At 45.1% G+C, this 144,179-nt stretch overlaps 1 protein-coding gene across 1 annotated transcript; it reads right to left on the reverse strand.

Annotated features, from left to right (window-relative positions):
• Positions 1-19,467: 19,467 nt before the first annotated feature.
• TEX2 (testis expressed 2) lies at positions 19,468-93,835 on the reverse strand (the record flags this gene model as incomplete). Its single annotated transcript, XM_080712444.1, has 11 exons — positions 92,189-93,835; positions 70,883-71,083; positions 69,398-69,743; positions 65,905-66,152; positions 57,746-57,892; positions 51,445-51,544; positions 40,391-40,523; positions 31,963-32,088; positions 25,199-25,408; positions 21,976-22,096; positions 19,468-19,590 (listed from the first exon to the last, which is right to left on the reverse strand). The coding sequence occupies exons 1-11, from the start codon at positions 93,830-93,832 to the stop codon at positions 19,468-19,470; spliced, it is 3,399 nt and encodes a 1,132-aa protein (XP_080568570.1). The 5' UTR covers positions 93,833-93,835.
• Between the last annotated feature and the right edge of the window lie 50,344 nt (positions 93,836-144,179).

The raw sequence follows: 144,179 nt of genomic DNA on the forward strand, positions 1-144,179 counted from the left end.
TGTTTGTAATCCCAGCATTTGGGAGGCTGAGACAGAAGGATCGCCGTTCGGGGACACTTAGGCCCTTTGCAACTCAGGGAGACCCTGTTTCAAAATAAAGAATAAAAAATATAGGGCTGGTGTGTGGCTCAGAAGTAGAATGCCCTTGGGGTCAATCTCCAGTGAGAGAGAGAGAGAGAGACAGACAGACAGACAGGAGAAAGTCAGGCATCATGGCACACTCCTATAATCTTTAGTACTTGGGAAGCTGAGACAGGAGGACAGACAGCCTTAGAAACTTAGCAAGACCTTCAGCAATTTATCAAGACCTGTTCCAAAATAAGAAAATAAGAGTACTGGCACGCTGTCATCCCAGTACTTAGGAGGCTGAAAGAGGAGGATCTCAGGTTCAAGGATGGCCTCAACAATTTAGACCTTAAAAGCTTAGTGAGACCCAGTTTCAAAATAAAAAGTAAGTTGGGCACGGTGGCACATGACTGTAATCTACAGTTAAGAGGTAGAATGTGCTTGGGTTCAATCCTCAGTGCCACAAATAAATAAAATAAAATAAAATAAAATAAGCTGGGGTGTAGCTTGGAGGTAGAATGCCTCTAAGCTACCAAAAAATAAATATATATATATATATATATATATATATATATATATATAAAATAAAAGAGAGCTGGGGGTGTAGCTTGGAGATAGAATACCCCTGGATTCAATCCTTAGTTGAGGAAAAAAAAAGAAAGAAAAGAAAAGAAAAAGAAAATGATTATATATATATATATATATATATATATATATATATATGCGGTACTAGGGATGGAACCCAGAGGCTTTCTACCTCCGAGATACACCTCCAGCCCTATTTTTTATTCTTTATTTTGAAACAGGGTCTTACTGAGTTGCAGAGGGCCTTACTAAGTAGCTGAGGCTGTTTGTGAACCGCGATCCTCTTGTCTCAGCCTTCCGAATGCAGGGATTGCTTTTATTTTTTTTTTGCAGGACTAGGATTGAACCCATCCTACACTAGCCCTATTTTTTTATTCGTTATTTTGAAACAGGGTCCACTGAGGGGCCTAAGTTGCTGAGGGCCTGAGTAACTAACTGATGCTGGCTAGGAACCTGCGATCCTCCTGTCTCAGCCTCCCAAGTATTGGGATTACAAATGTGTGCCACCATGCCTGGCTCTCTCTCTTGTTTTTTTTTTGTTGTTGTTGTTGTTGTTGTTGTTTTGTTTTTTTACTCACTCAGATGACAGCCTAAGAATTTTCAAGTTTTGGGGTGGGGGAGTGAACAATGCTAGAAAATCAGCAAAGGAGTAGCAGGGAAGGACCAAGTGTCAAGACTGTTAACAATGTGGTTCAGTCCTACTCAACTATAACAGACAAATGCTCATAGGAAGTCCAAACCCTCTTTCCCAGCCCCCTCACCTGGATCACAGCTAAGGGACTAATCCTCCCCAGGCTGCAGAAGACAACACTGCTTCAGAGGGAAATGAATCCGGTAACTGTGAAGGCAGCAGATGTACTCTGAAAAGTGTTGCCTGCATGTGTAAATGCAAACAGGTCTCAACTTGGAGGGGGTGGGGGCGGAAGCTTCCAGCACTGCCTAGCGCTGCCAGGGGGCCAGGGGGGGACGCTCTTTCATAGAGACCTGTTCAGATTACAAGCAGACAGCAGGATTTTTAAGACCCTGCACTTGAGTTAAAAAAAAAAATAAAAGCTCCACCCCAGAGCTCTGCGTTCCAGTCCTTTCTCTGGTGTATTTTCTCAAACACCGTTCAGTCTGGGAGGGGAGCTTGCAGCTCTGGGACTCTTTGACAATTGAAAATGTCACTGTGACCCTGTAAACGCAGCAGATGAAACACAAAGGGGGATGTTGACCTCAGTCTGACTCATAAATCAGTTTTAAAGATCCTGGAAACAGAATTCATCCCAGGAACCTGGGCCAGGTAGGGTTATTTATCTCGTATTCAGTTGGACTAAATCCCCAGCACTTAATTGCCCTCTTACGTGTTCTCAGAATTTCTGCACCAAGGGATTATTCTGTCGGGCACTTCTCCCCTGGTTTGCCAGTTCAGACTGATAAGCACTGGTTTATTTACAGTGTTGTTGTCCATAATCTTGTTCCCCAGTCAAGTTCTGCTTTTTTTTGATGTGTGTGTGGCACTGAGGATAGAACCCAGGGGCATTCTACCTCCGAGCTACACCCCCAGCCCTATTTTTTATTCTTTATTTTATTTTTATTTTATTCTTTATTTTATTTTTTTATTCCTTATTTTGAAACAGGATCTCACTGAGTTGTGGAGGGCCTCATTAAGTAGCTGAGGCCTTCCGCAAACTGTGACCCTCCAGTCTCAGCCTCCCAAATGCTGGGATTACTGCACCACCAATGCCCAGCTCGAGTTCTGCTTTTGACAGCTTTTTGCTTATGATAAAAACAAAAGCTGGCATCACTGATAAATACAGAAGTGGAAATACTTTGTAGGGTGCATTTGAAGTGGACCTTCCCTCATAGAAGAACTGTAAATGGAGCCAGGTGCTGTGGTACATGCCTGTAATCCCACCTAGTCTGGAGGCTGAGGCAGAAAGATCCTAAATTCCAGGTCAGCCTGGATAATTTAGTGAGACCCTATCTCAAAATAAAAATTTAATTTGGCATGGTGGCGCATGCTTGTAATTCCAGTACTTGGATGGCTGAGGAAGAAGGATTACAGATTTGAGGCCAGTCTCAGCAATTTAGGGAGGCCCTCTGTCAGTGAGATCCTGCTTCAAAATAAAAATATAAAATAGGGCTGAGTGTGTAGCTCAGAGGTAGGAAACTCCTGGGCTCATTGGGTGTGATGGCACAGGTTTGTAATTCCAGTACTTGGGAGGCTGAGACAGGAGGATCACACAGGTTTGAAGCCAGCCTCAACTACTTAGTGAGACCCTCAGCAATTCAGTGAGACCCCATTTCTAAATAAAATATAAAATAGTTCTGGGAGCGTAGCTTAGAGGTAGAACCCCCTTGGGTTCCACCCCCAGTACCCCCCCCCCACACAAACACATACACAAATACTTCTGGGCTCAATCCTTAGTACCATAAATAAATAAAAAAAATTTAAAAATAAGGGCTGGGAAGCCGGGTGTGGTGGCGCACGCTTGTAATCCCCGCACTTGGGAGGCTGAGACAGGAGGATCGCACAGGTTCAAAGCCAGCCTCAGCTACTTAGTGAGGCTCTCAGCAACGTAGTGAGACCCTGTTTCCAAATAAAATAGAAAATAGGGCTGGGAGTGTAGCCTGGAGGTAGAAGGCCCCTGGGATCCACCCTCAGTACCACCAAAAATAATAATAATAAAAAATAAGGGCTGGGGATATGTTTTATGTGTGGTGTTGGGATTGAATTCAGGGTCATTCTACCTCTGAGCTCTACCACTTCTAGTCCTATTTCATGTTTTCTTTTTTCTTGTTGATGGTACTGGGAGTAGAACCCAGGGGCTTTTCTACCTCCGGGCTATACTCCCGGACCTATTTTATACTTTATTTGGAAACAGGGTCTCACTAAGTTGCTAAGAGCCTCATTAAGTAGCTGAGGCTGGCTTCAAACCTGTGCGATCCTCCTGTCTCAGCCTCCCAAGTGCTGGGATTACAAGCATGAGCCACCATGCCCAGTTTATTTTTTATTTTGAAACAGAGTATCGCTAGGTTGATGAGAGTCTCACTACTTGCTGAGGTTGTCCTCAAACCAGTTATCCTCCTGTCTCAGCCTCCCAAGTTCTGAAAGTTGGCAGTAAATGACCTTTCTGGAAATTTTATTCAACAACACCCAATAAACAAGGCCAAGGTCATGGACTTAATGTGAAATAAGCCCTTTTTTGCCACCAAGGTAAAAAAAAAATGCATTGGATTCAACAAAGATCACTGCAGGCCAGCCATGGTGCATGCCTTTAATCTCATCACTTTGTGTGCGGAGACAGGAGGATTTCAGGTTCAAGGCCAGCCTCAGCAACTTAGGGAGGCCCTTAGAAATTAGCGAGACCCTCTTTCAAAATAAAAATTAAAGAACTTGTGGTGTAGCTCAGAAATAGCCTCTGGTTTCAATTCCGAGTACCACAAAAAATTTTTTTTAAATGTTGCCAACATTTTTTTCTACCTCCCTTACTGATTCAGAATATCCAGGGGGCAAAGCACATAAGCCTGTGTATTTTACAGCTTCCGCAGGTGGTTGAGGGCAGCCAAGAGCCAAGGGCTCACTCCCAAGGTCTGGTGTTAATTCCTGTGGCCGGTATTCCTTGGTGTTTGCTTAACAAATGTCGCCCTCTAGCGGAAGAAAGTATAGCCTCAGTCTTCAAAATTCGAACCTATCTCAGGACTGTTTGCAACCCTTCAAAATCTCATTTTACAATGATTGCCAGGTTGACTTAAATATAGCTATTTAGTGAGACAGCAGCAACTTTTGAAGAAGGGAACTTGAAAGAAAAAATCTCATAAAACCAGAAAGGGAGGTCAAATTTGGCCACTGGAGGGAGTCTCAAGGGAATAGCATCTTAGTAAGAATAAATCAAATCAGTATTTTTTAGTGCTGCTGCTGCTGCTGCTGCTGCTGCTTCCGAACAGACTTGAACTTGGAGCACGTGTGAGGGATAAATAAAATCATGAAGCAAGAGCCAGCCTCCGAGCGGGGCGTGGTGGCGCACGCTTGTAATCCCAGCATTCCGAAGGCTGAGACTGGAGGATCGTGGTTCGCGGATGGCCTCAGCTACTTAGTGAGGCCCTTTGCAACTCAGTGAGACCCTGTTTCAAAATAAAGAATAAAAATAGGGTTAGGAGTGCCTCTCTGAGGTAGAATGCCCCTGGGTTCTATGCCCAGTACTACAAAAGAAAGAAAGAAGAAAAAAGAAGAAAGAAAAAAAAGAATAAAAAGTAGGGCTGGGGGTGTAGCTCAGAGGTAGAATGCCTCTGGGTTCAATTCTCAGTACCACAAAAAAGAAAGAAAGAAAAGAAGAGTTTGCTTCCGGTAGCAGGCTAATTGTTTCCCTTCCTGCCCTAATGTTTAGGAGAAATTTAAAAAATATTGTCATTGGGAACAGTTTAAATCTTAAATAAATTCTTAGCTCTTCCCGTTCTAGGAAGACTAATTTATTTATTTTTACTTATTTATTTTAGTGGCACTCAGGATTGAATCCAGGAGGGTTCTATCTCTGAGCTACATCACCAAAAAAAAAAAAAAATATATATATATATATATATATATATATATATATATATATATACACATATATATTATTATATATCACCAAAATATATATTTTTTTAAAAATTTTGAAACAGGGTCTCACTAAATTGCTGAGGTTAGCCTTGAACCGCCAGTCCTCCTGTCTTAGGATCCCAAATAGTGGTATTACAGGCATGTGTTACCACACCCAACAAGGAAAACTAGATTTAAAAATACTGTGACACTCATTCTAAGAATTTCTCTTTCCCTCAGAATCATGTTCACTGCAGTACACACCATCTTTATTGTGAAAGTGCTTACTTTTTATTACAAGGTTACTATTTACTGGCTGTTTGCTGTTGTTTGAAACTTTGCAAAAGAATATAAACTGTGGTGGCACACACTTGTAATCCCCGCGCTTGGGAGGCTGAGACAGGAGGATTGCGCGGGTTCGAAGCCAGCCTCAGCTACTTAGTGAGGCTCTCAGGAACTTAGTGAGAACCTGTTTCCAAATAAAATATGAAAAGATAGGTCTGGGAGTATAGCCTGGAGGTAGAAAGCCCCTGGGTTCCATCCCCAGTACCCCCCACCAAAAAAAAATAAAAGACCGTAAACTAGAGCAGCGCTCAGGCTGGGAGTAGTGCCTGGCCCTGTGTCCCCGGCAGAGCAGACGAATCCTGGCTGGGCACCTGTCCACTTGCCTCTGAGCTGTTGTGTCCCACACAGTCATGCTACGTCTCTGTGCTACCACGGCCAAGTGTCCAGTGTCACCAGTCCAATGTATTAATAACTCCAGAGGTCTGTGCAAACGGCCACCCTCTCAAAGCGCCTCCTCCACGCTGGCCAGTCCCTCCCAGTCCCCCGGGGTCTGGCTTGTTTCCACAGACCTCTGGAAACTTCTCTGAGTAGCTCATAAACATCCTTCCCCTTGGAAACCCCAGGGGCCACGCTTTGCCTTTCAGCCCCGAACCGCTCATGGATTCTGTTCTGTTAACAGTGCTTTCTTCTTAAACTTTTCCTCCTCAGATATTGTCACTTCCTGGTTTTCCTCCTGCCTCTCTGCTCTTTTCTTTCTTCCAGACTGAGTGTGTTTCTTGAAGCTTAGTAAGTAGGCCTGAAAGCCGGCGTGGTAGCACACGCTTGTAATCCAGCATTGGGGGGGGGGGGGGCTGAGACAGGAGGATCCGGGTTCTCGGCGGCCAGCCTCAGCTACTTAGTGAGGCCCTCTGCAACTCAGTGAGACCCTGTTTCAAAACAAAGAATAAGAGCCGGGTGTGGTGGCGCATGCTTGTAATCCCAGCATTTCCGAGGCTAAAACAGGAGAACTGCAGTTTACAGACAGCTTCAGCTACTTAGGGAGGCCCTCTGCAACTCATTGAGACCCTGTTGCAAAATAAAGAATAAAAAATAGGGCTGGGGGTGTAGCTCGGAGGTATAATGCCCCTGGGTTCCATCCCCAGTACTGAAGAAAACAAGTAGGCCTGACCCATTCTCCTTGCTCTTTGGAAAACTCACCCACGTTTTTTTTTTTTTTTTCTTTGTGGTACTAGTGATTAAACCCAGAGTCATTCTGCCTCTGACCTACACACTCCACCCTATTTTATTTTTTATTTTGAAACAGGTCTCACTAATTTGCAGAGGGCCTTGCTAAATTGCTGAGGCTGGCTGTGAACTTGCAACCCTCCTGTCTCGGCCTCCCAAGTACTGATTACAAGTGTGTACCATCACACCTTAATCTGAAGTAAGAAAGGGAAGGAGACGGGGCCGTGCCAAGGTGGGATAAAAGGCATTTGACTAATGCAATCATTCAAACAAGAAGACGAAGTAGGAGCCTGGGTGCAGAGGTACATGCCTGTAATCCCAGAGACTTGGGAGGCTGAGACAGGAGGGTTGCAGGTTCACAGCCAGGAAGGAGTGCAAATTTAAGGCCAGCCTCAGCCACTTAGCAAGATTCAGTATCAGAATTTAAAAAATAAAAAGGGTTGGGATGAAATTCAGTGGTAGAACACTGCTGGGTTCAACCACCAGTAACAACAACAACAAAAAAAAAAAAAAAAAAAAGGGAAGAATTCAACAACACTTCATCAAACGTTTGCTGAGCTCCTGTTATGTTCAACACCAGCAGGAACCGGGGCCAGCCTTGCAGGGGGCAGATGTGCGGGTGGTGCAGACACCTACCAGGCTGGGCCAATTGATTCTGGTTACTGGTTTCCAAAGATGGCCCCAACAATTCTTCCCGTCCTATATGCAAAGGCTGCTATTCCCACAGCTGAACAGAGCTTATTTCTCCTTCTTCTGAAGCTGAACTGGCCTTGTGACTGTCTTTGACCAGAAATGACATTCTGGGACTTCCTAGCTCAGGTCTTAAGAGGCCATTTCCTTCCTCTTAGTGTGCTCCCTCTTGGAACTGCCCAGCCTGAGACAGCTAGGGTCCTCCTGTCTCAGCCTCCCAAATGCTGGGATGACAAGTGTGCACCACAATGCCCGGTTATATATTATATATATTAATTTTTGTGGCAATAGGGATTCAACCTAGGGGCTTTTCTACCTCTCAGTCACACCTTCAGCCGTTATTATTATTATTATTATTATTATTGTTATTATTATTATTTGTGTGTGTTGTTACATGGGATTGAGCCCAGCTGAGTCCAACCATACCCCCAGCCCGATTCTATTTCTTCTTTGGAAATAGGGTCTCACTAGGTTGCTGAAAGCCTTGCTAGCTGGCTTTGAACCTGCGATCCTCCTGTTTCAGCCTCCCAAGTACTGGGATTACAGGCATGCACCACCACACTCAGCTTATTATTATTATTATTATTATTATTATTATTATTAGTTTGTTTGGTGGTACTGGGGATGGAACCCGGGGGCCTTCTAACTCTGGACTATACTCCCAGACCTATTTTATATTTTATTTGGAAATAGGGTCTCTTAAGCCAGCTGAGGCTGGCTTCGAACCTGTGCGATCCTCCTGTCTCAGCCTCCCAAGCACGGGGATTACAAGCATGCGCCACCACACCCGGCTTATTATTATTATTTTTTTAATTAGTACTGGGGGTTGAACCTAGAGGCATTCTAACTCCAAGCTATCCCCTCTCCCAGCCTATTTTATTTTTATTTTGGAACAGGGTCTCACTAGGTTAATTAGTCTTATTACTTGCTGAGGCTGTTCCTGAACCTGCAATCCTCCTTTCTCAAGTTCCAAGTACTGGGATTACAAATGCCACTACACCCAGCTTATATTTTTATTATTTATTTATTTATTTATTTAATTTATTTATTTTTGGTACTGGAGATTGAACCCAGGAACATTCTACCTCTAGCCACCCACTATTTTATTTTTATTTTGAAACAGGGTCTTGCTAGTTTTTTTTTTTTTTTTTTTTTTTTCGGGACTGGGACCCAGGGGCATTTGACCTCCAAAACATCCCCTGCCCTATTTTTTAAACCAGGTCTCACAGAGTTGCAGAGGGCCTCATTAAGTAGTTGAGGCTGTCTGCGAAACACGATCCTCCAGTCTCAGCCTCCCGAATGCTGTGATTACAAGCCTGCGCCACCACGCTGGGCTCCTTGCTAGGTTTATGAGAGTCTTACTACTTGCTGAGACTGTCTTTAAGCCTGTGCTCTGTCTCAGCCTTACAAGTACTGGGATTACAAGTGTGTGCTACCATGCCCAGCTTTTTTTTTTTTTTTTTTTTTTGAAACAGGGTCTCATTAAGTTACTACATGCTGGTCTCACACTTGTGATTCCTGTCTCAGCCTCCAACTGCTGTGATTACAGGTAAGTAATACCTTGTCCAGCAAGGGACTTTTTTTTTTTTTTTTTTTTTTTTGTAGTGCTGGGACTTGAATTGAACTTAGGGGCATTCTACCTCTGAGCTCTACCCTCAGCCCTATTTTTTATTCTTTATTTTAAAACAGGGTCTCAGCTGGGCGTGGTGGCGCACACTTGTAATCCCAGCGCTTGGGAGGCTGAGACAGGAGGATCGCACAGGTTCGAAGCCAGCCTCAGCTACTGAGTGAGGCTCTGAACAACTTAGTGAAACCCTGTTTCCAAATAAAGTATAAAATAGGTCTGGGAGTATAGCTCAGAGGTAGAAAAGCCCCTGGGTTCCACCCCCAGTACCACAAATAAATAAATACATACATACATACATAAATACATACATACATACACAGGGTCTCACAAATACATAAAGCAGGCCAGGCATGGTAGTGCACACTTATAATCCCAGTGCTTGGAAGGCTGAGATAGGAGGATCACACAGGTTCGAAGCCAGCCTCAGTTACTTAGTGAGGCTCTCAGCAACTTAGTGAGACCCTGTTTCCAAATAAAATAAAAAATAGGCCTGGGAATATAGCCTAGAGGTAGAAAAGGCCCTGGGTTCCACCCCTAGTAACACACACACACACACACACACACACACACACACACACACACACCAAATACATAGAACTGGGTGTGGTGGTGCACGCTTGTAATCCCAGCATTCGGGAGGCTGAGACCTGAGGATCGTGGTTCACAGACAGCCTCAGCTACTTAGTGGGCCCCTCTGCAATTAGTGAGACCCTGTTTCAAAATAAAGAATAAAAATAGGGCAGGGTTGTAGCTCAGAGGTCGAATGCCCCTGGGTTCCATCCCCAGACCTTCAAAAAATAAAAATAAAACAATACATAAAGCAAAAACTAATACAATGGACAGATGAGAAAAATATTATCTATTTTGGAACAGGTTGCAGAGTCTCACTAAGTAGCTGAGGCTGGCCACGGACCTTTGATCCTCCTGTCTCAGCCTCCCAAGTACTGGGATTATGCCCGGCTCCAGGGAGGGACTTTTAAAATGTGTATTGAAAGACCAAGCGATGAACTGCTGTACGTCCACCTGAGGCGGAAGGGAGGAGGGGGTAAGGATGATTGTGTTGAGGTAGAGAAGAGGGGTGTGTGGAGAAACCACAGGGCGGAGGACCATCCCTTCCATTCTGGGCCCTGTCAGCTTCCTGCATCGCCCCTCCCACCAGTGCCCCACCAACCTGCCGCAGGGGTCACAGCGCTGGCTGGACAGGCTCCGGCCTGCCTCCCTCCTCTGTCTTCTCCCAGCTTTCCTGTGTGTGCTGGTGCTGCTCTTTTTTTTTGCCGCCCAGGGCTCCTGCGGTCCACGCTTCCTCCCATCCCTCCCTCCAAGCTCAGAGTCCTTCTCAGCTGTCTTCTTAGAGTTTCAGACGTGGGTTCTTTTGTACACCTTTGGGATAATCCCAGTTAGGAGTCCCCGCTGGCTCTCCTCCTGGTCCCTTGGCCCCTGCGAGGTTCATGGGGTTGGGGAGTTAGCGTCCCTCCTTCAAGAGTGAGGTGTGTGTGAACCGGGGCCGGCCTCGGCCTCAGCTGACGGAGCTGGTTTTGGCTTCAGGGGGCTGCATGGCCTAATGGCTAAGGGCGTGACATTGAAATCAAACTGCTGTGAATTCAAACCCCAGCTGTCCTTGGCCACTTACTGTGCAAATGTAAACACATTACTTAATCTGAGACCTGATTCTGTGTTCTGAGAGCTGGAGGTAAAGTAATGCCCAACGCCTTCCTCCAGGCTTGCACTGTACACCTGGGAGTTCTCAGGGGGAGATGACTCTGGACCCGGCTTTGTCACGTCATGGAGCTTGATCAGCTGATGTTACTGTCCTGGGTAAACCTCTCCATGCCTTCTACCACTTATTGATTGATTGATTGATTGATTGTGGTATGGGGGGTTGAACCCAGAGGCATTCTCCCTACAACCTATACACCCAGCCATTTTTATTTATTTATTTATTTATTTATTTATTTATTTATTTATTTATTTATTTTGTGTGGGGGGGATCTGGGGATGGAACCCATGGGCATTTGACGTCTGAGCTACACCCTCTGCCCTATTTTTTATTCTTTATTTTGAAACGGGCTCACTGAGTTGCGGAGGGCCTCACTAAGTAGCTGAGGATGTCTGCGAACTGTAATCCTCTGGTCTCAGCCTCCCAAATGCTGGGATTACAAGTGCCCACCACGACGCCCAGCTATTTGTTTTAAAATAGGGTCTTGCTAGATTACTGAGAATCCCACTGTGTTGCTGGGGCTGTCCTAGAATCTGTGATCCTCCTGTCTTAGCCTCTTACCAGGTATTGGGATTATAGGCATGAGCCACCATGCCCAGCTAAATGAGTCCATTTATGAATAAAATATTAACAATCCTAAATATGTAAGTACCGAAAAACAGAGCTTGAAAAATACATAAAGCAAAATCGAACATAATGGATGGATGAGAAAAAACAAACAATTCATAACAAAGTGCTATGAACTGGATGCTTTAAAATAAGAGAAGCCAAGCCGGGCGTGGTGGCGTACGCTTGTAATCCCCGCACTTGGGAGGCTGAGACAGGAGGACCGCATGGTTTCGAAGCCAGCCTCAGCTACTTAGTGAGGCTTTCAGCAATTTAGTGAGACCCTGTTTCCAAATAAGATATAAAAAAGGTCTGGGAGTATAGCTCGGAGGTAGAAATCCTCTGGGTTCCACCCCTAGTACCACCAAAAATAAATAAATAAATAAATAAATAAATAAATAAATAAATAAAATAAGAGAAGCCAGGCCGGGCGAGGTGGCACCCACTTTTAATCCCAGTAACTTGGGATGTTGAGACAGAAGGATCACAGGTTTGAAGCCAGCTGCAGCAATTTAGTAAGACCCCGTTTCCAAATAAAATATAAAAAAATAGGTCTGGGGGTGTGTTCCAGACGTAGACGTCTGATGGGTTCAATTTCCAGTACCACAAAGGAAACAAACAAACAAACATACCAAGATAAATTTGGTCAGACCTGGTGGCACACGTTTGTAACCCCAGTACTTGGGAGTCTGAGATAGGAGGATCACAGGACAGCCCCAGCAAATAGTGAGACTCTCATCAACTTAGCAAGACCCTGTTTCAAAATAAAAACAAAATAGGGCTGGGGGTGTAGCTTGGAGGTAGAATGTCCCTGGGTTCAATCCACAGTGCCCCCTCTACAAATAAATAGGTAAATAAATAATAAAAAATTAAAAACCCAAGAGAAATTTATGTTTCACAGATCTGGATGCTAGAAGTCTGGAATAAGAGTCCTGGCAGGGCCACACTCCGTCGTAAGCCTCTAGGAGAGAATCCTTTGCCTCTTCTAGCTTCTGGTGGCCCCAGGTGTTCCTTGGCAGGTGGCAGCATCACTCCATTCTCTGCCTTTGGCCTGTGTGTCACCGTGCCCAAATTTCCTTTTTCTTACAGGGACATCTGTCAGTTTGGATTAGGGACCATTCTAATGAACAAGCCTTTGCTTAATTACATCTGTAGAGACTCCACTTCCAAATAAGTCACGTTCGCAGGCCATGGGGGTTAGGGAGAACACAGTTCTACCCACAGTACTACTCAGTGGGTGTCAGTGGCACCCCTTCTAGTTGTGAAAAGCAGAAGTAGCTCCAGACATGGCCAAATGTTCCAGCGGTGTCAAAACTGTCCTGCCGATGGAGAAGCACTGCTCCTGGAGATGTGTAGAGCACCATCAACTACCTTGATCTACTTGACACCCATAGAACATCATCCCCAACAACAAAGCAGTATGCGTGCTTTTCAAGGGCAATACAGACATGTGCTGGGCGACATGGCAGCCAACCTCCGAGAGAGTTCCCCAAACCCCCCGTCCCCTGGTATTCAAGACCTGAGCAGTGCACCAGGGTGGGTCCTTATGACCAACAGAACACGGGAACTGATGGTTCACCCCTTCCAAGATTGGATTATAAAAGACTTTGCAACGTGTATTTCCCCTTTCCTCTGGCCATTTCTCCCTTACTCTGAGGGAAGCAGGCCAGCTCCATGCTGTGAACACTGAGAGACAGCCTCGCGTGGTAAGGAACGGACACTTCTGGACAACTGCATGGGTGGATTGGAAGTAGATAAGATACTCCAGCCCCGGTTAAGCCTGGGTGACATCCTGGTTGCAACCTTACGAGAGACCCCCCGAGCAAGAATTACCTAAGGCACTTCCCAATTTCTGCCCCACAGAAAATGTGAGGCAAGGAATAAAAGTCTGTTGCTGTGAAGTTCTGCTTCAAATGACTAGGAGTGATTTGTTAAGCAGCAATACATAGTACACACAAGAAATGTAAAAGGGACCGAAGTCAGAGTTCCCCAAACCCCCGTCCCCTGGTATTCAAGACCTGAGTACCCCATTAAGATGTATGACTACAATGCACCAATAAAAAAATAAAAAAAATTAGGGCTGGGGGTGTAGCTCAGAGATGAAATGTCCCTGAGTATAAGCCCCGGTACCACACACACACACACACACACACACACACACACACACACACACACCTTTATTCAAAAACTGATATAAAATATCTCCTTTTTTTTTGTGGTACTGGGAATGGAACCCAGGGGCTTTCTACCAATAGGCTACACTCCCACATCTTATTTTATATATATTTTTGTTTATTTATTTAGTTTTGTGATACTGGGGATGGAACCCAGGGGCACTCTACCTCACAGCCACACCCCTGGCCCTATTTTTTAGTCTTTAATTTGAAACAGGGTCTCACTGAGTTGCTAAGAGCCTCACTAAGTAGTTGAGGTTGGCTTAGAACCTGTGCAATCCTTCTGTCTCAGCCTAGGATTATAAGCGTGAGCCACCACACCGGGCCTTAAATCTCTTTCTTAAGAGGAAAAAGGGAAAAGAATTCCCAAAGGAAACATAAGAAGGCAGACAGATAGCTAGAGATTGTGACTGTGGGTTTACCGTTCTTTAGCTGGTTCACTGCTCCTCTAGCAGCTTTTAGAGGGAAAGGCCAAGTTCTTATTCATCGCCCTGTGTATCCACGGGGTAGCACAGCGCCAGGCTCACAAATGTGCTCAGGAGGAAGCACGTTTAGCTTTCCTAAAGTTAGTTTTTCTCTTCTAGACATCCACTGTGAGCTATTCATAGCTTGGCTGTACTTAATTTTTAAATTTTTATTGGTACCAGGGATATATAATCCTGGGGCATTCTACTCCCAAACTACACTCCCAGCCCTTTTTATTTTTATTTTTTATTGAAATAGGGTCTGACTAAGTTGCTGAGAATAGTCTCCCATGTACAATCCTTCTGTCTCAGCCTCCCAAGTACTGGGATTACAAAAATTGGGATAACAGGCACGTGCCACCACACCCAGCTTCATCTGTACTTTATTGAAGTACTGGAATAGCTTAACTTTTCCACATCACGCCAGTGCTTTATTTTTTGGTACTGGGGATTGACCCAGCTGCATTTTACCTCCAAGCCATACCCCCAACCCCATTATTTATTTATTTATGTATTTATTTATTTTTGCAGTACTGGGGATGGAACCCAGGGGCATTCTACTTCTGAGCTACACTCCAGCCCTATTTCTTATTCTTTATTTTGAAACAGGGTCTCGCTGAGTTGCCAAGGGCCTCACTAAGTAGCCGAGGCTGTCCTAGAACCGCAATCATCCTGTCTCAGCTTCCCAAATGCTGAGGGCTTTCTTATTTAGAAACAGTATCTCACTAGATTGCTTAGAGCCTCACTAAATTGCAGAGGCTGGCTTTGAATCCGCTGTCTTCCTGTTGTCTCACCCTCCCGAGTACTGGGGTTACAAGAGTGAACCACATCTAACTCACACCAGTACTTTTTTTTTTTTGGTATTAGGGATAGAACCCAGGGGCCTTCTACCTCCAAGCTACACCCCCAGACTTATTTTATATTTTTATTTGGAGACAGGGTCTCACTTGGTTGCTGAGAGCCTCACCAAGTAGCTGAAGCTGGCTTCGAACCTGTGCGATCCTCCTATCTCAGCCTCCCAAATACTGGGGTTACACGCCCGCGCCACCAGGCCGGCCACACCAGTACTTTAAAATAAACATTTGCTTACCCATTAGAATGTGCCGGACAGCCGGGCGTGGTGGTGCACGCTTGCAATTCCAGCATTTGGGAGGCTGAGACAGGAGGATCGCGGCTCGCGGACAGCCTCAGCTAGTTAGTGAGGATCTTCGCAACTCAGTGAGACCCTGTTTCAAGATAAAGACTAAAAAAAAAAAAAAAAAAAAAAAAAAAATAGGGCTGGGCGTGTGGCTAGGGTTTCATTTCCAGTACCGAGAAAAAAAAAAAAAAAAAAAAAAGAATGTGCTGGGCAGTTGACATTCACTTTGTTCTTTTAACTTTTGGGGGATACTCCTAATTTTCAGAAACGGGGGCCCAGAAAGGTTAACGTGATTGTCTCATCCCAAATCAGGATCTCTATTACAGTGCAAACTCCTCCTACAAGAACAGGGACACAGGGGGTTTTGGCACACATATCTCAACAAGTTAGGCATTACTTGTTTCAAGGTTTGCGTACTGGGGAGCGATATGCTAATCACAAATGCCAATCTACGGAGTAAAGTTCGATAGAATTTGTTAAAACCACACTACCCCGAAAAGCAATTTCTCCTAGCCTCCCATCTCTATGGTTGGTGTGTGTGGCCACTCTATACTCCGGAGGACTCAGTGAGTAGGCCAATCATCATTGCCCTTTACACGCACGCGATCGAGGATGTGGGTTACTATTGGTTGATAGCGGCAAAGCCCGCCCAATCACTTCCGTCGGGCTCCTTTAAGTACTCTCTGCGGCCGCTCTTCAGCCTTTCGGAGATGGCAGGTGAGATGGGCTGCCGTTGTGGGCCGGCATCGGGGAGATGGGTGGGTTACGGCCGGCCGTGATGACATTCAATTAAAGCACGTGTTAGACTGCTGACGTGGGTGATGCGAAACGAAGTCTGAGCGGGCCGTCGCGGCGGCGGGGAGGGAAAATGCTGGCGGGCTACACCCGCTCACTCGCTGCTGTCGGTCTTGCAGATCCGGGCCTGCCGAGGACAGCGGAGCTCTCTGCACTGCGGCGCTTCCTCGGCCCCTCCTCCCTGCCTCCGAGCCCTTCAATAAAGTGACTTGAACCGGCGCCGGTGTCTGTCTGTTGGGCGACGCGCTGCCTTTGAGCCCCCGCCGCGCCTGTGTGTGGCGCCGGGGGTCAGGCTGCAGCGCCAGAGAACCTGCTCGCGCATAACTGGGGCCGCCGGCCTGTCGCGGCCGGCCCTTTTAACCGCGAGCCACAGGGCGCTGCGCCGGCGAGGGGGCCAGTTTTCAGGGGGAGGGCTCGATCCTTAACCCAGAGCGGAACGTCGGCTGGCGGCTCCTCGGCTCAAGGACGATCCGGTGAGCGCGTATTCCTCCCCCACGTTGTGTGCGGTTCGCTGGCCTTTCACGAAGCCCTCTCGTGGTCAGCAGCGAGACTTGCAGGTTTAGGTAAACAGGTATGGAGTGGTAGAGGAGCAGCTCGGCCTGGACCTGCAAGGTCGTAAATTGTGGCTAAGATGGAGCCGCAGCATTTTTTTGTACCCGGGATTTTCAGGGCGTTCTGCCGTTAGCCTACACAACTATTTTATTTATACTTTTTGTGGTGCTAGGTGTTTTTTCTTGCAACTGTTGGATAGAAAAAAACTAATAGGCAGCTTTAACACATTTTTATTACAAAGTCAGGAGGAAAAGGCAGCGTAACTGGCACGCATGCTGGAGAGCCCTAATGGTATCAGTGTTACCAAGGCAAGGGCTAGTAACTTATTTAACCAGGTGGTGCCTCTGTCTCTGGACAGTGCATTTAGTGCAGGGGTCTAGAACCTACCTGGTCTCGGGCACTATTGGTTATCAAATTTGGGTGCTTCGAAGCAGCACAGGGAGGGAATCTACCTTTCCTATTCCCAGACCAGGTCACAGGAGAGGAGGCAAACACACCGATTGCCTCTCCAATTTTAGGGCTAAAGGATTTGTCCCAAAAGCTTTTACTGTAGGTTAATCGTCAGAATGAAGGAAAAAGAGCTGGGCATGGTGACGCATACTAGTAATCCCCCTCCTTGGGAGGCTGAGACAGGTTTGCGCAGGTTCAAAGCCAGCCTTAGCTGGCCTAAGAGACCCTGTTTCCAAATAAAAATATAAAATAGGTCTGGGAGTGTAGCCCAGAGGTAGAAGGCCCCTGGGTTCTATCCCTAGTATCAGAATGAAGGGCAAAGAGGAACTCTGTTCTAACAGCTGCGGCCCCTTCCTGCCTCTTTGCAGTACTGGAGAAGGAACCCAGGAGCATTCTACCTCCAAGGTGTACCTCTATCCCTATTTGAATTTATTTTGAAATGGTCTCGGTTACAAAGGACCTTAGTAGTAGCTGAGGCTGTGAACCCCCATCTCCCTGTTTCAGCCCCCCAAATGCTGGGATTACAAGCACATGCCTCCTGATTTTGTAATAAAGATGGGATTGCAAGTGTACACCACCATGCCTGGCTATGTGAACTGTTCCCAAAATCTGGACTCTGGTAACTTAAGGGTGTGGTGAGGGTTCCCTGGGGGGTTACAGAGGTAATTTTTTGAACTGAGCCACACTAGGCCTGCACACCCCCACCTCAGGCAATACTAAGTGCCATTTAATTGAACTAAAGCTTTAAGGAAGCAGATCTCAAAACACGTTTTTTTCCTGAAAACAGATTCCAGTATAATATGGACTAAATGTCAACCAGTATTGGTTCCTTATTCCCACCTTACAAAACTGACTTATGAGCTTACAGGGAGCGCTCATTGTATTTAATTGAATGGGGCAAAGCCACCTAGATCTGAGTTCTGATTTCCCCTGATGTTTGAAAGGGCTGGTCCACAGTGGCTGCTGGGAGAGGGACCAAGTGCTCTGCTCTATCCTGTCCTTATCTAAATAGGACTTAGCAGAAAGAACTCAGATGCTTATCTAGCGTTTGACTTGAGATGTTTATTCCGTGAAACAATGCAAGCGATTGTAAGCCCCAGTAGGGCAGTGGGGTAGTCGCGTGTAATCTCTACACAGTGCATCTAGTCCTTTGCCTTTAGTTACTGCACACAAAAGACCAGTAAAGACATGCGGACTTCTGACAGGCAAATTGGCCGACACAATGAAGTTAGAACAGTACTCTGACAGGAATGGTCAAAGTAATTTAAGTCAAATGTTTTAATGGTACAATTAAAATAATCAAGGGTTCAAATATATATCTTTCAATATATTATTTTTTTAAACTCATATTCAGGCAAGGTGCTGTTGAAAAAAATACCACTATTAGCTTTGTCCACAGATGTGAGTTATCAAAAGTTACCCAAGGTAATTTTGATATTGAATGCAGCTTTTAACAAAAATTAAGTTTACTTCTCAAAGCAAATTATACAATTAGAGAGCCCCCAAACTTGTAAACTAAACATTCTGACAGAAATGCACAAAGTTAAATTGGCAACATTAAAGAAAGGTCACATGTCTCTTCTGAGATAGTAGTGTTTGATGGTGAGTGAACTTTTGGTCTTGACTCTTAAAATAATTACAAAGCAGTTCTTGATTTTGGCCATCAGAAAAGCAAACTGCCCACAAAACATCACACCAACTAGATTAACAAAGCATTCCAAATCCTACAGAAGCTTCCAGGAGCACACAGAAAATGCCAGATGGAAAGCTCCAGCTTCCTGACCCTACCCCACCTGTGCTGGGGGGCGCCGTCATCCCGTGTCCTATCGTGGTCACACATGCTCACTCAGGAAAACCAGTTAGAAGCAAGGTTCCTCACTGGGAACAGGTTGGGGAAGGCTGATCCCATGGCTTCGCCTAATGTTCACGTAGATCCACCGTCCCCACCCCAGCTGAAAGTGTGTTAGTGTGTATATGTGTGTTCTATGGCTACTTGCTTCCAAAATGCACAATGTGAAAAAAGTTGCTATGCCTGTCTGTTTACCACCAATGAAATGGCTCACAAATTTCCACTCTCCACACATTACCACATTGACATTCTGAGTGAGGGCTTCAATCGTGTACAAAATGTAGAGTGAAAAATGTTCCCTTGTGCACCAGCTGCTTGAGGAAAAGCTTTGGAGGAGCTGAGGAGGCAGGGGAGGCCTCCAGGTGTACGGCTTTGCTCTGAGTGTGCTTGTTTGCAACTACAAAAACTGGTAGACGTGATTCACTTTTAACTTCGGGATCCACTGTGGTGATTCTCCCAGTCTCCTCTGCTCAAAGCTTTGCAGTGGGCAATCCAGACGTCTGTCACTGGGCTTGGGGAATGCCACCTCACGGCGTAAGGAATGGGCACTGGCAGGCAGAGGGCAGAAGCAGTCCTTGAAGAGACAGCAGCTGTGGCACAAGCAGCGGCCAGCGCCACAGCGCAGACAGCAGCCAGACCCCACCCCTCCTGCTAGGTCTCCTAATACTGCAGCATCCATCTCCATCACAACTGGTCGGCAGCCTCCACAGGAGGGTCCTTCAGGAGGCAGCAGGTGGAGCGGGGGTCCATGGCTGAGTGCATTAGAGGGACATAAACATCATCCATGTTTGGCATGACAAACACTTTCTGTAGGGAGAGAATAAAGAACAGCTATGTGGAAGAATGCTTTGTCAGGCTGTCAACTCGGTTCCGATGATAATTTTAGGCCTTAGACAAATTAAAAATATATCTATATGAAAACTTACCTTATACAGTCCAAACAAATTCCTCCACCATACTGTGATTTAGAAAGAGCTGAAGACTCACACCACTTCATGAATACAAGAACACTATACACCAGAAGCCTTTGAAACTCTGGTGTACACATATAAAATTACTCATGAAAGCTGGGTGTGGTGGTGAAGCCTTGTAATCCTAGCACTTGGGAGGTTGAAGGACAGCCTCAGCAAGTAGTGAGATTTTTTTTTTTTTGCGGGTGTGGGGATGGAAGCCAGGGGGATTTGACCTCCAAACTACACCCCCTGCCCTATTTTTTATTCTATATTTTGAAACTGGGTCTCACTGAGTTGCAGAGGGCCTCACTAAGTAGCTGAGGCTGTCTGCGAACCGCAATCCTCCAGTCTCTGCCTCCCAAATGCTGGGATTACAAGCATGCGCCACCACGCCCAGCTCAGTAGTGAGATTCTCAAATCTAGTGAGACCCTGTTTCCAAATAAAATTGGGCTGGGGTGTAACTCAAAGGTAGAATACCTCTGAGTTCAATTCCTAGTAACTAACACAAACACACACACACACACACACACAAAAAAAAAAATTACTCATGAGGTGAAACATTAATTTAGGAGGACTGCCTTAACAGCTGGCAGAATTTCCAAATTAAGTCTATAACATGTTTCAAGTTGGATTTATCCTTTTGAATCTTAGCGATGAAAAAAAATACTTTTGCATATTTACAAATACCAAGGCCTAAACAAAACAAAGCTATGTATAAAAGAAATCTTACTACAGTAAATGCCCAAAGGATAATCAGGGATTGACAGGAACAGTGCTTTGCCTATTTATAAAATAACTTGAGATATGAATTTTGGTAACGCACTCAGCCCTCAGCAGTGCTGACCAAACCATAGGTGAAATCGAGCAGAGACATGGGAGGGTGGGCGCTTAGCCTCTACCTCCCAACTGCTCTCAGGTGTGCATGGCATCTGTCTCTCCCCTCCCTTCCTTTGATCCCTGGAGCCCAATGCCCCTAAAAAGGGCGACCCACCCAAATTCTGGTGTAGGCCCTAGGGAGACAAGAGAAAGGAAAAAACTGAAGGCATGAGATTCTTTCCCTAAACGAGTTTTTCCACTCACTGATAATAGTAAGTTCTTTCAAAAATTGGTTATCAGTAATATTTAACTGAAAGCTTAAATAATAGTCTATAGTTTAAATAATATATGATCAGAGGTATGCAGCCAGCCTCAGCAACTTAGAAACTTTGCAACTTAGTCACACTCTGTTTCAAAATAAAGAATAAAAAATAGGGCTGGGTGTGTAGTTCAGAGGTAGAATGCCCCTGGATTCCATCCCTAGTACTGGGGGGGGAAAAAAAGTAAAATCTTTTTTTTTTTTTTTTTTTTGGTGGTACTGGGGTTCCTGGAAGCCCTTCTACCTCCGGGCTACACTCCCAGACCTACTTTATATTTTTTAAAATTTGGAAACAGGTTCTCTTAAGCCAGCGCGGCTGGCTTTGAACCTGCACAATCCTCCTGTCTCTGCCTCCCAAGCGCAGGGATTACAAGCATGCGCCACCACGCCCGGCAAAAAAGTAAAATCTTGAGGGACAACTGTGCTTCCAGTCTCTGACTGAGGGCTGATGGTGCAGACCCTGGCAGAGTGCCTGCTCAGCACATACAAGCCCTTGGGCTTGAGCCTAAGCACCACAAAACAAGAACAAAATCTGATCAAACTGGTGGAAATGGCTCGTCCCAGGGCCTCAGGTACATTGCTGTTACCTCTGTGCAGAATGAAGAAAACAGGCTTGGAGAAGGGGCCTTGGCTTAGTAAACTCCAAGACTCTAGAGGATACTTGGGGAAAACCTGATTCACCCAGGACTCCCAGGGTAGTTGGTCCCTGGCACATGGAAGGGTTTCATGAAGTTTGTTGGACTGAACCAAGCGGGCAAAGTGGATACCACACCGGGGCAGGGACCCAGGTATTGTCAGCTGGCCTGTTCCAGGCCTCAGGTGGGAAAAAGACAGTCCAGAGAGGTCAGCAGGCTTACTGCACAAGGCGTCATCCCTGGGCTCTCTGCCCACGTCCTCGGGTTTTCTCTGAAGGCTACTTAGCATGTTTCTGTGTTTTAGAGGATTTGGACCGTAGAGACAATTTTATGACTGTGTTTGATGAACGTCATTGGTTTTGATCTGATTCCTAAAAGAGGATCCTGACCCAGATACAGTTCAGGCCCTCTCTTCTGCCCAGAGCTTTTACACCTGGAATGGAACCCTAGGCAACGTTACGGGCTTACCTGAAACTCCTGCTCCAGTTTCTTCTCTATCCAGTCGGTCACGTGAACTAAAGTTACTTCTCTCTCTCCAAGTTTTGGCCGAGCTTTCAGCTCCACATATGGTGGCTTCCGGAAACCATACCTTTTTGGAGACAAGTAATAACCATATTTAGAAGCAAAGAAAGGAAGTAGACAAGCACTGATGACAAGCACTCCTCATTTGCATGGGCTTGATCACCCCTGAAAACGTTTCGTACTCTGGAAATCTCCTCTCAGATTAATCTCGCACAGCGAGCATCAATGAACTCCCTGGGTGCCCACAGCACTAGGGCTGCGATGCATTCAGACCCACCTGAGAAACGGCAAAGCCAGAAAGCACGATATGCCCACCTGGGAATCGCTTTGTGTTTTTTGTTTGTCCTAAAATGGCCATGGCCTTTTTCCTATTTGGATATAAAAATGATATATACATTATAAAACCAAAACACAAGTGTATAAACCAGACCTTGAAGACACCGCCTCTCTTTGAATGTCCCCCCAGGAGAGAGCTGCTGAGAGAAGTGGGGTCAACCTTTCTCTCGCTCTGCTAGGCATACGCAGACAGAGACGCTGCTGGCACCTGCTGTTTCTCCACGCTCCACACTGTGCTTTTTTATGGCCTCCCGCAGGCGCAGACTGGCACTCAGAGCTGTTAGCAAAGTAGCCAGACGAGGCACTGGGTGCTACCAAACTGCCTTTCATGTCACAAGCCGGTGTTCTAGGAATGCCACCATCAACGCTTGTTATTTATACTGCTCTTTGTGGCTCGCGCGAGCATGCGCTGGACAGCACTACCTGAGGCCTTCACTCTGGTCTCTACTGAGCGGTGTGGTCCCACCTGCTAAAGCTAAAGCTGGGCAAAGAGACAAAGTACTGTAGTATGTATGTTATTTTTTTGTGTGTGCTAGGGATTGAACCCAGGGATACTTTACTTCTGAGCTATACCCACAGCCCTATTTTGTTTTTATTTTTGAAACAGGGAGGGTCTCAATTCATTATTTAAAAACACATTTTAGGCAGGTGTGGTGCCACACACCTATAATCCCAACTTGGGAGGCTGAAACAGGAAAATTGTAGGTTCAAAGCCAACCTCAGGAATTAAACAAAGCCCTCTGCAATTTAGTGAGACTGTTTCAAAATAAAAAAATAAGAGAGTTGGAGGTGTAGCTCAGACGCAGAATGCTTCTGGGTTCAATCCCCAGTACTACAAATAAGTACATAAGTAAACAAACAAAGAAGACTTTGCTGGGGCAGTGGTACATGCCTGTAATCCCAGTACTTGGGAGGCTGAGACAGGAGGATTTGGAATTTGTGGCCAGTCCTAGCAACTTAACAAGATGCTATTTTAAAATTAAAAATAAAGCTGGGTGTGGAGGCACACGCTTGTAATCCCAGTACTTGGGAGGCTAAGACAGGAAGATCACAGGTTCACAGTCAGCCTCAGCTACTTATTTAATTTTTAATTTTTTTTTTTTGCAATACTTGGATGAAACCCAGGGCCATTCTACCTCTGAGCTATACCCTCAGCCCTATTTTTAATTCTTTATTTCGAAACAGGGTCTCACTGAGTTGCAAAGGGCTTCACTAAGTATCAGAGGCTGGCCAGGAACCCAGATCCTCCTGTCTCGGCCTTCTGAATGCTAGGATTACAAGCCACCATACCTGGTTCAGCCTGGGCAACTTAATGATACCCTGTTTCAAAATAAGGAATAAAATATAGGGCTGGGGTATAGCTCAGGCAGAATGCCCCTGGGTTCAATCCCCAGTACCACAAAAAAGAAAAAATAAGACAAACAACAACAACAACAACAAAAAAAAAAAAAAATAAAAAGAGCTGGGGTGAAGCTCAATGGCGGAACACTCCTGGGTTCAATTTTTAAGCCCCCCTCAATCCCAGGGGCAGTCTCCAAGCTATGTTCCCAGCCACTATTTTTTTTTTTTTTTTTTTGGTACTGAGGATGGAACACAGGGGCATTCTACCTCTGAGATACACCCCCAGCCCTATTTCTTATTCTTTATTTTGAAGCAGGATCTCACTGAGTTGCAAAGGGCCTCACTAAGTAGTAGTTGAGGTTGTCCTTGAACCACAATTCTCCTGTTGCAGCCTCCCAAATGCTAGGATTGCAAGCATGCTTCACCACACCCTGCTCCCAGCCCTATTTTTAATTCTATATTTTGAATCAGGGTTTCACTGAATTGCAGAGGGCCTCACTAAGTAGTTGAGGCTGTTCTCAAACCGTGATTCTCCTGTCTCAGCCTCCCAAATGCCAGGATTACAAGTGTGCGCCACTATGCCCAGCTTCATTTTACTTTTTTACTTTTATTTCTGCGTGTGTGTGCATGTGGTACTGGGAATTGAACCCAGAAGTATTCTACCTCTGACCTACAACCTCAGTCCAATTTTATTTCTTATTTAGAAGCAGGATCTCACTAGGTTGCTGAGAGCCTCACTAAATTACTGAGGCTGTCCTCGAATCTGTGATCCTCCTGTCTCAGCCTCCCAAGTACTAGGATTACAAGCATGCGTCACCATGCCTGGCTCTGGAATGCCAATTTTAAATTGAGATTCAGATAAAGAAAGTGGACTCCTGGATGGTTTGCTTCACTGATCCTCAACCCTGAGTTAATCATTCTAGCTCCCCAACTGCTAAAATACTGGGGGATGGGCCAAGCATATCTGTGTTTTTAGCAAATCCCAGGTGAGTCTCACATGCAGCTAGAGCTGAGACCCGACCCTCCTACCAAAGACAACAAAGGCGCGTGCTCCAGCCTTCTCCACACTGAGACCTGACGTGGGGAGGAGTCAGTCCCGCCAAGTGGGGATCACAGGGGAGCCCACCTCAGCAGGATGCTAGAAGGTGGTAAGGTTACAACTGAGGCCAGGCAGAGAGTGAGGGCTGCTACAAATGGCAGCTGTTATCACTGAGGAGGAGTTGGCTTCAGGAAGGAGGACCAAGAAGAGAAACAGCTCAGCCTGGAAACTGAATCCACCTCAACTTTTCCTGGTGTATGCAGAGGAATCTTTAAATGTGAATGCATGAGCCATTTGTAGAAGAAAACCCAGCTGGACTAACAGCTCACGGGTCCCATGAGACCGAGGTGGAGGTTCCCGTTGAGGACACGCACCCGCCCTAACCCCAGGCCGACAGGCTGGGTTTGTGATCTGTGTGGGGATCACTTGCTGACCCCAGGGCCCTCTACACACCATATCCGGTCGGTCGGGGGTGGTGGAATGTTGACCGCCAAGGTTCCTCGACATTCCTGAACTTCCACCGTGAGCAGCAGGGGTGTGTTGGAGACCTCTTCGATCTTCTTTTTAATGAACTCTGTCTCCGTTGCTTTTTGGAAATATTTGGACTTCGTAATTTTGTCAACAAACCTCATAATCTTACTTGTTCGATGGCCTCCAACGTACCTTCAAACGAGGAGCACGAGGGCGTTAGTGTGAACTGCTCTCACCTCACTTCCAGCAGCTCGGCGCCCTGGCACCACTGAGCTTAGGCGGGCAATGCTGTGCACTGCAGGCTGCTCAGCGGCCTCCCTGGCCTCCACCACTAGAGGGCAACGGCACTCTCCCCAGAGTGATGCCGTCTGCAGACACAGGCAAATGAGCCGCGGGGGTCAAATCTTCCTCAGCTGAGAATTCCTGCTTTAGAGAAGGTGGGAATGTCAGAAGGAGCCCCTGATCTGACCTGGACAAAGTCCTCCTGCGGAGGTGCCTCCCTATACCACTCAAATACTGAATATAGTAAGTCCGTGTCCTATTAGAGAAATTTCTCCATCTCCTAACAGAAACGGCAAGTCATGCTGCATTGACAGCACACCTGACAGTGGTTAAATGACAGCCTCTACATGGCACTGCGCATGCTCTGTGTGGTGATTACTTTACAGAGGGCTTGAAAGTTCTTTTCCCCCTCCTCCTTTTTAGGGATTGGAACTTCTTAAAGAAAAATGCTACATTAAGCTGATGTGCTAACAGGTCAAGAAAAAAAAAGCTTCTGTGTCAAATGATACCTACCATAAGACTGCCTCAAGAAGAGGGGATACTGGCTTTCTACAGAATCCTCGTAGCTGGGCGTGGTGGACCACACCTGTAATCCCAGTAAGTACTTGGAAGGCTGAGACAGAAGGATCACAGTTTCAAAGCCAGCCACAGCAACATATCAAGGTTCTCAGCAACTTACTGACACCCTACTTCCAAATAAAAAAAATAAATAAAGTGCTGGCACACGTTTGTAATCCCAGTACTTGGGAGGCAGAGACAGGAGGATCGCAGGTTCGTGGCCAACCTCAGCTACTGAGGCCCTCTGCAACTTTGTAAGGCCCTGTTTCAAGAAAAAAAAAAAATAGGGCTGGAAGTTTAGCTAGGAGGTAGAATGACCCTGAGTTCAATCTCCAGTACCACAAAATAAATAAATAAACAAACAAATAAATAATAAAGTAAAATAGGGCTGGGGTATAGCTTTTAAGTAGAACACCCCTGGGTTCAATCCCCAGCACCAAAAACAAAAAAACTCTGTTGTGTCAGAACATCAGGAATAGTATGTATGTAGGGGAAATAATCTTTTTCTCTTTTTGGAAGTGCTGGGGATGCACCCTAGCAAGCTCTCCTGCTGAGCTATGCCCTCATGATGCATACACACTTTAGCATCAACTGCTCAACGGTCTGAGCTCTCTTCTCATCTTCTGTCAGGTTTTAAAAGTGTATAGGCCAGCCGGGTGTGGTGGCCCATGCTTGTAATCCCAGTATTTGGGAGGCGGAGACAGGAGGATCGCACAGGTTCGAAACCAGCCTCAGCTACTTAGTGAGGCTCTCAGCAACTTAGTGAGACCCTGCTTCCAAATAAAATAGAAAATGGGTCTGGAAGTGTAGCCCAAAGGTAGAAAGCCTCTGGGTTCCATCCCCAGCAACACACACACACACACACACACACACACACACACACACACACACACACAGTTTAGGCCAATATTTTTTCTTTCTTTCTTTTTTTTCTAATGGGGATTGAACTCAGTACCTCATACATGCTAGGCAAGCATTTTATAACTGAGCTGTACCTGTACCCCCGGCCCTTTTTACTTTTTATTCAGGGCCTAAGTTGCCACAGTTGGCCTGGAGCTTTTGGTCCTCCTGCCTCAGCCAGCTGAGTAGCTAGGATTACAGGTATGTGCTGCCATCCTGGGCTACATGAATATTTTCTTAGAAAAGTTTCTTTCTTTTCCTTTTTTTTTTTTTTTTTCCTGTGGTGCTAAGAACTGAATACTAGAAACTGCCTTTACTTCTATTTAGAAGTAGAGGCATTCTACTTCCTTTTTTTTTTTATTTGTGGGTCTGGGATGGAACCCAGGGGCATTCGACCTCCAAGCTACACCCCCTGCCCTATTTTTTTTTTAATTTTTATTTTGAAACAGGGTTTCACTAAGTTCTAGACGGCCTCACTAAGTAGCTGAGCCTGTCCGTGAACCATGATCCTCTGGTCTCAGCTTCCCGAATGCTGGGATTACAAGCGTGCGCCACCACGCCCAGCTGAGACATTCTACTTCTAAGCTATACCCCCAGCCCTATATTTATTCTTTATTTTGAAACAGGGTCTCACAAGTTTCTGAGGCGGTCCTCAAACTTGCGATCCTTAGTCTTAGTCTCCCAAGAACTGAGATTACAAGTGTTTGCCACCATGCTGGCTCCCCCCCACCTTTTTTTTTTAATGACACTGGAGATTGAACCTAGGGGCATTTTACCTCCAAGCTGTACCCCCAGATCTATTTTATTTTTATTTGGAAACATGGTCTTGCTAAATTGCTGAGGCTGGCCATGAACCTGCAATCCTCCTGTCTTAGCCTCGCAAGTATTGGGATTATAGGCATGCACCTCTAAGTTTCTGAATTACCTGGTTCCTTCATATCTTACTTTCTTCAGTTCTCTTTAAATAATTCCAAGATCCTTATGGAGAGGCTGCTTAAGCACTCTGACCACCTCACTGTCCAGGTAACAAAAACAGAAAGCCCTCAAATGAAGGTCATGATTCAAAAGATCAGCCAAGTCATCCACATTTAAAAAACCCACCAACAATATCATATAAATGTCAGGGCTTTTTTTGTGGTATGGGGGACTGAACCCAAGGGCATTCTACCTCTGAGCTATTTTTTAAGCCACCCCCAGTCCTATTTTTTTTTAAACAGTCTCCCTAGGTTGATGAGAATTTCACTACTTGCTGAGGCTGTCCTCGAACCTGAGATCCTCTGGTCTAGGCTTCCCAAGTACTGATATTACAGGCGTGCACCACCATGCCTGGCTTTTTAAATGCCATCCTAGTAGGAGCCAGCAAGGAGCTCAAGCTCAAGGGCAGCAAGAGGGTCCAGCAGCAGGGAACTGGGGCTCTTCTCTCCACTAGACTCTAGTGGAGGTGGTGAGCAACGCGAGACGCCAAGGCCCAGGGCTGGCTCTGCTCAACAAGCACACCCTACTCTGCTGCTTACCTACCCAGCGGGAGAAGGACACAGGGTCCAGACCTCGTCAGAAAGGAAAGCCAAGCCAGGCGCGGTGGTGTCACGCTTGTAATCTCAGTACTTGGGAAGCTGAGACAGGACAATAGTAGGTTCAAAGCCAGCCTCGGCAACTGAGTGAGACCCTGCTTTTAGATAAAAAAATGAAACAGGTTTGGGGGTGTAGCCTGGAGGTAGAAGGTCCCTGGGTTCCACCCCCAGTACCACACACACACACACACACACACACACAAAAAAAAAAAAAAAAAGAAAAAGAAAAAGAAAAAGAAAAAGAAAAAGGAAGGCAAGCTATGTGAGTGTTTTCTCTTGGCCTGGAATTTAAGTAAGCCACCGAGACTTCCGGGAAGATGGTGACGGAGAAAAGCAGGGCTTACGAGCCCCGCTAACAACCAATCTCTATTACCACAAAATCAGCGCCTTTCATAGCCAGAAAACACCATCAGCAGAGAAACAAAAAAGGTAAATACAAGGGACAGAGAAAAAGAGGGCTGAAAAAACGAGACACCAGAAAGAAACCAGACTGCACTGCTGCAGGCGGAGCCGAGGCACGGAGCGGCGGGCGCCATCTTTCCTTCTAGCACCAGGCTCTAGAGAGAAGGGGAACTCAGAACGGAGCTCAGAGCCAGAGAGGAGATATGCCGGCCTCACGGCCGAGGACGCAGCAGCAGCGCCTTACTGCCGACGGCAGCGGGGAGTTCACCGGACGGCACCAGACGAACGCACTCAACAGCCCACCAGGCTCCAGAGAGGAGCGGCAGACAGCGAGCCGAGGTGAGCGGCTGCGGAACAGCCGGGCGGGATTCAGCAGATTTTTCGGTGCAGGGAGTGTCTAAAGCTCCCAGGGGCTGGGCTCAGCACACCCTGCAGGGACTCAGAGTGGAGCTCAAAAAGATAGAAGAAATACGCCAGCCTCATGGCCGAGGGCGTGGCAGCGGCGCCATATTGTTACCAGCGGTGGCAGCAGCGAATTCACCAAGTCCACTACAGCTCCATCGGCGCACTCAACAACAGTGAGTCAAATTGCGGCCCCTAGAGGAGAAATCCCAGTACTGACTCCCAGGGACTTGACCCAGTGGGGGAGTGGTGATGGCAGAGATATCACACTATAGTCACAACTCCATGCAGGAGAACGCCCAGCCTGACACTCCCCATGGTCTAAAGCAGCCTCGATTGACTCCCTGGTCTGAGACTTTGTGATACAACCCAGTAAAGGAGTAGTGGTGACTGAGATTCCACAGACTCGAGATCCAGAGCACCTTAAGTGAAGTCGTAGTGACCCAGGGAAGAACCCAGAGAAGGCACAAACTTCCGAAATCACGGGAAAGAGAAATAACAATGGAGCAGTGAATGCCCACAACCCCACAACACCAGAACCTGATAAAACAGAAATTCAGAGATTTCTAGAAGATCAAATCAAGAAAATAACTGCAGAAATAATAGAGGTGTTTCGAAAAGAATTCAGAGAGACCCAAAAAGAGATAAAGGATGTAATCAATGAAGTAAAGGTCTCAATTCAAAGTATAAACAACCGATTAGACCACATGGAGAATAGAATCTCGCTCCTAGAAGATGATCACTCCAAAAATGAATGCATAGTTTCTAACTTAGAAAAAAAATATCCGACAGCAGGAATCTGACATTGAAGAAATATGGGCCCATTTTAAGAGAGCTAACCTAAGAATAATTGGAATAGAGGAGGGAAAAGAAGGTGATACCAAAGGGATCAGCAATCTCTTCAAGGAAGTAATAGCAGAAAATTTTCCAAACATAGAGCAAGAGGTCGATACACAGGTCCAGGAAACTTATAGAACTCCCTTTAGAGAGGATTGGAGAAGAAGATCCCCACGCCACATAATAGTCAAAATGACCAATGTGGAAGCCAAGCAGAGAATCTTAAAGGCAACAAAAACAAAGGGCCAAGTGACATTCAGAGGCAAACCAATTAGAATCACTCCAGACTTCCCAAACCAAGTCATGAGAGCCAGAAGGGCTTGGAGTAACATATTCCAAACTCTGAAAGAAAACAACTTCCAGCCAAAACTTTCCTACCCAGGAAAACTTTCTATCAAATTAGATGGGGAAATAAGAAGCTCCCATGACAAACAGAAACTGAAGGAATTTATGTCTTCAAAACCAGCACTAGAGAAAATACTCAAAGAGATTAACTACAAAGAAGAAATAGGTAACACACACCAGAACCAGAGAAAAAAGATTTTCCATCCAACAGACAACTAAGATTGACTCTCTTTGGAGATTCGCTATTTATGTTAGTCTTTTACCTATCTCTAAATTGTATTGTTTGCTTTTATTGCTAATTTTTAGGATTTCTAGTTGGAATATTAATATACCTTCAGATATAGCATTTGGAAATATTTTATCCCATTCTATCAGTAACTTTTAACTCTGTCTACATTGTCTTTGGATATACAATAATTTTTTTATATTCTAAGGAGTTTGTTTACCCTTCTGTTGCCTGTGCCATTGAAATCATATCCAAGAAAATACTGCCAATTTCAATGTCATGAGGTTTTATGACCCAGATTTTCTTCTAAAAGTTTATAGTCTTAAGATTTATATTTAGGTCTTTTATCTATTTTGAGTTAATATTTGTATATGGTGTTAGGTAAGGGTCCAATTTTATTCTTCTTCATGTAATTATTATTTTTCAACAATATTTAGTTAAAAGATTAGTATTTCCTCCACCGAATGTCTGTGGAAACCTTGTCAAAAATAACTTGACAATATATGGAAGAATTTATCTCTAGGCTTTTATTTAACTCCAATGGTTTATATATCAGCCTTTATAACAGTACTACACTGTTTCAAGTATTTGTAGCTTTGTAACATTTGAAATCAGAAAATATACATCTTCTAGCTTTGCTCTTTTTTGAGATCGTTTTGTGTATCTAGAGTCCATATTCCATATTAGGATAGATTTTCTCTGAAAAATAAATAAATGTATGACAGTTTCACCTAAAAAAAAAAAAGAAGAAATATTCTCTGGTAAGAAAGAAAGCAAAAAGAAATATTGAAATGTTATCTTTAAGTCATCAAAAACTTGGTATCAGACAAGTGAAACTGTTATGTGAGATTATCATTGTTAATTTTAGATAAATTGCTATAATACTAGATGTCAACCACTAAGCCAAGCATGGAAGGAGGGATGGGGAGGGAACGGGGTGGGGATTGGGTAGGGGCTAACTGGGCGATGTGTGCATGTATGTCTACAAAAGTTTTATACCGTTATGATGTATGAATACAGTGCACCAATAAAAAAATAAATAAAAAAAGATAAAAGAATCCCCCCCCCCAAAAAAAAAAGCCACCAACACTGGATATTAGTGCAAAATGACTCGCTCAGAGGGAAGGAGGAAGGCAAATTACAGAGCAGAGAGGGGACAGGCTCCCTCTCAACTCGCTGCCCTGACCTTGACCCTGGAGATGCTGAAGCCCTTCCCCACTCACCCTTCAGCTCCGGGCAGGAGCTGCTTGTCTCCCATGCTGGCATCTGGTGCATCGTCTTCGTCGGAGGAGCCGGCACTAGAGGATTCCTCGTCACTGTCGGCCAGACAGTAAGCCCTGGGCCTGCAACTGAACAGGAGGAACGTCACCACAGCGCTGGCCCGTGCCTGAGCTCTGCTTAAGGAGAGCACGTGCACACACCACACGCACGCACACATGTGCACACACTTGACATTGGGGCCAACCACCTCTATTACACAATGTCATTGTCTCCAACCCACCGAGGAAGAGGAGGCCCATGCCCAGGCCTTGGGTTGGCTTGCTCAGTGCTAAGTCTCCCAGAAGGACTGCAGAGGACTTGTGCCCAGAGTGTTTGCTTTTGAGCATGCGTCAGGACAGGTGGTGGAGCGATGCGGTTCACATAAAATGCAGTGGTTTCATGAGTTGTGCAGCAGGTGCCGAGTGGGAGGGTGTGTGGAAAGAATGGAGGGTTAGAGGCTGAGGGGACAGCCTGTGTTGGTGACATGGCCATCTCACTGATGAGGATGTGCAGGCATGCCCCTCGCCTCTGGCTGAGTCAGTGCTTCCCAGTTTGGCCCCCCACCCCACCCCAAATTTGAGCTGTGACTCAAGACTCCATTCTAGTGAAATTATGCATCTTCCCCCACACCTGTCCCATCTCTTGAAGACCACAGAGGAAGCCAACAACCCCAAGGTGTAAGTATCAACTGACATGGGAACCCAGGGATTTTTCTGGAAAAGGACCTGCTTAAAGACTATGCCTGTTACTAAAGTAATAGAAAGCCTGGGCCGAGCTGAGGACAGCATCCCTCGTTAAGCTCTCCAGGTTGGAACTCAGTATCCAGTGGCGTGGGCTTGCTGGGTCACAGCAGGGGGAGGGATCAAGCTCCCCTGAGAGGGACACTAGGGGCTTCCTGGCTGAGCTTCTCACTGTCCCCTCCAAGGCAGCTCCCTCCCTGGACTGTGGCTTTGCTTCTGAGAGCTCTGGCAGGGTCCTGTTTCTGAGGCTCAGGACTTAATTCTGAAATGAATGAGGGAAGGCCTGGCCTCTAAAACAGTATTAAGCAGCCGAATGGTCACTAAGCAGAGGCTGGGCCTTACAGTGTTGACGAGGACAAAATTATCTAGACAGTAATTTTGCAGTAGAGGTAGGCCCTGCCTTCCTGCAGCTGTGTTCATTTGCTTTTCTTATGATGCTGTACTTGGGTCACCAGAAGCTACTGGGACAGTCATCTCCTGTGGGAATCAGCATCCAGTGGGGATCAAGGGCAGAGCATAAATGCTGGTATGGCTATGAAGGCTGAGCGCTGTCCAGCTCCACCCCTGAAACAGGAGCCCGGCTGTAAGAGGATCCCGAGTGTCCTCCCTGGAGGGACGCGGGGATCTGAAACGTCAGAGCCTGCGCCACAGCCAGCAGGCTGGACTTCCATGTTCAAGGGAAGCTCCCTGGGCAGAATACAGTCCCCTCGTCCCTGGCAGCTCCTGCCTCCCTCCACCTCAGGCCTGGCTGGCCCAGGAAGTGCCTGTGTGCATTCGTCTCCACAGAGCCATTCCAGAGCACTCTGTGGTTGGTTAGCCAACATGGGGACAAGCACAGTATGATTCCCAAGAAAGCCTGAAATGGGTCTTGGGACAAGGATGGTCAGAGATGCTGCTCTCCGGCTCTCAGCCCTGTGCTGCCAGGTACGGAAGCCGTCCATCAGCACAGCACAGGTCTGCTCCTCATGCGCACCTCATCCTCTGGGATCACAGCAAGAGCTGCTGAGCTACGGCCCTGAGTCCCCACTGGTGTGTCATCTGGCGCTCCAGACTCTGGGCAGAAGGTGCCGAAGGCTGAGCTCAGCAGTGAGCGCTCAGGTTCCTGAACTAATCCTCTGCGGCAAAGAGAGCAGGACAAATTTTGTGGCTTGAACTGAATAATTTAGGTAATGCTGTACTGGTAAAAGCAGATCAGATGATGTAACATTCTGATTTTAAACAAGAGGTACCTCTACGGTCTGCACTGGGAGCTATATTATGGAGCAACAATATTTACTAATTAAGTATGTGGCTTAATGTTTTTCTGATGTTCATTTATGACTGAAAATGAATTTTATGGTCTCGATCATATGATGTCAGCAAGAACTTCAGAGAAAGATACACTGCCCAGCCTCATTGATGTTGTGTTGTAGTGTGATGAGCCTAACGGCGTTAAACACACCCAGCATCCAGATGAGTGTGCTACCCTCCGAGGGCCACCTGAACAGGCTTGTTCCAGTAATGTCACCTCTGCCATGAGCATTTTTGTTTTTTGGTAGTGGTGATTGAACACAGGGCATTCTTTTTTTACTTTTTTTTTTGGCGGTACTGGGGATGGAACCCAGGGGCATTCTACCTTTGAGCTACACCCCCAGCCCCAATTTTTATTCTTTATTTTGAAACAGGGTCTCATTGGGTTGCAAAGGACCTCACTAAATAGCTGAGGCTGCCCGCCAACTGTGATCCTCAGTCCCAGCCTCCTGAATGCTGGGATTACAAGTGTGCGCCACCACGCCAGGGTGTTATCTTTTTTTTTTTTTGGTGGCACTGGGGTTTCTGGAAACCCTTCTACCTCTGGGCTACACTCCCAGACACGTATTTTTTATATTTCTATTTGGAAACAGGGTCTCCTAAGCAAGCCAGTGTGGCTGGCTTCGAACCTGCGCAATCTTCCTGTCTCTGCCTCCCAAGCGCGGGGATTACCAGCATGCGCTTCCACGCCCATCTATTATTATCTTTTGATTTGAAACAAGGTCTCACTAGGAGTCTCAATACATTGTTGAGGCTGTCTTCAAATCGGTGATCCTCTTTTCTCAACTTCCCAAGTACGGGGATTACAGGTGTGCACCACCAGGCCTGGCTTGCTATAAATCTTTTTGGAAAGTTGTTTGCAGTCAGACACAAGGAAAAGCTAATGATTTTATCACTTATACTCTGTCTTGGACCAAGTATTTTATTCTTGGTCTTTTAATCACCATCACCTCTGACAATGTCTCACAATTCTCAAACCACCTCTAAAGCAAGATGATTTGCTCTCACTTGGGATGACTGAGAATATCACAGACTCCTGAGGCAATTCTAAAGAAAAGCCCCAAGAAATACTTTAAGTGAAGGGAACATAATTAGATTCCATAGCTCTGTGAGAGGACCACACTCATAAGAATGTATTAATCTTCTTTTATTTAAGAGAAATCAGCCCCACACATCTGCCACAGATACACGTGCGTCCGCCCACAGGCAGCACTGAGTCACAGTAGAAACCAAGTTCTTGGCTCCCAGGATCAGGGGCCTGGGGCTGGCGAGTGGCAGAGTGGACGAGTGAGCACATAAGGAGGAGAGATGGGCCACCATCGGGGCCACACTGTGGCCCAGGCCCCAGCGGCAGCACTGCAGTCCCAGGCCCTCTCTGACTAGTCGGGCCCTCGGTAAGCCGTTTGCTAAGGCTCAGACTGCTCAGCGCACTACCTTGATTCCTTTGTTTATTGTGGCGCTGGGGGTGAAGCCCAGGGCCTTGCACGTGGAAGTGCTCTACCACTGAGCTATACCTTCAGCTCCTGAATTCCATTTGTGTACCTTCTTGCTTGAAAATGGTCTTAACTATACTATGTGATGAGGGGACTATTGGGAGAGAAGAGGCCTAGAAGGAAAGTGCCTCTGAACACACAGTGAGCATACGCTGCCAAGGGAAGGGACTTCACTAGAGCAATGCAGCACGATTCCAGCTCTCCAGCTCGCCTTCGTGTGCAACGGGAAACAAGCTTCCTGCCCGAAGGGGCTTTGCACGGGTTGGGCAACGTCTCCCCGCGCCTCAAGAGCACCAGCACCTGCACCCTGGCACAGGAGAGGAAAAGGCAGTGAGACTAGCCTGAGGCCTTGCCAGAGATGGACACCGGGGAGCAAGCCCTGTGCGGTAAGGCCCTAGGCAGAGCCGGGCGTGGTGGCGCACGCTTGTAATCCCGGCATTCGGGAGGAGACTGGAGGATCGTGGTTTGTGGACAGCCTCAGCTACTTAGTGAGGCCCTCTGTAACTCAGTGAGACCTGGTTTCAAAATAAAGAATAAAAAATAGGGCAGGGGTTCCATCCCCAGACCCACCAAAAAAAAAAAAAAAAAGACCCTGGGCAGACGGCCACAGGCGGCCAGGGCACAGGCTGTGCTGGCCACGCCTTGGCCTGCTCTCTGGAGGTTTACCGTGAAGGAAGATGGCAGTAGTAAAGACCACATGCTTCATAACGGCTACTCTAGACTGACTTCTGTCTCTCTCCTGCTGCTCAGCTTTGAGGTGGCTCCTCTCATGACTGAGGAAGCGAAGGTGTAGATTCTAGAATCACTTCTGGGATTCGGTTGTAACCATGGATGCTGTCAGAGGTTTTCAATGTTCCCAGAAACTGTGGGCCAAATGATGCACCTGGAGGTGTCTTCTGAAAGAAGGTTCCAGAATGCTTAAGATCTCAAAAGGATCCTTTTTTTTTCTTTTTTTTCAGTACTGGGGATAGAATTCAGGAACATTCTACTTCTGAGCTATATACCCCCAGCCCTATTTTATTCTTTTATTTTATTTTTATTATTTTGGTGGTACTAGGGTTCCTGGAAACTCTTCTACCTCCGGGCTACACTCCCAGACCTATTTAAAAAAAATACATACATACATACATACATACATACATACATACATATATATATATATATTTGTGGTACTAGGGTTCCTGGAAACCCTCTACCTCTGGGCTACACTCCCAGACCTATTTTTATACTATTTTTTTTTGAAACAGGGTCTCTTAAACTAGCATGGCTGGCTTTGAACCTGCGCAATCCTCCTGTCTCCACCTCCCAAGCTCGGGGATTTTAAGTGTATGCCACCACGCCTGGCTCTTTAATATATTTTTATTTGGTGGTACTGGGGTTCCTGGAAACCCTTCTACCTCTGGGTTACACTCCCAGACCTATTTTTTTAAAATATACTTTTTATTTGGAAACAGGGTCCCTTAAACCAGCACATCTGGCCTTCGAACCTGCACAATCCTCCTGTCTCTGCCTCCTAAGCATGGGGATTACAAGTGTATGCCACCACGCCTGGCCTATTCTTTTATTTTGAAACAGGGTCTCACTAATTTTCATTTTCTTTTTCTTTGTTGCGGTACTGGGGATAGAATCCAGGGACATTCTACCTCAAGCTACACCCACAGACCTATTTTTTATTCTTTATTTTGAAACAGAGTCTCACTGAGTTGCAAAGGGCTTCATTGAGTAGCTGAGGCTGTCCTCGAACCCGATCCTCCTGTCTCAGCCTCCCAAATGCTGGAATTACAAGCATGCACCACCATGCCTGGCTGGGTCTCATTAATTTTCTCAGGCTGGCCATGAACCTATATGATCTTCCTGTCTCAGCCTGCCAAGTACTGAGGTTATAAGTGTGCACCACCACGTCCAGGCAAAGGGATCCTTTATACAAGGACAAAAAATAAATAAAAATAAAAATAAAGGGTTAAGGGTTATTTTTTTCCAGGTACTTTTCTCTCACATACAGTGGTTTTGGATTAGAATCTTCCTTGCTTTCAAAATTAAATGGCAGCCGGGCGTGGTGGTGCACGCTTGTAATCCCTGTGCTTGGTAGGCAGAGACAGGAGAATGACGTAGGTTCGAAGCCAGCCGCGCTGGCTTAAGAGACCCTGTTTCCAAATAAAAAACCTAAGAATATGTCTGGGAGTGTAACCCGGAGGTAGAAGGGTTTCCAGGAACCCCAGTACCACCAAATAAAAAAATTAAATGGCAGATACACGTCAATACATAATTTAACATTTTTTACAGGAAGAAGCACAACATTTCACACCAGAATCTCGTAGGAAAAAATGGTACTTTTAGAGCTGGGCGTGGTGGCACACACTTGTAATCCCAGTACTTGGGAGGCTGAGACAGGAGGATTGCAGATTTGTGGCCAGCCTCAGCAACTTGTGAGGCACTCTGCAACCTGTTTCAAAATAAAGAATTAAAAATTGTGCTAAGGAGCTCAGAGGTATAATACCTTTGGATTCAATCCCCAGTCTGTCTGTTTGTCTGTTTGTCTGTCTGTCTGTCTTTCTCCTCTCTCTCTCTCTCAATATGACACCACCATATTTCTTTTCTTTTCTTTTTTTTGGTGGTGGTACTGGGGTTCTTGGAAACCCTTCTACTTCCGGGCTACACTCCCAGACCTATTTTTATACTTTTTAAATTTGGAAACAGGGTCTCTTAAGCCAGAGAGACTGACTTGGAAACTACGTGATCCTCCTGTCTCCGCCTCCCAAGCACGGGGATTACAAGCGTGCGCCGCCACGCCCGGCAACACCACCATATTTCTAAAGCAAAGATTTTTATTCTCTCTTCTTTTTCACTCAGTTTAGAGAAGCCTGGCTTGCTCAGATACATGCCGATCCTCTGATCAGCAGAGTTTGTGAACTTGAAATTGTGCCAAAGGAGCTACATGAGTGTGAGTGGCAGTGAGTGTGGACCGCCTGAGTGGCAAGCACCTCAGGAACTGGCCAAGACCCTTCAGATGGCGGCCCTGCACCTCGGTGCAGCCGGCTGGGCGCTGTTCTCAGAAGGGCTCCTTGCCCAAGTGCCTCTGACTGGAGCTGGCTTCGGATGGCGGCCCTGCACCTCGGTGCAGCCGGCTGGGCGCTGTTCTCAGAAGGGCTCCTTGCCCAAGTGCCTCTGACTGGAGCTGGCTGCTACTGAGTAGGCATATTTGTTTTGTTTTGGTCTGGGGATGGAGCCCAGTGCTATAGGCATGCTATGCAAGTGCTTTACCACTGAGCTACACCCCCAGCCCAGTGGACCTCATTTTCCTTTTTTTTGTTTTTGTAATAGGGTTGAACTCAGGGGCATTCTACCTTTGAGCTACACCCCCAGCCCTTTTCATTTTTTGTTCTGAAACAGGGTCCTACCAGGTTCATGAGGCTGTTCTCACACCTGTGATCCTCCTTGTGGGTACCACCACACCCGCAGCAGACTTCACTTTCTGTGCAGGCTGCTTCATGTACAAGGCAGCTGGTTGTGTAACTCTGCTGTCATGAGGCTGGACTGATGGTGCTCAGCTGTGCACGGGGGGTAGGGGCAGCAACAAGAAGTCGGGTCTGACTAGAGGACTAGGCTGGGACCCCAGCAATTCTAATGGGCAGACCTGTCCCTACTCCCAGTCTTTGGACTGTGCCTTCATGTCTAGGAACACAATGAAAAGATAGGTGCTTGTGGCTTCACTTGGGGTCAAACAAGACTCAGCACTGGCAGGATGAAATGCGATGGGAGAGCTGAAGTGTACCACTCACCAGAAAACAAATCCAGAGTGCCGAATCCAAACACATTTAACAAATAGCAGAAAAGTGAAAGGAAAATAGCAGATATAGGTTAGATTGCATACAGCAGGTGGAATTCTCCAATTATTAAAACAGGAACATTTCATTAAGTAACTTGGACAAATCAGGATAATCTAAGCAAAAAAATATTTTTGAAGGTATAACTCAAGTGTATAACCCCAGTCTCCTATTATCACAAGCATGAATAAGAGTAGCAGGTCAGTACTGTAATGAAGCAAAACCCCAACAACCTCTGTCTTGTATTTAGACCCTTCAAGGTGGCTCTTTGTGGCATTTTTTTTGTCATTGCACTGCTAGTTCCATGCAAAGGGACTATAGCAGCTCTTCATTTGGTAAAAACAATAATATCATTTAAATGTGTAGTCGGAGCAGTCCTTTTAAAATGTGTAGGAGTGTAACAGTTCCAGCGTGTCCATCATAGGCATTAAAGGGAAAAACCCCCAAGCTCCATCAGTCATCTCACAACACTGGAATATTTCTAAATCAGACAACTCCAGGCAGCAGAGGCACTGTCTACAAAGAGAAGAATTTAAGAAGCAAATCCATACTGTATTATTTCAGGAAGATGCTTCTCAGAACACTTGCGAACTCGCTGAGATATGAGATCAGCCATCTCACTATAAATAATTCTGACTTGGTGATTACAGCAAGCTCCCTGAGGGACCTCGGCCTACTCCACACAGTAATGCCTGTGGTCAAAAGCTCAAGAAGGAGCATCTGAAGTGGTGATTGACTTGCACAGCACTTTATTGCTCAGACAAGTCTGCCCTGCTTGTCTGAGTTAGCGATGCTTTCTGAGTATTCCAGAATGCTTCTCTGGCTCCAACCCACAGTGCGGAAACCACAAGGCATGGTCACAGTTGAGCAGGGTGTGGGGATTCGGTCCCTGGGGATGGAGCTTGGAAACTCTGCACCCAGAGGCACTTACACTGAGGCTCGCTGGCAATCCAGGGCTCCCACACCTCAGACCTGCTTCTCAGAGGCTGCCAGGAGAGGTTGGTTCCCCAGGGTTGAGTTAGTAAAGTCACATATAGCCCTTACCCTTCTTTGCCAATTTCTCCAACCTTCAGGGCTTCAACAAGAGGCTCTTTACCTAGTTTGGTCAAATTCATTTTGGTCTCGAGAGTCATCAGAAAGGACCCATTGTAGGACATTTCCAAGTCAATCCAGAGTCCTAGAGAAATAATAAAACAAAAACAGGTTTTATTCCCTTAAAAAAACCCCACTATAAATGACTATAAAATTGTGTATACTGAAGGCTCTAAGTCTACATATGGCTTGTACTACCAGTACAGGCAAGAGAGGGCTGCAAGCGCAGAGAAAACAAAGAAATGGTTCAGGTGCTTGGCAAATGGCCATCACTGCAGCCCATTATCGAGGTCCCGGTGAATTCAGTGCACCCGTCAGCACTGGAAGGCTCCATCCTCTGGCTTCTTCTCACAATTTTTTTTTTTTTTTTTGGTACTGGGGCTGGAACCCAGGGGCATTCTACCTCCGGCTTACACCCCTCAGTCCTTTTTTTTTTTTTTTTTTTTGGTGGTACTGGGGTTCCTTGAAACGCTTCTACTTCTGGGCTACACTCCCAGACCTATTTATTTGGAAACAGGGTCTCTTAAGCTAGTGCGGCTGGCTTCAAACCTGCGCCATCCTCCTGTCTCCGCCTCCCAAGTGCGGGGATTACAAGTGTGCGCCACAACGCCCCGCCCAGTCTTATTTTTTATTCTTTATTTTGAAACAAGTCTCACTGAGTTGCAAAAGCCTAAGTAGCTGAGGCTGTCCTCCAACCATGATCCTCCAGTCTCAGCCTCCCAAATGCTGGGATTACAAGTGTGCGTCACCATACCTGGCTCCTCACATTTATCGACTGACTGAGGTACTGGGGGTTGAACCCAGAGGCATTCTACTTCTGAGTTATACCCCAGCCTGATTTTGTTCGGAAACAGGATCTTGCTAGGTTTGTTTGTTTGTTTATTTATTTATTGTGGTACTGGGAGTAGAACCCAGGGGGCTTTTCTACCTCTGGGCTATACTCCCAGACCTATTTTATACTTTATTTGGAAACAGGGTCTCACTAAGTTGCTGAGAGCCTCACTAAATAGTTGAGGCTGGCTTTGAACCTGTGTGATCCTCCTGTCTCAGCCTCCCAAGCACTGGGATTACAAGTGTGCGCCACCACGCCCGGCTCTTGCTAGGTTTATAAGAGTCTCACTACTTGCTGAGGTGGTCCTCACACCTGTAATATTCCTGTCTGTCTCCCAAGTACTAAAGATTATAGGCATGCACCACTATACCTGGCTTCTCCTCACATTTAGTAAGACAACACACACCCAGAAGGAAATGGCTGGACACTGGGCAGAGCAAAGAAAGGCTACCAGTTATAAGTCAAAAGGAAAGCACAACAACTTTCCTGGGTGCTAGGTTGTCCTCTAAAGACAAAGGAACCAATTAAAAATAACAAGTAAACATACCCAGTAGTTGGGGCAGGGAGCAGAAAAAAGATCAGGTTTAATTTGGTATAAGGATGGTGACAAAAACTTTTAGAAGCTGGGTGTGGTGGTGCACGCTTCTCATCCAGCATTCTGAGGTAGAGACTGGAGGATTGCTGTTCTTGGCCAGCCTTAGCTACTTAGGCCTGCTGCAACTCAGTGAGTCCCTGTTTCAAAATAAAGACTAAAAATAGGGCTAGGGGTGTAGCTTGGAGATGGAATTCCCCTGGGTTCCATCCCCAGTAAAGCAAAAAAAAATTTTTTTAATTAAAAAAAAAGACTAAAGAGTAGGGCTGGGGGTGTAGCTTGGAGGTACAATGCCTTTGGATTCCATCCCCAGTATCCCCCCCCCCCCACACACACACACACAGGCTTTTAGAATCCCCTGCCAGTTTTTGGGAAGTTGCCTCATAATGGATTACATAAGACATTTCCTTCTGAGACTATTCACATAAAGTTGGGTAACCGCTTTGTGCCTGAATTTAGAGATCTCTTCCTTAGAAATACACTATTGCTGATCAGTTCGTGCCTAAGAGGCTTTTAGCTTCATGGAATTGCACTGGGATGGCACTAGCCACTGTCTCAAACATGGACGGGGGTCATCTCTGAACCTCCGCTACCAGAGGAGTCTATGACCTGGCAGGGAGACGGGGCACAAGCAACTTTTCAGAATCACTGCTCCATAACACCGATCACAATGTAAGCCTTCAAGAGGATATTTAAATGTTAATAAATGTTTATAGTGCCTCATAAGACAAATGACCAACCTAAAAAGGAAGCAGGAAGTTAATCTAAAACCACTGTGCATGCACAGCAGCATTTGTAAGCAGTTACAGTAAACAGCCTTCTCTCAGATAAAAGCATCGCTCAACCCCAAGGAACTCTCACTCAGTGCAACTCCCCGAGAAAGGCAGATTGATTCCCACTGTGTTCAACAAATTCTTTTTGTCCAAAATGAGGGTGATTATTTTCTATGAATAACCTGGTTTAACTAAGTGACATGCAGTTCAACTGTGACTGTCTTCTTTGTTGTGACAGTCCACACACTGCTTTGTTTCTTACTTACATTAAGCAAAGATCATTAATTAGCTTGCTCTTCAAATCCTGTTACTGGAAATAGAGAGCAACTGGAAATAGAGGGCATGTCTGTTTCAATAGACATTAGTCACTTCCAGTAGGAAAGGGATTAGGGCAAATGGCTGGATATCAATTTAGACTCAAATAAGAAGGTCAATAAGCAAGATACTTATTGGTGTGTAATATTTCCAGCTCTTTTTTTGTGTGTGTATGTGGGTGGTACTGGGGATTGAATGCCAGGGGCATTCTACCTCTGGGCTACACCCCTGCCCTATTTTTTTTTTTTTTTTTTTTGCGGGTCTGGGGATGGAACCCAGGGGCATTCGACCTCCGAGCAACAGCCCCTGCCCTGTTTTTTATTCTTTATTTTGAAACTGGGTCTCACTGAGTTGGAGAGGGCCTCACTGAGTAGCTGAGGCTGTCCGTGAGCCGCGATCCTCCTGTCTCAGCCTCCCGAATGCTGGGATTACAAGCATGAGCCACCATGCCTGGCTCCTATTTTTTATTCTTTATTTTGAAACAGGGTCTCACTGAGTTGCAGCAGGCCTAAGTAGCTGAGGATGGACACAAACCTGGATCCCCCTTCTCGGCCTCCCAAATGCTGGGATTACAAGCATGTGCCACCACACCTAACTCCAGCTCTGTTAAACTTGAGAATTAACAGATTCAAGCTACTTGGCTACTATATGTATTTAAACATAATTTCTCTTGGAACTATTACCTAGGTGTCCTTGAAATATCAACAGAGTATATATTGCATTTGAAAATTTTCAATTAAAGGCACCAGAATTTTACTTCTTCCAAACTGGAGGTTTTGTTATTTATTTATTTATTTAATTTTTTGGTACTGGGAACTGAACTCAGAGGCATTCTACCTCCAAGCTACACCCCAGAGTAATTTTATTTCTTTTCTTCTCCCTCCCTCTTTCTTCCTTTCTTTCTTTCTTTCTTTCTTTCTTTCTTTCTTTCTTTCTTTCTTTCTTTCTTTCTTTCTTTCTTTCTTTCTTTCTTTCTTTCGCGGTACTGGGGATAGAACCCAAAGACATTCTCCCTTCCAAACTACACCCCCACCCCACCCTTATTCCTGTCACCTGGAAGACGCTGCACTGGGCAGCCAGAGACCGGTTATCTCAGACAAGGCCTGGACACGTGTGCATGCTCCTGTACGGTGGGGTCTGCCTTTTATACCACTGAATATGCCCCACAAGGCCCACCCACAGGTCCTTCAGCCCTAGCACCCAGTGAAAACTCAGTCAAGAACAGTGTGAAAACTTTTAAAACCAGATATAAACCACAAATAAATATTTCCACAAGTTAATATGACATGCCTGCAATGAGAAGAAGATTAAGGAGACTAATTTAGCATTAGGTGCAAAGAAAGGCTTGTTCTGTGACAATGATTCAGCAGGTGAAAGCGCCAGAAGCTGGAAGCAGGAGCAGCTTGTCAACTTGGAGTCAGAGCTGAGACCAGCAGGTTGTGACCTGGGTGGGCTGGGAAGCCCTGCCTCGAGGGGCTGCAAGGTGAAACCAGCAGTTACTAGGAGGACTGTCTCCCTATTGGGGATGTTTGAATGTGGCCACACTGCAAGCAAGGGGACACACAGTACTCTGAGAAGTATCCTGGGCCATGCTGCTCTGGATGAGCGTAGTTATGGGCATTTTCCTTCTGTGCTCTTGCAAACATTCAAACTTTGTGGTGAGGTATTTCATTTAAGATGCTGCTCCGGGCAGTGTTCAAGGACAAATTCAGAAGCTGAAGAGCAGGACAATTTTTTTTTTTTTTTTTTTTGTTTGGTACTGGGGCTGGAACCCAGGGGCATTCTACCTCTGAGCTACACCCCCAGCCCTATTTTTTGTTCTTTATTTGGAAGTGGGGTCTCACTGAGTTGCAAAGGGCCTAAATAGCTGAGGCTGTCCATGAACCATGATCCTACTGTCTCAGCCTCTCAGCATTGGGATTACAAGCGTGTGCCACCACGCCTGGCAGAGGACAATTTTTGATGCCTTTAAGAGGAGTGAGAGTGAGTCCTGAGTGGTTCTTGGGACAGGGGCTAGAGGCGCAACCACAAAGGGGCTCTGGTACACAAGAGGTGCTTGTGTTGAGGTGTCAGGGTGGGGTGTGCCTCGTTATCAATCAGCCCCTCTAAGCTGGCACTTCAATCAGCAACACATGTGCTATGGTTTTTGCTGGAATGTCCCCTCAACAGCTCATGTGCTGAAAGCATGGTCCCCAGTGCAGGAAGGTCGGAGGTGGGATGCGGTTGGAGAAGATGGACGCTGTGTGTCCCTGGTCCCCTCCTCTTGCTCTGCGCTGGCTGCCATCAATTGAGCAGCCTTTCCTCCACCCTACCCTGCGCCTTGACATCTCTGCCTTAAAGCTGCTGAGTATGCACTGGCCTCTGAGACCATGAGCCAAAATAAACGTTTCCTCCTTTACGTTGTTCTTGTCAGGTATTTTGCTCATGGTAATGACAAAGCTGGCAAAAACAACATGAAACATAACTGACAACGAATATGGCAAGCTTTAGTGGGTCTTTGTGCAAGGACCTGCTAGGCCATTTTCCCACTCTCCAGCTTCTTGGGGGCAGGAGCAGCTACCAGCACCACTGTTCAGAGGGACTGCAGCAAATTCCATCAAAAGTGCTTACTGAGTTCTCACTATACGATTTCAGAACTAAAGACACCGAGGAGGCAGCATATGCTTCAAGAATAAAGATGGCCTCCTACAATGCCTAAAATATAATAAACACGCCTGGCTGCATGTCCCTGCAAGGGGCCACAGTCAGAAGAGACATTCTGATTCTCTGGGGGGTTTCTAGTTAACAAACCATGGCCTCAGTAACTGTCCTACCTTGGCCAGGTAAGTGTGGGAGTTTCACACAGCAGCTCCCTGGCTCATGGCCATCAAAGGCATCAGTGTTTCTGGGACGGGCTCCAACAGGGCACCTGCTGCTTGGAAGATGGCGAGGCTCTGCAGCCCTGCTCCCCTGAGTGGCCTCATGCTTGCTGCCCTCCATGTCACCCTCCCTATAACTCTTTTTTTTTTTTTTTTTTTTTTTGGCGGGGCTGGGGATAGAACCCAGAGGCATTTGACCTCTGAGCTACACTCCCTGCCCAATTTTGTATTCTTTATTTTGAAACAGGGTCTCACTGAGTTGCAGAGGGCCCCACTTAGTAGCTGAGGCTGTCCGCAAACCGTGATCCTCAGGTCTCAGCCTCCCAAATGCTGGGATTACAAGTGTGCGCCACCACGCCCGGCTTCATGCCCCATTCTTCAAGGGTTTTGAAAAAACAAAAACAAAAACCAAAAACAAAAAAACTATACATGCTACACTGACTTGTTCTTTTTTCTGTGGTGCTGAGGGTTGAACCCAGGAACATTCTACTTCTGAACTATACTCCTAGCACTGTTTTGTTTATTTTTATTATTTTTTTGTGGTACTGGAAATTGAACCTAGAGACATTCTACCTCCAAGTTACACCCCCAGACCTATTTTATTTCTTATTTGGAAACAAGGTCTCACTAGGTTGCTGAAAGCCTTGCTAAATTGCTGAGGCTGTCTTTAAACCTGTGATTCTCCTGTCTTAGCCTCCCAAGTACTAGGATTACAAGTGTGTGTCATGACTTTCAGCTTATTTTATTTTGAAACAGGATCTCACTAAGTTGCAGAGGTCCTCAATAAGTTGCTAAGGCTGGCTATGAGCCTGTACTCTTCCTGTCTCAGTCTCCCAAGTTCTGGGATTACAAGCATGCACCACCATGCTAGGCATTAATTAATTTTTTTTTTGAGAAACTGGGGATAGAACCCAGGATCATTCTACCTCTGAGCTACATCCTTACTTAGCCCTTTTTTAAAAAAATTCTTTATTTTGAAACAGGGTCTGAGTTGCAAAGGGCCTCATTAAGTAGCCGAGGCTGTCTGCAAACTGCAATCCTCTTGTCTCAGCCTCCCAAATGCTGGGATTACAAGTGTGCGCCACCACGCCTGGCTCTGGCATTAATTTTTATCCATAAGAAAAAATATTAGGAGACTATGTACCCATAAAAGCAATCCTGGCCATCTCTGAATGATGGGATTTTCCTTTTTACCTCTTTGGATGCTTCAGTTTTCCCTATGTGTTTGCTGAATGAATGAATGAATGAATGAGCAAAGGTCACTCTAATAGGGTTAATGAGACCATTGGAGAGAGCCTGGCTGAGAGGGCTGGTCTAGCTGGGCTCCAGGGGGCAGGCCCTAGACAAAGCAGCTGGAGTACAGAGGCCAGTGTAAGGAGGAGAGGGTGACCAGTCAGGCTGCTGGACCTGTGTGCCACGGGGAGGAAGGAAGCCCATAAGCACTCCACAGGTGGAGGGCTATTTCTGGGGGTGTGTGTAGCAGGAATGGGCCAGAGCTGAGGCAGGAGGGCACAGCCCATTTTTAAGTGGCAGATCTTGTTTATCTTCCAGCTACCTGCCACTGATGGGAAGTAAGGATGCCCCTGGAAGGAGCATCATTGACCCTCTCACTGCCTACGCTGGTGGTGGTGTGTCCTGGAACTCCGACTGGGCAGCACATCATTCAGAGGAACTGCAGTGTGCTACTTCTAGCAGCAAGGCCACAAAAGCTGAGAGCGGAATTTTTTTTCCTGCTTATCTGGCAGAATCTGACAGCATTGAGCTACAGAATGATCAACTGGACACCACAACCACATCCTAAACTCTCCAGCAGCAGCACTGAAGGCAGCAGCAATAATAGTAAAATTATGATAACTAACATTTATAAAGCACTTGTCTTGCACCAGGTGCTGTTCAAAGTGCTTTTCTTGTATTGACTCATGTAATCCTCATGACAAGCTGTGAGGTGGATGCTGTTAGGAGCTCTCATTTGAGAGATGAGGTTCCCACTTGAGAACTGAGAAAGATAGAGGCTCAAGACCTTGCCTGAAGCCACGGAGCCATGAGCTGGACAGTCTCATTCAAAAGGTAGTGCTCAGGACCACACTTTATGTTGTCTCAAGAAGCGCATCTCTTGGATGAAATAATCTAACTAGCTCTGGACTGGACATCCTTCCTGACCATATGCCTCCAACAAGCCAGCATGAGCTAGAAAATATTTTTCTAAAGAGCCTGGGGTGGGGCAGATACCACAGGAGGTGCCTTTCCTTGGAGCTATTAAAGCCTCCTTTTCCTGGGCTGCATTTCCCTGGAAGGCTGCGCTCTGCTTTTCAGGGTCAGTTCTAGTAAGTAACCCAAGGAAAGGACCCGCTAGAGCAATGGACTCCAACCCCCACAGCAGTGTGCATCACTGGCTTCAGTCAATGCAACGGCATACAGGATGGAAGTCTCATGAGATTCTATCACCTAGTGACATCACAGCTGTCTAGTTTGTGTAAGCACCCTCTCTATTCATACAACGAGGAAATCAACCAATGACAGCTCTCAGAATGTGTCCCCGTTGTTAAGCGATGCATGACTATATTGCCTTCATGTTCATTAATGTTTTACCATCATATGTGCATCTTTTGCAGACTTGGGAAAACTTAACTTGTAAATTAAAAAAAAAAAAAACAACTTAATTTGATCAAACAACCCTACAGTAGGCTTTTGTTGTTGTTCTTTTCTTTGGTAACATTTTTCTCTTTTGTCATATAGGCAGGAAGATCTCCAAAACTTGCCTTGAAAGGAGTTAAGTAAGCCTCAAAAGGATTAAAAATCAGCAAAGCTTTGATCTACATAGTGCAGTGTCTCCCACTGAGGAACAGGAAAGAAGCTCAAGACTTAGGTCTTGAATAACCCTCAAAGCCTGACCACAGCTGCCCCCGAGGCTGGCTGCAGAGCTCAAAGCCACAGGGACATTACTTAGATGCTGCAAAGCCCAATGTGGCCCTGCACCCTTCTTCTTGGAAATTTCTATTAATTTGGCAAAGGACAGTCCTGAGATTAGAGATTGCTATGCATGAGAAAATAAAGCATGCATACATATTATTTACTTTTAAAAAGCCTAACTCTCAGGACGTGTGTGCTAGCTGATCATTTACCAGCTTGTTTCTAGTCAATTCCTGAAGAGGCAAAGATCAAGAGGCAACAGAGAGGCCATCCAAGGCACAGGAAGGGAGGCAGCTCCTGTACACTGATGGGGCAAAGATCCCAGCTAGGCAGTACACACCAATGGCGCGCGCGCACGCGCGCGCATGTGTGTGGTCCTGGGGATGGAACCCAGGGGCCTCTACCTCCGGGCTACGCCCTCGACCTATTTTATCTTTTATTTTAAAACAGGGTCTCACTAAGTTGCTGAGAGCCTCACTAAGTAACTGAGGCTGGCTTCGAAACTGTGTGATCCTCCTGTCTCAGCCTTCTAAGTACTGGGATTACCACGCCCAGCAATGGCACACTTTTTAAAACTGTGCACAGGAGGTGGGCATGGTGGTAAACACTTGTAATCCCAGTACTCTTGGAAGGCTGACAGGAGGACTGCAGGTTCCCAGTGTCCTCAGCAACTTAGCTGAGACTCTGTTTCAAACTAAAAAGTAAAAATAGTACTGGGAGTATAGCTCTGAGATAGAATGCCCCTGGGTTCAATCTCTAGTACAAACAAACAAACAAACAAAAAACTGTACATGGCATTAAAAGAACTTTAAAGCCTGGTGTTGTGGTGAATGCTTGTTATCCCAGCATTTGGGAGGCTGAGACAGGAGGATCGCGGTTTGTGGCCAGCCTCAGCTACTTAGTGAGGCCCTTTGCAATTTGGAGGTAGCTTGGAGGTAGAATGCCCCTGGGTTCCACTCCCAGTACTGCAAAAACAAAACAAAACAAAACAAAAAAAACTTTAAACCATTTGCAGAAACAGCATGATTGGTCAGCCTAGCCAAATTAACAAGACTTTGTCTCAAGTAAATAAAGGCCTGGCGTGGGGCACACGCTTGTAATCCCCACGCTTGGGAGGCGGAGACAGGAGGATCGCGCAGGTTCAAAGCCAGCCACGTGCTCTGGCTTAGGAGACTCTGTTTCCAAATAAAAATATAAAAATAGGTCTGGGAGTGTAGCCCAGAGGTAGAAGGGCTTCCAGGAACCCCAGTACCACCACCACCAAAAGAAAAAAAGTAAATAAAAATTAATTAACTAGAAAGAGCTGGGAGTGTAGCTCACTCAGAGGTACAGTGCTCCTGGGTTAAATCTCCAATACTGAAACAACAATTCTCTCTCTCTCTCTCTCTCCCTCTTTTTTTTGGTGGTACTGGGGATGGAACCCGGGAGCATTCTACCTCAGAGCAACATCTCCAGCCCCATTCTTTTTTTAATTGAAACGGTCTCACAAAGGGCCTCACTAAGTAGCTGAGGCTGTCTGAGAACAGGGATTTTCCTGTCTCAGCCTCCCAAGTGCTGGGATTACAAGTGTGTGTCACCATGCCCAGCTGTTATTTTTATTTTTTTTGTAGCAGGTTTTGCTAAATTGTCTAAGCTGATCTCCAACTTGTGATCCTTCTGCTTCAGCATCCTGAGTAGCTGGAATTAAAGGTGTAAGGTATCATACTCAGCTTAGTAGCATTTTTTTTTTAATCAATTCCTAAGCTGGGCATAGTGGCACATCCCCGTAATCCCAGTGCTTAGAAGGCTGAGACAGGAGGATTGTAGGTTCAAAGACAGCCTCAGCAAGTAGTGAGACTCATCAACCTAGAAAGATCCTGTTAAATAAAACAAAACAAAACAAAACAAAACAAAAAAGCTAAAATAGGGCTGGGGGTGTAGCTTTGAGGTAGAATGCTGGGTTTAATGTACCAAAAAAACAAAAACAAAAACAAAATCAATTCCTACTTGAGAGGCTAGGACAGGAGGATCACAAATCTGAGGCCAGTCTGGGCAAGTGGGCAAGATAACATAATGTCTCAAAAAATGTTTTTAATTAATCAAAAGGGCTGGGAGTGTAGCTTAGTGGTAAAGTGTCCCTGAGTTCAATTCCCAATACTCCAATTCCCTCTTCCCCCACCTCCCCTAAGGAACCCTACAATTCTGAAAGCTTACTCTTGAGACAGTGCCTATGAATATGTCTTCATTTATCAAACACTTACTGAGCTCCTGCGAGTATATGGGACATAAAGAGGTAAGACATGAAGGTCAAAAAACCTGCAACCCAGGAGCCGGGGTGAGGTAACGATGTGACACGAGTGACATGGAGGAAGGCTGCTCCAGGCAGGAGCCAGGGCCAGAGCAGATGCACCAGAGGCCCTGGAGAGACGAGTGGGCTGCAACCCAGCTCACTGCCTCCACCCCACAGGCTCAGCCCCGGGAAGGCCCAGGCCTTAACAACTGGCCTGAGGGTGCCTCTGGGCTGGAGGAGTCTGCAGCAATCCAAGAGACCAGGAGGACTGGGAGGGGGACCCTGGACCTGTCCGCCATCAGTTTAAGGCTGTGACTGTTAAGAACAAAGACACTCAACATGAAACAGGATGGTTATAAGACCGACTTCTAAGCACAAAGACTCCGGATTGAATCTGCAGCAATGTAAACATTTGAACACTCATATAAATGGTCAGTTCCACTCTAGAGTCAGTTACCTTGGTGATCAACGTAAGGCTTGAAGGCCTGAAGGATTTTTGGCACAGCCACCCCCATGTCAAGTTCTGTCAGAGTTAGCTCGTTCATAAAGTAGGGGAGCTAGAGGAAAGAAGTAAACAATGTATGAGATACAGTAGCAATCTGGTAAAAATGCCTAGGCAAGTAAAATTCAAGATACTCTTGGAGGACATGGTGGTCAAGGTTTGGAAACTATTTATTTATTTATTTATTTATTTATTTATACTTTTTGGTGGTACTGAGAATTGAATCCACATTCTACCTCTGAGCTAGCTATACTCTTGGCCTTTTAAATTTTTTTTGTTTTGAAACAAGGTCTTGCTACGTTGCTGAAAGTCTCACTAAGTTGCTGAGGCTGGCATCAAACTTGTGATCCTGCTGTCTAAGCCTCTCAAACACTGGGATTACATCATTTATTTAACTAGATTTACTTGTGGATAGACCAGGTACTAGGCATTGTTTCAGACAAAGCCATGGATAAGGTGGCCAGTTCCTTGCCCTAGTGGGGTTTATAGTGGGAAGGCAAAAATAGGTGAATAAATAGACAAATAATATGATCTCATAAAGCAGGTAAAGGGAAGGAGGGAGTATAGGGCTCCATCAAGAATGGCTATCTTGGCTGAGGTCACAGAAGGCTTCTCTGCTGTGAAGGAGCCAGCCATGCTGGTAAGATCAATAAGAACCAGAGTTGGTAGAGCATGGGGAAATGGACCTCTCAGACTACTAGTGGGGGTAAGTAATCACTACATTTCTTGTGTGTGTGTGTGTGTGTGTGTGTGTGTGTGTGTGTGTGTGTGCGCGCGCGTGTGTGTGTGTGTGTATGGTACTGGGGATGGAACCCAGGGGCATTCTACCTGTGAGCTATACCCCCAGCTCTATTTTTTATTCTTTATTTTGAAACAGGGTCTCACTGAGTTGCAGAGGACCTCACTAAGTAGCCGAGGCTGTCCGTGAACCGTGATCCTCCTGTCTCAGCCTCCCAAACGCTAGGATCACAAGCGTGCACCACCACTTTTGGCTACTACATTTCTGACATACAAATTAACCACATGAATTACAATCTTTGAAAAAACCACATTTCTTGGCCCTGTGCTGGATATCTGCCGTCTGCTACCCTCTGTGAATTGGCTTTCCCGGTCCCTCTGGCCCTCTGGCTTTGGCCTGGACCTAGCCAGTGGGGTGTCCCAATGCAGAAGCACAGGGAGGAGCTTGGTGAGCATTTGCCCCCCCCTTCCCCCATTGAAGGCCACAGCTCCTGTGAGGGGCACACACCACAGCTACCTTGGCCCTTTGGGCAGCTTGCAGCTCCCCACCCTGCTGACCCAGCTGATGCGCATCTTCACCATCTGAGTATGCCACCTGGCTCCTGTGGGACTCCAGCGCATGCGCACTCCCTAGTCCAGCAGCAGGAATTTATTTAGAGGAAATAACACGAGAGCACAGGTATCATGCTCAGAAACCCTTACTCTGTTTCAAGATTATACAGTTAATTCATGTGTATTTCTCCCACTTGGATTTGTGTGTTTTTTAATCTTCACATTATTTATTATTTTAGTGTAAAATGTAAACTAGGGATCCAACTTAATTTTTAGCAATCTCAATCTTTTTAAAAATTAAATATAAGCCGGGCGTGGTGGCGCACGCTTGTAATCCCAGGGCTTGGGAGGCTGAGACAGGAGGATTGCACAGGTTCGAAGCCAGCCTCAGCTGCTTAGTGAGGCTCTCAGCAACTTAGTGAGACTCTGTTTCCAAATAAAGTTTAAAATAGGTCTGGGAGTATAGCCCGGAGGTAGAAAAGCCCCTGGGTCTCACCCCCAGTAACATACACACACACACACCTCAAAACAGGTGTGGCAGAGCACCTTGTAATCCCATTACTTAGGAGGCTGAGACAGGAGGATCGCAGGTTCTACACTAGCCTCAACTACTTAATGAGGCCCTTCACAACTTAGTGAGACCTTGTTTCAAAATAAAGAATAAAAAATTGGGCTGGGGGTATAGTTCAGAAGTAGAATGCCCCTGGGTTCTCTACCCCTAGTACCGCAAAACAAACAAACAAAGAAATAAAAATTAAATATAAACTAAATATTTCCTGTGAAACAAGGTTGCATCTGGCCAGGTATAGATTTAATACCTAACTTGGCTGGACATCTTCAACTGTCTGCAGAGAACTGTAAACTTTTAAGATTTATAGGTTGGAGATCATCTCTGATTTTTTATGGGCATAGAGAAGACTATGATATGTTATGCTAGAGAGATTATGATGTCTTTAATGAGCAAAATGTGAGTAGAGACAGTATTCAAATGTGTATTTTTGAATTGGTGGTGGTATGTTTGGAATCTTCAGAGCATCAGTATTTAAGTGGGGTTGAACGCTATCAACCTACAAAATGATACTTGGTCAAGAATCTTACACACTTGCCAAGTGTTTTTTGTCTATTACTGTCAATCTACAGCCCAGTGCTTTGTGGTCTGTCAGGATAGGGAGACTTTTGAGGGCTGGCCGAGGAGCAGGTCGCCTCCAGCAGTGTTTCTTTTCTTTTTTTTTTCTTTTTTTTTTGGTGGTACTAGGGTTCCTGGAAACCCTTCTACTTATGGGCTACACTCCCAGACCTATTTTATTTTTGGAAACAGGGTGTCTTAAGCCAGCGCGGCTGGCTTCGAACCTGCGCGATCCTCTGTCTCTGCCTCCCAAGCACAAGGATTACAAGCGTGCACCACCACGCCCGGCTCCAGCAGTGTTTCTAATGAGTCCAACACTAAGCCACATGACAGCACAGCAGCAGAAACGCTCCTACTGTTACACCTCCCAGCATCTCCCTTCTACAGAGACAAAGAAGTCCTCCCACCCTGGTCAGATCACAGGGCCTTTTCTCCTACTTATTCCCTGGTCCACCCAGCCCCAAGAATCTAGAACATTTATAGCCCCCCTCAAGCCCCTCCTTGCTCAGCTCTCTGCACTAGAGCAGCCTCTTTCTTATGCTGAGGACAGACAAGAGGAAGTCACTCCTTTTTTCTTTCCCACCCAAAGGGCCCAGTGAGACAGAAACACCAGGGCACATTCTTTACTCCTAGGTAAAATCAACTGGAGACAAGGCAGCCAGGTGCTTGGGAAATGCTCAGGTAGTGGGTGATAAGTCAGAGGTCATGTGCAGCAACAGCAACGTCTGCTGACAGGTGTGAGAGGCTCAGCATCGTTGAGGGCCCTGCGGCAGGACTGGAGCAGCAAAGGCCAAGAGCACACTTGCTACTAGGGCAGAAACTCGGCTTATTTATTTATTTTATTTATTTATTTTTTTGGTGGGTCTGGGGGTGGAACCCAAGGGGATTCGACCTCCGAGCTACACCTCCAGCCCTATTTTTTATTCTTTATTTTGAAACCGGGTCTCACTGAGTTGCAGAGGGCCTCACTTAGTAGCTGAGGCTGTCCGCGAACCGTGATCCTCCAGTCTCAGCCTCCCAAATGCTGGGATTACAAGCGTGCGCCACCACGCCTGGCTAACTCGGCTTACTTAAAACCCATCCTGGGGCACCAGATGTGCACACAGGGCTGCTCTTTCACAGCATGAGTCATTATCATGTGCCCGTGACTGCAGAAGGCCAGCAGAGTTCTGAGACTGCGAAGGCCAGCAGAGTTCTTCAAATGTCAGGCTTGCAAGGGAGCCCAGGAGGTGGGGAGATCAGTATCACCAGGAGCTCAGGCTCCTCCAGGCACTTCTCTGCCCCCTCTGGCTCCTGGCTATCTGATTGATGGTAATGAGTTCTTTTGGCTGAAGCAGGGCATGGGCATGCCCAGCATTTGGTGCTGTCCTTCTGCCTTCCCGCTTACTCCCCCTGGTCTGCAGGCACCTGCTTGCACAGCAGCTCGGGTAGGGCTGAAGGGGTGGTTGGTAGCAGAGACACAGCCCCACTCTAAACTCTTGACACTGCTGGGCTGAGGTCACCCTCTGCCACCTGACTTTTTAAAACTTCTGACCTCAGGAAGCAAAAGGAGAACCTCAAGTTCACAAACTGCAAACGCCTACATGACCAAAAAGGAGAAATGGGACAGACCTTCCCTCAACTTCCTCTGGGATGAGGCTGCATCAACTCCACCTGGGGCAAAGGCTCTGAGGACTTCTGGTTCTGAGGAGGAGGCTGGGAGATGCCTCCTGTGGAGTGGAGTGCTTGTAAAGGGGTAAAGGGTACATGCTTGGCCTGGAGCTCAAATACAGCCTGCTTCTCTGTGTGTGCTGCACCCTCTGTTGGAAAGACAAGACAAGTTGGAAAGCTTACCCACATACTCTGACCCAGGGCTTCAACCTCTATCTTTTTTTGTGTGTGGTACTGGAGATTGAACCCAGGGTCATTCTATCACCAAGCTATAATCCCATTCCTATTTTTTATTCTTTATTTTGAAACAGGGTCTCACTAAGTTGTGAAGGGCCTTACTAAGTGGTTAAGGCTGGCTACAAACCTGTGATCCTCCTGTCTCAGCCCCCCAAGGTACTGGGATTACAAGTGTCACCACTAAACCTGGCCTCTGTCATTTCTACGGTGACAAAGAAGCAGAGTGGGCTCCTGGTTGGCTGCTGATTCTCATATCCCAATAGGAGGGCCACTGCTGCTTGCTATTTCTCATCAACCTACCAAGAACAAGAGCCCCCCAAAGCCCGTCCTTGAATCTGCCTCAGATCTACTCCTTTTTATGGTGAGTTGGGCAGGAAGACACTGGCTTGTGGATGGCAGACAGAACTTACCAGAACTCCAATGAGCCAGAAAACATTCTGTTCTTACTCAGAGGAATGAATGAAATCAAACTGAGGGTCCTCCCACAGTTGCCTTCTAATCTAATTTTACCTTAGCTCACAGTTTCCTAACCCGGAGACCTTTAACTCTGATGTCATAGGCAAAATATTATGTCAGTATCCATTTTTTTTAAGGGATAGGATCCATTGGCTTTGCAATTTTTTGTTTTTGTTTTGGCACTGGGGATGGAACCCAGGGGCATTCAACCTCCAAGCTACACCCCAGCTCTATTTTTTATTCTTTATTTTGAAACAGGGTCTCACTGAGTTGCAAAGGGTCACACTAAGTAGTAGCTGAAGCTGTCTGTGAACTGCAGTCTTCCAGTCTCAGCCTCCCCAATGCTGAGATTACAAGCGTGCACCACCACACCCAGCTTTCAGAAGTATTTATGATTTAAAAAAAAAAAAAAAAACCACAGCAGAACCACTGAGGTAAGCTATTGGCTATGTAAGCTCAGTGAAGACCTGGGGACCAAAGTGACTCTTCCTTGGCTACTTTTCCTCAGGTCAAAGACTTACTTCATTTTTGCGTCTATGGCTACACTCCCAGCCCTATATAATTCTTTTACTTTGGAACAAGGTCTCACTAAGTTGCTAGGCTGGCCACAAATCTGCAATCCTCCTGTCTCAGCCTTCTAAATACTGGAATTAAAAGTGTGTGCTACCACACATGGTTTCAAAGACTTATTTCTAAGACCTTCCATATCATCTTTTGAATGGCAAATGTGCATTCTACCTCTGAGCTACACCCCCCAGCCCTATTTTATTTTTATTTAGAAACATGTTCTGATAGGTTGACAAGAGTCCTTGAACCTGTGATCTTTGTCTCAGCCTCTCAAGTACTAGGATTATAGGTGTGAGCCACTATGTGTCCTTTAAAGATAGCCTTCAGGAATGCTTGTGCAATTTAAACTCACTTCTAAAGAGGACCTGGCTTAGTACCAGGAGTGTTTCTTCAGCAAAGCGAAAGCCCAAAATAAAGTACCAGCTGGCTAAGCAGTAAAGGTCCACTGCAGACACATTTCTAGCTAACTTTCCCAGCTGTGGGAGACAGCTGGCTGGGGAAGGCCTTAAGTATGGGATTTCCTCTCTGTTTACTATGTAGCCTGGAGCATGGTGAGGCTGCATTGGAGGTGGAGGGTAAAGGAGGTTTTGGACAGACAAATTTGTTTCTAATCCAAAGAAAACAAATAACAATAGAAGTATGCTATAGGAGCTCACATTTTCACAAACAAATACTGGATTATCACTGGGAGTTGGCAATGATATGGCAACACAAGAAAGAAAGTAAACAGGACAGTTTACCAAGTCCCCAGATGCCATAAGATCAGGTCAGCCTGCGAGCCAGGTCCAATATGGTATTTGAGGATGACTTACTACCCTCATAGAGTAAGTTGCTTAAATCAAGTTATTTTTTCACTTGGGACATGAAGGCACAAAATGTCCAGAAATTAAGAAGTGGGGAATTACAAGTCTCATGTGGGAATAGCAATACCTTTATTTTGCTGAGTTTCATCTGAATTTTCTTAGACACCAAATCAGACCAGTATTTCTCTCCCAAGAAGTCCCAAAATATTCTTCCAAGCAAGGCGTTCACCCAGGCTTCCTGTTCTTCCTCTTCAGAGGGCGGGGCTTCTGGCAACTGGCAAAAGAAAAGGGACCAAAATTAGCTAGACAGCAACTGGAGAATAAGACAGGTGCTTATTTTCATAGTCTCTGAAGGTTTCTCTGTATAGAAACAGGACTGCATGAGCCATACTTCTTCCCTATAAATTACAATTCTCCCGTTAAGCTGATGAACAGAAAAGGGAGAAATGTCAGCCACCACCACCACCACAGCTAAAGCCTTCTCTTCCTTTTCTTTTTCATTAGTCTTCCTGAGAACCAGTTAATATTCCATATAATTAGCTCAGCTACAGTGCCCCGCCTCCAATATTCACTAGGTATCAATGACACATCTTGATCAAATGTCTGCCTATCATTTATCCAACTGAGACTTGCACATGTAATGTTAAGCTGGTCCTCATCCAGGCAGAACTCAGTTTCTCAGTAGCCAGGACTCTCGGCTTCAGCCTGACCCTTGCAAGGTCAAGATATTCTTGGGATGCTTAAAAATACTGATGCTTGCACCATACCCCAGAGACACCAAGTTAAGCCAAGGAGTTTAAGAAGGGCCCTCTTCGATGAAGAGGTAGGGCTAAAACATGGGGCTTGACTAGGAGAGCTGCTTCAGGACAGTTGTTCTCCCCAACCTCAGCCCAACAAAATCCCCTCATCCTCACTGTGCTTCCCCTCGTACAACCCTCTGAAACACCTGCTGTGGCCAGTGTGTGAGCAAGCCTGCATCTCCAATTTCCTCAGTTAGTTAGACTACAAACTGTAGCCTGGTGTGGGCCAGCGGTAGGGATAAAGAAGAAGGGGAAGGGCTGGGGACAGACCACTTGTTGCCTAGAATGGGAAATGCTCTGGGTTCATTCCCTAGCGTCTAAAAAAAAAAAAAAAAAGTGGCGGATGCAGCGTGAAGGTGCCATGAGGCTTAAGTCTGCAGGCGATGGGCTCAGAGCGCAGCAGCCTGGCAGTGCTGCTGCTGCTGCTGTCCTGCCCACACACTCCTCAGGCCACCTCATCCACGTGTGCTCCAGAAGACAGGGACCTGGCTGCGACTTGAGGGAGGCATGGGGGGTAGGAGAGGAAAGAGAGTTAAGAGGCCCCCTGGTGAGCACATGCTCCTGTGCTGAGGTCTCTAATTAGACTGCAGCCGTACAGAGATGACAGCTTGGATAATCAAGACCAAAAGGCCTAGAAAGGCAGAAATGTGTCCAGTGCTCAAGCTTCCCTCCCTCTGTGGTTTATGTAAACATCTTTCCTGACACACTGGGTTCACCCTTACTTCCTTTATGCCTCCTACTGTGCACTGGTGCCAGCCCTACCTGTTCTGGGGAGCTCTAACTGCCTGTGTCGCAGCTGTGAGCCCACTGAGTCACTTGGTGCCCATGGATCCAACTCTTGCAAGTCACACCGCTTGGAGAACCCCAGGTCTATGGCACATTGCTATACATGGTACCTAACACGGGACAGTGCGGAAGCCTCAAGTTTTGAGGGTGAACATGGCGGGGTGAACTGCTCACGACCCATCTGTCACTCAGCCATCTCGCTCTGGGGTCCTGGAGTTCACTCACATTTTTTTCAATCACATTATTACATGTGACATGTTGTAGGAGTCCTTCAAGTTTGGGTGGTTTTGTTTGTTTGTTTGTTTTTGTTGGTATTGGGGATAGAACCCAGGGGCCTTCTACCTCCAGGCTATACTCCCAGACCTATTTTATATTTTTATTTGGAAACAGGGTCTCTTAAGCCAGAGAGGCTGGCTTCGAACCTGTGCAATCCTCCTGTTTCCGCTTCCCAAGCGCAGGGATTGCAAGCGTGCGCCACCACACCCGGACCAAGTCTGGGTGTTTTTAAGGTCTCCTTTAAGAGTGTGAGTTTCAGCTGGGCGTGGTGGCGCACACTTGTAATCCCAGTATTCGGGAGGCAGAGATTGGAAGATCGTGGTTCGCAGACAGCCTCAGCTACTTAGTGAGGCACTTTGCAACTCAGTGAGACCCTGTTTCAAAAAGAAAATGACTAAAAAATAGGGCTGGGGGTGTAGCTTGAAGGTTAAAAAAAAAAAAGAATGTGAGTTTCATTTAAAAAACAACAACCCTGCAACCCTGGTATAAAGTGAATATGTTGATTTCTTCCATTTTGGAAGACATGGATCTACTTACTCTTTACTGACTGTAGAACATTCTATCTGTGATTTTCTAGTACTGCCACACCTCTGGACATTGGCCAAGACAATTCCTACCACCAGGTCTTGGATGGAAGGGCAGAAGTACACATTAGCAACTGCTCAGTCACCTTACAGGTTGTGTTTTTATTCAATCACTTTTTATTTTTTAGGTATGGGGATGGAACCCAGGGGCATTCTACCTCCGAGCTACATCCACAGCCCTATTTTTTTTCCTTCATTTTAAAACTCACTGAGTTGCAAAGGGCCTCACTAAGTAGCTGAGGCTGTCTGCAAACTGTGATCCTTCTGTCTCAGCCTCCCAAATGCTAGGATTACAAGTGTGCGCCACCACACTCAGCTTCACTTTTCTTTTTTCTTGAACATCTCCATCCCAGCCCCAAGGGAACAACAGGTGTAGCTTTTCTGAGGCTGATGTCCTCAAGGCCCATCAGATTATCTACAGACTTCAGAGGAAACACTGGCTATTCAGGCAGAACCAAGCAGCTACCAGGTAAGGCTCTACATGTTTCATTTCAATTTTTAGGCTACATAAGAGAATAGATTACTTTTCCCTTCTCCCTTATCAGCCTTTCTCTGCAATCCTCATTTTCACAGGAAACAGGCTTTACATAAATGAACATGTCACAAAGGCTATTTCATAATGGCTGTCCAAGCCAGTGGCATGTGATGTGGTACAATTTCTGAATAACGGACAAGCGCGTTGTTTTTTCTTTCTAGCAGTTCCTGTTTCTACCGCAGGCTTCTCCCCACAGACGCAATGGGAACAAAGGAAAACCCGAGAGCAGCAGAACACTGATAAAGCATCAAAAAGGTGGCATGAAGGAAATCTGCACTCAACAGGCTGCTAGGAAGGACACATTCCAACCACTGCCGTAAAAACCTAAGGGCTTGAAAAATAATGAGCACAGGGAGAAATGTGAGGAGAATACTCATTTCATCATTTCAAGTATATATTTCCATTTAGAAGTGGGAATTTCCTAAAGATGGCTGCAAAACAAAACACAAACAAACACGAGTTTGGGAAGTTCAGTGGTCCAAAGCTAAGGCAGAGCTATTCAAGACTATCTGAATCATTCTTGGGATATATTTTATTAAAGTCTTGAAAACCAAGTGGTACAGACTTACTCAGTGTTGTGGCATAACATTTCCTGTTAACAAATGGCTAAGGAAGCCAGCCCAGCTTTTTTGTTATAAAGAAAGGCTGAGCCGGGTGTGGTGGTGCACACTTGTAATCCTAGTACTTGGGACACCCTCAGCCCTTTCCTATTTTTATTTTGAAACATGGCCTAAGTTGCTGATGGTGGCCTCAAACCTGTGATCCTCTTGTCTTAGCCTCCCAAGTACTGGGATTATAGGTATGTGCCATGATGCCTGGTTTGTGGTATTGCCTGTAGCAAAGAATATTTTAATTTTGATGAAGTCCAATTTATCAATTTTTTCTTTGGTTCTTTACGCACTTGGTGTCTTAGCTCAAGAGATTTTGCTTAAAAGTCAACAAAGATTTACTTCTTTTTTAAGAGTTTTATAGTTTTAGCTGTTACATTGAGGTCTATGGTCCACTGCAAACTTATTTTTGTATGTAGTGTGAGGAAGGGATCCACCTTTCTTTATTCTTTTACCTGTGAATACTCAGTTGTCCTAACACCCTTTATGGGAAAGATTATTCTTTCCTCTGCTGATCTGTCTTGGCACTCCTGTCTGTCTACTTTTCAAATTTTATTTTAAAATAGGATATATGACTTTATATTTTCTACCTATTATCAGATAAGCATTTTCCATTTTTAAGTATGTGAAAAGCCTACCGTGAAGGAGAAAAGGGGAAACCTTGGAAAACTCCTTTGCCATTATAGATTTCCTTTTGAAATCTATAGGTTTCAATCTGATTCCTATTTGCTTTGTAAGATTCTCATCTGATAACACCAAACAAATGGTAATATTTTGTGGGCCAGCTTACAGAGACTAGGTGGGGAGTGTAAGAATAACTACGAGGACAAGACCTGTCCATCCTGGAGCAGCCTGTGTCCTCCCTAGCATTTCCTAACACCTTTCATTCATCTTCCATTGAAAGACAGCAGAAGTGCGATCTGTAGAACAGCGCCTCAGTGCCTGGAGGGCGGCACACACTCCAGTGGCTCCCTGGCTGCACACGCCTGAGCAAGTCTGCAGTCAGCGTGGGCTGTCCCTTCCTGAGGTGCTCACGCTAGCAGCAATACTCTCACCTCCACACACTTAAAGAGTTTTCTAAACTATTACTTAAATCCCCTCTCCAAACCAGGTATCTAACATTTCAAACATTAGGCTTTCTCTTCCCAGGCAAATAGTGACACCTAATAATTGAAAATTTTAACTTAGTAATTCCAAAGTTGTTTCAATATGCAAAAGCCCCAGAATGGGTAGGAATGGCTGCCAGTAATGTTTTAGTGTTACTTTTACAGATCTAGTCTATACTCAGTAATTGTACCTCTGGGTGTCTTTAAGGTTGGTTTGGATCCTGAAGACCAGGTGAGTTAACAATGCCCAATTCATCTCCTGACCAGTGGTCTGACTTTGGTACTGGGGGTTGAATCCACAGGCCTTCTATCTCTGAGCTGCACCCTCAGCCCTATTTTTAAATTTTTTATTTTGAAACAGGGTCTAAGTTGCTGATGGCCTCTCTAAGTTGCCAAAGCTGGCTCTGATCCTGCAATCCTCCTGTCTCAGCCTCCCAAGTACTGGGATTACAGGTGTATGCCACTGCGCCCAACTAGTTGTCTGACTTTTTGGCACTGGGACAGGTGATAGAAAGGGGACCAGTATGTGGGCATGGCCATACACTCTAGAGCCTTCAAGGAAAGAGATGTTTCTGACATACAGAGGCAGCAGCTTGGTAGGGTGGGGCAAGGTGGGTGCAAAGGTTGGAGCTGTGTCCCAAGCCTCTTTCAGGAAGGAGGAGGGACAGGCTACCTCAGGCACACATCTGGGCGATGGCCAATACTGATAAGGTGTTGGTGCAACTCAGGGAAACATCAGGTTCCTTTGTGACTCCAACCCCCGTGAGTCCCTCCTCTCAGACTCAAAGTATCAAAAGTAACGTGAACCCCAAGGAATAACCTGTATTTGGTAGGCAGGATAAGCACCAAGGACATCTAAAAGGTCCACATTCAGTGAGACTGGGGAAATGGGCGCTGCCATACTTTCCTGGTGGGAATGAACCTCAGTGTAACCCTTATGGAGGGGAACTCGGCAATACCTAACAGAACTACTGTTTGCATTCACTTTCTTCTATCTTCTTTTTTTATTCTTGGAGAACCTAGGATGGAACCCAGGGGCATTCTACCCCTGAGCTATACCCCCAGCCCTATTTTTTGTTTATCTGTTTGTTTATATTTTTTAAGATTTTATTTATATGTGGAACATATTGAAAATGGCATACATTTAGACTGTGCTTGGTGTCCTCTCCCCCCTGGCTCCCTTCGCCTCCCACTCTCAACAATGAGTGTCCAGGTTAACCATGCTATATTCATACTTTTACACATATTTGGATGTAGCTCCTCCATTAATCAACCTCAGCCTTCTTCCTCTCCTATCCTTCCATTCTAGCTTTGCTGAGGTTTCCCCTCCATTATCTGGAGTCCCTCTGGTATCCCCAATGCTCCCTAGTTTGGGCATATTAAAGAAAAACACATGTCCCTTCTCTTTCTGTGTGAACTGTTCTTTTCTTTTCTTTTTTTTAAATTTTGGTTGTACTGGGGATGGAACCCAGGGGCTTTCTACCTCCAGGCTACACTCCCAGCTCTATTTTATATTTTATTTGGAAACAGGGTCTCACTAAGTTGCTGAGAGCCTCACTAAATAGCTGACACTGGCTTCGAACCTGTGCAATCCTCCTGTCTCAGCCTCCCAAGGGCTGGGATTACAAGCGTGTGCCACCATGCCCGGCAAGTGTTCTTTTATTCTGAAACAGGGTTTTAGCCGGGCAAGAAACAGGACAAGGGAAGTGATTATTTTCTGAATGTGCCTTTGTACAGCTCTGTTTTTTTTTTTGAGCCATGTTAATGTTTTACATGTACAAAAAATTAAATATAAAAACCAATAAGGATGTGGGGAGGACTTCATTCCTTAAATTATAAAACTGGTAAAGACTCATCTATATATACCTGTAAACAACAACAATAAAACTTGAGAGTTGAGAGCTAATACAAGTAGTACAGGGACACTATGGCAGATCTATATACCCCACCCCACATTCTCTTCCAGGTTTTTTTTTTTTTTTTTGGTGATACTGGAGGTTAAATCCAGGGGTACTCTACCTCCAACCTACACCCCCAGCCCTATTTTTTTTTTGTGGTACTGGGGTTCCTGGAAGCCCTTCTCCCTCTGGGCTACATTCCCAGAACTATTTTATATATTTTTTATTTGGAAACAGGGTCTCTTAAGCCAGCGAGGCTGGTTCCGAACCAGCGCGATCCTCCTGTCTCCGCCTCCCAAGCACGGGGATTACAAGCATGCACCACCATGCCCGGCGTCCCGCAGCCCTATTTTATTTTTTTATTTTGAAACAAGGTCTTGCTAAGTTGTTAAAAGCCTCGCTAAACTGCAGAAGCTGTTCTTGAACCTGTGATCCTTTTTTCTCAGCCTCCCAAGTACTGGCATGACAAGATGTGCCACCATACCTGCTTCTCTCCCAAGTTTTGATACGCCCTGGGAAGAGGGAGGAATCGATGTCCATTTTCTTGAACCTAGTGTGTGTATGTGGGGGGTTCTGGCACTTGATCTCCCAAGACCAGGTTATAAAGGCAATAAAGCTTCTGCCTGGGTCTCACCTGTACCTTACTCAAGAGCAACTTAACTAGCAGACTGAGGGCCAGGCCATGGCTCCCACAAGCATCACAGGCAGGTGGAGGCAGAATCCTGCCAGTGTCATGCTCCCTTCCTTAGAGACATCGACCCTGCTCACACCATCTGGCTCTCTGGCTTCCTAGCTCATGGCAGCGATCGTTATTGCATTAATTAGGGTGGAGGTGGGAGATGGAGACAATGCCAGGGAAAGCCAACTAGGATGGACACATGGCACCATCAGCCTAGTGACAACTGAGAGATAACACCACAGAGCTTGTGGTCTGGGGCAGCTCAGGCTAGGGGCTGAAGGGCCTTCTGACCTCGGTCGTCCCTGAGTGACAAAAGTTTCAAGTTTCCATTTGTTGTACTGAGTCTTGAAATTACCAAGAAAAAATTAAGTTGTCCCTAAGGAGGCCAGAAAGTGTAAGATGTTTTTAAAAGATTCCTATCTGCCTTAGCACTCTGTCACGAGGAGGTCTGCTTCCACTAGAGCTGGCAACTCAGGGCAGAGGCATATGGTCTCTTTGCTCACACAGATCTGGTGGGTGGCCTCCTGCCTGGTGCGCGGCGCTTCAGGTTCAAGTGCTAGGGGCCTTCTCGCCTTACACCCCATGGATCTGTCCATCAGCGAGTCCAGCCTACTCTTCTCATGCTGGTCCTTGCTCGCCTGCCCCTCCTCATGCCCCTGCACCTCAGCACACTCTCCTCTGCACAGCCAGCACAGAGCCACTTGTCCTCTTAGATGAAATCAGACAAATGCCATTTCCCGCTCAAGCCCTCCAGGGCCTCCCCAGCGTTTCAGCCACACTCCCGCTGCCGCGCTGGGGGCCTTCTGCTGTGCTTCTCCCACACAGGTGGCTGTGCCTTGCTGCCCGTGTACTGCGTCCCTCCCCAAAGGGTCCCTCGTCCCCCCTACCTGATGCCCAAGTAGAGCATAAGCTCCCTTTCCCCCCTTCTTATCACGGTGTCCCCAGGGTGCTCAATCCCTATGTGTGCAGAAGCTAGTCTAAGAAGGGCAGAAGGCTCGGCCCACAGCGCTTTACCTTCTTGCCAGCCGTGGGGCTGCTCTCCGCACTCTGCACAGGGCTCCTGTGGGGGCTCCGGCTCTCCTGGGGCATGCACCTGCCCATGTACACACTGTAGTCTAGAAGCATCTTCTGCCGCACGCTGCCTGCCAGCTCCTTCTGCTTGGGCTGGGACATGATCTCCTCCGCGCTCCCCTTGCTGCTGCTGCGGCTGTGGGTCAGGTGCCCTGAGGGGCTGCTGTGTCTGCTGTGGGAGGGCAAGAGGCCTGGAGCAAAGAAGTGGCAGCTGTTACTACAATGAAGAAAGAACCACCAAGCCAAACAAGCTCTAAGCAGAGACCCTCTGGGATGCTGTGAGTGCCTGCTTAAAAGTATCTGGCAAAATACCAAATACCTTCTGCGCTAATGGTAGGAAAGTTGTAGGTCGTTTATACTCTTCTCCAAGAGAACCCAGAGTAATGGGAGTAACAAAGTGTATATGGGGGTACCTCCTTCCTTGTTCCTGGTGCTCTTTTAGGAAAGAGTCACACACGGTATTTCAGCTCACAGACACCCCAAGTTGGGGTGGTCTGAGAATGCTATTGGGGCAAATGAAAAATTAATCGTTTGTCCACAGCTCCTGGCACTTCCAAAGACTCCATGTTTTGTTCAACAAATCACTCATCAAGCACTTTCTCTAAGCTGATTCAGTGCTTTAAAAAAAAAAAGAGTAAGGTATAATCCCTGCCCTTGAACTCAAGATGTGTGGGCACCAACTTCTGTAACAAGTGGTGCAGTGAGGTGCTGGCCCTGGCAATCATGTCAAACCACTGTCCTGGCTCCACTGGGAGAAGAACATTTCAGGTGGAGAGAACAGCACATGCAAAAAGCAAGGACAAGGTATAGCCTATTTAGAGACCAGTGAGAGGCTTGGTGGAGTACCAGCAAAGGACCTGGGGCAGAGGGATAGGAAATGGGGGTGGAGAAAGAAACTAGAGGCTGCCACGAGCCTCATAACTACCCTGGGTTCAAAGCTTATCCAGTCATGTTAACAATTTTATTACTTTAGTTTTGAGAGATTTCAACCAACTGCGACTCCCTATAACCTCACAAAGAGTTAAGCAAGGAGTTACTTTTAAGTTTTAGCTAGTCAGGCGTGGTGGCGCACACCTGTCCTCCCCGTTCTTGGGAGGCCAGGACAGGAGTTTTACAGGTTCAAGGCCAACATCAGCAACTTGGTGAGATCCTGTTTGTTTGCTTATCTATTGATTGATTGTAGTACTGGGGATGGAACCCAGGGGGGCATTTTACCTGTGAGCTATACCTCTGGCTCTTTTTTTATTCTTTTATTTTGAAACAGGGTCTCACTAAGTTGCAGATGGCCTAACTTAGTTGCTGAGGCTGACTGCAAACTTATGATTCTCCTGTTTCAGTCTTCCAAGTACTGGCATTACAAGTGTGCACCATCATGTCTGGCTTGAGGTCCTGTTTATAAACAAAAAATAAAAAATACTGGGTGGGTGTAGCTTGGAGGTCAAATGCCCTAGGTTCAATTCTTAGTGCCATAAAACAAGAATAAAAATAGATAATCTCCATACTCTTTGAGATTTTATCTAGAATTTAAACTTTTTACAATCCTTTGTCATCTTCACATCTTTTACTGTCTAATTTTATTGATGCACTTATTTTTGAAGTACTGGGTACTGCCCCCAGGGATGCTTTAGAATGTGTTAAAAATGAGGTCCTACTGCAAGTAGGGTGGGATTTTTTTGTTTTTATGGTGGTACTGCGGGGTGGAACCCAGGGGCTTTCTACCTCCAAGCTATACTCCCAGACCTATTTTTATAATTTATGTAGAAACAGGGTCTCACTAAGTTGCTGAGAGCCTCACTAAGTTGTTGAGGCTGGCTTCAAACTGTGCGATCCTCCTGTCTCAGCCTCCCAAGCGTGGGGATTACAAGTGTTGTCACCATGCCTGGCAAGAATTGGCTTTTTTTTTTTTTTTTTTTTTTTTGGTGGCACTGGGGATTGAATCCAGAGGCACATTACCTCTGAACCACACACACCCCCTTTTGAAATAGGGTCTTACTAGGTTGCTGAGAGTCTCACTAAAATACTGAGGCTGGCCTTGAACCTGTGACCCTTCTATCTGAGGTTACAGTACTGAGATTACAGGTGGAACACTGCCATGCCTTGCTAGGGTGGGCTCTTTATCCAACATAATTGGTGTCCTGCAAGAAGTGGAGACACGCAGAGGCAGAGGCAGAGGCAGAGGCAGAGACAGAATTTGAAAGGAGGCAGCTGCAGCCAGGGATCAATGGCTGCTGCCAAAAGCTAGAAAGAAGCAAGGAAGGGTTCCTCAGTCTCAAGAGGGAGCACAGAGCTGTGGTAATGCCTTGACTTTGAGCTTCTAATGTCCAGTACCGGGAAGAATAAATTTCTAATGTTTTAAGCCACCCAATTTGTGGCGTTTGTCTTGGAAGTCCTAGAAAGTGAATAGTAATCTCCCTAATCTTGCTTTTAGCGCTCAAAGTATTCCCAAGGGACTTTTGGGGTCACGTCCCTTCTGGGTCTGGATGGACGCGGGACTGAGCTGACAGAATGGCAGGTCAGCAAACGTACCTGGCAAGGCCTCGCATGACCTCGCAGAGGACGGAGCACAGACCCGAAGCCGTGCCTGAGACCCACGTGAGCCACATCTTCCCCGTCAACACAAATCCTTGTCAAAGGCAAGTCCAGATAGCTCCACCCTATTCTACTTCCCTAACAATGCCCACACTGACTTTGTCCTCCTCAAATGCCCCACAATTACTGGTCACACCATGTTCAACTTAGCACAGTGATTTGCGAACATCCATCTCAGAGGGGCCAGTTTAGTCTAGTGCGCACAGACCTGAAGGATGGGGCGCTGCTGCTGCTTGCTGGCTTGAGTCTCTTGGAGCACAAGGCCCAGCAAGAGCTGAGCAGAGATGCGGCATGGTCATTCATCGTAATGACCAGGACCTGACCCAAATGGTCAGCAGGGCCAAAGATTCTGTATTCCTATGATAATCTCAGGTTTGGAGCACAGGCTGGGGTTCAGGACATGGACAGCACCAGCCTGAAGTATTTCCCAGACTCACCAGCCACCCCCCTTTCTTTTTGCCAGTGCTGGGGAATCAAACCCACTGCTTTGCACATGCGAAGCATGTTCTACCACCAAGCTATAACTCCAGCCCTCACCTGCTTTCTTATAACTAGGTTGTCCTGTTGCTGCTTCTCTCAGAGAATCACGGTATGTACACAGAAAGTACAATCCGAGGGCACCACCAAAGGCTAACCACATACATCTGTAAATGGACCTATCCTGATGAGATATGGTACAAAGGATTGTAACGATCAGTCTAAAAGCCATATGAGCCACAAGAACACACTTCAGGTAGCAGAGAGTAACCAATTTAGGGTGGGCTTCCTTCCTGTCTGCCTGGAGATCTTCCCCAAGCTCCCTCCAGACCCTTTAAAAACGCAAAGCACTTAGCACAAATGCCATTACCTGGCTTACTTCCAGAGACACCAGATGGCTTCTTGAGGTCTGACTTCAGCTTAGATGCCAGAATAAATCTCCTAAACCACTCCTCTTTGTCTCGACCAGTTCTCCCAAACAGATAGAGTATCTGGTCTCGCTGGCCAGATCTTGTCCCCTCCTGAGGTTGGGATGGTTTCTTGGGGTCCTCGCTTCCCGGTCCCGGCTCTCTCTCAGCGGGTGGCTTCTCTTCAGAACTCTCCTTATCAGTCTGAGTCTTAGACATAAAGTCATCTTGCCGACCAAGCTCAATACAAATGGGGTACTTTTTATTCCAGATTCGTTTCCGAGCCAAACTTTTAGGCACAAGATAAATCTACAGAGAAAGGGAAATAGTGATTTACATACTGAAGAGTGGCTACACTGTATTAAGCACAGCACAAATGCAAGTCTTATACAATTTTTGACTAAAATGTTGAATGCTAAATAATTTTTTTTGTGTGTGTGGTGGTACTAGGGTTCCTGGAAGCCCTTCGACCTTCGGGCTACACTCCCAGACCTATTTTATATTTTTTGAAACAGGGTCTCTTATGCCAGCACGGCTGGCTTCGAACCTGCGTGATCCTCCTGTCTCCGCCTCCCAAGTGTGGGGATTAGATCCTCCTGTCTCAGCCTCCCAAGCGGCGGGGATTACAAGCGTGAGCCACCACACCCAGCTGATGTTTCATAGTTCTGTAAGAATTATACAAATCTCTAATTTTCAGGTAGTAGTATAATAATACTCTTTAACTGATTATCATCAACTAAGTTTGGATATCAACTAAGTTTAATTATCCTGGGAAAAGTTTAAAGTGGAAAAAAAAGGCCGGGCATGGTGGCGCATGCTTGTAATCCCCATGCTTGGGAGGCGGAGACAGGAGGATTGCGCAGGTTCCAAGCCAGCTGCGTGTGCTCGCTTAGGAGACCCTGTTTCCAAATAAAAATATAAAAAATAGATCTGGGAGTGTAGCCCGGAGGTAGAAGGGCTTCCAGGAATCCCAGTAACACCAAAAAAAAAAAAAAAAAAAAAAAAGTGAAAAAAAAATTTATTAACCTAGATGGGGAGCTCAAGTACGCCAATCCTTAAGCAATAAAAACAAAAGCAAGCCTGCGTGGTGGCGCATACTTGCAATCCTGCGCTTGGGAATCTGAAACAGGCGGATCACACAGGTTTGAAGCCAGCCTCAGCTACTGAGTGAGGCTCTCAGCAACTCAGTGAGATCCTGTTTCCAATATAAGATAGGTCTGGGAGTATAGCCTGGGGGTAGAAAGCCTCTGGGTTCCACCCTCCAGTACCACCAAACCAAACCAAACCAAAAAAAAAAAAAAAAAAAAAAAAAAAAAGAAAAACAACAAAACAAACAAACAAAGAAACAAAAACCAAAAAACCAAAAGCAAAACCTTTTGGGGGATAAAAATGCAGTGAAGTAACCAAGACTCCGAATGCTTCCCATTCATCTCAGCTGTGTGGCTCACCTTGCTGTCAGCGAGGTCGTAGATTTTCTGGCTGATGTAGGTGACCTCTGGCTTTGCTTCATTGTAGCTGGCTCTCCTGGATATGTTTTTGTTGGGCTTTGAAAGTCTTAAGGTTCCACCCTCAAGTCGAACAAAGACTGAATGTGTCAAAGTCGCATGGTAAGTTTCTGGATCATAGTTGGAAATCTCATTCATCCATCCCTGAAGGAGAAAAACTTTCATTAGTGAAATCCGAGTGAACACAATCTGATTCAGTGTGAAAATTTGCAATATTGTGGCGTTTGGTAGACAATATTCTCTAGTTCATGTTTTTTTTTTGGTCTTTTTCTTTAGTCTATTACTATGCTGAATTGAGCTTTCCCCCCCTTCTTGTGGTAATGGGGATTGAACCCTGGGGCATTCTACCTCTGAGCTGGATCGTGAGCCCTATTTAATTTTTTTATTCTGAAATAGGGTTTAAGTTGCTGAGGATACTGCTAAGTGAGCCACTATGCCTGGCTTCATTGACTTTATATTTCTGTGGAACTGGGGACTGAACCCAGGAGTGTTCTACATCCAAGTTACACCTCCAGCCCTATTTCACTTTTTAAATTTTTTTTATTGGTGCATTATATTCATACAACTTATTGGGGTAAAAAACTTGTGTGTACAAACATGTACTCATCGCTGATTTAACCCCTACCCAAATCCCACCCCATTCCCTCCTCGTCCCTCCCTCCCTTGCTTGGCTTAGTGATTGACTTTGATGTTTAAGTACATTGTGTGCTTTAGAGATTTTCCTCTTCCCCCTATTTCACTTTTTATCTTGAAATAGGGTCTAAGTTGCGGAACATTTTACTAAATGGCCGAGGCTGGCCACGAACCTGTCATCATCCTGTCTCTGCCTCCCAAGTACTGGGATTACAGGCATGTGCCACCACTCCCAGATGTCTCTTGGTATTAGTAAACCTCAGAACAGAAAATAGAAAGTGAGAAGTGATTCCTCTTCTCTTTTTCCTGGAGGAGCTTGTGTAGAACTAATATTATTTCTTCTTAAAAGTTTGGTAGAATTTGTCAATGAAGCCATCTGGGCCTAGACTTTTCTTTGAAGAAAGTCTCCTCCAACCCCTCCACCCCCATACTAGGGGTTGAACCTAGGGGCATTCAACCTCCGAGCTATGCCTCCAGCCCAATTTTTATTCTTTATTTTTTCATTTTTTATTTTTTGGTGGTACTGGGGGTGGAACCCAGAGGCTTTCTACCTCCGGGCTATACTCCCAGACCTTTTTTATATTTTATTTGGAAACAGGGTCTCACTGAGTTGCTGAGAGCCTCACTAAGTAGCTAAGGCTGGCTTCGAGAACCTGTGCGATCCTCCTGTCTCAGCCTCCCAAGCGCGGGGTTTACAAGTGTGCACCACCACGCCCGGCTTATTCTTTATTTTGAAACAGGGTTGTGGAGGGCCTCAAGAAGTAGGTAATGGGCCTCGAACCCACAACCCTTCTGTTGCAGCCTCCCCAATACTAGGATTACAAGCATGTGCCACCATGTCTGGCCTTGTAGAAAGGTTTTTTTTGGGGTGGTACTGGGGGGTGGAACCCAGAGGCTTTCTATCTCTGGGATATACTCCCAGGCCTATTTTATATTTTATTTGGAAACAGGGTCTCACTAAGTTGCTGAGAGCCTCACTAAGTAGCTGAGGCTGGCTTTGAACCTGCGTGATCCTCCTGTCTCAGCCTCCCAAACGTGGGGATTATAAGCATGTGCGACCATGCCCGGCTGTAGAAAGGTTTTAAACTATGAATTTGTACTTTTCTTAAATGTTTCTTTTTTAATATGAGCTTTTATTTACTTATTTTGGTGCTGCGGATTGAAGCCAGGAGCATTCTACCTTCCATTTTATTTTTATTTTGAAACAGGGTCTCAGTAGGTTGACGAGCATCTCACTACTTGAGGTTGTCCTCAAACCTGGGATTGTCCTGTCTCAGTATCCCAAGTACTGGGATTACAGATGTGCGCCATCATCCCCGGTTAACTATAACCTTTTAATTTATTTTTAAAATTTTTTAAATTTTTAATTTTTTGCTTTGCAGTACTAGGGATGAATCCCAGGGGCATTCTGCCTCTGAGCTACACCCCCAGCCCCATTTTTTATTCCTCTTTTTTTTTTTTTTTTTTTTTGGCGGTACTGGGGTTCCTGGAAACCTTTCTTCCTCCGGGCTACACTCCCAGACCTATTTTATATTTTTTTATTTGGAAACAGGGTCTCTTAAGCCACCAAAGCTGGCTTCAAACCTGTGGGATCATCCTGTCTCCGACTCCCAAGCACGGAGATTACAAGTGTGTGCCACCACACCCGGCCTTATTCTTTTATTTTTGAAACAGGGTCTCACTGAGTTGCAAAGGGCCTCACTAAGTAGCTGAGGCTGTCCACAAACTGCAATCCTCCTGTCTCAGCCTCCCAAATGCTAGGATTACAAGTGTGCACCACCATGCCTGGCTCTTTTATTTTTAAGCACTGTATTAACTGAAAATAATATATAAATAACATTTGCACTAAAAAATTTCTTTACATAAAGTCCACATTTTTCTCTCTATCCAATTTGGTTGCAGAAAATAGCGTCTTAATGTAAAACAGATTTCCTGGGGGTAAGGTTGTAAAGGTAGCTCAGCTATTATGAGTTTGAAGCAGATCTGGTTTTTCTGTGCTACTCCAGATCTCTATCCAAGGCCAGAATGTTTGTTGTTGTTGTTTTTTGTAAGGCTACTGAAACAGACCTGTGGAGCAGGAGGGAAGGGTGGTGCCTGCGGGCTTCTGGGGTCTGGGAGTGACTACTGGACCTGATCAGTTGCTGGCTGGCAGTTTGGCCATGGAGTCCCGTAATGTCTACACGTCACAGTAAAGGCTAGAGGATACTCCACGACATACAGAGCAGAAGGGGCAGCGCTGTGGTCCATCTAACACCTCTGCTGAGAGGATCCATATTTATTTAATGTTAGGTTGGTTTTTTTTTTTTTGCACTAGGGTACTAGGGAATGGACCTGGGGTATTCTACCCCTGAGCTACACTCCCTGCCCTATTTTATTTTATTATTTTTATCTGGAGGAAGTGTCTCTGCCAACAACTTAGTGAGACCATTTCAAAATAAAAAATAATATAAAATAGGGCTGGCAGTGCAGCTGAGATGGTAGAATGCCCGAGTTCAAAAGAAAACTACACGTGTGTGTACATCCTCAATTTATAAACAAACTTAAGACAGCTTATTCCTTTGATTTTCAGGTTTAGAAAACAAGATACACAGGCCCATGAACCAGGATCTAAGCACCCAACCAGCTTATCTGTTGACAGGACACACACACTCAGGTGACAAAACATTCTACCCCATTCTAACAAGCTGTGGTTCAGTTACTGTTCCTAAGCAACACTTGTATCTGGTTAATAAGGGTACCCACTTCCACAGTGCTTCAGGGAGACCTGGCTTGCAGCCACAGAGCCAGGCGCTGACCAACAGCTCAAGAGCCCGCCCTCCTGAGCTCCGGCTTCTCTGTAGCCCATGTCCTCACTGAGCTACAGTTCTGACATGAGAAAGCAGTTCTCCTCCTTTGCTGACAGCTCTGACAGATACAGGTCACTCTACCACTCGCCAAATTCCACGAATTCTAGAACAACCTGACTCTGGGGAATGTGAAGGAGAGAAGAGTGTTTGGGGCCCCACCTTCCCAGTCCAAAGCACAAAACCCCACCTGCTGCACTACGGTGGCAGAGGCGAGAAGCCGTATGATTTTTTAACATTAATATTACTATTCATAACAGCAGCTGGCATTTAAGTCTATGCTGATCTAGCTACCTCCAGTGCATTATGTCCTCTATTTCTGCCATTCCTTCCAACGCCACAGGAGCTGTAGGAAAATGGTGAGAGGGGAAGTGATTTTCCTTCCAAGGTGTAGAGACTGCACATGTGGGACTTAAACCAAGCCTACCTGCCCCCAGGCATGGTGCCCCCGCAGGATGGCTGGTGCCGAGCCAGCCCTCAGGTCAGGGCAAAGATGAGACTTCTAGAAATCCTCCTCTCTCTGCTGCTCTCCTTCTACCCTGTACCCGTTAATTACCTGGTTTACTTAACTGAGTTACAAACTCCACAGAACCGGGATGTCAGTCCCAGTGTTAGAAAATGTCTACTGACTGACCACATGAGTGAAGTATATTTCAGGGGGTGGCTTGGGGGATTCATGAAGTCTTGAAAATCAAAGGTGAGTAAGATGGGCTGGCAAGTGGAGTGCAGCCCGAGCCCCTGGAGACATACGCAGAGGCAAGTTGAGTGGCTGCATGGAAGGAAAAGATGTGGTGATGCTGTCAATGAAAGAAACCAAGTAAAACTGCACAGAAATAGCACAGAGCAGGAAAAAGAGGGACCCGAGAAAGAACCTAAGAGCGAAACGTGAAAGCTTTTCAGAACCGAACTTAAGTCCTTCTTATCTGGAGCAGAGAGGGGGCTGTGCCAGAGCCCAGGTGTCCCACCTCCTACCCGGGGCTCTTTCCAGAATATTGTTAAGTGTCGACAGGAAACCCTGAGAGAATCGCTAGGGCTGCTACCTGACCCACATCAGATGGAAAGGGGCGCAGACTGGCCTTGAGGTGGCCCAGGGCAAGAGGCTGGCCAGGTACGACTCCCCTGAACTCTGCCCTAAAGGCGCCCCTAGTCACCTGAATCCAGGCCACCCTTCCAGAAGGCAACTTCCAGTACAAACCTAATCATCTTTTCAAACCTTTCACTGACAGGCCAGTGTTTGCCTAGGACTTGAATAACTCCCCAGATTAAGCAGCACATGGAATTTCTAGATGTCAGCAGTTAAATCCCCACTCCCTAGGGCAGTGTAGTGGCTCCAAGGCCTTCCTTTACTCTGTTCCCAAACAGTGCTCCCCCCTCCACTGCTCACCTGTGCTAAAATTCTTCACTAAGTTTCTTACCAAGTGAGGTGTTTCTCCAACTGTTTTTTGCTAGGAGACATGGGAATGGGCATAAAGAGACATAGTAAACAGGGCTGGAGGGGTTGCTCAGTGGTAGAACCCTTGCTTAGCACGAGGTAGGCCCTGGGCTCAATCCCCAGCACTGTAACAAATGGACAAAAGGCGCCCCTGGAACCCCAGCAACCCGGACAGTGAGGCCAGCCTGGGCCACTTAGCAAGGCCCTGCATCAAAATAAAATTAGCTGGAGATGTAGCTCACTGGCAGAATGCCCAAGTTCAATTGCTAGTACGAGAGAGAGAGAGAGAGAGAGAGAGAGAGAGAGAGAGAGAGAGAGAGAGAGAGAATGAGAATATGAATATGTAGCTAGTACCTCATTCTCTTTCAGCAGTTCAACTGGAAGAGAGAGAAAAAGGTAAGAGAAATGGAGAAATGAGACAATCTCAACCCAACTAAAATATCTCAGACAAGACCACTTCTTTCTGAAACTATCAGAATGGAGACAGTGTGCCGCTGGGGACAATGACCCAGTCAGCAGGCTGCAGCTGTCTGGCCCACAGGCTGGTCCTGTGATGCATTTGTAAAAGGTCAGAGGTTTCTCTTCAATTCCTTGCTGGATTTAGGAGCCACACTGGCCGTAAGTAAAAACCACAATCTATAAAGAAGACCATTTAATGCTTGGAAAGATTAAAAGCTACAATTAACCTTTTGCGAAATAATAAAGTCTGGAGGGGCTACTATTGTGCTCACTTTCAGTTATGCTGTCAATGAGGAGTTCGGGGCCAACGCTCTCTTGCTCAGCTCAGCTGGACGCTGAGCTGGCCGGGGAAGTGGCGGGAACTCCTCCACCTCCAGTGTGGTGCAGGTGCCCAGGCGGACACCGGGCGCGGCACGCTTTCATGCACGGCTGTGCTGGCACATGTACCTGCCTGTCACTCAGACCCATGCCCATTCTTTCCTTGCGTCCATCAGGGAAGAAACTAACCCTAAACTCTAGAGGAGAGCCAGGGCCTGAGGCCACTGCTGCTGAGAGTACACAAAAAGGTGCTTACTCTTTCTTTGTTCCCCAAACTAAAACATAAACAGGGCTTCATCTTTACCAGGTTTACATGCTTTCTAATATGCGAAAGGTTGATGATAGCCACTGGTTAAATTGTTAAGGCCAGCTTCAAACCTGCCATTCTCCTGCCTCAGCCTCCCAAGTACTGGGATTACAAGCGTGCACCACTTCTACAAGCCAGCAAGCCATTGGTTAAAACAACATCGCAGATCATGGAGTTTGAGAATAGGGATGAAACAGTCTAATAAACATAACCAAACTTTAGAAAGACAAGCAACCTGCACACATAGAGAATTCATATTATAAATGATAGCCTCAAGCAGAGAATCAACATTCTAAATAAATGCTACTCAAAGATATTATAGAGAACATTAAAAAAATCATTAGGGGAGGAAAGTGCCAGCATCAATGCTGTCCACATCCTCCAACTGCCTGCTCCAAGGGCACCTTCCTGGCTGTGCCACTAGAATCATGGGAGTCCAGGCTAACGCCACAGACTCCAACAAAGTGGACGTTTCACAGCTTTCCTATTGTTCAGAGGACACCTCCCAAAATCAGGTGGTGTAATTATCATACATCTAAAACTATAATGCACTCACAGGCAGTAATAAAGTAGGAGATAAGAGCACTCAAATTAGGCAGACAAATAAAGTGAACCAGATGATGAATTACTGAGATCACAAAGGTCTGACTTATGTTAATAAATGTTAAACATTTAATTATGTTAACAAGCGTCCAAATTACAATATATCAGGCAGCATATAAGGCAGGAGGCTCCAAATTTTCCAGGTCATACATCCTAGCAGTTATACAACTTTTGAATATGTACCAACAATATTTGCTTTATTTATAAATCATGTGCATGTTCTAACAGAGCTTTTGTAAAAAGTAAACAATAAAAATACAGAGCAAAAGATGAAATAATCAGCCTTTGTGCAGCTTTTATTTTCCTTCATGGTACCTGCTTTCTTTCTTTTTCTTTTTTTTTCTTTTTTTTTTTTTTTGGTGGTACGGGGATAGAATCCAGGGGCATTCTACCTCCAAGCTACACCCCCAGCCCTATTTTCTTTTTATTCTTTATTTTGAAACAGGGCTTCACTGAGTAGCTAAGACTGCCCACGAACTGCGGTCCTCCTGTCTCAGCCTCCAGAATGCTGGAATTACAAGAGTGTGCCAGTGTGCCACGCCTGGCTTCCTTCATGCTTTCTTTAGTTGATATCTTAGGGCACAATCTATGCCCTCAGGGTGAAAGTCACGTGTATGTATGTGTGTGTGTATGTGTGTGTGTGAACTGAACCCAGTGGCATTCTATCTCTAAGTTAAACCTCCAGCCCTATTTTATTTTGTAACAGTATCTTGCTACATTGCTGAGGGCCTTGTTAAGTTGCTGAAGTTGGCCATGAACACGCAATCCTCCTGTCTAAGCCTCCTAAGTACTGGGATTTCAGGTGTGTGCCACTATGCCCATGGTGAGAGTCATTGTTAATTATAATGTAAATCCATATGTTTGGTGAAAGGGAAATATATTGTCATCTATATGCTAAATATCATAAGACTTCTCTACTTGCTTAGCTAGAAAGAGCAAGAATAGATACAGATACAAAATAGAATCTTTTTATCTAGTCTTCAGCAACCCATTTAGATACCATGAAAGAAACAACAGAATGAAAACAGTTAACTCATGTGCTGGTGACATAGGCACAGAAAAAATATGCTCATGCCTTGGGACCCTACCCTTTTTTTTTTTTTTTAAGTACTGGGGCTTGCACTCAAGGGAATATACCACTGAGCAACATCCATAGCCCTTTTATTTGTTTTGTTTTGAGACAGGGTCTTGCTAAGTTGCCCAGGTTGGCCCTGAACTTGTAATCTTCCTGCTTTAGCCTCCTGAGTCACTAGAATTATAGGCATGTGCCATCACATGGTCTACTGCAAACATCGTGTGTGTGTGTGTGTGTGTGTGTGTGTGCGTGCAAGAGAGAGAGAGAGAGAGAGAGAGAGAGAGAGAGAGAGAGAGAGAGAGAGAGACAGACTGGTTGGGATTGAACCCCGGGGCATTCTACCTTTGAGCTACACTCCCATCCCTATTTTATTTTTTATCTGGAACCAGGGATCTCACTGACTTGCAGAGCATCTTGCTTAAGTTGCTGAACCTGCCCATAAACCTGTGATCTTCCCATCTCAGCCTCCCAAGTACTGGAATTATAGGTATGTGCCACCATGTCTGGCTGCCAAACCTCTTGTTAAGACTAATTATTGTCCAATTAAAATAGTCTTCAAGCCAGGTGTGGTGGCGCACGCTTGTAATCCCCGCGCTTGGGAGGCTGAGACAGGAGGATCGCACAGGTTCAAAGCCAGCCTCAGCAACTTAGTGAGATCCTGTTTCCAAATAAATATAAAAAAGGTTGGGAGTATAGCCCGAAGGTAGAAAGCCTCTGGGTTCTACCCCATACCACCCCCCCCCCCAAAAAAAAGTCTTCAAGGCCGGGGTTGGTGGTGAGTGCTTGTAATCCTAACATTTGGGAGCCTGAGAGTAGAGGATTGTGGTTCATGGACAGTCTCAGCTACTTAGTGAGGCTCCTTGCAAATCAGTGAGACCTGGTTTCAAAATAAAGAATAAAAAATAGGGCTGGGGGTATAGCTTGGAGGTAGAATGCCCCTGGGTTCCATCCCCAATACTGCAAAAACAAACAAAAAAAATCTTCAAGGTATTTCATATCCTCTTTATACATTAAATACCAACTTAGGGATGAAAAAATATCCATACCCCCCCACTTAACATCCTATTCCCCTCCCCCCCCAAAAAAAAAAAAAAACTTTGAGAAATTTTAGACCCCTTACTGCTTACAGGTCCCTTTCCTTACTCTACTGATGATACCTGGAAGAAACCCAAAAGGATGGTCCTGTAGCAAGCCAGAATTCAGGATGATTTTTCAGGATGCTATAAACTGTTCTCAATACAGATGGGCCAAAGTAACAGTTCTTCGACATCTTAAGTTTGTGAGTTGAATGGCAAACTAGCAAAATGTTAATTATTGGAAGTGGGTATTGGGTACACAAGGATATCATTACATGAGCCTCCTTACTTTTGTGTATTATTGAAATGGTCTATAATAAAAAGTTAAAAAACAAAAATTCAAAGCAAAGTCTTGGGGTCACCTGCCATCCCCAACTGCGCTGTGCTATGGAATTCAGGAAGCATGCTCCGCAGTTGCCTGTCCGACCACTTTACAACATGGGCTCGGGAGTGCAGGCCACGTGCACTGCAGCACCTCATCTGATGGGTTTTCTAGCAATAAGATGCACTGGGGAACAGACATATTATAAAAGCCATACAAGAACCAAAACCCAACCGAACAAAAAAACTCAGGCAACCCATTAAAGGGGCAGGATAGCTTCAGTTAAGAATAAGGAAGAAAGAAATGCTTTCGTATTACTTGTACTTACGGCACTGAGGGTGATCAGACACTAACAAAAGCAACTCAACCCTCTCTTGGCTGTACACAATGAGGTCATTTTCTCATGATTTGTTCATTCTAATTTCTCAAAATAAATTAAAAAAAGAATTTCACGAAACTGAGATTAAATTTACATGTCAAAATTTCTTCTTAAAATTGGCCATGGTCTCCCTATAAAATTACCCTTTTATTGATCAAGTCCAAAGCCTGTATTCAGAGAACCAAATTACAACAAAAACCTGTCCTTCTTATTATAAATACCGAACTGTTCTATGACCCAAAGAAAAAAGCCTCTTATTTGTATTAGTCTCTGCCATGGCGTAAATATGTTAGACAACTTTCTGGGCCATAGCATTTAAAGAGACAGATGACGTTCCGGTACTGACACTCAACTGCTGTGTTCTGCTGGTGGTTTATAAGTCTGAGATAAAGAATTTGCTTGTGAATATAATTCAAAACTGCATCTGAGTCATACAAGCATAAATCCAAGAGTCTTATGTAATCTTCAGGAAGTTTTTCATTATAACCATGTGGAAAAGTTAGTGTGCAATGGCGCTGAATGAAATATGCTCCTAGCCTAGTGACAAGTACATTCCTTGGGAAGGAGGGCCGTCTGATCCGGTTAGGAATGCGGGGCCCACATCCCAGGTACAATATGCTGACCCCAGATGCCTTGAGCTCCCCAGGCCCACACCCATTCTTTCCTAGGGTCTCCGGCTTATGGCAACTAGTGGTCACCCCAAATAAGAACTCCGGAAATGCACCATGCATGTGTCACTGCCTGCCTCAGGCTGCCTCACCCAGCACACCGGGCTCTCAGCCCCTAGTGCTCCTCCTAATGCTCCTGTCTCTGCCCTGGCTTTCAGGCCTTCATTGGTCCCTTGTGCAGGATGCTCGAGGCAACCTTTCTCCAGTGTGGTTCTCATCAGAATAAACAGGCTTCGGAGGAGGTCCTGGGGCTCTTCTGTGGACTTCGCGACAGCTCTTCAGCCACACAGAAGCCCTTTCTGCTTCTGTTCCAGACAGCGTAGCTGCTGGTCAGCTGGGCGCGGAGTGGGAATGAAGGAGCACCATGTGGCCTCAACAGCCACACACCAGTTTTGAGAATAGTCACTACTTGGCTGCAAAGTGGTGTTTGTGGCTCATTATCCCACATACTCAACACTGCTACAGCACCAGCATTATGTTTAAATGCAAATCTGCAGTGTAGATGAAATATGAAAATTGCCCCGATAAAGTAAAACTTTACTTTTTTCCTCTCTGACCTCATTGTATTAAGTCACATAGAAAAAACCCTGCTGTGCTCCTTTATTTTTTATTTTTTTTTTTAAATTATTTGTGGTGCCAAGGACTGAACTCAGGACATTCTACCAGCCTTATTTTAGTTTTTCTTTAGAGACGGAGTCTTACTAAGTTGCTGAGGCTGGCTTCAAGCCTGTGGCTCTTCTGTCTCAGTCTCTCACATACAGGGACTACAGGTGTATGCCACCACGCCCTGCCCCTTGAATTGTTTATGAAGCCAAGGAGGAGGTCAGACTCTTGTCTAGGCTGTGCGTACTTCATGCACCCCTTAGTGGGAACTTACCTGGCTCAGAGGTTTGAAAACACATGGTCTCCTAAAATAGTCTTCCAGCAAGTTAGTTCCCTGATCAACTAGCTCATGGTTCACAGATGTAGTCTAGGGCATGGAGTATGCAGGAGCGCCGGGAAGGGGCTATGCCTCTGTATTAGAGATCTTAATCACCACAGGCTATTAGTCTCCTGTTATCAGTAAGGTTTTTTTTTTTTTTTAAGTTTGCATACGTACCCTCAAGAACTACATCATCATATTCTCTATAAAATCTAACTCAAAAGCCGGGCGTGATGGCACATGCTTGTAATAATCCCAGTACTTGGGAGGCTAATTGCACAGGTTTGAAGTCAGCCTCAGCTACTTAGTGAGGCTCTCAGCATCTTAGTGAGACCCTGTTTCCAAATGAAATATAAAATAGGTGTGGGAGTGTAGTCCTGAGGAAGAAAGCCCCTGGGCTCCATCCTGGTCACACACACACACACACACACCCCTAACTCAATAGGATCAAATGCACAGAAAATGACTCAAACCAACTAACTAATCCTCAAAACCAAAGTATTTAAAGAGTAACTCACAGATCAGGTGATGTCGTAGTCTGTTTTCTATTGCTATAACAAAATACTTGAGTGTGGGTAATTTTTAGAGAAAAGAGGCAGATTTAGCTCATAGTTCAGGAATTCCAAGAGCATGGTGCCAGCATCTACTCAGCTTCTGCTGAGGACCATGTGCTGCTCCATGCATGGGAGAAGGTGGCAAGAGCAAGCAGATGTCCACTCTTACGGGATGCTCACTAATCCCTTCACAAGGGTGCTGCCATCACAACCTAATTACTTCTGAAGGGACCATCACTTCTCAACATGATTATACTGGAAATTAAGTTTCATCATGAGTTTTGGCAGAGACAAAAACAGAATTAAACCATAGCAACAGTTTTTTTTTCTTTTTTTTGGTGAGGAGTGTGTGGGGAGGAAGAGTTACTGAGGATTGAACCCAGGGGCATTCTACATCTGAGCTACACTCCTAATTCTTTTTATTTTGAAATGGGGTCTTGCTAAGTTGCGGAGGCTGGCCTTAATGCGTCCTATGTCCTGCATTACTTTACAGAGAAAGTCCAGAGCTCACAAAAACATGATTATTTCTCTAGCACTCCCCTGAGCATCCACCATTCTCCTACTCTGTTTAAAATCCAGGAGAAGCTGGGTGTGGTGGTGCATGCTTGTAATCCCAGTACTTGGAAGGCTAAGACAGGAGAATACAGGTTCGTGGCCACCTCAGGTACTTAGTAAGTTCCTCCACAACTTAGTGAGACCCTGCTTCAAAATAAAGATTAAAAAAAGAAAAAAGAATCGGGCTGGGGACGTTGCTCAGAGGTGGAATGCCTCTGGGTTCAATCCCCAGCAACACACATACACACACACACACACACACACACACACACACACACACCCCAGGAGAACACCACTATATCTGTTGGGTTTTTCTTTAAGGCTTTCATACCTGCCCTGTATTCTCTATTCTTCTCTATTCTGGTGAGAGACAGCTGCTGACTTTGTAGACAGGTTCTGAGCAACAAGCATCAAGTATCAAACCCTGTCAAAGATGGACCACCCTGGTTGTCTACTTTAGTGGGGGGGGGCCTTCTAAAAGCTGTGCTTTTTAGTAGTTATTTTTCATTTTCTTAAATATCACTCCTATCGATCCCAGACTGGATTTTCTTCTTTAGGTAGGCATCAGGGATTTCTTTTATAAAGCAACTTCATCAGGAGATGACAAGGTTAATATCAACTCACTGGCTAAATATTCATTTACTTGTGGACCCATCATTCACCCAGCAATCATTTACTACAGGCCTAATACACAGCAGGTGCTCAGGATACACCAATAAACAGACGGGCAAGGTGTGTGTGCTCATGAAGCTTAGGGTGTGTTGCGGAAGAGAGACAATAAACATATAATGCTACCTCTGATAAATACTACGAAGGTGAGCAAGAAGAGCTAGCTGTGCCTCCCCAACTCTGGCACCCCTTCAGAGTGTAGGGCCATTCAAAGCTGCCCAGCCAAGTACCAGATCTCCCAGGATCCCTCCCATTTTGGAAGGCCAGTGTGAACACCTAATCCCAGTGGAATGGAAGTAGAAGTGGTGCGTATCACTTCTGGGTCCAGGCATTTAAGTAGATATGACTTCTCTTTGCTTTTTCTTTCTGCTAAAACCTCTAGTACTTAGTGCAGGACCACAGGCCTGTTTCTGTCAAGTTGTATTGGAACACAGATACATCTATCCACTTACTTATTGTCTATGGCTGCTTTCCTGTTACCGTGCAGAGTTGAGTGGCTGCATTAAGATGATATACCCACAAACCTAAAATGTTTACTTTCTGGCCCTTGGAGAAACAAAGCTTGCTGAGCTCTGGGTGGAGCCACAAGATGGCAAGATCCTGGGCCCTAAATCAACATGTGCAGGAGGCCACCAGCTTCTCAGGAACACCCATAATGGATTCTTATATGCTTAGTGTTTTATAATAGTATTTTCCTAACTCATACAGAGAATAAAGCACAAGTGCAATGTAAAAATATAACAGAAGTAGAGGGCCAGATTTAGATCTAATATACTTTAGTTAGTTCTAATATACTTTCCTTTTCTTATCACAACATTTGGCTCCTTTTTTTTTTTTTTTTTTTTTTTTTGGTGGTGCTCGGGGTGGAACTCAGGGCTACACTCCTACACTCCCAGGCCTATTTTATACTTTATTTGGAAACAGGGTCTCACTAAGTTGCTGAGAGCCTCCTAAGTAGCTGAGGCTGGCTTCGAACCTGTGTGATCCTCTTGTCTCAGCTTCCCAAGTGCTGGGATTACAAGCGTGCGCCACCACGCCTGGTGTGGGTCCTAAATTTAAAGTTAACGCTGCCAAATGTTTTAAAGAGCCATATTCTAAAAATGATTTCCAAGAGTATGATCTCTTACTTCATAAAATTGATTAAGCCCGACTTCCAGGAAAATGGCGACCGAGAAAAGCGGGGCTTAAGAGCCCTGCTAACAACCAATCTCCATTACCACAAAACCAGCGCCTATCATAGCCAGAAAACACCATCACCAGAGAAACAAAAAAAACCACCAGGCTCCAGAGAGAATGCGGACTGAGAACAGAGCTCAGGGCCACAGAGGAGACACACGCGCCCGAGGACGCGGCAGCAGCGCCATACTGCTGGCGGCAGCGGCGAACTCATCGGATGGCTACAGCAAGCTGAGGTGAGCCGCTGCGGAACAGCCAGGCGGGACCTTTCGGCGCAGAGAGGATTTAAAGCTCCCAGTGGCTGAGCTCAGCACACGCTGCAGGGATTCAGAGTGGAAATCAAAACCAGAGAAGAAAAAATACGCCAGCCTCAGGGCCGAGGGCGTGGCCGCGGCGCCATATTGCCACCGGCGGCAGCAGCAGCAGTGAATTCGCCGAATCCAGTACAGCTACATCTGCGTACTCAAGAACAGTGAGTCAAATTGCGGGCCACAGAGGAGAAATCCCAGTACTGTACCTCACTACCTCACTGTACCCAGTGAGGGAGTGGTGGTGGCAGAGATATCACGCCATAGGAGAACGTGCAACCTGGCACCCCCCCATAGTTTAAAGCAGCCTCTATTGACTCCCTGGGTCGGAGACTCTGTGATAAAAACCAGTAAAGGAGTAGTGGGGTCTGAGATACTACTGACTCGAGATCCAGAACACCTTAAGTGAAGTCATAGTGACCCAAGGGAAGAACCCAGAGAAGGCACAAATATCCGAAATCATGGGAAAGAGGAATAATACTGGAGCAATGAATGCCGCCCACAACCCCACAACATCAGAACCTGATAAAACAGAAAATCAGAGATTTCTAGAAGATCAAATCAGGAAAATAACTGTAGAAATAATAGAGGTGCTTCGAAAAGAACTCAGAGAGAGCCAAAAAGAGATAAAGGATGCAATTAATGAAGTAAAGGCCTCAATTCAAAGCACAAACAACCGATTAGACCACATGGAGAACAGAATCTCGCTCTTAGAAGATGAGCAATCCAAAAATGAACGCATAGTTTCTAATCTAGAAAAAAATATCCAACAGCAGGAATCTGACATTGAAGAAATATGGGCCCATCTTAAGAGAGCTAACCTAAGAATAATTGGAATAGAGGAGGGAAAAGAAAGTGAAACCAAAGGGATCAACAATCTCTTCAAGGAAGTAATAGCAGAAAATTTTCCAAACATAGAGCAAGAGGTTGATACACAGGTCCAGGAAACTTATAGAACTCCCTTTAGACAGGATCGGAGAAGAGGATCCCCACGCCACATAATTGTCAAAATGACCAACGTGGAAGCCAAGCAGAAAATCTTAAAGGCAACAAAAACAAAGGGCCAAGTGACATTCAGAGGCAAACCAATTAGAATCACTCCAGACTTCCCAAACCAAGTCATGAGAGCCAGAAGGGCTTGGAGTAACATATTCCAAACTCTGAAAGAAAACAACTTCCAGCCAAAAATTTCCTATCCAGCAAAACTTTCTATCAAATTAGATGGGGAAATAAGAAGCTCCCATGACAAACAGAAACTGAAGGAATTTATGTCTTCAAAACCAGCACTAGAGAAAATACTCAAAGAGATTAACTACAAAGAAGAAATAGGTAACACTCACCAGAACCAGAGAAACAAGATTTTCCATCCAACAGACAACTAAGATTGGTTATCTGTGGAGATTCATAATTTATGTTAGTCTTTTACCTATCTCTAAATTGTATTGTTTGACTTTATTGTTGTTAATTTTTAGGATTTCTAGTTGGGATATTAATATACCTTCAGATATAGCATTTGGAAATATTTTATCCCATTCTATTAGTAACTTTTAACTCTGTTTACATATTCTTTGGATATACAATATTTTTTTTATTTTTTAGGGAGTTTGTATATTCTTCTGTTGCCTGTGCCATTTAAATCATATCCAAGAAATCACTGCCAATTTCAATGTTGTGAGGTTTTATGACCCATATTTTCTTCTAAAAGTTTATAGTCTTAAGATTTATATTTAGGTCTTTTATCTATTTTGAGTTAATACTTGTATGTGGGATTAGGTAAGGGTCCAATTTTATTCTTTTCTATGTAATTATTATTTTTCAACAATATTTAGTTAAAAGAATATTATTTCCACCACCAAATGTTCGTGGAAACCTTGTCAAAAATAACTTGACAATATAGGGAAGAATTTAGCTCTAGGCTTGTATTTAACTCCAATGGTTTATATATCTGCCTTTAGAACAGTATTACACTGTTTCAATTATTGTAGCTTTATATGGTTTGAAATCAGAAAATATATATCTGCTAGCTTTGTTCTTCTTCAAGATCGTTTTGGGTATCTAGAATTCATATTCCATATTAGGATAGATTTTTTTCTGAAAAATAAATATATAAATATATGATAGTTTCACCAAAAAAACAGAAAAAAATATGCTCTGGTAAGAAAGAAAGCAAAAAGAAATATTGAAATGTTATCTTTAAATCATCAAAAGCTTGGCATCAGACAAATGAAACTGTTATGTGAGATTATCATTTTTAATTTTGGATAAATTACTATAATACTAGATGTCAATCACTAAGCCAAGCATGGGAGGGAGGGATGGGGAGAGAATGGGGTGGGGATCGGGTGGGGGCTGACTGGGAGATGTGTGCATGTATGTCTACAAAAGTTTGTATCCCACTATGATGTATGAATACAGTGCACCAATAAAATAAAATTTAAAAAAATTGATTAAGCCCAAATATCATTTGTATTTAAAATCTTTATCTTGTAACATATAACATCCATTAACCTACCGTAGGGTCCCTTTTCAAGTATGAATTAGATTTTACTAGGTTTCTTTCTTTTTTTTGGGGGGGGGTAGTGCTGGGGGTGGAACCCAGAGACTTTCTACTTCTGGCTATATTCCCAGACCCATTTTATATTTTATTTGGAAACAGGGTCTCACTAAGTTGCTGAGAGCCTCACTAAGTAGCTGAGGCTGGCTTCGAACCTGTGTGATCCTCCTGTCTCAGCCTCCCAAGCGCGGGGATTACAAGCTTGAGCCATCACGCCCGGCTAGATTTTACTAGGTTTCTAAAAACCATCCTATATATCAAACAAAAGACTCAAGCTAAATGAACTTTTCCTTATTAATAACAAAACCATTCTAAACCAAGCTAAGAATCAAGAGGGAATTACCAAAAGGATCAGAGTTCAAACATCAATTAGGAGAATTCTCTTAAAACAGCCTAAGACAATTTGCTTGGGTTATAGGTGTCCATCTTCAAACATTAAAACATTTATTCTGTACAAGAAAAATTCAAATACATGTTTCCCCAACACATGATCTGAAATGGTTTATTCCCTCCAAAATTCATGATGGAGTTTAATGCCCTGTGTGAGACATAGGAGGGTGGAAACTTTACAGTCTTTAGAAGTGGAGCCTTTAGGAGGTAATTATGATTAGGTATCATCGATCAGAGTGGGCGCCTGCAATTGAACCTTGGTGGCTTTATAAGAAGAGGGACAGAGATTAGAAGACAAGACAGGCAATCTAGGCATGCTGGCACACACTTATAATCTCAGTACTTAGTAGCTAAAACAGGAGGATCGCAGAGCCAGCCTCAACAACTCAGCGAGGTCCTCAGCAACTTAGTGAGACCTTATTTCAAAATAAAAGAATAAAATAGGGCTGGGGGGTATATAGCTCAGAGGTAGAATATTCCTGGGTTCTATTTCCAGTCTCACACACACACACCCCAGACACATACACATGTGTGTTTCATGTCCCCTGCCAAGTGCTACCCTGTGTTGCCTCAGGACTTTGCCAGCAAGGACATCACGATATAGATCTTCAGCCTTGAGCCAGAACTGTGAGCCAAAAACAAAACAAACAACAACAAAAACCTTTTCTCTCAACCCAGTCTGTGGCACTTGTGATTAGCAACCCAAAATAGACTAAGACATCTTCCTTAAAAGACAGAGTCAGTCCTTCATCGGTCTAGCTGTGCGACCTTGGATGAGTAGCTTAACCTCTCTGGGCCTCCACTTCCTCATGAGCACACAGCCTAATGAACAGGGTTGTGATGAGGACTGAATGAGAGAATGCACCCAATCCTTGCCCACTGCAGGAGCTCAGCATCAGTGTTGCCTTTACTGTTCCGATGATCACATCAAAGCAACCAGACTGTCATAACGCATCCAGTGACATCTGCTGGGTAGCTGACAACAGCAGCAACTGGATCAACACTGAAGACTGGATTAAATTAAAATCTTCCCCAGACAAGTGCTCAAACCAGTTTCAACTGCATGCCGTGGTCAGTGATTACGCACTAGAGTGAAATGAGCGCCATTTTTCTTGGCTAACATCAGCACTAACTTACTCCTAGGGCATGTAGACGGTAGAAACAGCACCGCCCATCAAGCAGCCGAGGCACCAGTGCACACTCGCTCGCTCCCTCCACCTGCATATTAACGCTGAGCTTAAGGTGTCACATTCTCAACGCCGACTTCCCTCAAAAAAGAAGCAGTCTCCTAATATACTGGATGTGGAAGACAGGAAGAGGGTTAGGCTGCACAGTATATGATCCCATTGAATCAAATACAGACCCTCCTACGTGAGGAATTAAAAAAAGGACGGCTAAGATTTCATTCCAAATCATTAATTATAATTCCCTCCCACTAGTGGGAGAGTATTTTTTCTTTGAAAATGTATGTTCCTATTAAATCGAACAAATATAGATTTTTTTTTTTGGTACTGGGGGTTGAACCCAGCGGCATTCTACCTCCAAGTATACCTCCAGCCAGGTTTCTTATTCTTTATTTTCAAATAAGGTCTCACTAAGTTGCACAAGGCCTCACTAAGTAGCTGAATCTGTCCACAAATTGAGATCCTCCTGTCTCAGCCTCCCAAATGCTGGGATTACAAGCATGCGCCACCATATCTAGCTAACAAATATAGATCTTCATATGTGAGGAACATTAAAAAAAAAGACATCTAGATTATATTCTAAATCATTAACTATAATTCTCTCCAACTAGTGTTATAAGAGTAATTTTTTCCTTTGAATTTCCTGCGTATTTTAAATACTGACCAAGTATTTCTTTTGGGCAAAGAAAATAGATTATGAAATTTAAAAACCAAAAATAGCATTTTTTTTGTACTGTGGGTTGAACCCTGGAGCATTCCACCTCTGAATTATACCTCCGGCCCTTTTTATTTTTTGTTTCGAAACATGGTCTTGATAGGTTGTCAAGAGTCTCGCTAATTTGCTGAGGCTAGCCTCAAACCTGAAATCCTCCTGTCTCAGCCTCCCAAGTACTAGGATTACAGGTGTGTGCCATCATGCCCAGCAATAATAGCATTTTGAAACTTGAAACAATTATTCTCTTTGTTTTTCTGCAATAAAGGGAAAAGATACTAACTACCATTTTTGGAGCATGCTTATTTCAACAGAAGATAGGGAGCCGGGCATGGTGGCACATGCTTGTAATTCCAGCAATTGGAAGGCTGAGACTAGAGGATCATGGTTTGCGGTTAGCCTCAGCTACTTAGTGAGGCCCTCCGCAATTTAGTGAGACCCTGTCTCAAAATAAAGAATGAAAAATAGGGTAGTGGTTGTAGCTCAGAGGTCGAATGCCCCTGGGTTCCATCCATCCACAGACCCGCAAACAAACAACAAACAACAAACAAACAAACAAAACAGAAGGTTTTATAGAGAAACCAAACAAGCATGGAACTGGAAAAGCTAAAGATTAAAATCAGTAAGATTTAAAATTGCTCCAAGCAAGACAAGTTCTTTTTGTATACCTGTAATATGAGGGCTTGAGGGGCAGGTCCAGGTGTGAACTTACTGCAGGGAGCTGTCACAGGAAAAGCAAGAGGGCACAGAGACTCCCAATCCTACCTCTATTACTTAATAAAATAGCAAGAAACCAGCTGGGCGTGGTGGCGCACACTTGTAATCCCAGCATTCAGGAGGCTGAGACAGGAGGATTGTGGTTTGAGGACAGCCTCAGCTACTTGGTGAGGCCCTCTGCAACTCAGTGAGACCCTGTTCCAAAATAAAGAACAAAAATGTAGGGCAGGGTTTATAGCTCGAAGGTCAAATGCCCCTGGGTTCCATCCCAGACCCGCAAAAAAAAAAAAAAAAAAAAAAAAAAGCATAAAACACCACCTCCTCCCCAGAGTCCAAGTTTCTGCATGTGTAAAATCAAAAGCATTAAATGCCTTTAGGAGAGATGGTGAAATGAATTAGACAGCTTTACACAGCAGTGATCTGAAAACATTTTTTATGCCATACTCTTTGTAAAAACATACATATTGTGTGCATATAACTAATGAACTATATAAGTTACAACTACCTTGTACTGTGTATATTATAAAACATATAATAATCAGAAAAAATAAAACGTGGAAAAATAAATACATAATAAAAGTTTTACAATATCTGTCCTGTACCCTGATGGACTGTTACAGGCACCACGAGGAGGCCCAAAGCTAGACACCTGACATGCACAGGCAAAGGCCACATCTCTTTCTCCAGCCCACACCCCACTATGCTCAGAGGAGAGAAGACAGCCAGCCAGGGCCATTAATTTGCTTTTCTTCCTCTTTGTTGCGCGCACGTGTGTGTGTGTGTGTGTGTGTGTGTGTGTGTGTGTGTGTGCGCGCGCGCGCGCGCACATGTGTGCATGCTTCAGAGGCATTCTACCTCCGAGCTGTACCCCCAGACTGATTTTATTTCTTATTTGAAAACGTGTCTTGCTAGGTTGGTGAGAGTCTCACTGCTTCCTGAGGTTGTCCTCAAACCTGTGATCCTCCTGTCTCAGTCTCCTAAGTACTAGGATTACAAATGTGCACCACCACACTCAGCTTTCCTTTTTGTCTTTTCTTGCAATTTTAACCTAACTTTATGGTCTCAAGAATATTTAACCCTAACAGACTAAAGTATAACAAATCCTCATAACAAACTCCTGGCAAATTTAGAGACAGACTCAACTAGGAACTGGATTTAACTGCTACTTTTTAAGAGTCCTGGAGATCTTTGAAAAGGTACCTGGTAAAGTGGCAAAATTTGAGCCAGAATGAGGCTTACCAGATGAGTCTCTTGGCTGCCTGCAGAATGGAGAAACCCCAGTCTTAAAACACTCATGTAAAAACCTTTATTTAACAATCACCAAGATAGTTCAGTGAGCTGTACCGTGAGGCTGTGAGAGACGTTACTTGCTAGTGGCTTGGGAGAGACTTACCTTTAGTATTTCAGGTTCTTTGATGTCCAGGGATCTTGTGTTCCAGTGTTGTAGATTTTTACGTGACTTGTGATGTACATGAGCACTTGGTGGTATAAAAAACCAAATCATGCAAACTGCAGTCATGAACCCAAGGCCAATTCCCAGAAAGAGTCCGCTCATGTAGTAGGGGAGGGGGAGGATGAGGTACGCATAGACACACATTGTAAAGAAGCCCAGCGTCTTCACGGGTAATTCAAGGTGCTGTGGGGCCCAGTCTGCCTCGTCTTCACTGTCTAGAACCAGGCCATCATCGTCTGTGAGCACCTCTGGCTTGGGAGGGACATCTGGGGGCTTATCAGCTCTGCCCTCACCCTCCATTTCCAGGTCAAAGTCCTCGGTGTACAGTTCACAGAACTCTTCATCTTCCTTGCTCACTAACGCGGACAAAGAACATTTCTCAAGAACCAGCGAACTCGTCTTCAGGCCTAACTCCTTCAGGCTGCTTGCCTGGGAGCTTCTCGGCTCCCCCTCTTTTGCAGGCTCTTCGGTGGACTTTGGGGGGTCGCTCCTGGGGCTGTTGGAATCACTGCCGTAGCCGTCCCCTTCCGAGTCGCATTCCTCCTCCTTGATGCTGTAGTTGTTATTGCTTTCCAGGTGCCCGTTCAGGCTGGACAGGTTGGAGAGTTCTGAAGCACTTGAAGATAAGGCTTTGGGCCTATGGCTGCCACTTTCTTCCCCTATAATTTTACTGAGGAGCTGAAAAGGCTCATATATGACTTCTGAAAGGCGTCGTTTAGTGTCTTCAATTTTCGCCTCCATTTCGGGCACTTTAAAAAAGGAGCGAGTGTCGGAGGGAGAAGTCAGCGGGGAAGAGGGAGCAGTTTTGGAATCCCCGCCGGTGTTTCGTGGCTGCGTGAACTGCTTGAACAGGTGTAAATTCAGCTTGGAGTCGGGTGGCTTATAGGACACTGTGTCCGACTCCTGCCGGGACGTGTCTGTGGACAGAGACTTGACCAAGGTCTTCATCAGGTGCCTGTGCCTGGGGGGGTGTGGGGATTCTTTTGGCTCCACCTCGGTGGACAGGGACTTCACCAGGCTCATGAAGGGCTTTGTGCTGGCAAGGGTGGAGGATGAGGCACTGGATGAGAGAACAGGGGACTTGGAAGGAGAGGACAATGGGGAGGAAGAACTGGTTTTCTGCTCAGAAAGGGACGACACACTGGGAGAGCTAGCTAAGGGCCCTGATGAAGACGACCCTGGAGACAAAGCCAATGGCACTGTACTTAATACTTGTGCTGCCGGAGGTGGGGACTCCAATAGCTTTACAGTGTTCTCAGAGACGGGCAAAATGGCAGGGGCCTGGGACACAGACTGTCCATGTGCCAGGACCGGTGAGGCGGCAGAGCCTGCGGGGCCATGGCTGCCCTGGGGTTCGAAATAGAGGTCCTCCTTGGCTTCGAGCCCCGTCACAATGCTTTGGTCATCCAGCCCCTCGAGGTACTCCCGGAACTCCTCCTCCTCTTCCTCCTCCTCCTCCCCGGATGCTGAGAAGTGAATGGCGATGGTGTCTCGGGACACGGACCTCTGCACGTGCACTTTGGGGGCTGATGGTTTTGGCATGTCAATGGTTTTCTCGGCATGGCGACCATTCAGACTTGTCATTGCCGGCTTCGCAAGGGTTCAGGCTCTGGAAACAGCGAAAAAGCACAAGTCAGAGAGCGCCAGGAACCCTGATGAAGCTCAGTTTAAAGGATAATTATGCTCTTACTTGGCAGATGTCCACTGTTTTTCAGTTCAGCAGGTGTAAAGGTTTAATTTTCACTAGATGGATTCTAGTTGGGCGTTCTCTTTTATAAGCAAACCGCACACCAGTTATAAATGCCATACAATCTGTCTTATTTCACAACATCCAAATAGCTATTTCCTCCTTTTTAACTGGCTCACTCTGTGATACTCTACTGCACGGTTTGAAATACCTGAACAGTAGGCATCACCAGCCTTGTTCCAGAAGTCCAAAAGGGTAAAATGCAGCCTCCTGGTGACTTTACGGACCTTAGAATGAAAAGTTCACCTGTGGTCTTCCAGCTGTAAACAGCTAATCCAGGATGGCACTGCTCCTACTGCAATCTCCACAGCAATCCTAACAACCACCTGGCTCTGTATCTCCATGACAGTTGCACTAGCTTGTCACCACAAACAAGCAGCAAAGTATCCAAGTGGGGAAATCTGTTATGCTAAGTGCCATGACCTATTGGCTTCTTTATTCTCCAAATGGTAGGTAACATAAGACCAGGCCACTCAGGCCGCCGGGAACACAGTGCCAAGTTCTGAGGCTTCAGGAGAAAGCAAACTGCTATTTTAAACTAAACCCATTATCCCAATGGCTGGAAAATGAAGTATCAATGCTAGAGTCTATTGCCAATGAAAAACTCTGTTGAGGACTGTGGGCAGTGGGTCACAGAAGCCAGCCCTTCTGCCTCTCTAGAGCTAACTAGCTAGAGGGAGAGAAGACACACATTTGAAAAGCTGGTGAGCAAACCAGAAGGCACATCTTGGAGCAACTTCTACATTACCTTTTGTGGTACTGGGGATTAAACCCAGGGTAATCTATGTCTGAGTTATGCCCCAGTTCTATTTGTTTGTTTGTTTATGGTGGTATCCAGGGGCATTCTACCTGTGAACTTTTATTTTTATTTTGAAACAGGGTCTTGCTAGGCTGATGAGAGTCTCACTACTTGCTGAGATTGTCCTTGAACCTGTGATCGTGTTTTAGCTTCCAAGTACTGGGATCACAAACATGCCCCTGCACATCCGGCTCTTTTTTTAAAACAGAGTCTCACTAAGTTGTGGAGAGCCTGGCTAAATTGCTGGTGCTGGCTGCAAACCTGCGATCATCTGGCCTCGGCTTCCCAGGTACTGAGATTTCAGGTGTGCACCACCATGCCCAGTTTAGCCCCTTCTTTTTCACTTTGTGTTATAGTTTGGAGCTTCCCCCAAAGCTCATGTGTTGATGGCCTGTATTCAGAGGAGAGGGACTGGATCACAAGGGCTCTGACTTCATGAATGGACTAATCTATTATGGTCTCCTGGTTTGCTGTGGCACTTCATTACAGAAAGCAAGCTTTCTCTTTGCTTCCTGGATGCTAAGAGGTGAGTAGCTCCGCCCCACCACAGGCTCCCCACAATGATCCTCTTCCCCACCTCAGGCCCAGAAACAAAGCCAAGGGCTGTGGACTAGATTCTGCGATCATGAGCCAAAATAAATCTTTTCTCTTCTAAGCTGACTTTCTCAAGTATTTTGTCATAGCAATGGAAGTAAACGGCCACAAACCCAATTACTGGGCACTAGGCATCATGTCAGGCCTCACAAGATGGAAATTAACCACACAACCTGAAAGGAGCTAAGACACAGGAGTTCTGAAGAAGGCAAGACTAGTGTGGGAAGTGGGCAAGGTATTCACTGGGTCTTCTAAACAGATGTGTAGGTTGCAGAAGAATGGGTGTGAGTAGGAGAAAGGAGAGGACAGGGTATAAAGATGAGTGTGGGTATGCTGTGTCAGCCACCTGGGGCTGTTCGTTGCCCTCAGATAGGGGGTGAGTGCTACAGGTAAAGATATCATAGGTATAAGAAGGCTATCATGGTGTGATGGTACACATCTGTAATATCAATGCTTGGGAGGCTGAGGTAGGAGGATCATGAGTTTAAGACTAGCTGTAGCAACTTAGGAAGATCCTAGTTCCCCACCCCCCACCCCCCAAAAAACCCACACAAAAATAAAAAAGGGCTGAGGTATACCTCAGAGGTAGAATACTACTGGGTTCAATGCCCAGTACAAAAAGAAAAAAGGAAAGTCCAGGAATTGAGCAGAAAGAACACTTGCCTTGGAACCAGGCAATAGGACTTCTGGTACTTGCTCCTTTTCCAGCTGACTCTGAGAACTTGACAAACCAAGACCTCTCTGGGTCTCAGTATCTTCCTTTGGAAAATGGGAGAACTAGAGTCCTTTCCAAATCTAATGCTTATAAGTGATTGTACATAACCTGACACAACACACTGACAACTAATCTATGTGCCGTCAATGCTACATTGCTTACTTACTCCTTTCATTTGAACAGCTCCTCCATTTAAGTCTTTTCCCAAATATTCCTGTTCAAAATGCTGGCAACTGATACCACTAACAAGAAAAAACTTAAAACCTGATAAGGAGGGGATAGGAAACAGTGATCCTGGATTACTAGAGAGAGAAAATTCTCTAGCAATGACAAGAACTACAGTGCCAGGGCCCAATCTCAACACAGACACATATGAAACTACACCTGTCCAGTATTAAAATCCTTGAGAGAAATTACTTTCATAAAGCTTTCCCACCAAGTTTTGTATGTGCTCATTCATGACCTCCAGGTCCTCCTATCCCTGTTGAATTCAGGAAAAGGGAATAATCTCTATCAACCAGATAAAGCAATTTAAATCCAAGAACTGGAGGCAGCTAGAAAACACAGCCTCTGGTCCAGGATGATTCTTCCCCATTATCTTTACGCCAACAGGTTTGCAGGCTTACAGAGAAGAACAATACCAGAAGCAACACAGTTTTCATTTAACTGTCACCTAGTTTTACAAGGGTAATTTAAAAAGAAAATTATAGAGGTTAGTTCAAAAACAAAGTTTGGTATTTGATAATTCCCAGTGAATTGCTTTAATAACATAAAGGATGAGTTGTAAGGCTCTGTTCCTGAGGCTGCTTCCTGGGAAGTGGTGCCTGTCAAGCGAAGGCACCTACGGGCCTAAGTCAAGTACAAAATGAACGATTTGAGGTTGACCGTTTCCACTGGAGTCGGTCCAATGGAAAGCAAGGGAAGAGTACAGAGGTCCACCTGTGGTCTGAGACTGGGAGGTCTGGGAGCCAAGGGCAAAGTAGGCCAGGATCGGAACCACAGAGTGAAAGCAGAGGCGCACCCAGGAGCCTGTGGGCTCAGCAATTGTGCCAGGCCCCAGGGGAAAGGGCTGCCACCTGACCAGAGGGTGGTGTTACCTTTGTACACAGGCCACCATGGGCCTTGTCTAATCCCCCTCCACATAGCTGGGGCCCAAGGTAATCAGACAGGAGCAGGCAGTCTGGCTTACCATGCTTCCTGTGGCTCTCCAGGCCTCTTCAAGGTTAAAGGTAAATGCCCCCAAATCTGCACCGACCAAAACCTGGCTCCACTTCCCTAGGTTTTTAATAAAAGAAGCCACATGAAGCCAGAGCATCAGTACTGCTCTTTAAATACAAGAAAAATCTCTGAGTCTGTTTCCTCATATGTAAAACAAGAAAATTACACTAGATAAAGGCTGCTTCTTGATAGCCCATCAAGGGGTTTCCTCCTCTCTGTCCTCCTATAGATGGCTGCCAAGGCCAATAGAGCCAGCCCTCCCATTGCCACAGCCTTCCACAACAGCGAGGCCAAGAAGGAGTCCCTGATTGGTGCCCCGGAAGATGACATGGCTTTTCCAAGGGCACAGTGCTGACCAGATGTAGGAGAACAGCTAGAAATGGTCCTCCTGACACTGAGGTCCCCACGGCCTCCTCATGGCGGGAAGCTGCTTCAAAGCATGGCACACACGCTCCCTACTCCTGCTCTGTCTGGCTGTGGTGCCTGCCCTCTGGGCTCAGTCACGAATGGCAAGCTCCGTTCTCAACCAGCAGCACGTGACTAGCTGTGCTGGAAAATGAAAGGTCTCATTATCCATCTAACAATGTAGTGCCATAAAAAATGATGGGCCCTCTGCACTCTGCCACGGAAACTCAATTATGTCCAGGCTCAAAAAAGCCAATCTTGCCGGGCGTGGTGGCGCACGCTTGTAATCCCCACGCTTGGGAGGCGGAGACAGGAGAATCATGCAGGTTCGAAGCCAGCTGTGCTGGCTTAAAAGACCTTGTTTCCAAATAAAAAGTATAAAATAGGCCTGGGAGGATAGCCCGAAAATAGAAGGGTTTCCAGGAACCCAGTACCACCAAAAAAAAAAAAAAAAAAAAAAAAAAAGGCAATCTTTCTGGGTTCTTGGGAATTTGAAATGCCAATAAAGGAAATTTCGTTCTCAACAGGTCTCCTTCTTTCAAAGCCACCAGCAGACACCTTAGAGTTTAACACTGACCTCTATGTCCTATGAGGAGAGGATCTAAAATTAATCTCAAGTCAACTATGCTCCCTTAGAGACACTTCCTGGCAGAGATGTACATGCCTGATGCAGTCACAGTATTATTAAAGATTAATCACATTCTGTCCCAACAGGGATGGGGGTGGCAGAGCAACATGGAAAAACAGGCTAGAGGCTGGTGTGTGGGAAGGAAGGCTCCATTATCAGACCCACAGCTGTACCCAAAACAACAAGGAAAACAATCGAATGTGTGTGTGCGCATGTGTGTGTGTATGTGTTATTGGGGATTGAACCCAGGAGCATTCTACATCCAAGGTATACCCTCATCCCTATTTTATTTTTTATTTTGAAACAGGGTCTTGCAAAAAAAGTTGCTAATGACATCACTAAGTTGCTGAGGCCAGCCTCAAACCTGTCATCATCCTTTCTCAACCTTGCAAGTACTGGAATTATAGGCATGGACTAACCAGGTGAAAACTAAAGAAAATAAAAACCCAGAAAGATGAGCTCTTGGCCTCAATGTGTTGGCAAACTGACATTTTCATTGTTAGGCCTCCTGAGCAGAAATCAAAGCCCAGGGCTGGCTGAGGTGGAGGACTACAGCCAGTGGGAAGCCTCCTACACCCAGTGGGAAGCCCAGAGGGTTACATCTATGTGGAATAGGTGAACTACTAGCAAACTGGCCCCCACTTAGACTGGAGGCCCAGGTTTGTTAGGTAGGAAAGAGCCTGGGAATCTCAACCACGAGCCTCCTTTGATGAATGTGGCCGTGGACCAGGATATTCCCCAGGGCCTGGCAGAAGAAAATTCAAGTCATTGGGTTTGAAACCTATTCTGGCAGACAAGAATGAGGTAGGAAATGCCTAAACTAGAGGGCTGGAAAGAAAGGGACAGGTGGGAAGAAACAGAAAGGTGGCACAATAGGGCAGATGGGAGATGGAACAGAGGGAGAGCATGAGGAAGGGTCCAAATGGGCTGGAATCTCTAAGAGACCAGGTGGAGTTTCCATGAAGTCAGGCAGGAGTGGGGTGGGAGTGATGAGGTAGCTCAACAGGTAGAGTGACGCCCCTCTCGCCCCTACCCCCACACACCTCAAAGACACCTGCATCTTAATCTTTAAAACCCATGAATATAATAGTTTACAAGGCAAAGGGGATTTTGCAGATGTAAGTATTGTGAGATGGGAAGAGTACCCTGGATTCTTAAGAGTACCCAGGGTCCTTAAAAAAGAGTGGCAGCACACTCTTGTAATCCTGGTACTTGGGAAGCTGAGACAGCAGGATCCCCAAACCAGCAGGTTTCAAAAGAGAAAGATCATGTTTCAAAATAAAAAGAGCTGGGGGTGTAACTTAGAGGTAGAATGCCCCTGGATTTAATCCCCAATGCCAAAGAAAGAAAGAAAGAAAGAAAGAAAGAAAGAAAGAAAGAAAGAAAGAAAGAGCGAGTGAGCAAGCAAGCAAGCAGGCAGGAGGCTCTGAGAAGGAGCCGTGAAATGGAAGCAGGGTGGAAGTGATGTGAAGGGGGACATGAGCCAAGGAACACAGGCAGCCTCTAGAAGCTGAACGGGGCAAGAAAACGGCCTCCCCAGTGCCTCCCCATGAATACAGCCCCACCAACCCTTTGATGTTAGGACTGTGCTGTTTCAAGCCATTGCATTTGTGGCCATTTGTTCCAGAAGCAATAAAAACATATACATGGAGGAATGCATAGTAATCAGAATACACTTAATACATTTTTTTTCTGGTACTGGGGATGAAACCCAGGGGCATTCTATCTCCCAGCTACACCCCAGCCCTATTTTTTATTCTTTATTTTGAAACAGGGTCTCAGCGAGTTGAGGAGGGCCTCACTAAGTAGCTGAGGCTGTCTGAGAAACGTGATCCTTCTGCGCCACCACCCAGTTCAGAATACATTATTAAAGAGGGAATTTATGTTGATTTTTAAGTCACTGTGCAAAGCATTTGAAAACATTCTCAGCTTTCTCCATTAATAAGGATCTCTGGGACTCACTCCCTCTGCTATAGGAAGCAGAGCCACTACAGGGAGACACAGGGAAGTCAAGCTTACAAGGTAAGGTCCAAAGGAGAGAGAAAGTGAGCAAAGAATTCATTTAGCTTGGCTGTCTCTTTGGGGGACCCCTCCCACACAGGAGGAGCTGTTTTTATCTTCTATCTTTCCTTGACTTATAATAAACTTTCATATCCATATTAAAAAAAATCTGGCTTATTTTCCAGAATCAAAAGTTCACCCCTCAAGTAAAAGAATGAAGTTGTACCATATTTAAAAATCAACTCAAAGCCAGGCACATGCTTGTAATCCCTGCGCTTGGGAGGCTGAGACAGGAGGATTGCACAGGTTTGAAGCCAGCCTCAGCTACTTAGTGAGGCTCTCAGCAACTTAGTGAGACCCTGTTTCCAAATAAAATATAGAATAGGTCTGGGAATATAGCCCGGAGGTAGAAAGCCTCTGGGTTCCACCTTCAGTACCCCCCCACACACACTCAACTCAAAATGAATTAAAGACTTAAACATAAGACCTGAGACTATAAAAAGCTGAAGAAAAAGGAGAAGGAGGAAGAAGAACAACAACAATGAACCCAGAGGGAAAGACATCATGACACTGGGTTTGGCAATAATTTGTAGGGTATGACAGCAAAAGAAGACAATGAAAGTAAGAAATGATCAAATGGAATATATCAAAATTTAAAGCTTCTGTGCATCAAAGGACATAATCAACAGTGTGAAGAGGCAATCTAAGGAATGGGAGAAAATACCTGAAAATCATGGTTCTGATAAGGGCATAATTTCCAGTATACAAAAAGAACCCAACAACAACAAAACAATCTGATTAAAACATGGGAAAGAATCTGAATTGGCTTTTCTCCAAATCAGATACACAAATAGCCAACAAACATGGAATGATGCCCAACACTGCTAATTAGTAGGAAAATGTAAAATAAAACCACAATGAGATTATCATCTCACACTCACTAGGATGGCTGTGATTAAAAACAGGGAAGAACTGGCTGTAATCCCAGTAACTGTAAGGCTCAGACAAGAGGATCACAAGTTCAAGGCCAGCCTTAGCAATTTAGCAAGACTGTCTTAAAAAAAAAAAAAAAAAAAAGGATGAGGGGGAGCTCAGAGGTAAAACACCTCTGGATTCAATCTGCAGGCAGGCAGGGAGGGAACAATGAAGGGAGGGAGGAGAAAGGAAGCGTTGGCAAGGATGTAGAGAAATTGCACTTTTGAGCACTGCTGGTGAGATGGCAAAATGGTGCAACTGCTTTTGAAAGCCTAGTATAGAAGTTACTCAAAAAGTTAAAAATGGGCCAGGCGTGGTGACACATGCTTGTAATCCCAGCACTTGGGAGGCTGAGACAGGAGAATCGCGGTTTGCAGACAGCCTCAGCTACTTAGTGAGACCCTGTTTCCTAATAAAGAATAAAAAAAAAAAATAGTGCAGGGGGTGTAGCTCAGAGGTAGAATGCCCCCTGGGTTTCATCCCTAGTACTGCAAAAAAAAAAAAAAAAGTTAAAAATAGAACTACCATATGAACCTACAATCCAACTTCTGGGTACATATCCCAATGAACTAAAGGTAAGGTCTTAAAGAGATAGCTGCATATCCATGTTCACATAAATGTTATTCACAATAACAAAGAAGTGGAAGCAACCCAGTGTTCGTGGACAGATGAACAGATTTAAAATATGTGGTACATACATACAAAGAATATTATTCAACCTTAAAACGGTAGGAAATTCTCATTTATGCTAAAACTTGGATGGACCTTGAGGACACTATGAAGTGAACTGAGTTAGGAACAAAAAGATAAATACTGTATACTTTCACTTATATGAGATATCTAAAGTGGTCAAAATACTTTCTGGAAATAGAAAGCAGAATCATGGTTATGAGTTTGGCTAAAAATAAAAGAAATAGATGGGAGACAAAAAGAAAATACAAAATATAACTTTAGCCAGGCATGGTGGTGCACACTTGTAATTCCAGTACTTGGGAAGCTAAGACAGGAAGATAGCAGGTTCTCAGCCAGCCTCAGTTACTTAGTGAGACCCTCTGCAACTTAGTGAGATCCTGTTTCAAAATAAAGAATAAAGCCAGGAGTGGTGGTACATGCTTGTAATCCCAGCATTTGGGAGGCTGCGGTTTGCGGTCAGCCTCAGCTACTTAGTGAGACTCTCTGCAAATTAGTGAGACCCTGTTTCAAAATAAAGAATAAAAAAATAGGGCAGGGGGTGTAGGTCAGAGGTCAAATGCCCCTGGGTTCCATCCCATGCCCTAAATATATATATATATATATATATATATATATATATATATAAAAGCAAAGAAAAAGAAAAGAATAAAGTAGCTCAGAGGTAGAATGCCCCTTGGTTCAATCCCCAGTACCACACACACACACAAAAAAAAAAAAAAAAAAAAAGAAAAAGAAAACTTTAATATGAAAGCCTTGTGTTAAAGTTCTTCATACCTTCACTCCCCAAACCAGTTCTCAGGCTTATCATCCCAGATTTCTAGGAAGTCTGTAAATCTTAAAGTTAACCCAAAACTATAATTGCTTGGTCCACTGTTAATTATCCCACCAAAAATTGATTAAGCAAAGTGAGATACAACATCCTAAAAAACCTATAGTTTAGAAGACTTTCGAGGACTTTCTAGTGATTAGACAATGGAGAACACATCAAGAATCCAGAAGATGAGCAGATAACCATAAACCATAGTGATCCCCAGGCTGATGTCATCCCTTTATGTTTCCCATACGTACACATCACAAAATTTCCTTTTAAAGAAGAGCTGGGAACTTCAAGCCTGGCTTAAATTGGACTCTTAAAAATGGTTAAGATGAGCCAGGCAAGCTGGGTATGGTGGTGCATGCCTATAGTACTGGGAAGACTGAGACAGGAGAATCGCAGGTTCAATGATAGCCTCAGTAATGTAGGAAGACTCTCAACAACCTAGTGAGACCCTGTTTCAAAAACAAAAAATATGGTGGGGTGTAGTTCAGAGGCAGAAGCCTCTGAGTTCAATCCTCAGTACCACAAAAAAAGAAGGGGAAAAAAAAAAAAAAAGACTGCTGTCCTCTGTTAACTCTGAGATAACCTCTCTGAATATGACTTTGGTTGTTTTGGTCTAATTTTCCAAGAATAACTATCCTTCCTACTTCCAGCTGTATTTGAAACAATTCAATTCTGGAGACCTACAGCTAGAACCTTAAAAAGATGGTTCCTTCCAGGCTGCTCTGTTATCACCAACACATCTAGGCATGGTCCTCCTATACTAGACCAGACCTATAATATGGCTAATTAGTATTACTACTGCTTTCAAATCTCTATGCTAGATTAAGGCAGGGAAGAAAGAAAAGCAATTCTGAATAAAAATGGAACTAGCCTCCAGATATAGAGAAGATAGTAATATAGCATCTGAAGAGACAAAGACTGGTTTGGGACAGTTTCCTTTCTCAAGAGCAATTTTAATCCTTCAAGGTCATTATTAAAGTGTTTTTGTTTTGTAAAACTCAGCCTGTTAGACATGTGTTACCTCTGATACGCTTGCACTTGGCCACTGCATGTGTGATGTACCATCTGCCAGCTGGGGCTGTGTCAGTCAAGTGTTTTAATTCAGAAGCTTCTCTTGGTAGAGGGAAAAGGCAAGCTGCATTGTATTGTAAAGGTCGTCTTAATACCTATTACCTGTACTTTTTAAAAATAAGGATTGCTTCTGTAAAGAGGGGAAAAGGAGACCGTAAGATGGAATTTTCTACCTTGATGCTGCACAGGAAACTGAATCTGGGCAAAACCAACCATCTTAGGAAGGTCTGTCTGACAGTGCCTAAAATTCTCATCTTAACAGCTATCCCTTGATTCATTTAAAGTCAATGAGGCAACTGAGAATTGCCAGCAGCCATTCCAATCTGTTAATATTCCACCTCTCAAAAAATAAATCAATATTGACATTGTAGATAATGAACTAGCTCCAGCCATAGTTTTATTTAAGGAAAGGGAAAAGAAAATAACAAGACTTTCAGCATAGGCAATCCTCCAAAGTCCTCAGACCTTTATTGTTAGAAACTCAGAACTCCTTTCTCATTTGTTATTAGGTTCCTAGACCCACACTCAACACCTCTTTCCACCCAGTAGGGACCTGTACCACCATTCCACAGGGCACCCCTCCACTGCTGGGCCTACTACCAGAGAAAGAAGAGTGCCACATCCCAGGGGAAAAAGGTGTTTGAAAGCAGCAACATGATTAGAATTTCATTATTTATAAATTGCTAGATGGTTCTATAATGAAATCAAATTCTTCTCACGATAACTCACTCAAAATAAGGCAGCCTCCAGCATAACATACAAGGCCTGTGGAGGTTTACAAAAGACAAGGTTGGTGCCATTTACTTGGGGGTGAGACTCAAGGAAACCACAGATGGACATCACAACATCACATCTGGATGAGGGCAAAAACCCTGGTGTAAGAGAATAAAAAGTTGTCTGAATAGGCAGGTCCAAACCAGATGGTACTACTCAAGTACAAAACACTGAGAAAAATCTCTCCGTCTCTTTCTCTCTCTCTCCCTCCCTCTCCCCCTCCCTCCCTCCCTCTCTCTCTTTTGGCAGAAAAATCTTAAATGTGATTTAGAAGAGAATATATTGAGCTGGTGGTGCACACTTGTAATCCCAGTACTTGGGAGGCTGAGACAGGAGGATCACAGGTTTGTGGCCAGCCTCGGCCTACTTGGTAAGGCCTACTGCAAGGTAGTGAGACCCTGTTTCAAAATAAAGAATAAAAAATGGGGTTAGGAGTGTAGTTCAGAGGTAGAATGCCCCTGGGTTCAATTTCCAATATAGCCAAAAAAAAAAAGATGATGATGATGATGATGATATGGCCAGCCTGGGGCTTATTCCAATAGTTTTAACTAAATTATTTTATGAATCATGTAGTGCAAACAATGTAAAAACAATATATAAAAAACAAAGTTGAAACTATTTTTATTGTTTTATTAATTATTACTACTTGCTTGGATGAGTAATCTGCTTTACAAGTAGGAAACTTCTTACTTTATCACCCAAAATATAAACAGCACTGCAAACAAGCAATATAATCCTGAATAAGATGAAGTAAAACTATGTGTGCGCGCACGCGCGCACACACACACACACACACACACACACACACACACACAGTTTATATCCTTATGTTAATATTCCTTTATTGATAGAACTTTTTTTTTTCTAGTTTTCACCATTAGAAACAGTATTACATTAAAAAGCTTCTGGGTCTTGTGCAAAAAGCAAGTTCTTGGAATGGAGTTGTTGGGTCACAGATGCACATATTTAAAAATTTTGCATGCCTGTAGTTTTAGAACTTGGGAGGCTGAGACAAGAGGATTCCAAGTTTGAGGGCAGGGCAGCCTCAGCAAAGTACAAGACTCTCAGCAACACCGAGAGATCCTATTTCAAAGCAAAACAAAACAAACAAAAAGTAACAAGGGTTGGGGTGTAGCTCAAATGTGGAAGGTTCCTGAGTGCACCCCAGAAACAAAAGAAAAACATTAAATTCTTTTCGATGGTACTGCGGGGTGGAAGCCAGGGGCTTTTTTTTTTTTTTTTTTTTTTTTTTTTTTTACCTCTGGGCTATACTCTGAGACCTATTTTATACTTTATTTGGAAACAGTGTCTCACTAAGTTACTAAGAACCTAAGTAGCTGAGCCTGGCTTTGAACCATATCTATCAAGCGTGCACCACCATGCCCGATGCTAAAATATTAAAATTTAAAAATTTTTCCAAAAATAAAATTTGAAACTATTTTGTCAATTGATCGATTTACCAATTTGTACTTCTACTAACATTGCATAGACTGTTCAGGTTGAGCCTTTGTCCAGAATGAAATGTTCAATTCTGCCTAACCAGCGGATGGGAGCAGGTGCGTTAACGTTTTGATGGTCTCTCTATATCTCAACCTCCGCCCTGCCCGGTTCTCTCAATTTTCCTGTGCCAGGGCTTCCATTATTCACTTTGTGTATCAGGGATAGTTAACACTTTGTCCATGATATGTGTTCCAAGTGTATTCCCCCCATCTCTGACCTGTCTTTTAATTTTATATGTTTTAATATACAAAGTTACATATTTTGAGGTATTCTAACTTTCACTCTTCTTTATAGTCTGGGTTTTAGAGATACCAGAGAAAACCTTCCCTATTTCATTAGCACAAAGTGACAGTCTCTGAAATCACTTTTGACAACACAGACAATATATGTGTGACACACATATTGCCCTGTTTTTTGTGCATGGATCAAAATTTTCACTTTGGAAAACCTAGTATGGATGATGTTTTTTTGTATTTTCTAGCCATAACAAATGGTAAAGTATTGGAATTTTTCCTTTTAAGTCATATTAGTAACCTAGTTTATATATATATATATATTCATATATATGTACATATATACATATATATGCACGTACATATATACACACATATACATACACATATACATGAATCCATTAGTATTTATTGTTCATTCAGCTTCATCATATGAAAAAAATATTTCAGATTAATTCTTCATAAATTAAGGAAATGCTTGAGAACTCAAAGACAAAAAAAAGCCTCTTTTTTCAGTCAGAAGCACTACTTTTTATACAGGCATCAGCAGACCTTTGATTTAGGGCAGTAAAATGTGCTAAGTATAATCTGACATCAGAATTTTATTTATAGATAGGAATCTGAGGCCCAGGAAGGTAAGTTTTCAAAATCCAGGTTTGAGGTGTGTGTCTGTATAGAGAAAAAGTAGGGGGAGAAAAAGGGAAAAAAGACAGGGATGGGGAGAAGGTGAGAGAAGTCATGGTAGAGTCTCCTCTGGGGTCTCGTGGGAGCTGGCCCTCGGCCTCATACACTTGACAACCCAGCCAGCAGAGACAGTGGAGAGTACATTCTACTTACCTGTTTATTTTTTGGTGCTGGAGATTGAATTCAGGGATGTTCTACCTCTCAGCGACACCCCTGGCTTTATTGTATTTTTTTGAAATAGGGTCTTGCTAAGTTGCTGAGTCTGGCCTCAAACCTGTGACCTCCTATCTCAGACTCCCAAGTACTGGGATTATGGCATGCACTGCCACATCTGGATGAATGGAGAGTTCTAAGAGCATGAGAAAACGGAAGGTGGCAAGACACGAGGCCACCCACGGTCAAGAGCTGCAAGGTCAGCAGCTCCTGTGTTCCTGGTGTGGGCACGGCCCGACCTGGCCAGAGGGCCGCCCTGGGTTCTCTCTGAGAGCTCTGCTTTTAGGCCTAGGAGGGAACAGTCCTCAGCTACCTCTGCCACTGTGATGTACTATGCTGTGAAGGACCTGAGCTGAGCAGCCCAGCGATGAAGTGACAGGGCCCCAAACTTCTCACAAACATTCAATAAGTGGCAATCAGTCACTGAGAGGACCTGTGAGCAAGGCCAGGGACTCCAAGGGAGACCCAGACCCTCGAATGACAGGGAGAGTTCTATATCGACGGTTCCCTCCTCCATTGTCTTCAAGGAATTTTCCAGAAGGTTCTATTTTCTACTAAATAGAACATACTTAGAGTCCCACATTTCATTTTGCACAAAGGAATTCTTGGCAACTGTTAAAGTTGAGCAAAGGAAAATAAGGTGCATATAAGCTGACTAAGGTGCCTAAGGAAATTAAGTCAAAATGCTTTTCAACTAATATTCAAATGGTTCATTTCACAATAACAAATACTTCTAGACCTTCCTGTCTTGTCTTGTTTGGTGCAGCTGAAGAAATATACCCTACATTCTCAGACACAGGTAAAAAGTTGCTGAGTCTACTCAAGAACCAAAGATAATCAGCACGTGCCTATGCAGAGGCAACTAAGAACAGGTGGCCATTGGCCTCTCCAGGTGTCCCACGTCCCTCCACACCACTGCCGGGATGTACACGGGAGCAGCCTCTAGCTGTGACGGGGCAGAACTCCCACCAGCTCTCCACCCCACTGCTTCAGCCATTCTTTCTCCAAGCAAATGTCACTCCAAGCCTGAACTCCATCCAGCTTCAACATCTTGTGGATTTTGTTGTTGTTGTTGTTGTTGTTGCAGAACTGAGGATTGAGCCCAGAGGCTTTCATTCTACCTCTGAGCTACACTCCCAGCTGTTTTTTAATTCTTTAATTTGAAACAGGATCTCACTAAGTAGCTGAGGCTGTCCTCGAACCTGTAATCCTCTGGTCTCAGCCTCCCAAGGACTGGGATTACAAGCATGCTTTACCACATCTGGCTCCTCCTGTGGATTTAAACTACATATCCCCTGTTCCCACCACCCTCAACTCACCCACAGTGCCCTGCTCAGCCCTACCGGGAGACCCCAACCCTCATTAAAAGAAACCTCCTCCTCCTCCGCCTGGCTCTCTTGAGAGCAAGGCAAGGTGAGGCTGGTTCTCAAGAGCTGCTCTCAGACCAAGCCACTTCGGCGCCACTGACATCAAGCACTCCTGTCTACTGCCAGCAGAAGCATCTGCAGCCCCTCCCCGGCCGCCACCCCCACCCAGCAGGGAAGGATGGTGGGTGGCATTTGCTGCAGACCCCAGCCAGGACGCAGGCCTGGACCACCCTTGATGTTTTTAGGAAATTTCTGATTTCTCTCATTGATTTCCTAGTTAAGATTCACCATAGGCTTTCTCATCCAAGCTTCCAATTTCTTTCTTTTCTTTTTCTTTTTCTCTTTCTTTCTTTCTTTCTTTCTTTTTGAGGTACTGGGGACGGAACCCAGGGACATTCTACCTCCAATCTACACCCCCAGCCTGATATTTTTATTCTTTATTTTGAAACAAGGTCTGAGTTGCAGAGGACCTCACTAAGTAGCCGAGGCTGTCTGAACTGTGAAGCCCCTGTCTCAGCCTCCCAAATGCTGGGATTACAAGCCTGCGCCACCACGCCCGGCTTCCAAGCCTCCAATTTTTTGTCTCCCTCCTTTCTCCATGTCAGCAGACCACCTTGACTCTAATTCACTGGGAAGGGTGTGGTGTTGCCACCTTGTCTCCCACACCTGTTGCATACAACCATCACTATTCTCGTCCTGTTAGGAACCGCTGCATCCATTCTCCTTTACTCCTCATTCACACACAGAGCCAACCCAGCTGCCATCAGGCCCAACTGTAAACCCCATGGGCCCATCTGTTCCCTTGTTCCTACCCACCCTAAGCTCAGCCCCCTCAACCTCACCCTCCCATTAATTCACTCTCATCCACCATGAGATGTTTTTCTTCCAGTCACCAGGCCCTTGACCCAAAGATCTCTGGTGTGATCTTTATCCTCCAAATTTTTTAGTTCCGATGATGCCAGAAAACGTCAACTCTTGGTGGGAGGTCAGAGGCCAGGCTCAGTGGGTAAGCCAGACACTTCCCCTCACGTACCCACCAGATTTCCAGTCTGAACTCCACTTCCAATCCAGCCCAAGGATATGAGTTTGCTTTGATTCATGTGTGAAATTTCTCATTCAACAAAAGCATGACCCTGGTAAAGTACAGAGGAACTGGTCCTGCTGCCCCCGGACATACAGAAGCCTACATCATGCAGTAATGTGGTCACCAAGCCCCAAGCGTTAGAAGTGTGCTGGCAACAGCTGAAGATCTAAACTCAGCCAGGAGGGACTTTCAATGACTCCCAGCATCACCATAGAAGATGGCAGTGGGAAAACATACTTGGGATTTGTCCAGAGAATGAGCAGAGCACCCAGATACTAATTAGCACACATAGGAACCTGGTGGTCATGCCCCCCACACCCACTTTTTGGTCTTTTTTTTTTTTTTGGCACTGGAGATTGAGCCCAGAACATTACGAATTTCAAACAAACACTTTTGCCACTGATTTATATCCCAGCACGTTGGTCACTCTTTGGTGAGGGGCTAGGTTATAGGTTCAGGGCAAAAAGCAAGCTACCTATAGCCAAAATTATCCCTGAGAATATCTAGAGTCTCCCACAAAGTAGTGTATGGGTGCTTCCAGCAACCCTGTGAAGTCACCATTGTGCCCACTCAAGTAAGAGAGACTTAGAGACCAAGTAGAGGATTGGTATGAAGGAAAGACTGAATACAGACTGGCCACTTGCACCAACCACCTGCAGGTTGGTCTCTGGGACTCCTGCCTGCCTGAAGCATTTACTCTACTTTGTTTTAGTACTGAGCTTCTGTAACTTTAAGACATAGTCACAGATGTGTTTGTTGCGAGGATTAAGGTGGAAGGTGGCTAGCTTTCTTAAGTGAGGTGAGAAGTGAATGGGCAACACCACTGCACAGAAAACCTGGTTAAGAACTCAAGTTCTGCCAGGTGTGGTACTGCACACCTGTGCTCCCCACCTACTCAGGAGGCTGAGACAAGAAGATCATAAGTTTGAGGCCAGCCTGGATAATTTAGTGAGAGACCATGTCTCAAAATAAAAAGTAGAAAGGGCCGGGCATGGTGGTGCATGCTTGTAATCCCAGCATTCGGGATGCTGAGACTGCAGGATCATGGTTTGTGGACAGCCTCAGCTACTTAGTGAGGCCCTCTGAAACTTAGTGAGACCCTGTTTCAAAATAAAGAATAAAAAATAGGGCATGGGTGTACCTCGGAGGTAGAATGCCCCTGGGTTCCATCCCCAGACCTCCCCCACCAAACAAAGTAGAAAGGGCTGTGAATATAGCTCAGTGGTACAGTATTTATCTAGCACATGACAGGCCCTGGGTTTAATCCCAGTACTGCTTTCCCCTCTCCACCCCCAGAAAGCCCCTCAAATTCTGACATTTAATAGGCCCAACTCCAGGTGCCAGCTCTATTATTTAACAGCATGTGCCTTGGATAATTTCTTGTCAAAAGCCTTTTTTTCTCCTACATAAAATGGGTAAAATGGAGATTATAGTGCCTGCTATAGAGGCCACTGGGAGAACTAAGTAACACTTAACAGATGTAAGCTATTGTTATTATTACTGGCATTCATAGCAGGCCTGAGCACATCTTTTTCATTCCTGCAACTTGGCCTGTAAACTCATAAGCATGTGATCAAGGATCAGAAAGACAGCTTGTTTCAGGCTTCCTAATCACCAAACCTAGACTGTCCCCACTGTCTGACTTTAGGGTCAGTTCAGGCAGCTGTGGCCAGTAAGAATGAAACACAAGGACAATGAAGAAATACAGAAAGGCCTATATGTTGTAATGAAAACTTGGGATCGTGTGCATACACAGAACACAACTAGTGACAATACATAATCATCGCAGGAGGCTACAAAGGCTGTCTCACTGTGTGATTCTTACTTTTGTTTGCCTTTAGTGCAAAGCTGGTTAAAGTGATCGTTTTTATTTTGACTAATTTATTATTAATTTATTTATTTTGAGGTAGTGGGGATTGAACCCAGAGGCATTCTACCTCTGAGCTACACCCCCAGTCCTACTGTATTCTTTATTTTTTGAAACAGGGTCTCACCAAGTTGTGGAGGACCTCACAAGTTGCTGAGGCTGGCCATAAACCTGCAATCCTCCTGTCTCAGGCTACCAAGTACTGGGATTACAAGCATGAGCTACCATACCCGGCAAAATGATCATTTTTAAAATGAGAACACTGGAAAAAAAATAAAAATAAAATTAGGACACTGGATGAGACCCATGCTTATACCAACTTCTTTTCCTGTCCCTTTCCCATGTTGGCCACATGTTTTGCAAGACTCTAACAATGTTTAATAATAATTGATAACTTCCATGTATTATTTTTCCATTTCAACACTGGCCCAAATTTTAATCAACAATCCATATTTGTAAAGGGCTGATAATAATATGAAATTAAGTCACTGCGCCAGGTGTGATAAGCATAGCTAAGTAAGCAAGAAACAATATTACTTAATTTTGATAGTCAAGGGCGTTCACATTCAAGGTCAACCATTCTGAAGGTGGGGAGCACATTCAGTGGGTGCGGTGAGACCTGATACCCACTTTAGGAACAATGTCTAGAGGTAGATCAATCCTGTCTCAGAAATGCCTATCATGTTATCCACAGCCAAGCAGAACAGAATCCCCATGAAACCATGCAGGTGCATTTCCAAACAAAAGCAAGGACACTAACCAGATGGTTTGGATCATTTCTGTGTCCTTCATCCTGAGTTTAGGCATTTCTAATTCGTCATCTGAAAGGCTGAAAGTGCCCCCTGGCTCCCATGGGTTCATCTGCAGATGCCACGTTGGGATAGCCGACTGCAGAGACTCCTTTGGGAATGTGCAAATAAGTATACCAGAAAATTCAAGGAAACATCTTCAACACAGGGGTGACCCTGCCATTTCTCAAGTCAGGGCCTATTATGACTGAGAAATGGGGACTGGAAGTCACATGATTTAAAAAATAATCCCCAGGAATAAAAAACCTATGTGTGTATAACCCACTTCTACACTTGCCCTGATGCCCACCCTGGAGTTGAGACTTATTGGTCTAAACAACATGGAATATCGGGAACACATAACTCTTACCTAAAACACACGTAAGCATACACAGCAAGAGGCAATGGACTCTAGGAACTCAGTAAGAGGAACAGTGCCGGCTATCCCTGGTCAAGCCGGTCTAGACTGACATCCCAGGCACTTCAGAGGCATAGGCTTTTAACAAGCCATTGCTCTGCAAACCACATCTCCAAGGTCAAGTAGTCAACAGCTCCAGATATTTTAAAGGAGAAATCAGAGGCAGGCAGCTGCTGCCATGGGCACAGACACAAACAGACTGTGTCCTGCTCCTTATCTTTACTTGTCTATGCTGTTGGCCCTCTGAGGTTTTTTTTTTTTTTTTTTTTTTGTGTTTGTGTGTGTGTATGTGTGTGTGTTACTGGGGTTCCTGGAAGCCCTTCTACCTCCAGGCTACACTCCCAGACCTATTTTATATTTATTTATTTGGAAACAGGGTCTCTTAAGCCAGCGCGGCTGGCTTCAAACCTGCGCAATCCTCCTGTCTCTGCCTCCCAAATGCGGGGATTACAAGTGTGCGCCACCACGTCCGGCAGGCCCTCTGAGTTTTGACCTCATCTCCTGGGGCTAGTCCCAGGCCCTAGGCACAGAGCTGACTCCAGCCTAGGCCTCCTTGATGCCTATTCCTGAAGGTCTGCCTCACTGCTGTCTTCCAGGCCAACCACAGGCAGAAGACAGGAAGGAAGGCTAGGGAAGAAAGGCAAGCAGAATAAAAAAGAAACTTGGATGCATAAAGGGACAAGAGAGAAGCTACTTCTAGGCAGATCAGGAAAAATAAGTGCAAGCATTACAGACCAGAAGCATGAGTACACAGCATGGAACCACACCGTCTGGAGGTGCTATAAACCTGATGGCTGGACTGGGCTCCATGTGACGTTTCAAAGAAAGGAACGCTGTAAAATTGTGATCTTGATGTTTTCCTGTTTACAGGTCTGACCAGTAACCACCTAATCTCAGTTTCTTCCCTTTCCAGATGATTAGTGCTGAATCTGTGGCTGGGCTATTTTATTCCAGCTTATGTGCGTCTTTGGCAAGTGCTTTCTGCCAAAGCAAAACACCAAAATAGGCGTAAAGCTTCTTGGCCATCCATGTGCAATTAGGAGCCCATTAAATACCACTCAGACAATTCAACACCAGAATTTACCTCCATGCTTCAGCCAACAGCAGGGGCTAACTGAAAAGAGTGCCTGCTTGGGTGCAGCTTCCCTGGCCAGTCAGCTGAGGGCCAAAGAATAAAGCTCCACCCCGCAGACTGCTGGAAGGAAGACCAAAGGGGACAGCACTTCATCCGCTCAAGTGTACGCTGCGATAGAATAGAGATGCTGCAATTGACCACACTGCCGCTCCCCATGGATCTTCATAATAAAGTGGACCACCAAGAACTAGTACTACTTGTTCTCCAAAACCCAAGGACCATATAAATTCGGTAGTTACCTTAAAAAAAAGGTGTGTGGGGGGAGCTGGGCATGGTGGTGCAACGCTTGTAATCTCAGTACTCAGAAGGTTGAGACAGGAAGATTGCAGGTTCATGGCCAGCTTCAGCTACTTAGTGAGGCTCTCTGCAACTTAGTGAAACCCTGTTTCAAAATGAAGGATAAAAAATAGGGCTGGGGGTATAGCTTGGAGGTAGAATGCCCTTGGGCTTAATCCCCAGTACAGCAAAAAAAGGAAAAGCAGGATGAATTTTTTTTTTTTTTTTTAGAAAGTACAGGTTTTGTCTCTCAAAACTTTATGAGTGCCCTTTAGTTTCCATGGGAAGAAACACCACTGTATACAGAGCAGTGTGTGTCCTCAGAGACTCAAGCAGTGAGGGTGAGTTCTTGGAGCGCAAAGGGCTGAGGGCCATCTTCATGTGTCCAAGTCAGACATGGTTCTTTTTTTTTTTTTTTTTTTTTTGTGGTACTAGGGATGGAACCTCCAGGCTACACTCCCAGACCTATTTTTTTTTTTTTTGGAAACAGGGTCTCTTAAGCCAGCTGAGGCTGGCTTTGGCAATCCTCCTGTCTCCGCCTCCCAAGAGTGGGGATTACAAGCGTGCGCCACCACGCCCGGCTCAGACAGTTCTGATTTGTGAAGATGATCCAAAGACTCTAAACCAATATCAACAAATTGACAAGTGTTTCACCAACACTATACCATTTAAGCCCCACAACTCTGTGAGGTAGGTACAGTCACCAGGAGTGGTGGCCCACACAGGTAACCCCAGGATTTAGGAGGCTGAGACAGGAGGATGGTAGATTGGAGGCCAGCCTCAGCAATTTTGTGAGCCTCTGTTTCAAATAAAAAGGGCTGGAGGTATAGCTCAGAGGTAAAATGCCCCTGGGTTCAATCCCAGTAACAAACAACACTGTAGTCTATCATCATGGGCCCCTCAGCACAAACAGCAGCCCATTACTATGCCCATATTGTGAATACTTTCTTAAGAGTACAACAAGCCAGAGTTAACAGCAACATGAGCCTCAGCCCCGCCATCTAATTCACTGCCATATGGAAGTAAATGTCCTGTTGTATGTACTCACTTACAAAGTCTGCAAAATACCGTGTTACCTTTGTGTGCTATGGGAACACATTTCAAGCTCCGGAGCACTGGTAACAACTAACCTGTGGCTTTCCTGGGACACACCAAGAAGCGACATCAAATAAGGCTCCCAAGAAGGTCCCTGTGTGACCAAGACACCCTCACCATCATTACTTAGTGACTTCGTCCATGACTGGCCTCCCTTCTGCACTGGCTGGCTGAGGCAGCCGCCACCACAGATTTTTCTCTATATAAAGGACTCCTTGAAATGCTGATCTAAATGTCTTAAAGCACTACTCTTCAAAAATAAGACTGAGCTGGGTGTGTGGCACATGCTTGTAATTCCAGTACTTGGGAGGCAGACAGAAGGACTGCAGGTTTGCAGCCAGCCTACTTAGTGAGGCCCTCTACAACTTAGTGAGACCCTGTTCAAAAATAAAGAATAAAAAATATGGCTGGGGGTGTAGCTCAAAGGTAGAGAAAGAAAGAAAAAAGACTGAGTATAATTTCCCCCTTGATTATGTAGATAAAACGAGCAGTTGAGGTTGATAATAGATCTAAGGCTCTTTTAATTTCACAACTTATTCACTGTTACAGGTCTGTTTGCACAAACATTTTGTTTTCACATTTGTTTATTCATTTATTTATTGTGGTCACCGGCATTGAACCCAGAGGCATTCTACCTCTGAGCTATACCCTCAGCCCTATGTTTTATTTTGAAACAGAGTCTCACTAGGTTGCTGGGGGCCTTGCTACACTGCTGAGGCTGACCTGGACCTGAAATCCTCCTGTCTCACCCTCCCCAGTACTGAGATTATAGGCATGTGCCACCACGCCCAGCCTGTTCAAACATTTTTAATATCGGCCAAACCTTTCTAGTTGAACACAGGATATTTACGCTCTGAGAGTGGAAGCAATGCTTTAACACTCAGAACTCATCCTTTGTCTACTGCTTGAGGATTTGCAGTACCTGCCCTGCCCTCATGGAACTTAGAGAGGGATGAGATGACCAAATAATCAATGTGAGAACCAGGAAGGAAAACGAAGTGCTCCAAGTCACCACATCAGTTTGACTATGAAGGGTCCCCAGAGCAGAAGGGAAGTGAGCTGACATCTCAGGAAGGAGTTGGAGCTGGTTAAGCATGCTAGCCTGAACATTCCACAGGGAGCAGCAGGAGCAAGGTCCAAGGCTGGGGCACAGCCTTGGAGCCACAGCAGCTCTGGGGCAAGCACTATCCCTGCTCAGCATGAAGAGGGCAGGGCCAGCTCCTGCAGGCCCTTGCAGGCCACGCTGAGGATCTGCTCTTTGTTCTAAGAGAATTGCGGAACGACTGAAGGGTTACCGCCTGTGATCCTGTGACAAGTGTGGAGGTGACCAGAGGAATACTTTAAAATAGGGTTGGGGGAGGACCAGTTAGAGTTTTACAACATTTTAGGTGGGAGATTATGGTAGTCTAGACTTGGGGGGGTGGCTGTGTAGACAAAGAAGGGATTTGTGCCAGGTTGTTTTGGGTTTTGTTGTGGTTTGAGGGAAATTGTGTCCAGGACTCTATTCCCAGGGGTCTAACAAAGACCCTTGGGGACAGTTTCCCAAACCGTAACAGTACTGGAGATGGAACCCAGGGGCATTCTACCTCTGAGCTGCACTCCCAACCCTGTTTTTTATTATTTTGAAACAGGGTCTCACTGAGTTGCAGAAGGCCTCACTAGGTAGCTGAGGCTGTCCAAGCACATTGATACACTAGTCTCAGCTTCCCAAATGCTGGGATTACAAGTGTGTGCCACCACGCCTGGCTTAAAGTTCAACCAACCACCCCCCCCCGTACTGGGAATAGAACCCAGGGGCATTCTACCTCCAAGCTACACCCCACAGCCCTACTTTTTATTCCTTATTTTGAAACAAGGTCTCACTGAGTTGCAAAGAGCCTCGCTAAGTAGCTGAGGTTGTCCACGAACCGTGATCCTCCAGTCTCAGCCTTCTGAATGCTGAGATTACAAGCAAGAGCCACCATGCCCAACAACTTTTTTCTTTTGGGTGGTACTGGGGTTCCTGGAAACCCTTCTACCTCTGGGCTACACTCCCAGACCTATTTTATATTTTTATTTGGAAACAGGGTCTCTTAAACCAGAAAGGCTGGCTTTGAATCTACGTGATCCTCCTGTCTCCGCCTCCCAAGCGCAGGGATTACAAGTGTGTGCCACCACGCCAGGCTCAAAGTTTAACTTTTTGAAAAACATTTTTCAAGAAAAATGTAATTCCATTTAATCTTTGACATAAAAATTTTTAAATGTTGGCTTCCTAATTTAAAGTAGGCAACAAACAAGAAACTTCAAAATGGAGAAAGTAACTGCTCCCTAAAATGAGCAACAAGGGGTCTCTGTATCACCCAAACAGTTCATGGGTGTGTGCTAATTCACTCAAAGTTTTGCATTAAGGGTAAAAAAGGGAACTACCTTTCACTGAAAACTTCTGTCTGGAGATTTCAAGATGCTTCTCTTTTAAACTTTGTGGCCCAGTGAGGCAGGAAGTATGCTTCCACTTCCTAAATAAGGAAAGTGAGGCAAAGAAGTTGAGTAACTTGCCTGAGGCCTCAAGCCTAGGAAGGCCAGCCGGGAATCATGCAGGCCTAGGAGGCCTTTCTGGAAGGTCATGACCAGAAAAGCAAAGCAGGTCCCACTTCTTGGACCTCACTTTGGAGTGTTGGGATATTTATTTTGAAAACTTTTATGTCACCTGAAATTTAGCAGTTACATTCTTAGCCTCAAATTAACCTATTGTGTGTGGGGTAGTTCTGGGATTGAATCCTGGGGTGTTCTACCTCTGAGCTATGCCTCCAACCCTATTTTGTTTTATTTTGTAGTATTGGGGATATAACCCAGAAGGTTTCTACCTCCAGGCTACACTCCCAGACCTATTCTATATTTTATTTGGAAACAGGGTCTCACTAAGTTGCTGAGAGCCTACGTAACTGAGGCTGGCTTTGAACCTGTGCAATCTTCCTGTCTCAGCTTCTCAAGTACTAGGATTATAAGTGTGCGCCACCATGCCCAGCTCCCTATTTTATTTTTCAATTTTGAAATAAGGTCTCACTAAATTGCTGAGGGCCTCACTAAGTTTCTGAGACTGGTTGCAAATCTATAATCCTCCTGTCTTAGCCTTCCAAATACAGGGATTATAGGCATGTACCACCAGGTCAGGCTACCCCCCAGCCTTTTTTATTTTGAAACACAGTCTCACTGAGTTTCTGAGAGTTGCTGAGGCTGGCCCTGAACCTGCGATCCCCCTCTCAGCCTCTCAAGTACAAGGATTACAGGTGTGCACCACTGTGATGATGGACATTGAGCCTGTATTGATTGTTAATAAGAGCTGTATTAAGGGCTAATAAGAATAAGCTTTTATACTTAGGCAAAACAATAAAATCCTTTTCTCTGCCTCTAAGCTGTCAGCCAAGAGCTGCAGCCAATATTGACCTTGGCCAGCTAAAAGTTAGCTGTTAAGAAAAAAAAAAAAGTTAGCTTGTTAGTCCAGCTAAACACAGAATGTAAAACTAACACTAAATTCTCACAGTAGTTCAGATTAAAATTAAGATGTTGATTACCTGTGGCCTGACAGGTGTCAGGAAGTTAATATAAAGTGGGGGGAATGTGCTGGGATTAGAAAATTGCTTTGGTATTAATTTCAAGATGTAAAAAGTTGTCAGGGCCTGGGTGCTGCACAGGCAGTGAGGGAAGGCAGCTGTAACAATGCAGATTTCTCCTCACCAGAAGTGATTACCAAGTACATAAAAGTGTTTTAGCCCAGGACCTTCATATTTTAAAGACAAGTTTACATAATAACTTCTAGCAGATAGAAATAAAAAAGGCTAAAACTCCCCAAGGATGCGGGAGGAATGTACAGGCATGTACCATGTGACCCCTTTGTTAACCAAGTAATGCATGTTGGTAGTAACAAAGGCTTGCACTGGAGATAATGGATGGGCTCACACCTACATCAGGTCAGGAGCAGATAAAAATACTATCCATTGGTCAAGGAGGATGGGAGATAGTGAATCCTTATAATCATACCAAAAGGCCTGCACCTGGAGATAATGGGCGGGCCCATACCTACATCAGGTCAGGATCAGATAGAAAAACTATTGGCTAAGCAGGATGGGAGATAATGAATCCTTATAAAAACTGTTCCATGTTCAAAATCTCGGTGTCTTATTTTCAAGGGATGCAGTGCTTTAAGGGATGCAGTGCTTTATTATTCTGTCCCTTCTACCTTTGTAATAATAAATTTTGCTTAAGCTTGCAGCAGTATAGTTCTGGCTATTTTTTCTAAACTAGCTAAGAACAAGAACCCATGCTGACACCGCAAACAGTTACAGTTTTGGCACCCAATGGCAGGACTCCAGTCGACCTCTCACACTATTACAGTTTTGGTGCCCAATGGGGCTCCATCTCACACCATTACAATGCACTCTACATTTATTAACAGTCTCTTTCCCAGGAACTTTCGACTTGAGGACTGCAGACAAGAAATAGCACCATGAGGTATAATGTTTCTCCTGGGAAAATACATTTTTCTCAGGAAAGGTAAATTACATGATAAAGAATAAAATTGGACCCTTACCTAACACCATATACAAATATTAACTCATATAAACTTTTAGAAGAAAATCTGGGTCATAAAACATCACAACATTGAAATTGGCAGTGATTTCTTGGATATGATTTCAATGGCACAGGCACAAAAGGGTAAACAAACTCCCTAAAAAATAAAAAAAAATTGTATATCCAAAGACAATTTAAACAGAGTTAAAAGTTACTGATAGAATGGGATAAAATATTCCCAAATGCTATATCTGAAGGTATATTAATATTCCAACTAGAAATCCTAAAAATTAGCAATAATAAAAGCAAACAATACAATTTAGAGATAGGTAAAAGACTAACATAAATAATGAATCTCCACAGATAACCAATCTCAGGTGTCTGTTGGATGGAAAATCTTGTTTCTCTGGTTCTGGTGTATGTTACCTATTTCTTCTTTGTAGTTAATCTCTTTGAGTATTTTCTCTAGCACTCGTTTTGAAGAAACAAATTCCTTCAGTTTCTCTTTGTCCTGGAAGCTTCTTATTTCTCCATTTAATTTGATAGAAAGTTTTGCTGGATAGGAAATTTTTGGTTGAAAGTTGTTTTCTTTCAGAGTTTGGACTATGTTACTCCAAGCCCTTCTGGCTCTCATGACTTGGTTTGGGAAGTCTGGAGTGATTCTAATTGGTTTGCCTCTGAATGTCACTTGGCCCTTTGTTTTTGTTGCCTTTAAGATTCTCTGCTTGGCTTCCACATTGAGCATTTTGACAATTATGTGGCATGGGGATCCTCTTCTCCGATCCTGTCTAAAGGGAGTTCTATAAGTTTCCTGGACCTGTGTATCAACCTCTTGCTCTATGTTTGGGAAATTTTTTCCTATTACTTCCTTGAAGAGATTTTTGATCCCTTTGGTTTCACTTTCTTTTCCCTCCTCTATTCCAATTATTCTTAGGTTAGCTCTCTTAAAATGGGCCCATATTTCTTCAATGTCAGATTCCTGCTGTCGGATTTCTTTTCCCTCTAAATTAGAAACTATGTGTTCATTTTTGGAGTGATCATCTTCTATTCTCCATGTGGTCTAATCAGTTGTTTATACTAAACTTCTCTATTATTTCTACAGTTATTTTCCTGATTTGATCTTCTAGAAATCTTTGAATTTCTGTTTTATCAGGTTCTGATATTGTGGGGTTGTGGGCATTCATTGCTCCATTGTTATTTCTCTTTCCCATGATTTCGGAAGTTTGTGCCTTCTCTGGGTTCTTCCCTGGGTCACTACGACTTCACTTATGGTGCTCTGGATCTCGAGTCTGTGGTATCTCAGTCACCACTACTCCTTTACTGGGTTGTATTGCAAAGTCTTAGACCCAGGGAGTCAATAGAGGCTGCTTTAGGCCATGGGGGTTGCCAGGTTGGGAGTTCTCCTGTGGGGAGTTGTGACTATGGTGTGATATCTCTGCCACTGCCACTTACCTACTGGGTCAAGTCCCTGGGAGTGCAGTACTTGGATTTCTCCTCTAGGGGCTGCAATTTGACTCACTGTTGTTGAGTGCGCTGATGGAGCTGTAGTGGACTCAGTGAATTTGCTGCTGCCACCGCTGGCAATATGGCACTGCTGCCACGCCCTTGGCCGTGAGGCTGGCGTATTTCTTCTCTGGTTTTGAGCTCTGCTCTGAGTCCCTGCAGGGTGTGTTGAGCCCGGCCCTGGGAGCTTTAGACGCTCCCTGCACCGAAAAATCTGCCAAATTCCGCCCGGCTGTTCCGCAGCCGCTCACCTTGGCTCGCTGTCCACCGCTCCTCTCTGAGGCCTAGTGGGCTGTTGAGTGCGTTGATCTAAAGCCGTCCAGTGAACTTGCTGCTGCCGCGTCCTCGGGCATGAGGCTGGCATATCTCCTCTCTGGTTCTGAGCTCCGTTCTGAGTTCCCCTCCTCTCTGGGGCCTGGTGCTTCAAGGGAAGATGGCGCCTGCGTGTCTCCACACCACGGCTCCGGCCGCAGCACTGCGGGCTGGTTTCTTTCTGGTGTCTCGTTTTTCCAGCCCTCTTTTTATCTGGTCCCTTGTATTTACATTTTTTGTTTCTCTGCTAATGGTGTCTTCTGGCTATGAAAGGCGCTGATTTTGTGGTAATAGAGACTGGTTGTTAGTGGGGCTCGTAAGCGCCACTTTTCTCCGTCGCCATCTTCCCGGAAGTCCATGCTTGGCTTCCTGATTGACTTTGATATGTTTAAGTACATCATGTATTTTAAAGAGTTTCCCTTATCCTCCCTCTTATTCCCTCAGATATGTCACCTTAATTGCTCCTCTATAGGGTTCCTTCTTCATCTAGAGTTCTTCCTGTTACCCATTTCTAATATTTTGGACATTAAGAAAAGTACCTGATTTTTTATATTTTTGTGACATTTCACCGTAAATGCCATAATTTTGTTCTCCCTTATGGCTGGGCAAAATTCCACTGTGTACATATCCCATAGTTTTGAAATCCACTCATTTGGTGAAGGACATCTTGGCTGGTTCCACAGTTTGGCAATGATGAACTGTGCAGCTATGAACATGGTTATTCATGCATTAGTTTGGTATTTTGGTTTTCATTCTTTTTGGTAGATACCCAGTGGTGGTACTGCTGGATCATATGGCAAGTTCGTTTTCCTTCTTCTGAGGATCTTCTATACTGTTCTCCAAAGTGGTTGCACCAATTTGCAATCCCACTAACAATGTATTAGAGCTTCTATTTCTCCACACTTATTCCCACTTACTGAAAACCTGAAAGCCAGAAGGTGAGCATCTTTGACAAGATGATCCATTCACAACAAACTTTTTTTTTTAAATAAAGGTCACTTGGATCTGGAAATCTGCTGAGAGATTAGGTGAGGCAGTGGCAGCTTCTATTGCTTCCTGGTCACAGGGTTGAAAAAACCCACTGGCCCTTTGCTGTGAAGCAGACCCCAGTTCCAGGCCTGCTGCTCAACAGGCTCCAGGCCCAGCCTCACTGGCTCCAGACCAGGCCACGCCACGCAGCAGGGTCCAGGCCTGGCCCACTGGCTCAAGACCCAGACTCTCCGCGGGGCAGGCTCTGGGCCCCACCAGCTGGCTCCAGAGCTGGCCTCGCTGCAGGGCAGGCTCTGGGCCCGGCCCGCTGATTCCAGACTCAGTCTTGCCCCGCAGCAGGCTCCGGGTCCGGCCTGCTGGCTCCAGACCTGGCCTCGCACTGCAGCAGGCTCCAGGCCTGGCCTGCTGGCTCCAGACCCAGCCTTGCCCTGCAGCAGGCTCTGGGCCCGGCCTGCTGGCTCCAGACCTGGCCTCACCACGTGGCAGGCTCCGGGCCTAGATCACTGGTTCCAAACCCAGCTCCGCCACCTGGCAGGCTCTGGTTCCTGTCACTGTGGGCATGACATTTACAGAGGTTCCCATTTTTCCTGCTACATATATTTTAGTAGGAGAAAACAGCACGTGTCATTTGCAGAAGCTGAGAGCCTAATTCCCTAGCAGCAATGGATTTTATCTACCCACTGAAAGCGGAGGCTCATAGTCTCACTATGGAGAGCAAAATCTACTGCTCCAAACACACCCTGACCCCCAGAGCAGCACAAAGAAGCATAGCGGCCATGAGCTGAGGTCTTCTGGGACACCCAGCACAGTGAATCGGCCCAGCAATATGGGCAGGGCTCCCTCCGATTTGCCCCAGACATTTTTCTTACATAGTGTGTTGTCTAGAATTCCTGCGCATGTGTAGCAAGAGCAGTCTACTTTTGGGGAGATACTTTCAAAAATTCAAGGTATATTGGATTGGATCTGTCTGCCTCTCCCAAATACTGTCCACCACTGCTACCACCATTTTGGTCCATCTCTGCAAAACTTTCTCTTACACAGTATGTTGTTCAGAGTTTCTGAGTATGTGGGGCAGGAACAGTCTACTTTTGGAGAGATTTCTTCAAAAGTTCAAGGTGGTCGGGCGTGGTAACCCACACTTGTAATCCCTGCGCTTGGGAGGCAGAGACAGGAGGATTGCGCAAGTTCGAAGCCAGCCTCGCTGGCTTAAGAGACCCTGTTTCCAAATTTAAAAAAATATATAAAATAGGTCTGGGAGTATAGCACAGAGGTAGAAGGGTTTCCAGGAACCCCAGTAACACACACACAAGAAGAAGAAGAAGAAGAAGAAGAAGAAGAAGAAGAAGAAGAAGAAGAAGAAGAAGAAGAAGAAGAAGAAGAAGAAGAAGAAGAGGAGGAGGAGAAGAAGAAAGAAAGAAAAAAGGAAAACAGTACGTGTCTTTTGCAGGAGTTGGGGGCCCAAGTACATAGTCGCAATGTGTTTTATCTCCCCCTCCAAGAGCGGAAGCCCAGAGCTTCACCACGGAGAACAGGTTCTGCTGCCCTAAGTGCACCCAGCCCCAGCGCTGCACAGAGGAACACAGCGGCCAGAAACGCCTTTGGCTTCCGGAATGCGTACCCCGAACATTTTTCTTACACAGTATCTTGTCTAGATTTCCTGAGCATGTGGGGCAGGTACAGTCTACTTCTGGGGAGATTTCCTCAAAAGTTTAGGGTAGACTATTGTCTACTCCGAGAGCATCCAGTCCCAGCACTGCACAGAGGAGTGCGGCGGCCAGGAGCACTCTTGGCTCCCAGGACATGCGGCACAGCCTGACCCGACTATGGGGCACCATCTGACGTGCCCTGAACATTTTTCTTACATAGTATGTTTTCCAGAGTTTCTGAGCATGTGGGGCAGGTGCAGTCTACTTTTGGGGAGATTTCCTCAAAAGTTCAGGGTAGATTAGAATGAATTTATCTGCCTCTCCATGATACTGGCCACTGCCACCACTGCCGTCTTGGCCCTCCTCCAGAGCATTTTTCTTACATAGTATGTTGTCTAGAATTCCTGAGCATGTAGGGCAGGAGCCGTCTTTTTTGGAGAAAATTTCTCCAACAGTTCAAGGCAGGTTGGATTGGTTTTATCTACCTCTCCCGAATACTGGCTGCCACTGCCGCCACCATCTCCGCCATCTTGGTCCATCTCTTTTTTCTTATATTTTGGTTAGGAAGTCATGGCTATAAATGTCTCTATATATTGTCCCAATCAGATATTAAACAAACTCTGATGTCTGGGGTTTCTCAGAGGAATACCTGTCCTATTTGGCTGCTGCCAGATATTGTTGCTGCAGTTGCGGTTGCCACTGCGACCGTGGTCACCGCCATCTTCAAATCCAACTTCTTACGTCTTTATCAGATAAACAAAGCCTCCTCTGCAGGCTGCCACCTACCAGGGCTTCAGAAATGAAAACCAAAGCCAGGCATGGTGGCTCACACCTGTTAATCACAGTACTTGGGAGACTAAGACAAGGATTGAAGGTTAGGACAGTCTCAGCAAGTAGTGAGACTCATCAACCTAGCAAGACATTGTTTCAAAATAAAAGTAAAAAATAGGGCTGGAGGGGGGAGCTTGGAAGTAGAATGCCTCTGAGTTCAGTACCAAAAAAAAAAAAAAAAAAAAAAGAAGGAGGAAATCAAAGAGCTGCTGCCAGCTGAGTACTCTGGACTCTGGACCTGTGGCTCTAAGGCCTGCTATGCTGGAACTGCCCCACTCCCAGCCCCATCGCCAGCCTGGAGGAGGCCCAAAGGGAAGTGCAGCAAAGGGCTAGAAAACAGGACAAATCTAGTACATTTGGTTGCCACAAAACTTTTAAAAAACATGTATTTTATTCTCAAATAGGAGACTTCTGAAATCCTGTTATGCATAATACTAGCATGCAATGCCTCCTTCATAACTAACAATTTATCTAACGAGTTAACTTCTGGCACTAAACACCCACAGGTCAAAGGCTATATCAGATTTTTTTACTATAAGAAAAAAAGTATATGCATAACCAGGGAAAAAGTGCAGTTGATATTGCTTTTGCAAATACACAGACGTTTGTTCTTAGAGCTAGGCATTGTGGTACATGGTTGTAATCCCAGTACTTGGGAGGCTGAGACAAGAGGACTGCGGGCTTATCACCAGTCTCAGCAACTTAGTGAGACCCTCTGCAACTTAGACTCTGTTTCAAAGTAAAAAATAAAATAGTCTAGGGGTATAGCTCAGAGGTAGAATGCTCCTGGGTCCAATTCCCAGTACTAACACACCCCCACACACACAAAACTGCCCTTAAACAAAAATACCTGTTCATATAGACACTTGCAGGCAAGCAGTGAGGCCCAGCTCCTGAGGTGACTGAGGAGGTGCACGTTCTGAAAGAGCTCCGGTCAGACCATATAGCTCTCTCAAAATGAGGTCTGGCTGGCAGGTTCCAGCCCTGCTAAATCTGACTGTCCAACAATATTCCCAGGAGAATTCTTCAGAGCTCCAATGAAAACTGGTGTCTGTACTAACAACAGACCCCCTTTGTTTCGTTCTCATCAAATCTTGCACCGTATTATCATTGTCTTACAGGAAGGGTTCTTACCATCTATATGCATGAGGAATCCAGTCTTTGTGTATATGTGATTTCTAGGGAGAGCTCACAGTGCAGAGCCCCAGAGGGGTCAGACCCAGGAAGCTACTGTGCCATTCTTTCTTATTTATTTATTTACTTACTTATTTATTTTTATGTGGTTCTGGGGATGGAACCCAGGGGCTTTCTACCTCTGGGCTACACTTACAGACCTATTTTATATTTTGTTTGGAAACAGGGTCTAAGTTGCTGACAGCCACACTAGGTAGCTGAGGCTGGCTTTGAACCTGTATGGTCCTCCTGTCTCAGCCTCCCATGTACTGGGATAACAAGAGTGCGCCATCATGCCCGGCTCAGCACCACTCTTTAAATAAATGGTTGCTCAACTAAATCCTTGAGATTATTTCAGGAAACCAAAGTGGTGTTTTTTTTATTTTATTTATTTATTTTTTCAATACTGGGGGTGGAACCCAGGGGCATTCTACCTACTAGCTACATCCCAAGCCCTATTTTTTATTCTTTATTTTGAAACAGGGTCACTTAGTTGCAAAGGGCCTCACTAAGTAGCTGAGGCTGTCTGCAAATGGAGATCCTCCTGTCTCAGCCTTTAAATGGTGAGATTACAAGTGTGTACCACCACACCCGGCAAGGAAACCAAAGTTTTGAGCTGCCTCTGGGAAGCGGGGTTTTCATCAAGTTGGGGATCATCAGGGCCAATATTTTCTTCCCAGATAAACACTCAGAAGCCCCAGTCATAGCTCACAGAATCCTCTAGTGGGTGCAGCTTTCACATTTCCTGAGTGCCCGCCACACGCTGGGACCTCAGGGTTTCAACCCTGAAAATAGCTAGCCAGTGGGTAAGGTCTTCACTTAGGGCTTTGGTTCCTGACTTGGCTTTACATCCGTGGATGGTGACATTTTCCACTGCAAGCTTTGACATTTCATAATAGGTTTTTTCTTTCTCAGAGATATATTATTTTATCCAGCTTCCCAAGAAAGATCAAATTAACATGGTCTTTGATATTTCAGTGTATCACTCAAAATGCAGACACATCTCCACAGAAACTTCCCTCCTAGGCAGGTTTTCTTGGACTAAATGTTTCTACTTGAAAACGTCAACCCTTGGCCAGGCGTGGTGGCGCACGCTTGTAATCCCAGCATTCAGGAGATTCAGGAGGCTGAGTCCGGAGGATCGCGGTTCACGGACAGCCTCAGCTACTTAGTGAGGCCTCTGCAATTCAGTGAGACCCTGTTTTTAAAAAAACAAAAACTAAAACTGGGCAGGGGGTGTAGCTCAAATGCCCCTGGGTTCCATCCCCAAACCCGCAAAAAAATAAAAAATAAATAAATAAAAGAAAGAAAGAAACCGTCAACCCTTCATCACTGTTCCTGCTATTCTCTGACTGACTCCCTCCACAAACCAGCTCTCCCAGATACTTAAAGACATTTTAACATCCTGTAAGAATAGATATGTGCATTCCCCTTCCTGTTTTTAAAGTTTATTTTTATTTTAATAAATTCTTGTTCTCTATATTTTTTTTTTTTTTTTTTTTTTGGTGGTACTGGAACCCAGGGGATTCTACCTCCGGGTACACTCCCAGACCTATTTTATATTTTACTTGGAAATAGGGTTTATTAAGCCAGCTGAGTCTGGCTTTGAACCTGCGTGATCCTCCTGTCTCAGCCTCCCAAGCGCAGGGATTACAAGCATGCGCCACCATGCCCGGCTCTATATTCTTTTTAAACATGAAAATTCAAAAATCATACAAACTACAAGAGCTTTTCACTACCACCAAGCCTGGCTGTGGGGCCTGCTGTGACCACACCTCCTGCTTCTATAGGCCACCAAAGAAATGCACCTGCTTACTCTGAAAATCTCACTTCATTCCAAGTCTACCCAGTTACCAATATTTTTTCATGCATATGACAATTTGGGGCCTTTCTTAAAAAAATGTGGCCATTTTCTGCTTATTCTCCTGGATGACAATCTATCTGTCTCTGCCATTTCTTCTAAACCATTCTATTTGAAAAATGTTTCAGAAGAAGGTGCCTTTACACTATTATTTCCAGAAATGACTAGATATACAGGAGAAATTACAATCTGCTGAGAAAATTGCAAGATAATTCCTAACTCTATTTGCTATAATTTGACAATTCTATCTTAAGAGTCCAGAAAAGGTACCATTGCGAACTGTCTCAAACCCATTATCCTAATTGAAATCTATTTAAATGGAATAGTTAGTTCCTTTTCAAGTCACATAAAAGCACATACAGAGCAGAAATTTTTCCTATATATGCCTATAAAGGACATGTCACCAAAGCGTAGATTTTAGCCTCAAAATACCTTAACCATGCTGGGCGTGGTGGCACACGCTTGGGAATCCCCGTGCTTAGGAGGCGGAGACAGGAGGATCTCACAGGTTCGAAGTCAGCGCACTGGCTTAAGAGACCGTTTTCAAATAAAAAATATAAAATAGGTCTGGGAGTGTAGCCCGGAGGTAGAAGGGTTTCCAGGAACCCCAGTACCACCAAAAAAAAAAAAAAAAAAAAACAACAACAACAAAAAAAACTTAACCATTTGTCAGGGCATGTGTGAATGGTGATTTAGAGAGCTTCAAATATTGACATACTATAAAGTGAAGTAATGAACAAATCTTTAAAAAAAATCAAGTGTGGTGGTGCACACCTGTAATCCTAGTAACCTGGGAGGTTGAGACAGGAGAATCTTGGGTTCAAGACTAGCCTCAGCAATTTAGCGAGACAGTAACCTAAGGAAAACCGTTTCAAAATATAAATAAATAAATAAATAAATAAATAAATAAATAAATAGGGCTAGGAATGTAGCTCAAAGATAGAATGCCCCTGGGTTCAATTCCTAGTAGTATACCCCCCCAAAAAAATAAAGTCAAGAAAAGCAGGTGTGTTAATAGTTACCTGGTTGGTTTTCTGTCTTCCACATTTTATTGTTTTCTTTTAAATATACTAAACCAACCAGACACAGTAACACACACCTGCAGTCCTAGCTGCATGGGAAGCTGAAGTAGGAAGGCTCCTTGAGCCCAAGTGTTTGAGGCTAGTCAGCCTGGGCAACTTAGTGAGAAACAATCTCAAAATACCACCACCAACAAAAAGCCCAACACTAGCCAGGTGTGGCAGTACATGCCCATAATCCCAGCTACCCAGGAGGCTGAGGCAGGAAGACTGCAAGTTTGAGGCCAGCCTGGACAACCTAGAGAGAACCTGTCTCAAAATTAAAAGGGCTGGGATTTGGCTCGGTTTGGTAGAGTGCCCCTGAGTTCCATTCCTAGTAGCACAAAACAAAAACAAAACACTAGACCTTTCACTCTTCTGAGTTCATGGAATGGATAATCCTAAACATCTGACTTTGTACTGAGCTGCATATTTTGGTAGCTTCTCATTAAAATGGGTATGTGTCATAGGAATGTAAACAGACTGGATGAGAGGGAGGGCAGTCCACAGGTACAACAGGAAGCAAAGGAAGGCCAGCTGAAGGCTTCAGGACCGCAGCAAGAAACCATCTACACTTGAATAAATGAGGGCCAAGCCCTACTCCCTCTGTATTTAAAATCCACAGTGCTGACTCTTCATTAATTTTAGATGAATTTCATGGCAGGTTTTCTGTAATTACCAACAGCTTGCATTACCAGCTCATGAGATGGCTCCATCAACGAAGAGATCCAGTTTCTTCAACAGTGTCCTGGAGCACATGCCACCTTTGCATGAAGGTGCATGCTGGCTACAAGCTAAGGAGTCCTCAGAAGCAAGAAGGGGAAGCGCTCTCCTCTAAATCCTTTAAGAGCCAGATCCCTGACTCCTTAGAGCACTCACCAAGGGAGAAAGCAAAGACGGTAAGAAGCTTAAATGGTCAAAGGCAGAAGATGACCATCTTTGACTGTAATATTCTGGACTGGCTGGAAGTTTTGGTAAAGCATTTGCCTAGCATGCTTGAGGCCCCAAGTTTCATGCCCAGCATCCCTCCCCCATGTTTTTTCCCTATTTGCTACCAGCCTTGTCTTATACAGTAGGCTGCCCTTGAAAGAATGGTCTTTCTGAAGTCAACTACTTCTGTCTTTACTGACTCTGGAAAAATTGGATAAAGGAATATACACTAGAGCCATATTTTCATGAGCAGAGTTTCACCATAATAGGACACACATCAGGTTCATGAGGAAAAGAAGGAGTCAGTGACCAGTGATGGCAGTCGTGTGCTCTACAGTGGCCAGAGGCTGCACAGCACCCAGCTGGACCTGGGGACTAGAGGGCCAGGTGAAGACTTGGTGAGGATCCATCCACCATAGCTGTCTGTTTGCTGGGGCTATGAAAAGGAGGAGCTTCCTGGCTGCAAACAAGATGCCAGACCCAACAGAAAAGCTAACCGTAGGAAACAATCTATTTGGAATAAAAAAGGAAGGAGGAAGAAGGGGGAGAGGGAGAAGTAAAAAGAGGAGGAAGAGGAATAACAATAAATCCAAGAAGCCAGGTGTGGCGGCACAGGCTTGTAATCCCCGTGCTTGGGAGGCGGAGACAGGAGGATCACGATGGTTTGAAGCCAGCCTTGCTGGCTTAAGAGACCTTGTTTCCAAATAAAAATATAAAATAGGTCTGGGAGTGTAGTCCGGAGACGGGTTCCATCCCCAGTACCAACAAATAAATAAATAAACAAATAAATAAATATCCAAGAAAAATGAAGAGGCCATGTGAAAGTCAGAGGAGCAGTTTAGGGCATTGGTCCAAAGAAACTAAGGATAACAGGAGGGAGAAAATATCCCGAGACCCAGGATACCTGGCTAGGAGGACAAGTTCACCCAGCGCCTTTCCTACAAAGGCTTTATAGGCTTTAAGGGCTCGTAGTGAGGAAAGAGCATATCCGGGGAGCTGGGATAACCTTGGTGTTGTGGTGAGAGGAAGCCCGCCATGAGGAACCTGCGGTTTGCTCTCTGGCCTTGTCTGTTCTCCAGGTTCATCCCTCCCAGGAACCTCCTCCTCCACTCTCAAAGGCTGACTTCAGAGCTGCTTGGACAAGAGGGGCAAGATTTCAGAGCTGGAGCTCTCCTTACTTGGTTGAGGGATATTTGAAAGCCTGCTGAACATCAAAGGCACCCCATATACACAATTTCATACTCAACTTTCCAAGAGACAGACTTCCTTCCCTCTCTCCTCAGGAATGGAAAGCACAGATGTCAAGAATCCATTACACTGATCAGAGTAAGAGGGGTGGGGTTTTGAGCGCACCGTTGGGGTGATGTGTGCATGGTCCTGGGGAGTCTGGGCAGGACAAGAGACAGTACCAAAGTCCTGCTTTAAAAGATGACATCCCTGCCGAGCGTGGTGGCGCACGCTTGTAATCCCCGCGCTTAGGAGGCAGAGACAGGAGGATCGTGCAGGTTCAAAGCCAGTCACGCGCACTGGCTTAGGAGACCCTGTTTCCAAATAAAAATGTAAAAATAGGTCTGGAGTGTAGCCCGGAGGTAGAAGGGCTTCCAGGAACCCCAGTACCACCAAAAAAAAAAAAAAAAAAAAAAATGACATCCCAAGGGCTCCCAAAGCTTCACCAATATTTTACTTCAGAACCAAGACCATAATAGGAAGACAGCTGGTTGCTTTCTAGATTTTCAAGAAATAACCAAAAATTGAAAAAAATAAAAATTTCAAAGCATACCTAAGTGCTTACTTAAGTTAGAGAGAAAAAGAAAAACTGGTGCATCTATTTATAAGTAATTGATTTGGGAGAAAATAATTTAACTGATAATAATTTAATTCTTAGTTATAACTAAGAATTTGTCATGTTTAGTGCAGTTCAAAAGGTTAAAATATTTGCTTTAAATTCTTCAAAGACATTCCCTAAAAAGGGTAGATAAAGATCTCATTTTAAAGATTCTCAGTTGGTGTGGTGGTACATGCCTGTAATCTGAGGACTTGGAAGGCTGAGAAAAGAGGATGTAGGTTTGAAATCAGCTTTAGCAACTTAGTGACACCATGTTTTAAAATAAATATAAAACAGGGCTGGAGGAAGAATGCCTCTGGATTCAATCTCTAGTCACACACACACACACACACACACACACACACACACTTCCAAGAAGGCTAACTTTCACAATAAGAATCTGGTCGTGCCTATTCATGGTGCCCAAGCACACCACTGTCTTTTTTTTTTTTTTTGGGGGGTACTTGGTGCTGAACGCAGGGGCACTGTACCTCCAGTTTATACCTCTAGCCCTATTTTATTTTTTATTCTGAACAAGGGCTTTTAAGGTTACCGAGAATCTTGCTATGTTGCTAAGGCTGTCCTTGAATCTGCAATCCTCCTATCTCAGCCTCACAAGTAATGGGATTACAGGTATGCACCATCATGCCCTATGTGTACCGCTGTCTTCTGAGCAGCAGCAGCTGCTGAATTATCAAGGGACTGATAGATAACCAGATTCAATATGGGGATAATCTACCTTTTAAGCCTTAACAAATCTCAAATAATCTGGTTTGAAATCATCCCAATGGTTAAATAAAAAAGCCAGTTTTAGCTGGGTGTGGTGGCGCACGCTTGTAATCCCAGCACTTGGGAGGCTGAGACCAGAGGATCGCGGCCAGCCTCAGCTTTAGTGAGGCTCTCTGCAACTCAGTGAGACTCTGTTTCAAAATAAAGAATAAAAAATAGGGCTGGGAGTGTAGCTTGGAGGTAGGATGCCCTTGGGTTCCATCTCCAGTACCGCAAAAAAAAAAAAAAAAAAGAAAGAAAGAAAGAGTAAATAAATATACCTTCTTTTCTTTTCATTTTTGTGGGACTTGAGGATTGAACCCAGAAGCATTCTACTTCTATGCTACACCCCCAGCCCCCACCCCTTTTTTTGGTGGTACCAGGGATGGAACCCAGGGGCACTGTCCCTCTGAGCTACACCCCCAGCCCTATTTTTTAGTCTTTTCATTTCTGAAACAGGGTCTCACTGAGTTGCAAAGGGCCTAAGTAGCTGAGGCTGTTTGTGAACCATGATCCTCTGGTCTCAGCCTCCCGAATGCTGGGATTACAAGTGCCACCATGCCCTGCTTATTTTGTTTATTTTGAAACAGGGTCTTGCTAAGTTGCTGAGGGTCTAAGCTATTGAAACTGACCTCAAACTTGCAATCCTCCTATCTCAGCCTCCCAAGTACTGGGATTACAGGTGCAAATCATCATGCCCAGCTCACCTTTTTTCCTTAGCTTGTCAAGGATCACCATCTCATTCAACATTAACCACCCAGCAGGGCGGCCTGCAGGTGCAAAGCTGGGGCACCACTGCAGCACCATGAGAGGGAGCCCGGAGGAGCAGGGCAGTAGCCCTTAGAGGCAAACTGAAGCTAGTGGGTCAACTGTGCAGATACCACAAAACTGCTAAACTGCTTATCAGGACCCAGCAGAGCTGTTTTTAAAAACACTTAAAACTGCAATTTCTAAAAGGCTCCTTCAAAGCTGTGAGTCAAAAAATCTACACATTAAAGTGGGGCGTGATGGCACACACTTTAATCCCAGTACTTGGGAGGCTGAGACAGGAGGATCACAGGTTCAAAGCCAGCCTCAGCTCTTTAGTGAAGCCCTCCAAAACTTGGTGAGACCTTGTTTCCAAATAAAGAATAAAATAGGGATAAGGGTGTAGCTTAGAGGCAGAATGCCCTGGATTCAATCCCCAGTGTGCCCCCCCCAACTCTACACATCAAGCATGTTTTCTTTCAGTCTCCTTTTTTAAGACTAACACTCTGGCATTATAAATTCACATAATCCTCTGAAGGGCCTCTTGACCATCTACCCCAGAAAATTCTGGGCTCTGAAATTGCTATACTTGCTGCCAAAGCAACTCTGTCACCTAATTTCAGAAGCTTGAGGTGTGTTTTTTTTTTCTTCCTTTCCTCAGATTCTGGGACCACAAATCAGATCTCCTGGAATAAAATTCACTTCGGGCTATTAAGCCTCCTATGAACACCCCTCTTGATCACAGTCAAGCCTTAAGACAAAAGCTAGATCAACCAAATGAGTTTGGTCTCTAGCTCAGAGCATGATCAATAGTTATTCCTGTTGGGAGTTTTAGCCTTAAAAAATTAATGTTCCTGCTTTACCATTAACATAACCTGTCAGGATCCAATACCACTCATCCTACCCCCACGGGTTTTAGCCTACCCTGGGAAATTAAAACAAAAGCAACTCCTTTCCCATGGGCTTTCCACTTCTCTGACTTATTTTCTACTTTGATATCACCTCTGAACTTGGCCAGAACAGCAGCTCAACTTTCCCTCAGGACAGCTCCCTGCAGGCTACAGAAAGCAGGTACTAGGGTTCCTGCTCCGAACACTGTAGGGGGCATGAGGTGGATGGGAAGCCGAGAAGACACACAACAAATTAGTCATTGATAGGGCTGGGGGGAGTAGCTCAGTGGTACAGCACACACACACTCAGCATGCGGGAAGGAGGTCCTGGGTTCCATTTTCAGCATTGGGGGGGGAGGCTCATTGATGTAGACTACTATTCAGGAGGATTTTTCTTTTCTTTTCTTTTTTTTTTTTTGTGGTACTGGGGATGGAACCCAGGGGTATTTTACCTCCAAGCTAAATCTCCAGCCCTATTTTGTATTCTCTATTTTGAAACAGGGTCTCACTGAGTTTCAGATAGCCTAAGTAGCTGAGGCTGTCCACAAACCGCGATCCTTCCGTCTCAGCCTCCCAAATGCTGCGATTACAAGCATGTGCCACCACGCCCAGCTCAAGAGGATTTTTCTAACAATCCTCTGAGTATTGAGGACATTAAGATGGCTCCTGTTCCAGTTTAGGTGAGGAGGGTTTCCATCAAAGGAAATAATCATATAGGGTAGGAATGTTCAGCCCAGTGACTGTGGTGGTCAGCCAGCCTGCATGAACACCCGCTCATGCATAATTCTGGGCCTCAGACGCAGGTTCCTTGAACTCTGGTGGCTTTTAGCTATTCCACAGTGTCAACTGGCTTTTCCCTGATGGCATCAAATCTAAAACACAACACACACACACACATATACACCTTTCCCTCTACCTGTTCTGAGGTAGAATTAGCAGCAAGGTCAGATTAGAAGTCACCACATGGTCCACTTGCAACTTACCTGAAATACAAGCATCTGCATGGTGAGCTATACCTGCTAGAGGGCCTGTTTTAAATCAGTCTGTGGCAGCATTCGGGAGGCTGAAACTGGAGGATTGCGGTTCGCGGACAGCCTCAGCTACTTAGTGAGGCCTTCTGCAACTCAGTGACACCCAGTTTTAAAATAAAGAATAAAAAATAGGGCAGAGGGTATAGCTCGGAGGTTGAATGCCCCCGGGTTCCATCCCTAGACCCGCAAAAAACAAACAAACAAAAAAAACCATAAATCAATCTGTGGAAAAGAACATTGCTGCTCTGTCTAGAAGGCCAGGTCCTACAAGGACATCACCTGCTTCCCCCACCCTTGTTGTGTGTCTTCTTGGTTTCCCATCCCAAATGTTTCCCATCTATTTCCATGACCAGGGTGATGGGGTTATCCCTCAGAGGCTTTACTTTGGGGGAGCAACATGTACCCATGTGTTGGCTTGACTTCCAACACCAACTGGCCTGATCATGTTTCCTGGGCCATGCTGCAAAGTTTCCAGTGTGAGGTGGCCAGAGCCGCTCACCGCGGGCACAACTTTGCAGATAGCAGAGTCCCACAGGAGTGTTCTTGACCAGCTTTGGTACCAGTTTCCACCAGCGTTCTTTCCTGGTTGCCACTCTGGTGCCAAGACAGCTGCTAAGTCCCAAATGTTTCCTTGTAATCTGGATCTGCAATTTTCCTGTATACTTTTCTCTTCTGCCACCCTCTTCTTTTTTGTGGTACTGGGGATGGAACCTAGGGGTGCTCTACCACTGAGCTACACTCCCCAGTCCTATTTTATTTAGAAACAGGCTCACTAAATTACTGTACTGGCCTTGAACCTGTGATCCTTCTGTCTCACCCTCCCAAATACTGGAATTACAGATGTCAACACCATGCCCAGCTCTTCTGTACCCTTAACATATAGCTTGAAGCCTTTGTAACCAGACTTCCACTGGGGATAGAACCCAAGGGCATTCTACCTCCGAGCTATACCCCCAGCCAGCCCTATTTTTTATTCTTTATTCTTTATTTTTGAAACAGGGTCTCGCTAAGTTCCAGAGGGCCTCACTAAATAGCTGAGGCTGTCCGTGAACCGCAATCCTCTAGTCTCAGCCTCCAGAATGCTGGGATTACAAGCGTGTGCCACTATGTCCGGTGTTATCGCCCCATTCTTCATAAAGTATCTCCTTTCTCTGCTTATCAGAGGCTGTGGTCTGGGAACCAGGCCCTCCCCTCTAAAGGACATCATCTAGGAAAGCCTCTGGTAACACCTCGTCCTCATTTTCTTGAGTCACAACCACAAATGTTGTAGAAGAAATTTACCACTTAGTTTCAGGTCCTTCAATTTCCTGTTCAGAACTTCAAAGTTCCAGGGAAGATCATGTTTCTCCTCCTTCCATGGGGCAGTGATCTGTAGGCACTGGCAGGCTGCCTGGCTTATCAGGAGGCCCGAGGACAGGAGGAAGTCTCCACTCTTGAGTGCCAGGTCCAAGATAGCTGCCCCTTCTCTCCAGCAAGGAAGCTTCCAAGAGCAGGCAGCCTCTTTCCCCCAGGGCAAAACCAGAATTCTCTGCTACTACCTGGAGCCTTTAAATTTTATTTATTTATTTATTCTTGCAGTAATGGGGATTGATCCCGGGGAGTGCTCTACCTCTGGGCTACATCCCCAGCCCTACTTTATTTTTTATTTTGAAACAGGATTTCACTAAGTTAGTACATGCTGGCCTCAAACCTTTGATCCTCCTGTCTCAGCCTCCCAAGTACTTGGATTACCTGAGTGCACCACCCAACCTGCCATCCCCAGCCTTTTGTGTGTGTATGTGGTACTAAGGATTGAACCCAGAAACAGTCTACCTCTGAGCACCAGTACCAGCATAATTTTTAATGTTGAAACATGGTCTCACTAAGTTGCTGAGGCTGGTCTCAAACCTGCAATCTTTCTGTCTCAGCCTCCCAAGAACTGAGATTACAAGCATGTGCTACCATGCCTGGCTATTCTGTGTGTGTGTGTGTGTGTGTGTGTGTGTGTGTGTGTGTGTGTGACCAGGGATTGAACCCAGGGGCATTCTACCTCTGAGTTATACCACCAGTCCAGTTTTATCTTTTATTTTGAAACAGGGTCTCATTAAGTTGGGGAGGGCCTAAGTTGCTGAGGCTGTTCACGAACCTGAGATTCTCCTGTCTCAGCCTTCCCAGTCACCGAGACTATAGGCATGCACCACTGCTAGGGCCCTTTTTAGTGTCTACCTGGTATAATTTTTAAGTAGTATCAGGGGCTACAATCAAAGGCTTGACAATCCCACCCCAGCACACACACACACATGTAAAGTGCTCTGCTTTGCTGATGGGCATGAAGGAGGTGGGTAAACAGGAGAAAAGAAGTACAAATGGCAGCAGCACAGAAGTCCCACTTTAGGAAGAGAGGAAGACTACTACACCATGACTGTGGGCTGCATATGGAAGACTCCAACCTGAGGTCTCAAAATGGAGTCTATGCTTCCGTGACATATCTAGGGAGAGAGTGTGCAGGCACTGTGAGGTCTGACTGTGAGGCCTGGCTAGAGGAGGTTGAGAACAAAAATATTTCAGGAAGGTAAGAAAATGCCTCTAACCATCTCCCTGCCCCAGCCCCATAAATTTACCTGCCCTGGCCTGCTGTTAAGCCCACCAACTGGAGAAATATATGACTGTTTTGCTTTCTCTCCCTCCTAACGCTCCATAAAAAGCCCCTTATCTGTAAGGAAGGGGGCTCCTGACTCCCTTTGACTATCTCTCCCATCCCCTCCCAGGCTTCATTCCATTTAAAGAGCCTGTTATGGTCTGTAAAGCTGTATTTTCTTTATTCCTATATTTTCTAACAGAGAGATGTCTCCTGAAGCTAGGTGTAGGATGCCCGTCCAGATGAGAGGGCCACTCTTAAATCCCATTCTTAGACCACGGTTGGACAAAAGCCTTTCAAGTCTGGGATAAGGGTGTAGAAAACATTTTCTTAGAACCTGTTTTTGTAAGGTGCCTCCTCTAACACAGGTTTCCAAAGAAGGGGGTGGTGCTAGAATGCAACAGACATAAAACCATGCAAATTTAAGATCGGAGTAGCAGAATATGCCTATAATTCCAGTATTAAGGAGGCTGAGACAGGATGATCATAGGTTCAAGGCCAGCCTCAGCAACTTAGTGAGATGCTGTTTCAAAATAAAAAATTAGATAAGGCTAGAGTTATAGTTCAAAAGAGACTGCCACTGGGTTCAATCCCCAGGACCAAAAACCAAAACTTTCATCATTATATCTTTGTGTATTTGCTTAAAGAAGGTGAATTTCCAGAAAAATTTTTTTCTGAAAAGTGGCAAAGCCACTCTACAGCCCTAGCAACAATCTCTGTGGACTCTTCCCACCTTCCATTTCCCCTCCTAGGTTAGTCAGCTCTAAAAGTTACTTGACCTCTCCAGTAAAGTCAAGTCTTAAAAAGCATTCATCTGTAATTCCAGCACATGGGAGGCTGAGTTAGGACTGCTGCAGGTTTGGGGTCAGCTTGGTGAGACTCTGTTTCAAAATAAAAACCGTAAGAGGCTGGTGGTATAGCTCAGTGGTAGAGCACCCCTGGGTTTGGTCCCAGCACCTCCTCCCTCTCCCACACATGCAGACAAAGGCACTCCTCAAGTTGAGGTTCCCCTCGTTTTCTCCTGCACTTGCGCTCACTCATTCACCCAACAGAGACCTCAGCAGCACGGGCAATGGGCAGATGTTACGCTGGGTCCTGGGGACACAAGGGTGAGCAAAATGAACACGGCCTGGCCCTCCTGGAAGAAAGAAGTGTGGATGCCTGCCGAGGAATATGCAACAAGCAGGTGCTGCAAAAGTAAGAAAAGTGGGGCCGCTTCTGCAGGAGACAGAGGCCCAAGCTGAAGAAGCCAGGGCCTAGACCACATGTTCAGAATGTGGATCTTATCCCAGAGCAACAAAAAGCCTCCATGGGGCCTGGACAAGGATTGTGCCAGGGATTTTTAAAGACTGTTCTGCCTACGTGTGGTGAAGAAATTAGAGAAGAGTAGAGGGCGATGTGGGCAGGTGAGTGGGGAGCTGCTGCAGGTCGCCTCTCCAAGAGAGAAGATGGCCGTCTGCACTACAGTGGTGGCAAGGAGGCCAGCGAGAGGAGAACAGTAGAGAGGTGTTTACAAGGTAAGATCAACTGCAGTTGGCAAGGAATGGCTATGGGGTTCTGCAGTGAGGAGAAATGTCAAGACCTCCAGCAGAAAGCATTGCTGTGCAAACTCTGCAGCTTGCTAGTATGTTTCCTTTGGCATCTGATTTCCAGAATTTCTAGATAAATTTAAAGCCCTTCTACTTACTGGCAGCCACCATCCTTCTAAGCAATGTGTTTTGTCAAGCATCTACTGCACACTGGGGATAAGAGTTGACCAAGACAGCCCATGCCCAGGCAGCCATCATCTCCCCACTTCTGGTGCTGCCTGGCAGCCTCTAAGTCCTCTGGGCAGACAACACAACTCCCAAGGCTGGGCTCGTCCTATCTCCTGAAACTTTCAGGCAAGCCATCTGCCCTTCCTCTCTACTTCTCAGTGACATTCCACAATGGAGAGTACTCACCACTCAGAGATCCGCTCCTCATGTCCTCAGAGCCTATGCCCTAGAGACACAGCAGCAGCATTTCAGATGTCTTGGGTCTCTGAGCCCGGAGGAAAAGAACTGCGGGTTCTCACCACAAAATCCTATTCTCTAAAATGTACGGGGTTTGGAACTATGTGTGATTTGTGCTCTTTCATTTGTTGCCTAAATAAGTTTGTGCTGGATTCTATCCTATCATCGAGACTGGTGGTTTTAAATCCTGGAGCTGCATTGTCCAAAATAGTTCATGAAGCTATTTAAATTAAAATTAGATAAAACTAAAGTTTCTGTTTCTCCGTGGGACTATCATCTTTCAAACATTCGACAGTTGTAGGTGGCAAGTGGCTACCATATTGGAGACCACAGATCTAGAACATTTCCCACACTGAAGAAAGGTCTGTTGGACAACAGCTTCCAAGGGCACTGTCATAGGGTTCTTTACAGGTTTTATTTAAATTTAAGATATAGAGGCTTTAACACATAGAGACTCAACATATTTGTGTCCTCTATAGTTATATAAGAAAGTGTTATAAATTTAACTTTAATATATACCACTAGAATACTGCTTTTTCCATCAGTTTCATGCTTTGGCTTTGTGCAAAATTCATTTGAAAATAATCTGTGACTTCACTGGGGGCAAGAATGGCACCATAATTTTATGAGCCATTATAGACACAGGCCATCTTATTTTTTAAATGTACCTTACACAGTTCAATACAGTTGATATTTAGTAAACACATTGATCACCTTGAAAGTGCTCTCAATTTCTCATGCCTATTTTCTATAAGGAGCTTCCAAGAAATGCTTGTTTCATATTCTGAATTTCAACTACTTTAACACCAGCCTTATAATTATGCAGCATGCAGGACGTTTTTCTCTATGATCATAGCTACCATATTTTTCAACCTAAAGATATATTTGAACTATGACAGAAAATTCACCAAAGTGTTTCAATTTGAAAATGTCTGGGCAAAAAACTAGCAAAATGTTAAAAATTATTAAAACTGAGTGACAGATACATGGGGTCCATTATATTATTTTTACTTTTGTGCTTTTTTAAATTTTTTCTAGAATAAAATACTTTTTTAAAAAATGCAATTATATACAACTTTGATGGAATCTAATAAAATAATAAACACTTTGCAGTATAATTATAAGCTTTAATATAGTACTTTACTATTCCAAGCCAGACCAAAGAGCCAAAGCCTCTGACCTGCTTTAGGAAGTTCTCCCCGGTATGATACCAGGGTACAGACATCCTCTGAGTGGGAAAATACCACATCTCATCTTGTCAGAGCTGGAGCTCAGGCAGGTTCCACACAAAGCAACTTAAGAGTCATCACATCTGATCACTTGGTATTAAGACCACCAGCCTCTGACTTTTTTTTTTGTGTGTGTGTGTGGTACTGGGGATGGAACCCAGGGGCTTTTCTACCTCTGGGTTATACTCCCAGACCTATTTTATACTTTATTTGGAAACAGGGTCTCACTAAGTTGCTGAGAGCCTCATTAAGTAGCTGAGGCTGGCTTTGAACCTGTGCGATCCTCCTGGAAAATGTCTCTGGGTTCAATCCCCAGTACCACCAAAAAACAAACAAAGGTCAAAAATCTATGTCCCCCATCTAAACACTAAAGCAGGAGAGCAGGAACAATGGCTTCCAGGCCACTTGGTTCCACACTGAGCATGGCAACCACTGCAAAGGCTCCTACAGGTAGGGTGTGCTCCCTGGAACAGGCACGCTGCCTCAGACGGCCTCCAAGAGGCAGCTGATCCGGCTGTTACCTGCAACCTTGAGGTTCCTCCACACGGCCAGTGATTAAAACTGGTGCTGAGCCAGGCAATGGGGGTGTACTCCTGTAATCCTAGTACTTGGAAGGCTGAGACAGGTTGATCCCAGGTTTAGGCCAGGGCTTCAGCAACTTAGTAAGACCCTGTTTCAAAATAAAAAATAAGAAAAGGAATAGGGCTATAGCTCATAGGTAGAATGCTCCTGGGTTCCAGCCCCAGTACAAAAAACAAACAAACAAACAAACAAACAAACAAACACAAAACTGGTGACTGTGAGCAGAAGAACAGCCACTGTGGGTCAAATTCCCCACTGCCCAGAGAGTCAGCGAACCCTGACCTATAGCCCTTTCTGTACATTCTAGGCGCTACTCTGAATCTAGGCTCACTGAATCGTCACAGCCACTTGGGAGGTGGGGAGGCACAAGAGGTTAAGAAACTCCCCAAGTTCCCTGCAGCATCTGGCCCTAAGCCCCCAGCCAGCCCCGCAGGATGCTGCTACTTCCCGGCTTCTCCTCCTTGGCCCTCCACTACCGCCACACCAGCCTCACTGGGCAACGCTCTTCCTAGCAGTGCCGACCACGGGCTCCTTCCCTTCCCTCTTTCTCAGTGCCTGTTCTCCTTCAGAGGAAGGAGACTTCACACTCACTGCGATCTCCTATGTAGGGTGCACACAATGCATCTGTTGGCTTCATTATTGTCCAGAATTAAGGTGCCATGTGCAGGCAGGGCCACAGTTACTGTGCTCCCCTTGGGGAGACACTCAAATGCCCGGAGAGGGACAGAAAGACACACAACCATTGTTCAATCCTTTCAGTAGAAAAACTTTAAATTCTCTACTGTTGGCCCCGAACTATAACTATAAGATCTTTAGGAATACACCTTAAAGGACAGCATTAGGTTTAAGAAAGGACTGGGAATTGGATAAGAGAACAAGCCGGCTTATGTCAGCTTTCAAGAGCAAAAGAAAAATGAAACAAAAAAATGCATATTGTGACTCTGAAAGGTACTTTCAAGAGGAATTCAAAGGGTGGGTTTTGATGTCAAATCCTAAAGAAGCTTAAGACTGAAGACAGCTCCTCTTGCCCTGTGCCATTCTTTACTGTTAGAAGGAGCCAGGGAGGCACTCTGTATCTTAGTTTCAATAATCTTCTTAGGGAAAGCTCTCAGAACCAATATTCCAGGCAAATCCAACAGACAAAGGCTACCTAGCTGTTTCAAAGCCCACCCTGGTTTCTTTCCTCTGAGCTACCCCACAAAAAGGTCAGATTCTTCTCAATAGCCCCATTTATGCTCTCAGTGAGGTGACTGAGCCAATGGCTTTTGTTCACCAAAGAAAAACCTCTCCTTTCAAGGACTTAAGTCTCCTGCAACTCTCATAGGAGTTATTCTTCAGGTTTAACAAAGTTCCCCCAATTCGCTGATGTCCTGCAGAGAAACTATGCATTTAAACAAGTGTCAGTACATATTAGTAGACTAGAAATCTGTGCGGCCTTGAATCAGGGAATCGTGCACACACGCGTGCGTGCGTGCGTGCGTGTATGTGTGTGTGTGTGTGTTTCTGGAACCCAGGGGGCCTTTTACCTCTGGGTTATACCTCTAGCCCTACTTGATTTTTTATTATCCTCTTTCCTAGAGGATGTTGCTAAGTTGCTGAGAGCCTCACTAAGTTGCTGAGGCTGATTCTGAACCTGTGATCCTCCTGTCTCAGCCTCCCAAGTACTGAGATTACACACCCGGCAGAATCTAATTTCTAACCTGGGAAAGCTTGCAGGGTACATAGCTTGAGAGGATTCCAAAAGGAGGCAGGACCCATGACCCACTTGAAGCGAGTACAGAACTCAGAGTAGGGAGCAACAGAAGCCTGAGTTGTAGTCCCAGCTATGAGCCCTGGATCTTGCTGTGTGATCTTGGCCAGGTTATTTAACCTCGCAGTTTCCTCATCTTAAAATACGACTCACAGCAACAGCACCCGCTCAGCAAAGCTCCACAAATGACAGCTACTTACATCGTTATCACCTGCTCATTGCTTCCTGCTCTACAAAGCAGCATCATAAACCTCTAAATGAGACTTTGAAAGCTCTGAATAAAGTCATTTCCTTTTGGCCACTTAATATTCCAGATTCTTAGATTTCATACACTCATATAATCTATGAGACTGTGTGGGAGGGGAGTGACTAAGAAAGAAGTCCTCCCCATAAGGAAGGCCCAGAGTGCTACCATGATGTGGCCAGGAACCTTGGCGAGAGCTACCCACGTGAGGTCACCAGAACTCTCCAAGCGCAGGGCTCGGTTTACCTCTTCCAGAGTCAGCCAGGGCTTCTGTACTTCCAGACCTCCTAGCAACCTTCATT

The sequence above is a fragment of the Muscardinus avellanarius genome (assembly GCF_963383645.1).
Source record: "Muscardinus avellanarius genome assembly, chromosome: 16".
Lineage (NCBI taxonomy): Eukaryota > Metazoa > Chordata > Mammalia > Rodentia > Gliridae > Muscardinus > Muscardinus avellanarius.